Below are 115730 nucleotides of genomic sequence, written 5' to 3' on the forward strand. Positions count from 1 at the left end.
GGCTCAGCTCTCCCTGCCAGGAGAGGGCAAGAGGCCACCTCACCTGCCCAGGGGTTTGTGACGTCACTGCTGCTGGTGGGTCAGTGCCATGGTAAGGCTCAGAGGAAGGCAGGAAATGGCCATGGATGTTGTCCTGGGTGGGTGGATCTGCTGCTTGCTAGGGTGGCTGGCCCCCGCCTGGGCCCTAAGCAACCAGGACAACAGCCTCTCGGAGGACCAGGAGAACTACCAGGTGCACGGGCAGATTCTGCTGTGGCTCCTCAGCCTGGTGTGTTTCTACAGCCTGGTCTGGCTCCTGGGAGGTTTCTCCATGGAGCAGTGCCCAGTGGCTCAGCGGGGCACGGAGGTGAGTGCCTGGGGGCGGCAGAGAACTGGTGCCAAACCCAGCCTCTGGCATGTGGGGCAAAGGGCAGAAGCCTACATAGGGTGGCCAGACCTCCAGGGCTGACCTGAAGTCTCCAGGTTTGCCTGGCCCCACTAAGTAGTCTTCTTCTTCTTCTTCTTCTTCTTCTTCTTCTTCTTCTTCTTCTTCTTCTTCTTCTTCTTCTTCTTCTTCTTCTTCTTCCTCCTCCTCCTCCTCCTCCTCCTCCTCCTCCTCCTCCTCCTGTACATGCAGCTTGCAAGCTTCAGCTGGGAAGGAGCCGACTGCAAATTATTGCACAGGCATTTTGCCTTCTCCTCTCCCAATTAACCTCCATCTCCAGGGCTAGTGGTGGGGAACAGAAAGAAGAGGAAGAATCACCAGGGCTGAGGAGGGTCATTAGAGAAGGAGGCGGTGTTTCAGGTCTTTGGGGCCTGCGTTAGGGTTTTAAACACTACCGCGAGCACCTTGGGTTAAGCCTGGAAATGAACTGGCAGCTAATACCAGATGCAGGTGGGAGAAGGCAAGTGAGGAAAGGGCGGCCTACTTGGTTGTGGCTCCCCAGACTCATCCAAGGGAACGGGGCCTTCCCCAGACCCTGTCTCAACAACTGCTCACTGCTGCCTTTTTCTGCTCAGGTCATGGACTGCCGCATGCCCCCACCGCACACGCCTTGTCGGCCCCGGCGCGGCTGCTCTGTCCGGTCCGGCCTGAAGTCGCTGGGGGACATGGAGCAGGAGCTGGTGAGCTTGCTGTACAGGCTGCGCAAGCTCAAGATGGCCCTGGCCACAGGCTGGCTCACCGCGGACAGGCAGAGGAGCAACCAGCCCGACCTCCCCAACGACTTGGTGATCTACACAGTCCAGGACGAGACATAGGCAGTGCCCCAGATGAAGCAGAGGAACCTGGGAGGATGTGGCGGGTTGAGAAATAAACAGTGAATTCTGCATGAGGGTCTTGGCGCAGTGCCATTTACTTTAGCCAGCAAAACAAGTTCACCTTCTAGGTAGAAAAACTAGAGTCCTCCTTCTTGGCCATAACAGACTCCAGGCTTCTTTTCAGTGGAAGAAAAATCAAGCCTTTGCACTGCGATTAGGGTAGTGGTTCCCTCATCCACACTTCTGTTTGTCCTGTGCTTTTCTGCAGAAAACCTGATTGACATCTGCTACAATTCAGTGCTAAATAGCGGGTTTTTCTGGGAAAAGCAGCAGGGCAAATGAAAAACCTCTTGGACCCGTGCTTATAAAGCACAGGACATGGGTGAGCCCTAAGACAAGACAACTGTGTTGGAGAAAAAACCCCTCAGCTACACTCTCCTTGAGTTGATCAATAGGATGTTTCTGCTTTTATAGAGATGACAAAGCTATTGCAACCTGCATATCCTCCAACATTCTTGGGACCAAATTTGGGACGCTCCTTTTTTTGGTCCTGAGCAAAAGACGAGCGAGAGCAAAAGATGAGCTGCTTTTGGTCTGGTGCTCTGGCACGACCCAGCTGATTCGTGCCAGAGAGCCAGACTGAAAATGAAATGTCTTCTGGCCTGGCACTCTGGTGTGACCCAGCAGAGCATCTTTTGGTTTCGGGGCATTCCTGGATCCAATGCAAAAAAAAAAAAAAAGCATGTGAGCTGATCATCCTAAACATAAAACTTGGGAATGCAAAAGACTAGCCAAGCGAGCACCCTCCAGATGTTTTTTTAAAAATATATGATAATTTTTATTGATTTTAGACACTAATAACAAACAAACACATATATTTTTTTACCATTCATTACATTATCCTTTTCAATGTATAGGGACTTCCCTTATTCTCCCCCTCTGAGCTACATTGTCCATTTTTATTTACATTCAGCAGGTTCATCTTCTAGCACCCTCCAGATGTTTTGAACCATTTCTGTATGCCGCAGTGGCAACCTGCAGTGTCAGGTGAAATCCTTTATCTGATTGCTCTGCGAAAGCAAGATTATATACCTCCTCGTATCTTAAAATCTATCCCAAAACAGTGGGATATCCGTACTCTCATCCCTTCGTATTTTATTAGCAGAACTGGAAAGACTCCCAATTTATGCAGTGAAGCCGGTGCTTTTTTCAGGGGGTACTCAAGGGAATGCGTACCGGCACCTCTTTTTGTTGTTAAAAAGTGTGGCACTTAACTGTAACAGCCATGCTGAGTACAGGCACCTATTTTTCGGGGGGGGGGGAGCACTGAGTAAAGCTTTCATAGCTCATCACATTAAGAAAAGGTGATGGGACCGATCCAGATCATTATTGCCCCATTAGCCTTCTTGGAAGGCAGCTATTGGAAAACTTTATGCCAGCTTTTTAAAACATAAGCTTTAACTTTGTATGGAGGGGGATAATAGTATTATTTTGAAAGCAGAGATTAGATTTAAAGCCGGTCGCTCAACCATCGCTGTGTATTAGCTCACCTGGCAGAGAGATGTATACAGTACTTTGGTTCCTGGCACTAAGCCTTCAACGCCCTCCTGCCTTTATTGATCTTTAAGTCTGCTTTTGACTTGGTTTCAGGAGAACGGCTATGGTCTAAATCTGGGGCGGGGAACCAGCGGCCCTGCAAATGTTGCTGGACTCCGGGCTCCCAGCAGCAGCAGCCAGGATGGCCTGTGGTCAGGGATGTTGGGGTTTGTGGTCTGGCAATATCAGCGTTGCCACAGGTTCCACCATCCCTGGCTCGAATTGCAAAGAACCTTCCTGGGTCTCTCCAAGCTGGGCGTTAAAATGGCAAAAAAAAAAAAAGCATTCCAGTGTAATCCAGTGATGAACAGCGGGACAGAAACGTCCTAACTCCACACATAAACTCGTGGGGGTTGATCCGGAGGTGACTGGCCGGAAACAAGGCCTTAGGGCTGAAATGGACCGCTCTGCAAAGATGCTGTGTGAAAAGGTGAATTCACAGAACTGTAGAGTTGGAAGGGACACCAAGGGTCATCTAGTACAACCCCCTGCAAGGCAGGTGTTAGAGATTGCCAGAAAAGGGATTGAAAATAAAACTATTAAAATGGTATTATATAAATCCACAGCGCAACCAGTGGTGGGAGCACTTTTAAAGCATAGCAGATGCCCTTTGGGGATTTTCTGAGGATAGGGAAGCTCTCGATTTGCCAGGGACAATGTTCGAGACAGCTGCTGTTTCCAGTGCTGTATGGACGAGGGGAAATTAAAGAACACACAAGGGGTACATATTCCGCTTTATTCTGTGGTGTGGATGGGCCCTCACATGCATTTTCAAATTGGATGAGAGTTGGTTTGAGGGAAAACTCATCTAACGGCAGTATTTTGTCTATAAACTGCAGGATACCTATGGACTGTGGCTAACAGTGGGAGCACATCAGAGCCAGAGCATAAAGTCATGTGCACAAAGCTTGAGTCTCAGCCCCAAACATTGCAAGGGCCATGGGCTCCTCGGACCTGATGTATGTTGTGTGATGAGCCCCATTTGTCAGGCGAGAGCCCCAAAGAGGGTGCTGAGCTCATAACCTAGTCTGAAGCCTCCATTATTATGTTTCATTATTACTCAAGGCCTTACACAAATCAAAACCACACAGATAAAATACAAAAGAAAACCCTAAAAGCATATGAATGTTCATTGTTTAAAGGTAATTGCAATTAAAACAATGCAAAAAACAAATCTATTAAAATACAATTAAAAACAACAAAGGACTATTAAAAAGCCTTTCCTTTAAAAAACAACAACAGTCCTGAAAGGCCTGTCAAAATAAAAGAGTTTTCACCTGCCAGCTGAAGGACAACAACCTGTCTGACTTCTCCAGGGAGGGAGTTCCAGAGTCTGGGAGCAGCCACGGAGAAGGCCCTCTCCTGCATCTCCTCCAAGCGTACCTGTGGAGGTAGCAGGACTGAGAGATGGGCCTTTGCTGAAGATCTCAGAACCCAGGCAGGTTCATATGAGAGAATGCGATCCTTCAGATAGGCTGGTCCTAAGCCATCTAGGGCTTTATAGGTCATCCATGAAATTCACAGGGTAGCCCTGGAGAAAGTCTCTGCTTTCTCCATTGGGAATGTTTCCATCTCACCATCCTGGTGGTCTCTCTCTCTCTCTTCCCCCCCCTCAGTCTCTATGGCTACAGGCAGAAGAAAACACAGTGAAAGCCACCCCACCTCTGAACAAGCCCTCCTTTCTTCTCTCTCTTTTGAATCGCACCTAATCTTTGTTTCCAAGTTAGATCATTTCTCTGAAAAGCACACAGGCGCAAGCTATTAGCTGGGGCAAGATCAGGCAGGAAGATTCCGCTGTCAGCAGAGAGTGCCAGGGCACTTCAGACGTCATTCAAACTGTGTCATCCACAGGGGTCTGTCTAGACCCCCTATTCCCACCTCCCACCCCTCTGTGTGCTCTCTTGGCATTCACATCCCAATTTCCCTTCTGTTTTATTTGGCAGGCTGCAGAGGAATTCGTGGGGGGGATTCCCAAGCTGAGCACTGTGATGGGCAGCTGCTTTCTGCAGAGCATATCTCACAATCCCTAGGGACATTGGGGGCCCAAAACAACTTGGGACCACTTCACCTATGAGATCGCCTCACTCCCACTTGGCCACTTCAATTGGCAGAAATGGCCCTGTTACAAGTGCCACATGATGCCCATTCCACATTGGTAAGAACTCGCTATTTTTGCGTGTGGCAGGACCTACACTTTGGAACTCCCTGCCTATTGACATCAGGCAGGCGCCTTCGCTGTACTTATTTCTGTGCCTGCGAAAAAAATGTTTTTGTTTAGCCCAGCCGACCCAGAAGTTTAGAAAGTTGGTACGAGCCTTGATCTGCTTTTAGTCTCTTGTTATATCAACTCGTTAAAAACCGAAGCTACTGTTAATTTTTCTTATTGAGAATTGTATTGTTTCATCTTTTTTGTAATTAGCTCTGATGGGTTTTTTGACCACCAAGCGGTATACAGTGGTACCTCGGGTTAAGAACTTAATTCGTTCTGGAGGTCCATTCTTAACCTGAAACTGTTCTTAACCTGAGGTACCACTTTAGCTAATGGGGCCTCCCACTGCTGCCGCCGCTGTGCAATTTCTGTTCTCATCCTGAGGTAAAGTTCTTAACCCAAGGTACTATTTCTGGGTTAGCAGAGTCTGTAACCTGAAGCGTTTGTAACCTGAGGTTGTTGTTTAGTCGTTTAGTCGTGTCCGACTCTTCGTGACCCCATGGACCAGAGCACGCCAGGCACTCCTGTCTTCCACTGCCTCCCGCAGTTTGGTCAAACTCATGTTCGTAGCTTCGAGAACACTGTCCAACCATCTCGTCCTCTGTCGTCCCCTTCTCCTTGTGCCCTCAATCTTTCCCAACATCAGGGTCTTTTCCAGGGAGTCTTCTCTTCTCATGAGGTGGCCAAAGTATTGGAGCCTCAGCTTCAGGATCTGTCCTTCCAGTGAGCACTCAGGGCTGATTTCCTTCGGAATGGGTAGGTTTGATCTTCTTGCAGCCCATGGGACTCTCAAGAGTCTCCTCCAGCACCAGAATTCAAAAGCATCAATTCTTCAGCGATCAGCCTTCTTTATGGTCCAGCTCTCACTTCCATACATCACTACTGGGAACCACTGAGGTACCACTGTATAAATTTTATGAAACAAATAATAAACTCAGTGTATTATTGCAGCAAGTTGTGGGGTGAGGTGAGGGGTTTTTCCTATGTGAAACTACCCACCTCCGGGGTTACTCAATGGTTTGCAGTACTGGCACCTCTTCCTCAACGTGTTAAAAATGGTGACACTTACTGTAACAGCTTCATGGTGAATACTAGCACCTTTGCTAGTATAATACTAGCAGGTTTGCAGATGACACCAAATTGGGAGGGGTGGCTAATACCCCAGAGGACAGGATCACACTTCAAAATGACCTTAACAGATTTGACAACTGGGCCAAAGCAAACAAGATGAATTTTAACAAGGAGAAATGTAAAGTACTACACTTGGGCAAAAAAAATGAAAGGCACAAATACAGGATGGGAGACACCTGGCTTGAGAGCAGTACATGTGAAAAGGATCTAGGACCACAAACCTGACATGAGTCAACAGTGTGATGCAGCAGCTAAAAAAGCCAATTCAATTCTGGGCTGCATCAATAGGAGTATAGCGTCTAGATCAAGGGAAGTAATAGTACCACTGTATTCTGCTCTGGTCAGACCTCACCTGGAGTAATGTGTCCAGTTCTGGATACTGACAAGCTGGAACGTGTCCAGAAGAGGGCAACCAAAATGGTCAAAGGCCTGGAAATGATGCCTTATGAGGAATGGCTTAAGGCATAGCTGCCAAGTATCCCGTATCCACCGGGAAAACCCCTTTTTTCTTACCGTTTCCCGGCGGTCTCCCGTTTGGTGATAAATCCCGGCATTCTCCCTTAAATTCGCTTCTTCCCGGCGGCCATTTTTCTGGTGCCGCTTTGCCCTTCTATGGGCACCAGAAAATGGCGACGCCGGCGCCGGAAGTCGCTTTCGCGCATGACCGGAAGTTGCGTGACGCAACTTCCGGTGGCGCTTCGCCCTTCTCTGGGCATCAGAAAATGGCGGCGCCGGCGCCGGAAGTCGCTTCCGCGCATGACCGGAAACACGTAAAAGCGACTTCCGGCGCCGGTGCCGCCATTTTCTGATGCCCATAGAAGGGCGAAGCGCCACCGGCGCCGGAAGTCGCTTTTACGTGTTTCCGGTCATGCGCGGAAGCGACTTCCGGCGCCGGCGCCGCCATTTTCTGATGCCCAGAGAAGGGCGAAGCGCCACCGGAAGTTGCGTCACGCAACTTCCGGTCATGCGCGCGCTGCCGATCCCAGATCTTTACGACCCGGACTTGGCAGCTATGCTTAAGGAGCTGGGTATGTTTAGCCTGGAGAAGAGAAGGTTAAGGGGTGATATGATAGCCATGTTCAAATATATAAAAGGATGTCATATAGAGGAGGGAGAAAGGTTGTTTGCTGCTGCTCCAGAGAAGCAGACACGGAGCAATGGATTCAAGCTACAAGAAAGAAGATTCCACCTCAACATTAGGAAGAACTTCCTGACAGTAAGAGCTGTTCGGCAGTGGAATTTGCTGCCAAGGAGTGTGGTGGAGTCTCCTTCTTTGGAGGTCTTTAAGCAGAGGCTTGACAGCCATCTGTCAGGAATGCTTTGATGGTGTTTCCTGCTTGGCAGGGGGTTGCACTGGATGGCCCTTGTGGTCTCTTCCAACTCTATGATTCTATGATTCTCTTTTCTTTTCTTAAAAAGGGCACTGCAAACTACACATTATGTTAAGTGCATTTCCTTAAAAGTCTGCTCAGGATCACCCAGCTTTCTTTCTTATGAGGAAAAAGCAGCTGTGCTGGGCCTCCAATCCAGATCATTACCAGGGTGCGAGGAGGTGGTTTTTAAAACCTGTTCTTTCCCCACAAACACACACTGCATACCCTCCAACATTTCTCTGATGAAAATAGGGACGTCCCATTCCATAATGATAAGTTTATTATTTATAACCCACACATGTTTTTGGGTTTCCCCAGCCACTCTGGGCGGCTTCCAACATATATAAAAGCATAATAAAACATTAAACATTAAAAAAACACTTCCCATAATAATAATAATAATAATAATAATAATAATAATAATAATTTATTATTTGTACCCCGCCCATCTGGCTGAGTCTCCCCAGCCACTCTGGGTGGCTCCCAATTAAATATTAAAATGATACAGCATTAATAGTGCATTGCCTTCAGTTGGCTCGGGGGGTTGGATCACTCCATACCCTCCAACATTTCTCCAATGAAAATAGGGAAAAGCGGGAGATTCTGGGATCAAATCAGAAACTGGGACGTCTTCTCTAAATCAGGGACATCCCTGGAAAATACGGACACTTGGAGGGTCTGACACTGTCCTCCCTGCCCCTCCCCACAATATTTTAGTCCAAAACATCTGGTTGACCAAGGCTGAACTTGTGGGTGGGGGTTCCCTCTTTCGATGGGAACAGGATTTATTGCACCTCAGATTATATGCCAAGCCACCATCCTTTGCTGCTGCATTGGGAGCCCTGCCTGCCCATTCCCTGGACGTCTGCCCCAAGGACTGCATCCAACACACACACACACACAAACACACACACACACACACACACCCGCTTGCCATGAAATATTGATGGCAAGAGCTTTCTCCTTCATTATTGCTTCCAGTAACTTCTCCTGGCCCCTGCCCCTGGGCACAAGGCAGATGTACAGCCCAAAGGCTAATGGGCCATTTCCTATTTTAAGCTCTGCCAGGCACTTGGGGGGGGGGCAGGGGTGCACACAGCTGAGTGGGAGAGATGAGTCTGGGTGGGAATTAAGAGCACCGAGAAGCTCATTGGGGCTTCACTGGGCAGCATTTGTCCCTGGCGTGGCAGAATCAGAGAACTGGAGAGTTGGATGGGATCCCAAGGGTCATTTCGTTCAACCCACTACAATGCAGGAGTCGGCAGCTGGCGGTGGTCTGCTAAGCAGCTGGCATTCCCAGCCCAGAAACATCTGCTCAGGAAAGAGGGGTGGGTGAATTCAGCCATTTCAGTTTCTCTGCATTTCTCGTTTTTCAAAGCCTGAAGTTCAGCCCCACAAATTTCCACACCAGTGCATTATTATTATTATTATTATTATTATTATTATTATTACAATTACAGTATTATTATTATATTAAAATTTTCTGTTTTACAATTTAGAATACTCATTTAAGTATCCTTAAAATATCAATCCTTCTCTTTCCATGGTTCATTTTGCATATCATAAATCCTTGCATATTTTACAAAAACTAAGGCATTCAGTATTCCATTATTACCTCCATCAAAACTTATTTACCCTGTTGAATTTATCTTTATGCTGCCAACATTTTCAAGTGTACACAATTCCCGCCCCCATATATTAAATAAACATTTTTCAGTCTTCTCTAAATATATGCTCTTCTTGTTCTCTTATTCTATATGTTAAGTCTGCAAACTGCGCATATTCTGTCAGCTTAATTTGCCATTCTTCTTTAGTTGGGACCTTGCTCATTTTCTATGTTTGGGCTAACAAAACACGGGCCACTGTAGTGGCATATTTATTTATTTATTTATTATTATTTGTTGTTGTTGTTGTTGTTGTTGTTGTTGTTCTGCCGATGAAAATTCATTGGCATTTTTAGTCTCCATTTCTCATATTTCACATTTTGGGAATTTTACCACATATGCACATTTGGTGCAGAACTCTCCCCTCAATATACACCCCTAACATACATTTGTTGTTGGGTAGTCGTTTAGTCGTGTCCGACTCTTAGTGACCCCATGGACCAGAGCATGCCAGGCACTCCTGTCTTCCACTGCCTCCCACACTTTGGTCAAACTCATGTTTGTAGCTTCAAGAACACTGTCCAGCCATCTTGTCTTCTGTAGTCCCCTTCTCCTTGTGCCCTCAATCTTTCCCAACATCAGGGTATTTTCCAGGAAGTCTTCTCTTCTCATGAGGTGGCCAAAATATTGGAGCCTCAACTTCAGGATCTGTCCTTCCAGTGAGCACTCAGGGCTGATTTCCTTCAGAATGGATAGGTTTGATCTTCTTGCAGTCCATGGCACTCTCAAGAGTCTCCTCCAGCACCATAATTCAAAAGCATCAATTCTTCGGCGATCAGCCTTCTTTATGGTCCAGCTCTCACTTCCATACATCACTATTGGGAAAACCATAGCTTTAACTATAAGGACCTTTGTCGGCAAGGTGATGTCTCTGCTTTTTAAGATGCTGTCTAGGTTTGCCATTGCTTTTCTCCCAAGAAGCAGGCGTCTTTTAATTTCGTGACTGCTGTCACCATCTGCAGTGATCATGGAACCCAAGAAAGTAAAATCTCTCACTGCCTCCATTTCTTCCCCTTCTATTTGCCAGGAGGTGATGGGACCAGTAACCATGATCTTAGTTTTTTTTGATGTTGAGCTTCAGACCATATTTTGCGCTTTCCTCTTTCACCCTCATTAAAAGGTTCTTTAATTCCTCTTCACTTTCTGCCATCAAGTGAGGCATCATGGTTTTATTAACACATACACACATATATGCCACCTGAGCCTAGGATAGGGGGTGTTCACAGAATCAATATCTCAACAGATCTTGCATCCCCGCTAGGGTTCTAGGGGAGCCTCAAAGTCTAGCACAGAGCAGAGACACAACTTCCCGCATCAGCCCAACACACATGTACAACCCTTCCCTATACAGAACCACTTGGCCTATTGTTCCCCATCCTAGGAGGATGGTGGCTTCCAGCCAGATGTGGTGGGAAAAGGCCCACCCATTTGTCTCTATGGCAACAGAGCAACCTAATTAAGATGCTGTGTGAAGCACTTAACTGGCCAGCAGCTATGCCCATTATCTTACAAAAAAACATTTCTAATCCTCGCCTCTCCTACTGCAGACCCTCCAAGTGTCCCTATATTCCAGGGACAGTCCCGGATTTACAGAAGCCATCCCGGTTTCTTATTTGATCCTGGAACGTCCCGCATTTCCTTAGGGCGTCCCTGTTTTCATTGGAGAAACGTTGGAGGGTGTGGAGTTATGCGACCCCTGAGCCAAGCAGATAAGTAACTATGCAACCTTTAGAAGAAGTCTGAAGGCAACCCTGTACAGTGGTACCTCGGTTTAAGAACAGTCCGGTTTAAGAACGGTTTGGTTTACAAACTCCGCACAACCGGAAATAGTGTCTTGGTTTGAGAACTTTACCTCAGTCTAAGAACGGAATCTGAACGGTGGAAAGGCATCGGCGGCGGGAGGAGGCCTCATTAGGGAAAGCGTGCCTCGGTCTAAGAACAGTTTCAGTTTAAGAATGGACTTCTGGAACGGATTAAGTTCATAAACCGAGGTACCACTGTATAGTTCTTTTAATGTTTAGTGTGTGTGTGTGTGTGTGTGTGTGTGTGTGTGTTGAAAGCTGCAGGCAACCCAGTCAGATTGATAGGATAATACGGTAATAATAATAATAATAATAATAATAATAATAATAATAATAATAATAATACAGTCCTACCTCGGTTTAAGTACGCTTTGGTTTGAGTACTTTCAGTTTAAGTACTCTGCGGACTGTCTGAAACAGACTAATCCACTTTCCATTACTTTCAATGGGAAAGTTCGCTTCAGGTTAAGTACGCTTCAGGTTAAGTACAGACTTCCGGTACCAATTGTGTACTTAAACCGAGGTACCACTGTAATAATAATGAAATAGGACAAGGACATGCCCATTTTCATCCGAGAAATCTTGGAGGGTATGCTACTAGATCCAATGAAGCTGAATGCCGGAAGAATCAGGACAGCTTTTCAAAGCCTGATAGTCATTTATACTCCCAGACCCCTCCTGCCACCCCCTTGCCTCTTTGTGCCCCCAGTTAATTCCCTCCTGGGACAGTAGCACCCACTTTTAATGTGCCGTGGTTGAGCACCTGCCTGGCCCTCAGGGGGAGAGAGAGAGAGAGAGAGAGAGAGAGAGAGAGAGAGAGAGAGAGAGAGAGAGAGAGAGGGAGAGGGAGATGGATGCGCACATGCATCTGAGATGTTCTTGCTACTCTGCCCTTTCTTCCCTTCAGGCAGTTTTGGAACCAGCGGATTTGTGGATTTGACATCCTTCAGCTTTTCTGACTGAGCAATTCCATCAGAGGCACTCAAGGAACCAAACAATGGGTGGCTTATCTTTTTCTCTGTCTGTAGGCACTGTGGAAAAAGCGGGGCAAGCCTCTCTGGCACACAAAGGCCCTTCAGTCTCCTGTTCTTCAGCTGGATAGAGCGAGTCTTCACTCGCCCAGGGCAGGTGAGTGGAAACTCCCAAGAGGAGGAGGAGGAGTTGCCTTGTCTGGCAGAGGAGCACAGCCTCCACCAAGGCAGAAAAGGCAAGCCACTGGACCTAGATGGGTGGTGTGCTGCACTGATTTTCTGCCCCACCAAGGAAAGCCAGTTACTGGGCAAAGCAGAGTTGGACATGAAACCAGGATGCATGAATGTAATTCGCTGCTGCAGTGCTTGTTAGAGCATGTATACTTAGCAGTAAAGTCTCACTTAGTTGCATAGGGGGGGGGCACATGCCAATGGCAGAGCACACACTCTGCATACAGACCTTTTCCCTGCCCAGAGATTAGATAAATGTTGCCAGTCAGAGCAGGCAATACAGAGGTAGGGGGACCCACATGGTCCATGAAGGCAGTTTCTCTTGGCAGTTAAAGGATTCCAGTTTGATTCCAATTATGCTTGCGATATCCTTAACAAGTCCCTGAAATGCCCCAGCAAGATGCAAAGAGGATTGAATGGGCTACAAATTTCATTTATTTATTAAATTTATAAACGAACAAAGAGACAATGGCAGAAGAACCCAGGCTCTGCATGCACAAGGTCACTGCTTCAATTCCCAGTGTCTCCAGTTCGAAAGATCCGGTAGGAATTGATGGGAATGGCCTCCGCCTGAGCTGCTGCCGGTCAGAGCAGACAATATTGGGGTTGGCTAGACCAAGTGTCTGACCTGGTAGAAGGCGACTTCCTAGAGCAGTGGTTCCCAAACTTTTTCCAGCCGCTGCCCCTTCGGTTCCGTAGACTCATCCCCCTTACCCTTACCCTACCCTGTAAAAAGCATGATTTGGAAGTGTGTCTTGCATGAACCACCTAGGAAGACAATAACTCAATAACATTCAAATCAGGAACAATTAATTGCACATTTGTACAAAATCCAAGTAAATTCCACCAAATGGATTAACTTGATGCAATGATAATACCAGCTTTTCAAAGCCTTATAGTCATTCATGCTTCTACCCAGGGGTTGAATAGGCTGACCCCCCGCCCCCACAAGGGCGCAGGCTCGGAATGGACACACACACAAAATCATGCCTCTCCACTCTGGCTGGGAGTAGCTAGGAGCCCACCTGCTTTGCCATGTGCTCTTTCACTGCTCTGAATGACCAGCATCTCCTTGCCAAGGGTGCAAGGGAGCCTAGATATGTTCCTGCTTCTAGCACCCCTTGCTTCTTAGAGAACCCTCCCCTCCGGAATTCCACTGCCGCCCAGGGGGTGGTACCCTCACTTTCGGAACTATTCACTGTCTTAGGCACCATCTGTGTCATTTTTTCCAGCACCTGCTGAAGACCTTCCTCTCCCAACGAGCCTTTTACGTGTGGATCTCGACTCTCATCGGCATCTGTACTGGGATTGTTGTTGTTGTTATTTCATCACTTGTTGTTTGATGCCCTCTGCTCCTTTGGGGAGAAGGAGGGCATATAAATTCAATAAATACATGTAGCTGCAGACCTGGTAGTCACAATCCAGCGGCATCTCTGCAAAGGGTCCTCCTGTATGGAGCAAGAGCCTTGTGTCCTGGAATAACCTCAGCGCCAAACTGGATAATGCACTGCTTGAAAGGGCGATTGCATCTTTGCCGAAGCAACAGAATTACCCACTTAGTGCACATGAGAGCCAGAAGACTGCCAGCCCCCTTGGCAAGAAAACGGGCTGCCTTGGCGCCTGCCCGCTAGCTCAGATCTCAGAGCTTGGCCCAAAGGGGTTTCCCTTGCCTGGTCCCTTGAACACCTTCAGTCCAGGGTTTCTCCTTCCTGATTCCCAGCACGGGAACAGGAGGAAGCTGCCATGCCCTGTGCGCCATACCATTGGTCCATTTAGTTTTTTATTGCCTACTCTGACCGGCAGCAGCTCTTCTGGGTTTCAGAGAGAGCTCTCTCCCAGCCCTCCCTGGAGATGCCAGTGAAGATTGAACCTGGTGCCTTCAAAGCACTTCCACTGAGCTATGAGCCGTCGCCTACTGTCCCCAGAAGGAGGTGGGCTGGTTGGGCAACAGCCACTGATGCCCCTTGGTCCAATCTCAGCCAATCTATCCACCTCTCTCTCCTTACACTCACATATCCTAGAATCGTAGAGTTGGAAGGGAACCTGAGGATCATCTAGTCCAACCCCTTGCAATGCAGGAATATGTAGCTGTCCCATACAGGGATTCGAACTTGCAAGCTTGGCATTATCAGCACCATGCTCTAACCAAGTGAGCTATCCAGGTAGAGCAACAAAAACAGTTTCAAAAAGCCACAGCAGACAACAGATTTGTTTGGGGCAGCTTTCTTTATCAGGAGGACCAAAACTCAGCAGCTAAGTATTAAATTTGGGTGCAAAAGGTTCATTCCCCAATGGCATCTGCAGGCAGGGCTGGGAGTGACTCCCTGTCTGAAGCCCTGGAGAGTTGCTGCTGGTCAGAGCATGATGAACAAATATCCTGACCTGGTATAAGGGAAGATTTGCCTCTATCCAAGGCTGAGAGAATTCCAGCTTTCCAGCCCTGATCCCTTGCCTATACCTTCTTGGGTTCTGGGGGCACATCTAAAGAGTTGTGGTGGGCATGGCAAAATGCTTATTCTGCAGCAGAAAAAAAAACCTGGCTGTGCTCAGAACCTCTCTGCAAAACACCCAAATACACCCCAACATAAATGAAAGAAAGAAAGGAATAGGGAACACACTCCCCGGGACAGCCACCCCCATAAAAACTTGATTTAAATTTGAATGGACAGGGGGGGAGAACAGGGCCTTGACGAGCGCCAAGGGGGGGCTGTCAGAGAATGTCATGTTGCCAGGAGGAGATAATATTGGGGTTGGTGGACCTCCTCACCACATTGTTAAACTATGGAACTCACTGCCACAGGAGGCAGTGAATGGCCGCCAACGCCATGGTCGGAGGCAGGAAATGCTTCTGAATACCAGTTGCTGGAAACTGCAAGAGAGGAGAGGAGAGATGCACCCAGGCAGAAAATTATGAAAGAATGGAAATATGTACAAGATTTCTTGGAAAAAGAGAGTCTAGATAACAATTTAGTGATGTGCTTAGAATAAAAAATTACAAGAGGAGAGATTAGTAGTTTGAATTTAACAAGGACAAGATTTTTAAATAGACATAGTAGGAGTGACAGCAATGGAAAATGATTGTACATAGAAAAGCATGTCGTAAATAATAGGAAGTAAAGTTCTTTTTCTCTTTTTTTCCCTCCTCTTCTTTTTCCTTTTTTTTCTCCTTCATTGTTCTCTACTTTTTGAGTATATGTATTTTTGTAATTTTGTGTTTATGTATGACTGGGTTTTCTTTAGATATTTTATATGGTTTTTTCTCTTGTATTTTTTCTTGTATTTTTGATTTTGTATTTTTACTTTTGTATTTTTAACATTATCTGAATAAAGTCTTTTCAAATTTTAAAAGAGAGAGAGAGAGAGGAGAGGGCTCTTGTGCTCAAATCCTGCTGGTATGTTTCCCTTGTGGGCGGGCCACTGTGAGAATAGGATGCTGGACTAGATGGGCCCCAGGCCTGATCCAGCAGGCTCCTCTTGTGTTCTTAACACGCCTTAGCCAAGGCTCCCCCCACATTCTGTTCTTTTTTCTCGCGCAGATATTCTATGTTGGGGGGCGGATTGCAGGTGTTTGGGGAAGTCTAGCCAGCCAGCTGTGGGCTCGGTTACTACAAGGCAGCAGGACCCAGAACAGCAGAATCATTCCAGGAACTTTGAAGGGCAGACAAGTTGTGGCGCTTGGGTTTCAGTGGGGCTTCGGTTTTGGCAGATGGGCGGGCTGCTGCGTGAGTGGCAACGCTTTACTTCTCCCAGTCAAGATGAAGTGGGTGGGGAGACAAGGGAGGTGGGAGCTTAAAAAGGGAAGAGCCCAGGTGAAGAGGAGAGGCAGCCACCTGAGATACAGACACCTCTTGGGACTAGAGACAAGTCAAAGTCTGCTTTGTTAGCGGGCTGGAATAATTCCATCAAGCTTTGCAGGTAAGCATGAGCACATGGGGGCTGGTTCGGACTCAGAGCACAGTTTGCAAGGATAATCTGGGTGATGCAAACTGACCCGTAGGCAGAAGCTGGGATTTGGGGCAAGTCACAGTCAGCCTTGGAGTGATGCTGCAAGGGATAAAGGTTGCAAAACAAAGCTTAACTTTATCCACTACTTTTAATGTAGTTTATCTGTGGAACTCCCTGCCACAGGAGTCAGTGATGGCCACCAGCCTAGAGGGTTAGGCAGATTCATGGGGGTATCAATGGCTGCTAGCCACATTGGCTATGCTCTGCCTCCACAGTTGGAGCAAAAATGCTTCTGAATACCAGTTGAGAGTTGCTGGTTTCCCACAGGCTTCTGGTTGGCCACTGTAGGAACAGGATACTGGACTAGGTGGGCCACTGGCCTGATCCAGCAAACAAGTTCTTTAATTCAAAACCACTTTGCACACTCAACATTATGTGCAAAAAATGGCATGTCCAGATTGATTGGCATGCAAATAGACCTGGAGAGGGTGGGGTGGGGGACTTGCAGGCTGCGTTTGATGCTGCAAATACTGTAGGTTGCTGAGACATCACAAGCTGGTCATTGCCAACAGCTGTTGCCGTTTTTAAAAACTTTAGTCCAAAACATCTGGGAGAAATCTACAACTCTCATCAGCCTCGGCCAAGATGACTGGGACTTATAGTTCAAAATGGCCACGTTGGCCGTGGGTGATGGGAGTTTGCAGTCCAAAGCATTTAGAGGGCACTAGGTGGTTTCGATGCCACAACCAGAGAAGACAGAGGGGGGTAGGATATACATCTTCAAATATCTGAAGGGCTGTTCCATGGAGGATGGAGCAAGCTTGTTTTCTGCTGCTCCGGAGGGGAGGACCTGAACCAACGGATTCAAATGGCAAGGAAGGAAATTCCAACTAAGCATTAGGAAGAACCTTCCCACAGTAAGAGCTGTTTGACAGTGAAATGGGCTGCCTTGGAAGGTGGTGGACTCTCCCTCCTTGCAATTTAGATGGCCATCTTCCAGGGATTCTTTAGCTGTGATTTCTGCATTTCAGGGGGTTGGACTAGATGACTTTTGGGGGTTCCTTCTCAACCAACACTTCTCTGTGCGTTGTTTTGTCCTCTCTCTCTCTCTCTCTCTCTCTCTCTCTCTCTCTCTCTCTCTCTCTCTCACACACACACACACACACACACACACACACACACACACAGATATTGCCTTGTGTATTTTCCAATGCCGAGCCTCTCTCTTTCAGAGATCGCAGAGGCAATGCCAACTCTCCTCTCTGCCGCCTTCCTCTCGGTGCTGCTGGCCACAGGCTGCTGGACTTATGACGCCAACCCTGGAGTCGGTTGCCACCTCCATCGTGAGCTGCAGGGCTTGGGGGTTAGGGGAAAAAGCAGCCAGGACCTCAGCAGAGGACTGTCGGTCTCGGCAAAGAAGTGGTGGGGAGGGAAGGTGCCTGGGCCCTTGCTGAGACACCCAGCCTCATTTGCTATTCACACCTGTAGGGCCTGGCGTCCAGCGTTCCTAGGTGTCTTGCTCAATTCATTGCAAATCCTGCCTTGCAGGGGGGTTGGACTAGATGACCCTTGGGGGTCCCTCCCAACTCTACAATTCTGGGATTCTATAATAAAAGTTCAGCAAAGCTATGCAATTCCGTGGATCAATGCAGCAGCAATACTTATCCAAAGCCTTTCAGAAGCAGTGGGTTCAGTGCCATAAAGACCCACAAAACAGGAGACCTTCTAGGGCAGTGATGGGCAACCTTTTGAGCTTGGTGTGTCAAAATTCGCCAAAAAACCCGAGCATAACTTGGGTGGTGTGTCACTTCGAGGAAAAAAACCATAATTTCGCGATATTTATAGTTTAAATAACATAAAATGTATAATTGTAATATATAACTGTATTTAATAAACCAAAAACTAATTATTTAACCAAACCAAACCAAACCAAACCAAAAAACCCTTATTTATCACAGTGCCCAGTTGAGCTTTTTGGGGGAGCTGCTAACCAAAGTTTTAGAGGTTTATTGGGGGGTGCAAAAGTTGCTTTGTTTTGGGGGGGTGCCCCAAAGCTGCTGTGCTTTTTTGGGGGGGGGGAAGAGAACAGAAATAAATGGCGAATAATACCTTCACTGGAACTAACACGCAGCACCAACAGAGTCTGCCAAAGCGCCAAAAACCCCAGCACAAAAGGGGTTAAAAAACGAACGCTGTTGCACCCAATCATCGTCTGCCAAAGCACCAGAAAAAACAGCACAGAAAGGGTTAAAAACCAATCTCTGGCTACCGGCAACAACAACAACAAAGGATCCGGGTTTTAACAGCGGAGACAAGCTGTAGCGTGAGGAGGAGCGGGAGAACAAATGGGGGGGGCAACAACAGTGCAAATGGGCGGATGGGGCGTGTGCCAGCAGTGAAGGCTCTGCGTGTCACGACTCACGTCTGACACATGTGTCATAGGTTCGCCATCACTGTTCTAGGGATTTGAGCCCTTCTGGAGATGCCAGGATCTCAGCCTGGGAAGGCAGGAGACAACAAAACAAAACTGGAAACTCTTGCCTTTTATTTAATTGTCAATGTCAAAGCAGATTTTTTGGGTCATCCTGAATTATGACCAGTTATTTAGAATCTAGCCTTGGTGGATAGGTTCAAGATAAGATCCCCCCACCCCAAAAGAAAATAATAGAGAGCATATATTACGAATTTGAGCAATTTTGTTTTTGTTTTTTTAAAAAAATCTAAAAACAGGAATGTTATGACCATAGGCCAATAAAAGCCCCTTCCCCTCCTTCTTTTTAAAACAGGGGTTGGGAATACCCTTTGCATTGCGCCTAACTGGTGTGTGGGGCGGAGTGGGCGGTAGGGAGACTGGGGGCCAGAGGGGGCCACATCTAGCCCTGAACAAGATGGAGAACCCCAGCCCAGCAAAAGCATTCCTTCCTTTGGCATGTTTTTTAGGGTTGCCATGTGTCCTCTTTTCCCCCAGGACGTCCTCTTTTTCAGGGGTAAAATTTCCGTCCGGGTGGATTTCTTACATTTGCAAAAATGTCTCTGGCTATACTTTCTGGATGAGACATAGACATAACTGGTGGTTGAAGAGTTGCTTTCTTCTCTTCTCCTGCCCCCCCCCCAAGGCAATATATCACAGCTTCTATAGCCTACATATAGTAGGGGTATTTAAAATGAGTCGTCATAGCGTCCTCTTTTTTGCGTTTCAAAATATGGCAATTATATATAGACACATTTCTTCTGCTTATTATTAGCTATCTGGGGTGTCAAAACTAATTAAGTCGGCTAATGATTTGTGTTCTTTCGAGGAATAGGAGTCATAGGACTCAGTGGTTCTCAAAGTGGATGGCAAAGCCCCCTTGGGGGCGCTAAGAGGCAAGGGGGCAGCAGGGGGGGCGCTGGAGGTGTAAATGGCCCCCAAACTTTGAAAAGCAGGTATCAATGGATCACGTTCACCCATTTTGCTGAATTAATTAAACTAGTTTTAATTTGAGTTTTGAACAAAAGTGCAATTTATTATTACTGTGCTTAGTTTTTGTGTGCTGGTATCTTCCTCTGTAGGGTGTGCAAACTGGTCTTCTGAATGATGCTTTTTCTAGGGTGGAGTAGGGTGGGGGGCACTGGGGATGAGTTCAGGGAACTAAGGGGGTGGTGACCCTAAACGTTTGGGAGCCCCTAGTCAAAAAACAAAGTTCAGGAGCAGCCATGAACAAGATTCCCTTCCAAGCAGCACATAACCAGCTCGGAGACCAACAGCCTTGGCCCAGTGTCTGCTCTGGAAGTCACTGGTCAGCCTTTGCTGCCCGCCCACGACTGCCCTGCTCTTCCTCCTCCTCCTCCTCCTCTCCCAGCTTTCAGCGTGACCATCAAGAGTGACCCCCGAGGGAGCTGCCGCAGCAGGCAAACGGTCCAGGCCTGCGTGGGCTACTGCGAGTCCAGTGCCTTCCCCTCCAAGTACTCCGTCCTCCTGGCCAGCAACTTCAAGCACAACATCACGTCCGTCTCCCAGTGCTGCACCATCGGCAAGATGCAGAAGGTGAGTGAAACGGACACCCATCTAAGTAACCAGAACTTACATACACCCTGCAACCGGTTTGATGGTGGTTCCTTCATGCAAGCAGAGAGTTAAACTGCGGAACTCACTGTCACAGGATGCTTGCCAACCTGGATGGCTTTAGAAGAGGAATGGGCAAATCCATGGGGAATAAGGCTATTGGTGGCTTCTAGCTATGCTCTGGCTATTATTATTATTATTATTATTATTATTATTATTATTATTATTATTATTATTATTATTATTACCCCATTCTTCTGGCTGGGTTTCCCCAGTCACTCTGGGTGGCTCCCAACAGAATATTAAAAGCATGATAAAACATCAAACATTAAAAACTTCCCTGAACAGGGCTGCCTTAAGTCAGAGAGTTGTTTATTTCCCTGACATCTGACAGGAGGGTGTTTCACAGGGCAGGCGCCACTACCAAGAAGGCCCTCTGCCTGGTTCCCTGTAATCTTACTTCTCACAGTGAGGGAACCGCCAGAAGGCCCTCGGAGCTGGACCTCAGCCTCTGCCTCCACAGCATACCCTCCAATATCTATCTGATGAAATAATATTCGTTATTTATACTTTGCCCGTCTGACTGGGTTGCCCCAGCCACTCTGGGCAGCTTCCAACATATTAAAAAAACATAGTAAAACAATGAACATTTTTTTAAAAAAACTTCCCCATACAGGACTGCCTTCAGATGTCTTCTAAAGGCTGTAGTTACTTTTATCTCCTGGGTTCTGGGTTTACATAATTCCATACCCTCCAACATTTCTCTGCTGAAAACAGGAAAAGCAGGACATTCCGGGATACCTGGAGGGTCTGCTGGCACTGTTGGGGCAGCAATGCTTTTGAATACCAGTTGCTGGAAGCCACAGGAGGGGAGAGGGATCTTGTGCACGGGGGTCCTAATGACATCTGGTTGGCCACTGTGAAAACAGGATGCTGGACCAGGTGGAGCCCCTTTGGTTTGATCCAGCCGTCTCTTCTTGTGTTCCTATAACTGGCAACCTGGTGATGGAAAGGGTGGTGGTGGCGGCCCCAGCCCCTCCTGTTTGGTTGTTTCAGCCAGTGGAGTGCCGAGAGAATGATAGGCACCAAGTCAGACCCACTGGTACATTTAGTTCAGTGTTGTCTACACTGACTGGCAGCAGCTCTCTGGGATTTCAGGCAGGAATCTCTCCCAGTCCTCCCGGGAGATGCCAGCGGGGATTGAAACCGGGACCTCCTGCTTGCAAGGCAGATGCTCTGCCGCCGATTTATGGCGCTTTCCCTGTATACGAGAATCTAGAAAAAGGGGCAGGTTGCAGCTCACGAACCTCTGGGCTGAAGGTGAGCATAACATGGCAGAGGCTTGGTTAGAAAGGGGGCTGAAGTGGGCGGTCAGAGCAGGAAAAGCCAGGCTCCTAAAGCATGGTGCTGAAAATGCAATGGTCAGAGATTTGATCCCTGTTGTATGACAGCTACATAGTCCTGCAAAGCAGTCGGTTGGACTAGATCACTCTCAGGATCCCTTCCAAATACCATTCTAGGATTCTACAACCCTAGAACTGTAGAATTCGAAGGATACCTCCAAGTCCGACCCAGTGTAAGGCAGGAACCACAGCTAAATAATCCCCAACCGACGACCATCCAACCTCTGCTTAACCACCAGTGAAGGAGAGTTCACTACCTTCCAAAGTACAGCTCTTTCTGTCAGAAAGCTCTTCCTAATGCTTAGTTGGAATCTCCTTCCGTGTCATTTGAATCCATATGTTCAGGTCCTCCCCTCTGGAGCAGCAGAAAACAAGCTATCAGAGTTGATAGGAAAGCCATATTCAACTAACTAAAGCAGGGGTAGGCAACCTAAGGCCCGGGGGCCGGATGCGGCCAAATCGCCTTCTCAATCCGGCCCGTGGACAGTCTGGGAATCAGAGTGTTTTTACATAAGTAGAATGTGTTCTTTTATTTAAAATGCATCTCTGGGTTATTTGTGGAGCATAGGAATTCATTCACCCCCTCCCCCCAAAATATAGTCCAGCCCACCACATGGTCTGAGGGACAGTGGACCGGCCCACGGCTGAAGAAGGTTGCTGACCCCTGATCTAAAGGGCTGCCACATGGAAGACGTTCCACGTGACAGCGCTTTAGATCAGGCATCCCCAAACTTCGGCCCTCCAGATGTTTTGGACTACAATTCCCATCTTCCCCGACCACTGGTCCTGTTAGCTAGGGATCATGGGAGTTGTAGGCCAAAACATCTGGAGGGCCGCAGTTTGGGGGTGCCTGCTTTAGATAGTTGAATATGGCTTTCCTATCAGCTCTCTGTCTTCTCTTCTCCTGGCTAAACATACCATCTTCTACTATTTTCTTTCTCCTACAGATCAAGGTGCATCTGCGTTGTGGGACCACCCGGCCCGAGACCATAGAAGTCTTCACAGCAAAGACTTGCCAGTGTGATGTGTGCCGCCTCTCCAGATACTAGGGAGTCGGCGGTAGCCATGCCTGCTTGCAGCCTTTCTATGCTATCAATTGCCGGCTCTCTGTACCCTGGTCTCCCCCTTCCCCTCTCCCAACCAGAGTTTGCTTAATTCAAGGATGTAGCCCAGGGCCAGCTGCCTGCAGAGCCACACAGACACCTACCACATCACCCAAATATTGCCTCCTTACATACAGTACTTTGCAAACTAGCGAACTCAACTAGCCTGAAGGCTGCCGTGGTGGAGGAGGCCTGGGCCCCCCTTTTTTTCCCTTGATGGGGCTCTGCCCCACAAGTCGCAAACGCAAGCATGCAGAAGAAACCTTTTGTGGAAACAAGGAGGATATAAATGCAATGCAATAAAATAAATATAAAACCACAACCGCGATTCTCCCAGCTCTTTTCACCGTTCAGATCGCAGAGACCATCAGTGCCTCTTGCCCAGCCACGCTCCCCCCCCCCAAGCCACTGACATCAGACGTCAAAATCAGCCATGACATGGAAGCGTTCTCTTTATTGATTACAGACTTGTCCAGCAAAAGGAACACAGGGCAAGGGCGAAACTTTTTAATAAATAAGACCGACGACGCCCCTGCCCCCCTTCAACAAAATAGCTCTCTTCTGCAGCATCCTCCCCACCCCACCCGCCCCACCCCACCCCTGGGTGCCTCGGGGCCTCCCCCCCTGTGGAAACTACACAAGTGTGGCATCTAAATAGACTATAGAAGAGGAGGTGTCCCCAGATACTACAGTGCCCAACTGGCTTCAGTGTTCTGCTAAAAAATAAAACTGTAATACACTCAATGCCCCCCCTTCCCCAAAATAACCACCCAGTGACTATTCTTCTGGTTACAGATAATGTTTTGAGGTCATCATGCCAAGCAAAGAGGGGGGGTGGCAGTGGTGGTAGTGGGGAGCTTTTAAACCCCCTCCCCGCTCCCCACACACAGATACTAAACCCTTTGGTGGAGGGGGGAATGATATAGTCAGCAAACCAAGGCCTCCCCCCACCCCACCCCTTTATCGCCACCACAACCACAGCACCCTAGTATTTTGGACCTGGAACACCCCAGATGTTTCTCCCAGCTACCACCAGCCCCAGTCAGGGGTGGCGGAGTCCCACGACACCAAATGTTGTCATCCCCCCCCCTCCCCGCCGCAAGACCTGAGAGAGGAGGAGCAGATTGCAGCCACCGCCTCCCCCTCCTCCTGCAGAGAGGTGGTACATCCTTGCCTGCTTACCCTTCAAATGTCCTGACCCTCACCTCACCGCCCCCCCCAAAAAAACCTCAATTTCCCAGCAAGCATTTCCCCACCCACCCCTAACCAGCGGCATCCCTGCTTTCCACCTGTGCAACAACCAGCCCTTCTAAAGTGCAGGAGTTTGAACACTCTTCTCCCGTCAAAGCTCGCCCCCCTCCCTCCCCTCTAATTTGCGGCTCCAGTGGAAATAGGGAGCTGAACGGGGAATGTGTTAGAGCTACGCTCCATCTTGGGGGGGGGTTAGGGGGCTGTGAGAATCAAAGCAAAGTGCACCTGAGTCTCTCCCTCTTTCTCGTTCTCCCCGCGCACACACTCCAAGGATGCAAAAGTGTGAAAACTATAAAAAGCCCCAGAGGGGAGGAATCTCTTCCAGGGGGACACACAAGAACCTCCCCCATCGCACCGCCCCCCCCCAAATAAACTGCTGAAGGGGGAAAGCAACTGCCAGCCCCCCTCAGCCCTAAACCCAGAGGGAAGAACCCCAGTGCGCTCTCCCCACAGATACAGTGCGCTCTCCCCACAGATAGTCCTATGAGAGCATGCATAGGCCCCGATCTGCACACATACAACTCCCTCCTCACCCGTGCCATTCCTGCTTTTGTGGAAAGTCCTCTTCCACCTTTCCTCCCCCGAAATCCTGCTCCATTTCGGCTGAGCAAATTGGGGGGTGGGGCAGACAGAACAGGGGAAGGGGGGGGGAGAAATGCTGCGGCTCTTCCACTTGGGGAGGGGGGCAGCAGTTTAGGGCTTGAAACCACCAGACTAGGCCTTGGTGAACAAGGTCCTCGGAGATAGGGGGGCTTCCCTCCTTCACCCCTATGTTCCCCAATAGGGAGCCAGGGAGCCGCCTCCCCCAAAAATCAGGACGCCTCCCCCATTGTGTTGTGCTCCCCACTCTTCCCAAACAGAAAGCACCACCGCTAATGGGGAGGGCAGCTTTGGATCAAGAGGCCTATTGCTTAATCTTGCTTTGGGCACCACCCACCAGACCCCCCACCCCCCACCCCAAACTCTGGCCTCACAGATCTTAAGACTCCCCCCTCACCACCATTCTTCCCTCTCCCCAAAACAAGCCCAGCAGGGGAGCCCCTCCGATGCTTCCTTCTGCCCACACCCAGCAAACATAGCCATGCACTCAGACCATTTTGCTTCACAGCCACAGCAAACAGGGGCCTCCTCCGTGGTCACCCCCCTGGGTGGGTGGGTGAGGGCCAGGCCCACCCCCCCAGGAGGAGCGAAAGGCAGGAGCTCTGGTTTGGCACAGGCTGGTTGGGGGTGGGTAGGGAGCGTCCGGCTCTCTGGGATGGGCCCTGCACCCGGGTGTGGGCTGCTCCCACAAGCCACAGTGGGTGAGGAGGGCAGGGGGTGGGTGGGGGCTCCAGGGGAGGGAGGGGGGCTCCTAGCTGGCCCCTCCGCTCTGCACAGCCAGGGAGTGCTGCAGGTTTAGGCGGTTCATCTTGGCCTCTTCCAGTCCTTGCAGCTTCCGCAACTGCAGCTCGTCGAGCTGCCTCCAGAGCTCCTGCCGTTCCTTCGCCTTCTTCAGTTCCCTGGGAGTAGAGAAATTTAAAAGGAGAGGGGAGATGCAGCGAAGGATGAAAATAGTTGCAGTTCCAGCATCATGGGGGGGCTGGAGTAGATGACCCTTGGGGGACCCCCTTCCAACTCTAAAGTTCTATGATACGGCATGCCGTCTTCCAAGGGTCGGCGTTTGGTGCGAGCCAAGAGAGTTTTGTTATTTGGGGTCTGTCTTGGTATTTTCCATAACTGCAGCTTGTTGGGTTTTTGTTTTTGTTTTTTAAGGCAGAATGGTTCTTTTTGGCTTTGTATTCAGGACAGAAAAAAAAGAATGTGCTTCCTTCACAAAGTAAACTGTGGAACTCACTCCCACAGGAGGCAGTTGAGGGCCATCAACCTAGATGTCTTTAAAAAGAGGACAAATTTGTGAAGGAGAAGGCTACCAATGGCTAGCCACAACGGCTATGCTCTGCCTCCACGGTTTGAAAATGGAGAATCATAGAATTGTACAAATAATAAATATAATAATAATAATAATAATAATAATAATAATAATAAATAATTTATTATTTATACCCCGCCCATCTGGCTGGGTTTCCCCAGCCACTCTGGGTGGCTTCCAACAAAAGATTAAAAATACCAATAAAACATCAGACACAGTTGGAAGAGAACCCTATGGGTCATCTAGTCCAACCCCCTGCAATGCAAGCATCTCAGAATCCCTGACCAACGGCCATCCAACCTCTGTTGGAAACCCTCCAGTGAATGGGAGTCCACCACCTTCTGAGGGAGTACTTTCCATTGTCAAACAGCTCTTCCCCTCAGAAAGTCATCCTTAATGCTTAGTCAGAAATCTCCTCTCTTGTCATTCGTATCCATTGATTTGGGTCCACCCCTTTGGAGCAGCAGAGAACAAGTTTGCTCCATCTTCCCTGTGGCAACTCTTCAGCCAGCCTATCCCCTCTCAATCTCCTCTTCTTCAGGCTAAACATGCCCAGCTCCCTCAACTGTTCCTCATAAGGCCCTTGATCATCTTTGGTCACTCCATCACGGCCCGTACTCCAGCTTGTCAATATTCTTCTTAAACAGGGGTGCACAGAATGGGACACAGTATTCCAGCTGTGGTCTGACCAAGGTAGAACAGAGCAAGACTGTTACTTCCCTTGATCTGGACCAGGCACCCCCAAACTGCGGCCCTCCAGATGTTTTGGCCTACAACTCCCATGATCCCTAGCTAACAGGACCAGTGGTCGGGGAAGATGGGAATTGTAGTCCCAAAACATCTGGAGGGCTGAAGTTTGGGCATGCCTGATCTAGAAGCTATACTCCTATTGATGCAGCCCAGAATTGCCGAAGTTTGGGGATGCTGTGATCTGGACACTATACTTCTGTCGATGTAGCCTAGAATTGCATTCGCTGTTTTTGCTGCTGCATCACGCCGCTGACTCATGCTAAGCTTGCGGTCTGCGAAGACCCCTATACATACTATACTTTTCACATGCGCTGCTGAAAAAGATGTAAAGAAGATCGGGAAGCTGTGGGGGCCCTGCGGATAGTGCTAGACTCCCAAATCCCACCAGCCCAAGCCAGCAGGGTATAAATGCTCCCAATGAATATTCATAAATAAACAGGAGAAGCTGCCCAGACTTGCAATTCATCTCCCTCGTCCGCCACGTAGACACTTACTGCTGTTTTTCCACCTTGTAGGCAGCCGTAAGTTCGTCAAATAGTTTCCCGTTCATCTCCATAAAGGTCTTGAGGACATTGTAGACCAGAGAAACAATGGTCCTGGAGAAGAGGGTGGCAGTGCCGGGGGGGGGGGGGAGAGGAAATATGGATGTTACACCCCAAGACTGCTAAGCTACCTCCAGCCCCACCCCATCAGTCAACTGCTGGATAACATTCAACCTAAAAGTGGGTTCCCTTCTGCTTACTGAGGCCCTGGAAGGTGTAGCTAGCCCTACACTTAAAGAGAGACAGTGCGGTGGAGGGGTTAGAGCCTAGGGCCTGGGAGAGACCAGGGTTCAAATCCGCACTCAGTCCTGAAGCTCACTGGGTGACCTTGAGCTCAGTCAGTGCCTCTCAGGTAGCCTCACAGGGTTGTTGTAGGGGATTAAACAAGGTGGGAAGAGCCATGCCTTCCACTTTTAGCTCTTCAGAGAAAAAGAGAAGAGCAAAAAAATAAATAAAAGTGATACAGGGCAAGATATAAATCTGTGGCCTTTTCCCAAAGTTGGGCAATGGGAGCAATGAGGCTTTGCTGGCGACTGGGGGCAGGGGGACACTGTAGGACTGGCCCACCTCCACCCCAGGGGTCCGCAGGCATCCCAACCCAGGCGGCCACTTACGGGTTCCAGTGCTCCTTGGAGACGCGGTAGAGGGTGCCGAAAATGGTGGGCAGCACCGTGTGGCAGTTGTCCTCAACCAGGCTCAGGATGTACTCGTTGTTCCAGAAATACAGAGCCCGCTCTGCAACCTGGAGCGAGAGGAGGGCTCAGAGGGGAGGAAGGCTACTACTAGCCAAAACGGCTACTCTCTGCCTCCACGGTCAAAGGCAGCAGCAATGCTCCCAAATGCCACTTGCTGGAAACCGCAAGAGGGGAGAGTTCCAGCAGGCTCTCCTCAAATAAAGCGCCCCACTATGTACAAAAAATCAAAGTTTCTTCCAAGCTGTTTCATGCAGTAAACATGTTGCACCCAAGTATGCATGGCATGGAGAAAGTGAATGAAGAAACATTTCTATTCCTCACTCCTAACGCTAGAACTGGTGGACACCCAGTAATATTATAAGCTGCATGCCTTTGCTTCCCAATTTGATCCTTTTACATGGTTTTGTATGTATTGTGGTATCTTATGCACATTATTTTTATGGGTTATAGTATGGTTATTTTTCACTGTAATTGTTAAAGGGTGAATTTATGTTTAATTATTATTTGGCGGTATTTAATTCTATTGTGCGCTATTATATTCTAATGGATTGTTGAATGTTAGCTTTAAAATAAACAGCTTAAATAAAAACAAAGCACGTTTTTATTATGATTTTTGGTATTGGTATTGGGTCAGGTTGGTATAAGGTGTGAGGTCTCTGCTGTGTAGTTTGTTGTTTCTTTAGAAAGGAGGCAAACAAACTAGAAGTGGGAGGAAATGGAATGAAATGGAAGTTGGATGTCGGAAGACTAAGATAAAAGGAAGTCCTCTTTCATGCAGTACAAAGTTAACTATAGAACTCACTCCTGCAGGTGAAGGTAAAGGGACCCCTGCCCATTAGGTCCAGTCATGACCAACTCTGGGGTTGCGGCGCTCATCTCGCTATATTGGCTGAGGGAGCTGGCGTACAGCTTCTAGATCATGTGGCCAGCATGACAAAGCCGCTTCTGGCTAACCAGATCAGCAGTTTACCTTCCCTCCGGAGCGGTACCTATTTATCTACTTGCACTTTGGTGTGCTTTTGAACTGCTAGGTTGGCAGGAGCTGAGACCGAGCAACGGGAGCTCTCCCCGTCGCGGGGATTTGAACCGCCGACCTTCTGATCGGCAAGCCCTAGGCTCTGTGGTTTAGACCACAGCGCCACCCGCGTCCTGCAGGAGGAAGACCAAAGTTGGATAGCCTTAAAAAAGAAGATTGGACAATTTCATGGAAGAGAGGTATCAGTGTGCCCCCCCGCCGCTGTCTTCTCAAAAATAGCCAAACCCCCAAAGCTGAATGAGCTCTGGCCCCATCGCCCCTCCCTTCACCCCACCCCCCCTGCCGCTGCCCCAAGAGCACCTGGAAGTGGGGGCTGGCAATACACCGAGCCACTTGCTTGAAGAGGGGCTCCTGGATCTTCACAAACTGAGAGGGCTCAATGACATCCAGAATCTCCTCGATTTCTCCCAGGAACATCACCTGGGTGGACAGGAGGGCAGGGAAAGGTGAGCAGAATATGTTGGGATTAGGCTGGGATGCAGGCACTGGCGGTGCCACTGGGCCAAGATGGGGCAACAGCACCAAGGCTTCCCCCACCTGCCTCCACTTCTGATCCTTCCTCCACTCCCACCCTCCTCCCCACTTGACCCTCCTCTACCTCCTTCTGGGTGCAGGTCTTCGGCCAGTACTTCAGAAGGCCACGTATCACCTGGGAAGGTGGGGAGAGAGGTCAGAACACGGAAAAGTTAAGACACACATCCCGGCACTGGCCTAATAATAATAATAATAATAATAATAATAATAATATATTGCTCTATATGAGGCATCCCCCAAACTCGGCCCTCCAGATGTTTTGGGACTACAATTGCCATCATCCCTGACCACTGGTCAGATTAGCTAGGGATGATGGGAGTTGTAGTCCCAAAACATCTGGAGGGCCGAGTTTGGGCATGCCTGCTCTATACCCATAGATCTCAAGGAGGTTCACAATGTAAAATTGCAATATAAAAAAACACAAAACACAGATTAAAAATAAGAGCCAAGACAACCCAAAAAACACCACCACCACCCCGGTCTCACCAGGTCACCTTAACGTATGTTAATCCCCATTTCTGAAATAGGGAATGGGCCCTTCCTAGGAGAAGACTCACCTCCCCCTTTCCCCATCCAACCCTAGTTTTGTATCTCAGTGGTACAGTCCATAGGTCAAGGGTCGGACTTGTGTGCTGTATGCAGAAGGTCCAAGGGGTCCAATTCCCAAGGGCATCTCCATGTAACAGCTGAGGAAGAGCCTTCTCTGAAACCCCGGAGAGCTGCTGCCAGTTAGTGTAGGCAGTGTAGGCGAATCTATGGTCAGACTTGGGAAAGGGCAGTTTGCTGTTTGTAGCAACACTTGAGGACTAGCATCTGCTAGAGGACTGCCCCACCCCACCCCGAAAAGCGCAGTAACTAGGTTGGGTGGGGAAAGATCTAGTCTAAGGCAATTTCTTCTGCTCAGCCCTTTTCCCCCAAAGGGAAGAAGCCCCCCACCAACCTCCCAAACCCACTGGGCTTCATTGTGCCTTGCCCGCCCCTCAATCCAGAGCCTCCTCTTAGAATCACAGAATCTAGTCCAGGCATCCCCACACTTCGGCCCTCCAGATGTTTTGGACTACAATTCCCATCTTCCCCGAACACTGGTCCTGTTAGCTAGGGATCATGGGAGTTGTAGGCCAAAACATCTGGAAGGCCGCAGTTTGGAGATGCCTGATCGAGCCCAACCGCCTGCAATTCAGGGATCTCAACTAGATCATCCATGGCAGATGGCTGTCCAACCTCTGCTTAAAATCCTCCAAGGAAGGAGAGTCCACCATCCTTCTGAGGCAGTCCGTTCCACTGTTGAATGCCTCTTTCCCTCAGAAAGTTCTCCTTAGCGGCTAGTCAGGATCCCCTTCCTTGTCATTTGAAGGGACAACCCTTCAGATATTTGAAGGTGGCTGTCACAGCATCTCTCCTTTGTTTCCTGGCTAAATATTTGCAACTCCCTTAACCGTTCCCCATGGGACTTGGGTTTTCTTCCCCCCCCCCACACACACCTGTTGCTCCACTGCACCCCACAACCAGCACCCCACACGGCCAAATCATGACTCACATGCTCAGTCAGCGTTGCGTCTTTTTCCAGGAACTGGACCACACAGTAAGCCAGCTACAGGAGACAAAGCGGGATCAAAGGCTGGAGGTTAGAGTTTGGGGACACTCAGGGGCCTCCCCCCCCCCACCAGAGGTCCAGGCATCACTCCACTGCAGATCTTCCCCACCCTCCCACCCCACCTGACAGCAGAGGCCCCTTTGGCCGTCGTGGGTTCCCTGCAGAGTGAGGCTCACCTGGGCGTGGAAGATGGAGAGGGACTTCACCGAGTGCAGCGGGAGGAGGACCCGGACCAGGAACTGCTTGTGCTCCGTCTTCAGGGGCAAAGCAAACCCGTTGATTATACTGGGGGGGGGGGGAAACACAGTGGGAGGTGCATCAAAGCCGGTGCCGTGCGACACCCGTTCTGCAACTGCAAGAAATCGATCTCTTTAGTGTGGCGGCACCTACGACTTTGGAACTCCCTGTGTATGGATGGGGACACCAGGCACCTTCGTTGCACACTCTTTGGCGCCTGCCAAAAACATTTCTGGTTAGGCAAGCCTGCCCAGATTTGCAGAACGCTGATGTGCATTTTCAGTTTATTGCTGGAATGTCTTGATTTTTTTCGATAATCGTTTTTTCTTTTCCTTTTTGCAAACCGCTTTGAAGTTTTTGCAATAAAGCGGCATATACAGGTGAAACTCGGAAAATTAGAATATCGTCGAAAAGTGGATTTATTTCAGTAATGCAACTTATTATTTTTTATTTTTATTTTTATTTTTATAAATGCTTTCTTTTGGAAATTCCACAGTAATAAAACAAATAGTTACAATAATAAACAAAAATAAACATCGCTATTACATTTCATTAATTCCATTCCATTTATAATTGACCTGCCTAACGACAAATAATTACAATTACAACAAATAAAAGCTTGACATATCTTACTTCGCATGTCATGCATCTATCTCATATATTGGTTTCACCTTTTAAGTTGCGTTACTGAAACAAATGCACTTTTCGACGATATTCTAATTTTTCGAGTTTCACCTGTACATTTCTTGCAGCAAAATAAATAAATAGAAAGCTGGGGGACGGAGTGGTCGGGAAAGCTGTTGTCCCCCAAATGGAGGAAGGAGCTTTCTCCTGAGTAGTTCTGAGAAAGAGGAGCCCTCAATTCCCATCGTCAACACCTGATTGCTGGCAGGGAAGGTTGGAGAGAAAAGAAACCAGCACTACTGTTCCTATGCCTCTCCATCCATGCCCCCCAAATTCCCTGGACTTTACAGGAAATGAAATTAAAATTTGTTAAAATTCTGACATCTCACCCTTCCTTTTAATTTATTATATTTTTTTAAAAAAATTATAAGCGAAGGAAAAAAATATAGAGGGGGGAAGTAAGAAAGAGGCAGGAGAAGATGCCCCAAAAAAGCGCATTGTGCAGCATCCATAGAATACGAACACAGCATAAGCATTGTTGTCCTTTAACAAATACTTCGACATATTTGGCTAAGGAAATGCCACGCTAGTCACCAGTGCGATGAAGGCGAGGTGGATCAAACAAAAACGTTTAAATCTCAAAATGTGGCAAAATAAAGCAAAAATAAAAACAGTGTGAGCTTGTGGCATCTTGTGGATTGTATTGCCATGCATCCCAGACTCCTGAGTCGTGGGTGACGGAGCACATGGCTGGGCTTCCGATGACTCAGCGTCTTGCCCTTTTGCTCCGCCCACAGCAGCAGAAGCAGCAGCCAGGAAGGAGCCCAGCTGGTGCATCATGACGGAAGCCAAAGGGGAGAGGAGGGAAGGAAAGAGGCCCCTCAACATTCAACAGAGGCAGGAAGGTGCAGCTCCGGCTGACGCCCGTCCTCCATGTCCTAAGGTGCTTACCTTCCCAGGATTTCAAGCAGCTCCGCCACGCCGTTGAAATGCTCCGTCTCGTAGATAAACCTGGGAGTGTGGAGGGGGGGGGAGAGGTTGGGATCTCATCATCATCACAGCCACCAGCTTTCCACCTGCCTTGCCCCACCCCAACCCACCCCGCTTGGGACCATTGTAAAGCAAAGATGCCGCTGACGTATTTTTATTTATTGCGTTTACCGTATATCCCAGCTTTTTCTCCAGGGAGTTCAAGGAGGCTCACGTGGTTCCTCCTTCACTCTTCATTTAATCCCCACAACAGCCCTGCGAAGTAGGCTAGGGCTGAGAGTGAGCAACTGGCCCAAGGCCACCCAGTGAGCTTCGTGATGCCCGAGTGGGGATTCGAACCCAAATCTCTCCCAGAGTCCAGCACTCTAACCACTGCATCACCACGGGCTCTCTTCTCTTAACATTTTTTTTTTTTTTTTGCAGAGACTGTTCCTGGCCTTTCTGGCAGGAACAGACTCATGGTGGGTTTTTAATTTACAGGTGAAGCTCGGAAAATTAGAATATCGTCGAAAAGTGCATTTATTTCAGTAATGCAACTTGAAAGGTGAAACCAATATATGAGATAGATGCATGACATGCAAAGCAAGACATGTCAAGCCTTTATTTGTTGTAGTTATTTGTCGTTAGGTGGGTTAATTATGAATGGAATGTAATTAATGAAATGTAATAGCGATGTTTATTTTTGTTTATTATTGTAACTATTTGTTTTATTACTGTGGAATTTCCAAAAGAAAGCATTTGTAAAAATTAAAAAAGAAAAAGAAAAATAATAATAAGTTGCATTACTGAAATAAATGCACTTTTCGACGATATTCTAATTTTCCGAGTTTCACCTGTAGTTGAAATTCTTTGCATTTGTATCTTGCCTGTATACTGTTAATCAGTTAATTCTTGTGAGCTGCCTCAGAAGCCTTTTCGGCTGGAAGGCGGCATATAAACAAACAGAAGCATCACATCACATCGCAGGACCACAGCCGCCTTGGTGCTGATTGGGGAGAAGGCAGAACTGCCACCATGGGCTCCACTGCCACGTTCTGCCCGGATCCTCTTCTTTCCTAGCCCAGCTGGCATGGGTGCTGTGATGTCAAGTTGGCCCCCAGGAAGGGTATTCAGAGCACCAGGCCAGAGTGAGCCTCTGCTACCACAGAATCCTAGAATTGTAGAGTCATCTACAGGTGAAACTCGGAAAATTAGAATATCGTCGAAAAGCGCATTTATTTCAGTAATGCAACTTTTTATTTTTACAAATGCTTTCTTTTGGAAATTCCACAGTAATGAAACAAATAGTTACAATAATACAAAAATAAACAAATATAAACTTCGCTATTTGTTGTTGTTTAGTCGTTTAGCTGTGTTCGACTCTTCGTGATCCCATGGACCATAGCACGCCAGGCACCCCTGTCTTCCACTGCCTCCTGCAGTTTGGTCAAATTCATGTTCGTAGCTTCAAGAACACTGTCCAACCATCTCATCCACTGTAGTCCCCTTCTCCTTGTGCCCTCAATCTTTCCCAACATCAGGGTCTTTTCCAGGGACTCTTCTCATGAGGTAGCCAAAGTATTGGAGCCTCAGCTTCAGGATCTGTCCTTCCAGTGAGCACTCAGGGCTGATTTCCTTCAGAATGGATAGGTTTGATCTTCTTGCAGTCCATGGGACTCTCAAGAGTCTCCTCCAGCACCATAATTCAAAAGCATCAATTCTTCAGCGATCAGCCTTCTTTATGGTCCAGCTCTCACTTCCATACATCACTTCTGGGAAGACCATAGCTTGAACTATACGGACCTTTGTCGGCAAGGTGATGTCTCTGCTTTTTAAGATGCTGTCTAGGTTTGTCATTGCTTTTCTCCCAAGAAGCAGGCGTCTTTTAATTTTGTGACTGCTGTCACCATCTGCAGTGATCATGGAACCCAAGAAAGTAAAATCTCTCACTGCCTCCATTTCTTCCCCTTCTATTTGCCAGGAGGTGATGGGACCAGTAACCATGATCTTAGTTTTTTTGATGTTGAGCTTCAGACCATATTTTGCGCTTTCCTCTTTCACCCTCATTAAAAGGTTCTTTAATTCCTCCTCACTTTCTGCCATCAAGGTTGTGTCATCTGCATATCTGAGGTTGTTGATATTTCCCCCGGCAATCTAGTCCGGATTCATCTAGTCCAGCCTTTCGCATGATGAATTCTGCTATTACATTTCATTAATTACATTCCATTTATAATTGACCCGCCTAATGACAAATAATTACAATTACAACAAATAAAGGCTTGACATATCTTGCTTTGCATGTCATGCATCTATCTCATATATTGGTTTCACCTTTTAAGTTGCGTTACTGAAACAAATGCACTTTTCGACGATATTCTAATTCTCCGAGTTTCACCTGTAGTCCAACCCCCTGCAATGCAGGAAATCTTTTTGCCCAACGTGCGGCTCAAACCCACGACCCTGAGATTAAGAGTCTTGTGCTCTATCAACTGCGTGTTGCTAGACTGCAACTCCCACCCATTGGCCATGCTGGCTGCTGTGAGTTAGGTGTCCAACAACATCCGAAGGGCTATGGGTTCCCCATCCCTTGGGTCTGGCAGCTCCTGCACCACCCAGAATATGCTACCTATCTTTATCTGCCAGCGGGAAAAGTGAGGGAGCCCCCAGCTAGGGAATGAAGGGAGAACACAGGACAAGGTCATTCTGCCCTCTAGTGGACAGCAGGCTACATTATCCCCTGAATGGGCTCTCACCACACGGGGAAGAACTTAAGAGCCTGCTGAATCAAGCCAGTGGCCCATCTAGTCCTGCATCTTGTTCTCACAGTGGCCACCCAAGGGAATCCTGCAAGCTGGATCTGAGTACAGGAATACTCTTTCCTCCTGCAGTTTCCAGCAACTGGTATTGAGAAGCATTATTGCAGCATGGACATCACTAGGAGCCCTTGTTAGTTCAGTTGGTAGAGCATCAGACTCAATCTCAGGGTCGTGGGTTCAAGCCCCACACTGGGCAAAATATTCCTGCCTTGGAGGGAGTTGGGCTAGAGGACGCTTGAGGTTCCTTCCAACTCTATGATTCTACAAGAATCTGGCCAATCCCTTTTTAAAAGCTGTCTAGGGTACTGCCGGGACGCGGGTGGCGCTGTGGGTTAAACCACAGAGCCTAGGGCTTGCCGATCAGAAGGTCGGCGGTTTGAATCCCTGTGACGGGGTGAGCTCCCATTGCTCGGTCCCAGCTCCTGCCAACCTAGCAGTTCGAAAGCACGTCAAAGTGCAAGTAGATAAATAGGTACCGCTCCAGTAAACGGCGTTTCCGTGTGCTGCTCTGGTTCACCAGAAGCGGCTTTGTCATGCTGGCCACATGACCTGGAAGCTGTACACCGGCTCCCTCAGCCAATAACATGAGATGAGCGCCGCAACCCCAGAGTTGGTCATGACTGGACCTAATGGTCAGGGGCCCCTTTACCTAGGCTACTGCCTCCTGTGGGAAGGAGTTCCACAGTTTAACTTTGGGCTGTGTGGAGAAGATACTTTCTTTTATATGTTCCGAACCTTCCAACATTCGAATGCAGGCCACCTGTAAATTCCCTTCTTGGCCAGAAAAGAGGCTGGCAGCAACTGCTTCTGATCACACCAGGTGGGCAGAGTGGTGGGGAGAGAAGCCTGTGCTGCAGGAGGCCAGGATGTGGAGCAACCCTGGGGGTGAAGCAGAGAAAAGAGGACTCACCGCAAGAAAATGTTGTTGCACTGCTTTCGGATGTAGGCACGCAGGCCCAGGAACTTGCCATAGACGCGGTGGAGGATGGTCTTGAGGTATTCGCGCTCCCGAGGGTCCTCGCTGTCGAAAAGCTCCAGTAGCTGAAGGAAAGGGAGAGGGGAGGGGAGGAGTCAGAGCAAATGAGCCCGGAACGTCCCCAGTGAAACTCCTGGAGAGTTTCCTGGGCCTTCTACAGATCACCAGGCAGCGGCTCTCCAAGCTTGCAGCACGACTGGGAGATGCCAATGACTTAGCTTGCTGCCTTCTGCAAGCAAAGTCATGTGCACAGCCTAAGATTAGCCCAAAGGGGGTCCTGGCACAGCAGCGTGTTCTCACCGTGGCCAACCAGGTGCCCCAGAGGGAAGCCAAGCTTGTATTGTTATTTTACTAGTATATTCCGGCGTATAAGGCGACCGGGCGTATAAGACGGCCCCCAACTTTTCCAGTTAAAATATAGAGTGTGGGATATACTCGCCGTATTAATAAGACGACCCGGCGTATAAGGTGACCCCTGACTTTTGAGAAGATTTCCCTGGGTTAAAAAGTAGTCTTATACGCAGGAATATACAGTATTTTCTTGTTGGGAGCTGCCCAGAATGGCTGGGGCAAACCAGCCAGGTGGGTGGCAAATAAATAAATAAATAAATAAATAAATAACATTATTATTATTATTATTATTCAGGCCCCAGTTTCCAAGGAGGGCATCCAGTTCCTTCCTGGCCATGTCTTATTTATTTACGTCTAAAAAAATATTTGTGTGTTGCTGCCTGATTTAAAAAAGGTCAAAGAAGTTTGCGACAAGGATGTCGGTATATACTTAACGCGCGCACACACAAAAAAGCTTTAGATCAGAGACCATCAACCCTTATGAAAAGACCCATTCTCAATTGCCCACATAAGTTTGATGGAATAGAAAAGTTCTCCACAGGCGTTTTGGAAGTCAAAACAGCCTCATTTCTCTGCAGTACCCCAACAGAGTCACTGCAGAAGGAGCAAGGCTTGTGACCCACCTGCAAAGAGGGCCCACACTCGATGCACCAGGAACCTGGCTTTGCTGCCCCAGGCACACACAAACAACACACACACACACACACACACACACACACACACCCTTGCTCAGCCTTCTTGCTCCTTCTCACTCACCAGCAATACAAATTTCTGGTCTATGTAACGCTTGGCGACCGAAGGTTGGAAGTCTGGGCTCTCGAGAAACCGGAGGAAAAATTCATACACAAGCTGGGAAGAGGTAGAGAGGTGGAGCCATTAATCGCCACCACAAATTCTTCCAATTCCCCGCCCCCACCTGCCCCCCCACAAGGCACTTTTGTCCCCCCCCCCAAAAAAAATTTAGGCCACCTTCCCTGTTTCCATAAACTTATCCCTGGCGCTCCCTTACCCTATCAAACGCATTTTTTTTCCAGAATAGCAGTTTGCACAACCCGCGAAGAAAGATAACAGCACAATAAAATTAAAGGCAGCCACAATTAATTGCACATTTGTTCAAAACCCAATTAAAACTAGTTTAATTAATTCAACAAAAAAACTCAATCTGGTGATACCAGCTTTTCAGGTAGCCATTTACACTTCCAGCCCACGCCCCCCCCCGCTGCCCTCTTGATTCTTAGCGCCCCCCCCCCACTGCTCGCCACTGCAAGTAAACCCACCACCCACTATGGGAACCACTGGTTTAAGGCATCCACCAGCAAGCCAGGGGTGGAGGTGGCAAAATGACACATGCCCACACGAGGCAACCCCACAGAGGAGTCCTACCTGGAGATGTGGCCACGAGGGTTCTAGGTTGGGCTCATCCTCTTCAGGGTCAAACTCAGGGTTCTCACTGGGAGGAAGCGTCCGGAAAATGTTGACCGAGATCTGTAGGGAGGGGAGAGAAGAAATCAGCTAAGCTATACAGCAGGCATAGGCAGACTCAGCCCTCCAGATGTTTTGGGGCTACAACTCCCACCATCCCTAGCTAACAGGACCAGTGGTCAGGGATGATGGGAGTTGTAGTCCTGAAACATCTAGAGGGCCGAGTTTGCCTATGCCTGCTATACTGACTAGTTACCACTTCAAGCATGCTGCTCTAAACTCCTGCAAGGTACACCCCTGCTCCCAATAAAAATACACCCCTCGAGCTTCTGGCTTTGACAGGGACCAGCCAGGTGCCCAAAGAATCTCGGGGAAAGGGCAATGAGATCATTCACAGGGGTTGCCAACTTGGTGCCCATAGCTGCAATGGCACTGTTATGAGATCTTCCCTGGCACCCTACTATTAACTTCAGAGAGAAGGAAGAGGAGGGAGATCATAGCCTGTACTTGCTTTTATAACAGTCAGCACTTCTGTCCAGAAAGGCATTATTTTTAAAATATTACTTTTCACTCTGTGTGTGTTTTAACCCATACACATTAAATGCAGAAACGGAACAGGAAAGATTTGGAGAGTGCTCCATCCATCCCTAACTGGAGGTCATTTTGCCTCCCCTTGAGTCATAATCTGTGGCAGGGGTCTCTTGCTCAAGCTGGCAGAACGCATCCCTAGCCTTCAGCCTCCCTGGCTGTTGCCAGCAACCAATGCAGCCTCCCTGGCTGCTGCCAGTGACCAGCAACCAATTGAGCCGCCCTGCTTGTGCTTGTTTGTGTGGCAGGGGAGCCCATCCTCTTCCCTCCCTCCCCTCTCCCTGCTTACCATCTTGATGATCTCAGGGTAGAGCGGCTCAATGAGGATGCCACGGTTGGTGGCCACGCACTCCACCAGCTCGTTGAGGGCTGCCCGCTTGATCTCTTTCCCCTTCAGGTCAGCGACACAGTCAAGGAAGTCGAAGAGGACGGAGCACTGCTGCAGCTTCTTGCACAGGAGGTCGTGCAGCTCTGAGACAGGAGCATCTGCAAGGGAGGAGGAAGCGACCACACACACAGGGCTCAGCAGGTGCTTGCGCAAGAGGTGCTGGGGCTCAAACATGCTGGCCAGTCTCACCCTCCAAAACACCAAAGCCCCCTTCTGCGTAATCCATCGGGGCGGTCCGGTTGCAGCTATTTAGCGGCGGAGAAAAAGCAGGCTATGTGCATTTTTGCTCTGCTTTAATTATTTGTAAGGAAAAGGCCATTGGCCAGGGTGAGGAGACACTTGTTATGCACGCAGACGGTTCGATCCATGTCACCCCCAGGAAGGGCTGGGAAGAAGAGACTCATTTGAAACTCTGGAGATGCAAGTGGACAAATAACCTGAGCTGGCAAAAGGTGGTTCTGGGGGAAGAAAAGCACAGCTCCACAGACAGAACACCAGCGGGGTTGTCTGCTTTGCTGGAGCCCATGGAACATGCAACAGGCAGGACCAGGGGTTGGGCGTGCAGGGCAAACAAAGCTCCCCTTGCCAGCCCAACCCTTGCCACTGCCACCACCACCAAGCAGAGCACATTTGAGGGTTCACAGGGCCGAACCGCCTGCCCCCTGAGTAGGGAGGAGCCTGGCCGTCCTGCCGATGTGGCAGGTGCATCCCCTCCCCAACACTGGCCAGGCAGCCATTCAGCAAGTGAGGGCACAGTGGCAAGGCCAGACCAGAACCCAGAGACCCCCAGTGGCAACCTTGCAAGACCCCTAATTCCAGAAAGCAGTACATAGGAACCTGCATTCTTCTCCAAGGTGAGACTATGGGCCCGTATGGTTCGGGACACTAGCAGGCACTCCCCAGGGTTAAAAGCAGGGGGCATTCCCAGCCCCCCCGGAGACGCAGCTGGGAATTGAACCTGGGACATTCTCCATGCAAGGCAGATGATCTACCGCTGTGTTATGGCTCTTTCTGTTATTTTTCCTTTCGTTTTTTTCTCCAGTTATTTCCAAGCATTGCAATAAAAACAGTTTCCAAGTGCAGTTTCCACCACCATGTTTAAACCACACATTAGGTGGTGCTTTACTGAATTCTTTCCCTAGATTAAATATTTTGTTTCCATCACACCTGAAAAGGTTTTGTATTTATACAGCATAGAAAATGAACACTGCGTAATTAAAAAATATATATTCAGAATAAAAGGTAAAGGGACCCCTGACCATTAGGTCCAGTCGTGACCGACTCTGGGGTTGCGCGCTCATCTCGCATTATTGGCCGAGGGAGCCGGCGTATAGCTTCCAGGTCATGTGGCCAGCATGACAAAGCCGCTTCTGGCAAACCAAAGCAGCACATGGAAACGCCATTTACCTTCCCGCTGTAGCGGTTCCTATTTATCTACTTGCATTTTGACGTGCTTTTGAACTGCTAGGTTGGCAGGAGCTGGGACCAAGCAACGGGAGCTCACCCCGTCACAGGGATTCAAACTGCCGACCTTCTGATCAGCAAGCCCTAGGCTCTGTGGTTTAACCCACAGCACCACCTGGGTCCCAGATATTCAGAATAAAACATGTTAAATCATGTTAAACATGTTAAGATATTCAGAATAAAACATGTTAAATCAGATCTCCAGTGATTTAGTGCAGTGGGGAAAATTTCCTATCCAAAAATTTCCAGAAAACCCACATCATTCTCAAGGGATGACCACCTTGGCAAGTCGGAGCTGCCTGTCACTTGTGCCCATCAATGAGTTAAGAGTCAGCAATGCCTGCTCTCTAACTCCTTGGCTGTGGCACCAATAAGCCATTTCCTCAGTTGGAGGCAACAGTATACTCCGCAAGACACTAGCCCTGTGCGAGGTCACGGGTGGAGTGGCACACTCAAACACTTGGCCTTACAAAATTAACCAAGCCTCACCCAAGTGGCCCTAGCCATCCTGGAGAGCCCACCTCATCCTTTTCCTCGACAGGGAGCTGGGCCCACTCCAGAAGGTGCCAGGCTGGGTGCTTTTCCCATGATGATATTTAAAAACGACAGGAGCCAAGAGCAGCCATTCCCAAACAGGGAAATGAGGCATTGGTGAAATGATGAGCACTTGGAAAGCACCAAGAGCGCCCCAGGAGAGCAGGAAGTCAAGGATGAAATGCAGCAGTTACTTAACAAAAATAATAATCAGGATCTTAGAGGTGGAGGGTTGGGAAGGCTGAAGTCAGTTTTAAGCAGGATGCTGCTATTATACAGGTATTTGACGTGAATTGTTTTTGATCGGCTGGGTTCTATTTCGGTCAACTTTATTTTGCTGTAAACTGCCCTGTAACAGGGGTGTGTCTGTGTGTGTGTGTCTGAAGGGTGATATAAAAGCACCCTAATACATAAGACTCAGGCACACAAACCATACTGCTGCTGCTGCTGCCATCTCTCCTTACCCCTTGGGGCAAGAAGCAGCCCTGGGAATCCCCCTGGGAATGGTAACCATGGCAGCCATAAGGCTGATCAGCCACATCCGGAGACAGAGATGATGAGCAGCTCTGAGCTCTGGGATCAGTAGGGATGCAGGAATATTTGGAGGGGGGATTGCCTAGATGAATGCAATGGGCATCTCCCAAGACTTGAGAACCTATTCTGGTTTTGTCTCCAAAGTCAAAAAAAATTTACCCCTGCGGAGGAAGAGGGAGTCTAAAATGTATTTTGAAACTGAGCAGCATTCAAGGCCATGAAACTGAGAGCAGCCGAAGAGAGCCATTTCTGCCCCCGGCCCAGCATGCGGCCAGACACTCCCATTTCCCACTCATCTTTTTATTACGATTACTATTATTTATTATTCACCCTGCCCAGGGTGCCTAACAATAATTAAAACAACATTTAAGGACAGTTTAAAGCAATACGGAATCACAGAAGGTGGTTCCTAAAAATGAACATGTATAAATAAATATGCATCTCGAATGTCAAAAGTCAGGGCAAAAGAGCGTCTGCAGCAGAGTGGTTTTAAATTTTGTATAAATCTGATGCTGTACAGCTAACGTGGGCTCCTTCTGGAGGAAGGTTAGGGCGAAAAGCCAATAAATTAACCAAATCGAAGGAAACCAAACCCTGGGCATTTAAACAGCTTCTATTGCAGTCAGTTACGGGATGGGGTGGGGCTGGCTGCTCTGCCTCCCACTTTTGGAAGCAATATATGAATTTTTGGTTGTCTCTCCTGTAAATGGTGCTATTAGTTGAATATGTTTTGTGCTTCTGTTGTCTTATGGTTTGTTGGTGATTCATTATTCTGTGACTGCATTTTAGCTCATGCAAGCCACCCTGGGACCTTAAGAGCAGTCAAGAAATACCATTAATAAATAAAGATGGCATTTCCTCATTCCAAGATGCCTCTAATAGAAAAGCCAGCAGGACACTCCAGTCTGGCATAGAGGAAACCTTTCTTGATGTTGCAACTCCACCTTAATAAGTCAACAGTAAGGCCTGGCCCAGTGTTTGAGGGGAAGGGGGGGATAATGAAACCCTGTCCAATTTTACTATGCTTCCCCACTGAGTTAATGCATCGTCTGATTTCATCGTTGCTGATTTTAGCTAATTGCCTATTTGCAATGCATTTTGAGGCTGCTTTTATCCAGGCTGAAGGCCACTCGATGAGCTCACGAGCAGAAATTAATCTATTATTTGCATTATTATGTGTTTATTTGCAACACACAAACCCCACCCACCAACTCCCTCCCGTTTTTTTTAGTCAAATCATGGCACCCTTCTGTGAGGACAGCGGCTTACAGGGCATGGTGGAGGCTGCCCCAAAAGGTATGGGGACCAGGGTCCCCTCTGACACACACCTGCAATTTCAGCACTTCCTGGAACTCTGCCCCCCTCCCCATTATCGGGCCGCTGCAGACCCCCAAAGGCAGGCCCCCTAAGTGGGCAATTCTCTGCATGGACACAGAAGCAATCCTCAGGGTGGGAACACAGCAAGTTGCTTTAATACCGGGTCAGACACCTGTCCGTATCTGACAGACAGCAACTCTTCAGGGGTCTTAGGCAGAGATGGGCATTTCCCATCACTTGCGGACTCTTTTCTTTTAGCTGAAAGAGCCACAACATTCTGCCTGTATAGGCACGTCTGAGCTGTGGTCCTTTCCCGTGGGAGCTTACTTAGTGGCACAAGGACTCCAATGTGAGCTTCTGATGGAGCATGGCTACAGAAGAAGGCAGGATGCTTGGGGTTGCCTCCCCAGTTGAGGAGGAGGATGCAGAAGGGGTGGAAGATGCTGGCCTGGCCTGGCCTTCTGGCTGCATCCAACAATACCAAGAGTGGCAACGGCACGAGAGAGGACAACTCCCGGCGGCTGCTCTCAGTTGCAAAGTGGTACCCCAAGGAGGACTGAGGAGCATCAGAACAGCCTGCCAAATCAGTGCAACGGCCCACCAGGTCTGGCATCCTGCTCTTACAGTGGCTCCTGTGGGAAAACCCGCAAGTAGGATCCAAGTGCAAGAGCACTCTCTCCTGTGGCTTCCAGCAACTGGTTTTCAGAAGCATTGCTGCCTCCAGTTGTGGAGGCAGAGCATAGCTATCATGGCCAGCAGTCACTGACAGTCTGATCTTTCATGGATTTCTCCAGCCATCTAGGTTGGTGGGCGTCATTGCCTCCTGTGGGAGTGAGTTCCAGAGTTTGACTATGGGCTGCGTGAAGAAGGGCTTTCACCACCAAGAAGCAGCCGCAAGCAGCCAGAGGTGAGGTCCAAAGGAAGCTGCTCTAGACAGAGTCAAACTATGGGTCCATCTGGATTATCCATGCCGACCGGCAGCAGCTGCCCAGGGTTACAAGCAGGGGACCGTCCCTACTTGTGAGATGCAGCTGGGGACTGGACCTGGGACCTTCTGTAGGTGCTTTGCTTTCTTACTCTGCTGGAAAGACACATTTGCCTGAATGTGCAAACTTCACCTGTGTGGGCACACAAGACATGCCCCCAACACCACCCCACACACTCAGCCCCCAATGACCCCCATGCAAATGAAAATACCTTTAGCTCAGTTGGTGAAGCATGAGAATATTAATCCCAGGGTTGTGGGTTCGAGCCACACATTGGGCAAAAAAATTCCTGCATTGCAGTAGGTTGGGCTAGATGACCCTTGTGGTCCCTTCCAACACTACAGTTCTATGGTTTAATGGTAAGCGGGGGATGATAATAATAATAATAATAATAATAATAATAATAATAATAATAATAATAATTTATTATTTATACCCCGCCCATCTGGCTGGGTTTCCCCAGCCACTCTGGGAGGCTTCCAACAGAAATATTAGAAATACACTAATTTCTTAAAGATTAAAAACTTCCCTAAACAGGGCTGCCTTCAGATGTCCTCTACCGTGTTTCCCCTTTTTTAAGACACCGTCTTATAACTTTTTTCCCTCAAAAAAACACACAGTGGCTTATTTTCAGGGGGTGTCTTTTTTTTTTTAAAAAAGTGCTGGTACAACTGGGACCCACTGGCTCAGGATGCTCGGTGCTCTCTTCTGCACATTGCTGGGCGCGTTGTTGGCGCTGCCAGTTCCGAGCGCCTGCAGGGTGGGGTGGGGGTGGCAGTGCTTTAAACCCCCAACCCTGTAGAAAGCAATGGAAGTTATGGACCGTAACAATCCTTAAGAGGCGCAGGTCTTAAAAAACCCCTGGTATCACCCTTGAAGCACAGCCTTCCAAAGTCAGGGGGGAAGAGGTCTGTTTAGACAAAGGAAAGGATCGGGGTGATTCTGTGCCCTGGGACCCACAGAACTACTTTAAAAATCCCAACCTGGGGTGGGGGGTCAAATAGTGAAGCCCCATAGCCCTGTAGCAACAGAAGGCACATTCTGAAGCACCCGAGCTGTTCGGTTCCATAAAAAATCCAGGAATTGTAAAATTAACAACAATAATGGGGGGGGGCACTCTATCCAAAGAGTTAAGAAGGAATGGGAAAGTGTTGAGTTATATATGGAAAAATATGGAAAGGAAAGTTAGTTAAAGATAAAAAATAAATAATTATCGCAAGGGGAAAAATAACATCATAAAGGGTAATAATATTAAATATAAAATAGACAACACAACAGAAAAAGCAAGTATATGACTAAATGAGATCGCACAGGAGTGAGGGAAGTGGGGAGAGAGGGAGGGGGGTAAGGAATGGAAGGAGACAATGGTTGGAGGAGGGTATAGGGGGATGAATTAAAGGAAAATTAAGACTGAGAAGCGCATGGTTTTTGTTTTTTAAAGATGCAAAGGCTTGCAATCAGCCAAAGTATAGAGCCCAACTTCCAAGAGACTGCGATCTACTTGCGGATTTATAAACTGGAGGTGATCTACCCCCGTTTTATTGGTGTTCAGGTCAGAGTTGTTTTTAGAGAGAGGAAATATCCCATTTTTGAGGTTAAAGTAAAAGTTCCTGACCTTTTTTTTATAATGAGGAAATGCTGCTAAAACTCTGTTCTTCATTCCACGAAGGGGAGAGGGGGCGGGGCCGGGTGCTCAAAGACAAAAGAAATGGAAAAGGAGATAGCGATCAACTCCAGCCTCGCATTCATGCAGCCGTCGGGAGAGGCAGGGGCTGCAGCCGAGTGCTGCTTCACAAACAAACGGGGGAAAGTGCTTAGAACCCAGAGAATCCAGCTGAAAAACACGAAGCAGCAACAGCAATTGCACACACACCATCCCAAGCCAGCACAGTAACCAAGTCCCAAAAGCAAGAAAGGACTCAGCAAACACTGCTGCGGCCGGCGTTGCTGCTGCTGACTCGGGGAGCTCAGTGATCTCTTCCGCACAGCGCCTATCACTATGGCTTATTTTCGGGGTACGGTTTATATTTCTCAAATGCTTAGAAATGCTGCTATGGCTTATTTTATGACTACGCCTTAAAAAGGGGGAAACACGGTAAAAGTCTGGTAGTTGTTTTTCTCTTTGACATCTGATGGGAGGGCGTACTACAGGGCGGGTGCCACTACCGAGAAGGCCCTCTGTCTGGTTCCCTGTAACTTGGCTTCTCGCAGCAAGGGAACCGCCAGAAGGCCCTCGGAGCTGGACCTCAGTGTCCGGGCAGAATTATGGGGGTGGAGACGCTCCTTGTGGGGTGGCCCACAAGGCTTTCCAGTTGCATTTGCCTGATCACAAGTGGAAACTCCTTGCACGCCTTCCCCATGCAACTCAGAGAAGGTCGGGGACCAAGGGGTGGTGGTGAGCATGATGCACATGAGGACATTGAGCATGTGGGCACCACTCTCTGCCCCCCAAACACACCTGCAGTTTATGACTGCTCCAAGTATGATGAATATTGTTCCCCAAATTGCATTTTACTTTGCTTGCCTCTTGCTCAAAGCTGTGATTCCAAAGCAAGCAGAGAGACCACAGGAGAGCTTCGCCACAAAGCTCCGAGCCTGCGTTTGGCCAGGGCCAAGCCCAATGCTCTCGTTGAGGTGAGGATGCCCTTCCCTGCAATAGGAAACCAGGGCTACCCTCCTGGAGCTCAATATAAGAGGCTGTGTGGTGTAGTGGTTAAAGCGTTGGACCAGGACCTGGGGCAGACCAGAATTCACACCCCTCTCCGTCATGAAGCTCACGGGGTGAGCTTGGGCGGGTCGTGGTATCTCAAGCCTAACAACAGGGTTGTTGTAAGGATAGAACAAGACAGCGGATAACTGAGCACGGCACCTTGAGCTCCTCGCAAGGAAAGTGCGATTGAAATGTACTGAATCTATAAAAATGAACAGGTGGCCAAAATGAAGATCCAGATGTAATGGCACCTCTCGAAAGCTCAGCAATGAGGCGGTTTCCCCAAACCAAAGATTGAGGGAGTCTCAACACAGGCCTTTCTTCGTCTAGGGTGTGTCCCCCAACTAACACCCCCTGCGCTTATGGCAGGCCTCTGCTGACAGTAAGAGCTATTGGACCTTGGAAGATGGCAAACTCTCCTTCACTGGAGGTTTTTAAACAGAAGTTGGATGGCCATCTGTCAGGGATTCTTTGGCTGCAGCTCCCGCATTGCAGGGGGTTGGACTAGATGAACCTTGGGTGTCTCTTCCCACCCAATGATTCTGTGGCAGGTCTCCCTGCTAGAAGGACCCAGATGTGGAGGCAGGCCCAGGCCTCTGGGGACTTACCTTTGAGCAGAGGGAGAGGTGTGAGCTCCTGCTGGTTGCTCTGGTACCGGAACTGAGAGGAGCTGTGGGAGCGCCTCTGGCGCGAACGGCGGAGTGACCGGCGGGAGAAGCCATCCACTTTGTCCGGGGGCGGCACAGGGGACAGCCCCGGGGAGGAGGGGCTGGTGGGGGTCACAGCGGGTGGGATCTTGGTCTCCATGTTGGCAGGCAGGTGGAGCCCCCACTGCTGTGAGTCTATGCCAGGAGGGCCCTTAGTACCCGGCAACGGCGTCTGGCGTCTCCTTAGGCCTCAGGAGCAGCCGCCCCATGACACAGGCCGGGGCCTCCTTCTGCGGTCCGAGTCCTTGGCTCAGGGTCTCGGCGGTGCGTCCAAGCCCAAGGGGGCTCACCTCCAGCGTGACTCCTGGCCTACTTGGCTGCCATGGCTGGACGACTCAGGGCCAAGAGGAGCTGAATGCCAGCGAGGAGCATGGAGGGCGACTCCCCCCCCCCCAAGTTGTGGTGCAAGGAGGCTTCTGGGGCTGCAGAGGTGGCTTTTCCCAGCTGTTGCAAAGGCCAACCTCCCCCAAAAAACCTGGTGCCTCGCTGAGGTGAAAGTGGGGCACCCCCCCCCCTCCACAGCAACCTGCTTTAACAGCTCCAGGCACAATCCGGGCACAAGAGCCTGAGCCCAGGGGGCACCCCTCAAGATCTACCACGGGGTCCAAGGGATTGGAGGGGCAGTGCCCAGGCCAAGCGGCTCCTCTTCTTCCCCACGTCCAGGGGATCAGCCTGTGGGGCTGGAGAAGATGCAGAGGCCGCCGTCTGTTTCCTAGTTCAGGCCGAAGGCGGCGGCGGTAACGGCGCAGGAGGCATCCTGGGCGCAAGGAAGCAGGCGGGGCCGGCCTCCAGCCAGAGCCCCTTGTCGTCGTCGCCGTCGTCCTCCTCCCTCTCCCATGGGGCACCCGGCAGCAGCTGGCTCGCAGGAGGAGGAGGAGGAGACGCCGCCGGGAGGGCGCCCGGCACGGCCTGGCTGTTTTCTCTAGCCGGCGGCAGGTGCGGGCAGGTGCATTGCGCGGCGCCGGCGCACCGTCACCAGAAGCAGCAGCGGCAGCCAAGCAAGGCAGGCCCCTGCCGCTTTCCTCTGCCCTCCTCCGCCTTTGGCTCCTCTGATGCTGCTAATGCAGCAGCAACGGCGGCAGCTCCTGGTGCTGATTTCCCCCGCGCAATGCAAGGAAAAGGAAGCGCGCGCGCGAGAGAGAGACGGAGACCTAATCCCGGTGCAGCAGCAACAGCAGGCTAATACAGTTCGTGTGCGCGCACGCGCGTGCCCCCTCCTCCTTCTCCTCGCGTCGGACCCAGCCCCAAAGCCTGCCTCCGCCTCTATTGCGCACGCGCTCTGCCTTTTCCTTTGATGCGCTCCTCCTCGCTTAAGCTGTAACACTAAGTAACCTTCCCGGCCCACGTGACCCCGCCGGAGCGCTCCCATTGGCCCCTTAAAAATAGAACCTGCGTCATCTGCTTAAGGAATGATGTCATCTCCACTGGCCATCCGAGGAGGAGGAGGAAAAGTGAGGAAGGAAAGCGCTGCGGTGGCTGGAGAGAGAGGCCTGCCTTGCCCTATGAGGGCAGAAGCCCAGGCGCGCTCCAGACACGGCTGAGCTGCCTCCGCGCTCCCTGCAAGGAGTGGGGTGTTGCAAAAGCCCTGGGAGGCCACCTGCGCTGTCCCCTTGGCATTGCACCACGGGGGAGGGGGCACTGGCTGAGTGGCAGAGCCCCTGCTTTGCCCGCTGGCGTCTCCAGGCAGGGCTGGGAGATTGCCCCCTGCCAGTCAGTGCAGGCGGCACTGAGCTAGACAAATTAACGGTCTGACTCGGTATAAGGCAACTGCCTACACCCACAATGCAAGGTTGACTGGGCCTCTTCACCCAAAGCCTACACTGCTCTTCTTTTCTTTTCCTTTGCGCGATGGAGTTGGTCCTTAATTGTACCCGCCCGACACCCCGCTCAATGTTTTTTTCCTTCGAGATCTCTCCGCTGCTTCCTGTTACTTGGAAGAGGAGAATAATAACCTCCACCACCCCCCTCCGATGTACCACTCTTAATCGCATCGATGCTACACATTTTATTAAGGCCAGCCGTTTAATTGACATTGACGCTGACCTTTGCAGGGGAACAGGGAAGAAACAGGTAGATTGACACTCGCGCCGCTCTTTTTGCGGGCAGGTGATTGCTGTTAAGCGCGCGCGCACCCATCTCATCTGCAAATATATATATACCGTATATATCTGTTGAGCGCAAGGATTAATGCAAGGGAGCACTTGCTTGCCTGTGCATTTAAGCTGTTGCAGCCTCCCCTCCTCGTGGCGGCTGCGGCTGTCCGAGCCGCTCTCCGGGGGGGAGAGTTGAGTTGCGAGATGAGCGATAATGGGCCCATTAATCCATTTAGGCGCTGGCGATTAGCGCTGTCTCATAACAGGCCTGGGAAGGGAGGGAGGCCAGAGGGGAAGTACAAGAGAGTGCTGGTTGGCATCACCCTTGTAAATTTTCTCCCCACGGTGATTCCCATCTTGCAGGTGGAGGAGGTTAGGCAGGCAGCCAGATCCTGTGCATCAGTACTTTTGCCCAAGGAAGCCTGGCTTTGCCTAACACCACCTAGTGGCAAAGGCAGCCTTTATTTATATACTGTAGCTATCATTCATTTGGATCAGCAGTTCCCAAACTTTTGAGGGCCACTACGCCTTTGGTTCCATAAACTCATCCCCAATGCTTCCTCCCCTATAAAAAGCATTGTTCAAAATAGCTGTTTGCACAACTCGCTAAGGAAGATTATAACACAGTAAAATTCAAAGCAGTAACAATAATAAAACTATTTGCTTTAACGAATTCAACAAAATTTATGAACTTGATCCAGTGAGACCCGCTTTTCAAAGTCTGACAGTCTCTTACACCTCCAACCCCCACCCCACCCCCTTGCCTCTTCATGCCCACCTAAGTGACCCCATGGACCATAGCACGCCAGGCACTCCTGTCTTCCACTGCCTCCCGCAGTTTGGTCAGACTCATGTTCGTAGCTTCGAGAACACTGTCCAACCATCTCGTCCTCTGTCGTCCCCTTCTCCTTGTGCCCTCCATCTTTCCCAACATCAGGGCCTTGTCGTGGCAATGGGGCTTGAATAACTTAGAGAAACTATGAGCTATGCCATGCAGGGCCTCTCAAGACAGACAGGTCATAGTAGAGAGTTTTGACTAAATGTGATCCACCTGGAGCAGGAACTGGCAACCCACTCCAGTATCTCTGGCAAGAAAACTCCATGGACAAAGACAACAGACATATAAAAGTTATGACGCTGGAAGATGAGCCCCTCAGGTCGGAAGGTGTCCAACATGCTACTGAGGAAGAGCGGAGGACAACTACAAGTACCGTAGATTCAGAGCTGATGAAGCGGCTGGGCCAAAGCCGAAAGGTCGCTCAGTTACGGATATGCCTGGAAGCGAAAGGAAAGTCCAATGCTGTAAAGAAAACAAATGTATAGACCACAGCAATTAGCCATCAAAGCGGTGGGCAGGGTAGAAACAGAATGAAATGCAGGAATACAGGCTCTAAGAAGAATCAAATCAATTGAGCAAACTCTAGAACAGTGGTAGGCAACCTAAGGCCTGGGGGCTGGATGCTGCCCAATGGCCTTCTCAATCGGGCCTGCAGACGGTCCAGGAATCAGCGAGTTTTTACATGAGTAGAATGTGTCTTTTTATTTAAAACACATCTCTGGGTTAAATGTGGGGCATAGGTATTCGTTCATACAGTTTTGTTTTGTTTTTCAAAATATAGGCCAGCCCACCACATGGTCCGAGGGATGGTGTGGACTAGCCCACGGCTGAAAAAGGTCGCTGACCCCTGCTCTAGAACACTAAAACCACCCATACAAACTCTAAAAGCAGAAGCATTTGATCAGCAGTTCCCACTCAGCCTCTTCAGCTTGCAGAACTGGCACTGTTACAGGTGCTACATAATACTCATTCCACATTTGTAAGAAATTGATCTTTTAGTGCGGCAGCACCTACACTTTGGAACTCCCTGCCAATTGACATCAGGAACGCTCCTTTGCCACACTCTTTTTGGCACCTGCTAAGCTTGCCCAGACACGGTAGAATGTTGAAGTGTGTTTTAATCTTTTAGTTCCTCACTGATTTCAATTGTTTTTTAAAATGTTTTAAACAGCTGTTTTTTACTGTTCTTACTGGTAATGTTATTGTTTTGTTCTTTTTTTGTAAACTGCTCTGAAGGGGTCTTTTATTTATTTTTTAACAATGAAGCAGTATATGAATTTTATGACTAGGTTCCAAAACAAAAAAAAATGCCTTTGAACAAGGCCCAAGTACAGGGCATCTCCTAGAGGGCTGCAGTGGCCCTTTTTCCTTCAAGAGATGGAAAATAAATGTTGTTATACCAATTTGTGGGGCAACCACAGTTGGGAAGTTGGAGGGGAGTTGTCCAAAACTCTCCTGGCGACCAGGGCTGCTGGCTGCCAAAACAGGTAGGTCAGTGTGGAGATAGCTGGGCCTCCAGATAATAATAATAATAATAATAATAATAATAATAATAATAATAATAATTTATTTATACCCAGCCCTCCCAAGTCAAAACCCGGCTCAGGGCGGCTCACACCAATAAAATTACAATAAAACATAAAAAGCAATTGATTAAAATACAGATTAAAATACAATATTAAAATTTAAAATGCAGCCTCATTTTAAGTAGTCCATAAATCCAAACCATGAGGGAGGAAAACACAGGGGTCAGACTAAGTCCAACCCAAAGGCCAAGCAGAACAGCTCTGTCTTGCAGGCCCTGCGGAAAGATGACAAATCCCGCAGGGCCCTGGTCTCCTGTGAAAGAGCATTCCACCAAGTTGGGGCCAATACTGAAAAGGCCCTGGCCTTAGTAGAGGCCAATCTAGCCACCTTATGGCTCGGGATCTCCAAAATATTGTTGTTTGTGGACCTTAAGGTCCTCCGCGGGGCATACCAGGAGAGGTGGTCCCGTAGGTACAAGGGTCCCAAGCCGCATAGGGCTTTAAAGGTCAAAACCAGCACCTTAAACCTGATCCTGTAGTCCACCGGGAGCCAGTGCAGCTGGTAAAGCACTGGATGAATGTGATCCCACGGCTGGGACCCCGTAAGGAGCCTCGCCGCGACATTCTGCACCCGCTGGAGTTTCTGGGTCAGCTTCAAGGGCAGCCCCACATAGAGCGAGTTACAATAATCAAGCCTGGAGGTGACCGTCGCATGGATCACTGTGGCCAGATCAGGGCAAGAGAGGTAAGGGACCAACTGCTTGATACGGCGGAGATGGAAAAATGCCACCTTTGCTGTGGCTGCAACCTGCGCCTCCATGGAAAGGGAGGCATCGAAGGTTACACCCAAACTCTTGACAGAAGGCGCTGACACTAATTGAGCCCCTGCAAGAGATGGGAGTTGACCCCCACCCCATGTCGTCCCGACCCAGCCAGAGGACCTCTGTCTTCGAAGGATTTAGCTTTAGTCAGCTCCCACATAGCCATCCAGCCACAGCTTCCAAGCACCTGGTCAGTGTGTCCGGGGCCGAGGCAGGGCGGCCGTCCATCAACAGATAGATCTGGGTGTCATCAGCATATTGATGACAACCCAGCCCAAAACTCTGGACAATCTGGGCAAGGGGGAGCATAAAGATATTAAAAAGCATCGGGGAAAGGATTGCGCCTTGCGGGACTCCACACACCGAGGAGTGCTGCAGCGACAACTCCCTCCCTAGCGCCACCCTCTGTCCCCGACCTGAGATAAAGGAACACAGCCATTGTTGGACTGTGCCCTGAATCCCCTCGTCGGCAAGGCGGTGGTCTAAAGTTCGTGATCGACCATATCGAAGGCTGCTGACAAATTTAAAAGAATCAGCAGTCCCGACCCACCTCGATCCAGCTGTCTACGGAGATCATCTGTTAAGGCGACCAGAGCTGTCTCGGTCCCATGACCAGGGCGAAAGCCGGACTGAAATACCCTGGTCATAAGACCATAAGAAGAGCCTGCTGGATCAGGCCAATGGCCCATCTAGTCCAGCATCCTGTTCACAGAGTGGCCAGCCAGATGCTCTTAATGGGAAGCCTACAAGCAGGCTTTGAGCACGAGAGTCCTCTCCCCTGAACGTGCAAACTTCACCTGTGTGGGCACACAAGACATGCATTGCTACCTCCAACCATAGAGGCAGAGCACAGCCATCATGGTTAGTTCGCCCTCTCCTCCATGAATACATCCAGTCGCTTTCAAGCCTCACACACTCCCACCTTAATTTCAAAGGACAGGTGGGCACAGAGATCAAAGGGACAGGGACAGTTTAGGAATCTGGAGGCCGCCTCCTCTATCTGCCTTAAAGCGACGCAAGCCTCTCTATAACAACCTGAGTTGCACCTCGTCTTCCAACCCCTTGGCAACCCATCTTCTCCTTGCTGCTGATGTCTGCCCCCCCCCTTCCAAGTGTGCTCCCTTTGCAATCTCCTTCTGAGCAGCTGTGTGGATTGGGCAGGCGAGTGGGCATCTTGCCCGAAGGCGCTTGAGAACCTGGAGCCAGCTGACTGCTAGCATTTCTTGTCTGCCTCCCGCTGCACCCGCTCACACCCTCTGCATCGGTGGCTTTGTCCTTCCTCCTTAACTGAACTCATTAGGCATCTCACAGGAAGAAGAGTTGCCCTATGGAGCAACTCCAGGGATGAATCTGGCAGAACTTGCAGGCTCTGTGGGCACTGACCCTTGGGCAGAGATTACGAAACTTTGAGGTTGGAACGTGCAAGAGAAAAGGCCCTGGCTCACCCCAGAGTCTACTCTGGATTACTAGAAGCCGTCTGCAGATTCGTAGTATGATAGATACATAGAATCATGGGATTGTAGAGTTGGAAAGGAACCTGGTACCAACTCCAGGAATATGCAGCTGACCCATACGGGGATCGAACTTGCAACCTTGGTGTTATCAGCACCGTGCTCTAACCAACCGAGCTATTCAGGCACATCCAGAATAACTTAAGAAGAGCCTGCTGGGTCAGGCCTAGTGGCCACCTAGTCCAACATCCCGTTCTCACCCGGGTCTCCCAGGTCCAGCATTCTAACCACTATACCACACCGGCTTTCAAAATGTGCTATTTTAACATCCCGTGACTTACAACTGGAAGCGGCATTGTGATCCTGTTTTTTGCAAATGTTTCTTTGCTGAACGGCAGTATATAAATCTTTTAAAATGAAACGGTGCTCTTTGCACGCACTCAGAGGCAATCTTTATTCATGTCCAGCTCCAGCGCTGGCACTAAACTCGAGTCCAGGTAATCCTGACTCAAACCAAGTGTTTGTGTATGTGGAGTGTCTAGCTATTTGTCACTGCACTCCTCAAATTGTGCAACAGAAACAAGCTCTGCATCATCACATGCCAGGAGGAGAGACCTGAAGGAAATCACGCCCATTGGAGAAGCAGGACTGGGTGTGTGCCAGTGTTTGTTTGTGAGAGAGGGACAGAAGCAGTTTCTTGGAATTTGCAGCCCAATGGCCATGATTCAGGGCACAGGGGAAGCGGGGCAATGGCCTGTGCCTGGCAGGAAATAAGATGGTTAAATCATGAATCATTAACTATTTGGGTATTGCTCTTTCTTCCTCAGACGTAAGTAGGTCAATCTTTTTTTGGGGGGGGCAGGACCAAATAAGGCACCGTTAGTTTATTGTGTCTTTATACTGATTAAATGGGGGAACCCTTGCAAAATGTGCCTGTGTTTGTGGGGTGGTGGTGGAGGGGAGAATCCCTCTAAGTTGCCTCTCCAGTCAGAAAGAAAACAGGGAGTTGGGGGGGGGGGGCTTTAACAGGGGTGGAACAAGGAATCTCTTCTTTAGCTCCAATATCTATAGAAAAAGGGAATGTAATGAGACCCACACACTGCCAAATGCATTTGAATCAGAGCCAACCCTATCATTAGGTAAGGTATGAGGTATCCACCCTTGGGCAACTGATTCTGAGAATCCTGGAAGGGCAGCAAGTTCATTTTACTTCAGTAATATAGTATTATGCTTGTGGGATTTTCTGCATCATGTGGTAAAACAGCTTGGCTGCTGGTCCTGGACATGATGCCTTGACTTGGGGAGGGAAATTTATTGCCGTCTTCATATGATACATTTAAAGTGCTAGGATACCCAATTTAAACTGCCATGGCTTCTTCCCCCCAAGAATCCCGGGAGCTGTAGTATGTTAAAGGTGCTGAAATTTGTTAGGAAGCCACCATTCTACAATTCCCATAATGCCCTGTGTAGAGAAACAACAACAACAACAACAACAACAACAACTTATTATTTATACCCCGCCCATCTGGCTGGGCTTCCCCAGCTTCCAACAAAATATTAAAATACAGTAATCCATCAAACATTAAAAGCTTCCCTAAACAGGGCTGCCTTCAGATGTATTCTAAAAGTCTGGTAGTTGTTGTTCTCTTTGACATCTGGTGAGAGGGCGTTCCACAGGGCAGGTGCCACTACTGAGAAGGCCCTCTGCCTGGTTCCCTGTAACGTGGCTTCTCACAGCGAGGGAACTGTCAGAAGGCCCTCGGCGCTGGACCTCAGTGTCCAGGTAGAACGATGGGGGTGGAGACGCTCCTTCAGATTGCTAACCACTCTGGGAATTAGATTTATAGAATCATAGAATTGTAGAGTTGGAAGGGACCCTTCGGATTCTAGTCCAACCCCCTGCAATGCAGGAATATTATTTACCTATCCAACTACCAGTACAGCATCTATCCAATTATTTACCTATCCAACCAACTGAGCTATCCTACCCTGAACATGTAGTTCCGGGAGTGGGATAGGGGGTCTCCTAAGAAATCTCAGCACACCCTTAACAAACAACAGCCCCCAGAATACTTTGGGGGAAGCCATGGCTGTTTAAAGTGGCATCATGGTGCTTTAAATGTTTGATGTGAATGTGGCCATTGGGCTGGGCTAGACAACCCTTTGGGGTCCCTTCCAATTCTACAATTCTACTCAAAGATGCAACTGGGCAATGCATGCTGCTACAGACCAGGAAGAGAGCAGGTATCTGTTCACACATACTGTGAACATGCGCACAGTCCTAGCCACAGCCACCCCAATGGTCTGGTGGTGACTGATTAACCCACCTCCCCAACCTCCCTCCACATCCTTCCCCCTGGCATAAAAGGGCACCCTGCGCTTGGGACAAAGGTAACGCCAAGAGGAAGGATGTCTCCTGCCAAAGGCCTGCGTCGCCTCTCCCTCTGCCCCAAGGGCCCCGTAGCTGCTATCCCCTTTGGGGACCTGCTGGAGAAAGTGGGCAGCATGGGCCCCTTCCAGATCTTTTCTGTCCTGCTGCTCACCTTGCCGGTCCTGCTCCTCGCCAGTCACAACCTGGTGCAGAACTTCAGCGCCGCCTCCCCGGAGCACCGATGTCGCCTGCCGTCGCCGGCCAACACCTCCCATCACGGCCACCCTCTCCATCTGGACCAGAGCATTTGGCCGGACAGGTGCCACCGCTTTGCTGTCAGGCTGGCCCTTGATGCCAATGGCTCCCTGAGCCAGGATAAGGACCCTGAGCTGGAGCCATGCCAGGACGGCTGGCAGTATGACCGCAGCACCTTCACCTCCACCATCGTCACCGAGGTATGAATAACATTAACACCCTTCCTCCGAAGAGGCTAGGTAACACACACCTGGCTTCTCCCCACTTTTCATGCTCACAACAGAACTGTGAGGTAGGTTAAGTGGAGAGAGAGGTTGGCTCAAGTGAGCGTCATGGTTCCATGGGGATTTGAAACCAACGTGAGAGCTAGTGGTGGTGTGGTGGTTAGAGTGCCAGGCTAGGACCTGGGAAAGACAAGGGTTCAAATCCCCACTTGACCGTGAAGCTCACTGGGTGACTTCGGGCCAGTCCCTACCCCTCAGCCTAACCTACCTCAGAGGGATGTTGTTGTAAGGATTAAATGAGGACAAAATGGGGAGGAGAAGTATGTGGGCCGCTTTGAGCTCCTTAAACAATATGGGATAGGATCAGTTGGTACCCTGAGGGTCATCTAGTCCAACCCCCTGCAATGCAGGAATCTTGACACGCAGCCTCCCATCCAATTTGAAACAATACCCTGCTTAGCTTTGTGAATAGGATAGCAGTTTTATTGCTGCACCACTATATAAATAAATAGCCCCAGGCCTCCCTGTCTCTATCCCAACACTCGCTTTGGAACCCCAGGCAAGACCCAGTTCCAAATGACAAATATGGGTGGTCTCAAAACATTATGTCACAGGGAGACTGCAGGGAGGGTGACAACAGACAAGGAGGGAAGGCATTGCCCTATCAGATGCTAAGGCAGCCTGGCAGCCCATCTTGGAGGCAGCTTTGAAATGACCCAGGAGACGATGCACCTGTTTACCCTGGCCTTTGATACCAGTGTTTTGTTTATTTGTTTTATTGCATTTCTATCCCACAATTTTTCTCCAAGGAGCTGAAATTGGCAATCAGGGTTCTCCTCCCCTCATTTAATCCCCCCCAAAACAGCAACCCTGCGAGGTAGGTTCGGCTGAGAGAAGCAGTGACTGCCTTCCATCAGGGTCACACACCCAGTAAACTTCACGGCCCAAGAGGGGATTTGAACCCTGGTCTCTTCCAGGTCCTAGTCCGGGCATCCCCAAACTTTGGCCCTCTAGATGTTTTGGACTACAATTCCCATCTTCCCTGACCACTGGTCCTGTTAGCTAGGGATCATGGGAGTTGTAGGCCAAAACATCTGGAGGGCCGCAGTTTGGGGGTGCCTGTCCTAGTCCAACACTCTAACTACTACACCACCCTGCCTTCGGGACCCACCCTGTTACAGTATTGTGAATGCAATGTGTTTTAACTGTTTTCCATTCTGAGTTTTGAACTGTTGCAACCCTCTCTCTGCGACCTGGTGAAGGAAGGGCAGGTGGTAAAATAATAATAATAATAATAATAATAATAATAATAATAATAATAATAATAATAGGAATAATAGGAACTTGAGTGGGGTCCGTCCCCCCCAGTCTCCACCCACCCCCCTCCATTGCATGCTGCCCACAAGGACCAGTTTGACAGTTCATGTTTCGCTGACCTGCCTCACCAAATCTGCCTCCCTCTCTCTTCCCTGCAGTGGGATCTGGTCTGTCACCTACAACCCCTCAAGAGCCTGGCTCAGTCCCTCTTCATGGGAGGGGTCCTGGTGGGAGCTTTCATCTTTGGAGACCTGTCTGACAGGTAAGAAAGCCAGCCTGCTTGCCTCACCTTGTTCTTCAACTGGGTGGTCCCACCTCCCTCAAAAACCCCAACCTCTCCTTCTGGAGCTGTCAGCTTGAATAATTGTAACACACACACACACACACACACACACACACATCCTTACTCTCCCGGACTCAAAGAGACAATTCAGCTGGTGGTCAACAGCTCCTAGCCACAATAGCTGTGCTCTGCCTCCACCATGGAAGTAGCACTGCTTCTGAATCCCAGTTGCTGGAAACTGCAGGAGGGGAGAGTTGTTCCTGTGTTCGAATCCTGCTTGAGGTTTTCCCACTGTTAGGCCACTGGCCAGATTCATCAGGTTCTTCCTGTGTTCTTCCAAGTGTCTCTCTCCCAGACATTGGGACCTGCTCCCCATAACACCCCAAATCACAATCTGTGTCAGAGGTGGGGAACTGGTGTGTTTCTGGACTGCAGGTCCCATTGTTGTTCTCCGTGGGCCTGGGGCTGGTGGGAGTTGGGGTGCAGGCACACCCAGAGGGCCGCAGGCTCCCTAGTGGCATCAATAACCCAGCAATGGGAATCCTGCAGCATCGCTCGATGGGCCTGTCATTGATTCACAAGCCTCACTTAATCATTATTAGGTTGACAGGAAGAGCAGGACAATGCGAGGCCTGCAAGCAACTGGGTCATTTAAGGCCAAAGGCCTATCTAGTCCCACATGCTGGTCCCACGAGGGCCAGTCAGGTGCCTGAGGGAACGTAATCCACAGGGCCGGCCCAAGAAATGCGGCTGCTTGAGACCAGGGACAAGATGGCTCCTCCTCTTCTTCCAGGAACGAAAGCTAAGCAGGCTGCCAGTTATCGTCAACTTCCTCCAGTATACCAGAGGGCCGGGGACAACGACCATGTTCACACACCATGCCTATAAAGAGCTATCCTGCCACTCTGAACAGTTATGGCTTCCCCCAGAGAATTATGGGAGCTGTGGTTGGCAAAGGGTGCTGAGCGTTGCTAGGAAACCCCTACTCCCATCCCAGAACTACAATTCCCAGAGTTCCCAGTGCAGAGGGATTGGGTGATAAAACCACTCTGGGAACTGTAGTGCTGTGAGAGGAACGGTGGTGGGGTTTCTTCCTGTCAGCAGCAACCTGTCGGCACCCTTTGCAAACTACAGCTCCCAGGATTCTTTGGGGGTAGTAGCCCTGACTGCTTAAAAGTACCAATTCCACAACCTATGCCAGAGGAGGAGAGGGGAGGCTCGAGCACACAAGGCTTGTCGCAACCCATCCCTCGTAGTCATACAAACCCTCCTAATATTATTTATTTCGAGCATTTGTACCCCACTGTTCAGCCAAAAAGGCTCCCAGAGTGGCTGACATGCTACTGGTTAAATGCAATCAGTTGCTGCACCTGCAGCAGGCTTACAATAATACGGTAATTTAAAAAAGACACGGCACGCAAGGGAAGGAGGAAAGGGAGGGAAGAGGAAGAAATCAAGCTCAGGCACCATTGTTCTTTTAATGACCGGCTAGAACAGTTCAGCAACTTCCCACATGCCGCCTACAAGGCATATCCCAGAGCTGACCATTGACATCTTGGCTGTACAGGTTTGGGCGCCGTCTGATCCTCATCTGGTCGCTGCTGCTGGTCGCTGTCACGGGGACGGGGGCTGCCTTCTCTGCCACCTTTGCCACCTACTGCATCTTCCGCTTCCTAAGCGGTGTGGGCATCTCTGGGTTCCTGCTGAACTACGTCTGCCTCAGTGAGTGCCACCGGTTGTGCCCTGGAGACAACCTGGGATGGGGGTGGAGGGGATGGAGGAGAAGATCACCCTCCCTGCTCTGAGGAAAAGGCCTTTGCTGAAGCTGCTCTTTGCTTTTTTTGGGGGGGGGATCTCCCATGGGTGCCCCCGGCCTTTTCCCATTGCTCTCTCTGCAGCTGCTCAGCTCTCTGGGGTCAAGGGCAGAGGAGGGTCTTCTCCTCCATCAATTTTGTCACCTGATACTTTTATTAAATGTCAGGGATTGAAACATCTGTGCAAAGCAGGTGTTCTGCTGCGGACCAATGGCCCCTTCCCGTAATGTTTGTCCATCTTGAGAGATAACCAGTGTGGTATAGTGGTTAGAGTGTCGGACTGGAACCTGGGAGACCTGGGTTCAAATCCCCACTCGGCCATGAAACTCACTGGGTGTGACTTTGGGGGCCAGGCAATGCTTCTCTCAACCTAACCTACCTCACAGGGTTATTGTGGGGGATTAAATGAGGATGAGGACCTGGGAAACCTGGGTTCAAACCCCCACTCAGCCATGAAGCTCACTGGGTGTGACTTTGGGGGCCAGTCACTGATTCTCTCATCCCAACCTACCTTGCACGGCTGTTGTGGGGATTAAATGAGGAGGGGGATAACAGTGTGTACCACTTTGAGATTTATTATTATTATTATTATTATTATTATTATTATTATTATTTTATTACTGTAATTTGTAGACACCCCTATACCTTCAGGTCTCAGAGCAGCTCACAAAATAAAATCACAATATAAAAACACAAAATACATAATCATAATCAAAATGAAAATGAAAACCCAATAACCCCCCAACACATGTTTAAAAAGTCATTGGATATGTGATATGAATGCAATAAAAGTAAAGTAAAGTGACCCCTGACCATTAGGTCCAGTCGTGACCGACTCTGGGGTTGCACGCTCATCTCGCATTATTGGCCGAGGGAGCCGGCGTATAGCTTCCAGGTCATGTGGCCAGCATGGCAAAGCCGCTTCTGGCAAACCAGAGCAGCACATGGAAACGCCGTTTACCTTCCCGCTGTAGCGGTTCCTATTTATCTACTTGCATTTTGACGTGCTTTCGAACTGCTAGGTTGGCAGGAGCTGGGACCGAGCAACGGGAGCTCACCCCGTCACAGGGATTCGAACCGCCGACCTTCTGATCAGCAAGCCCTAGGCTCAGTGGTTTAACCCACAGCGCCACCTGGGTCCCAATAATGCGATAAATAATGCAATAATAATAATAAAATAATAAAATAATAATAATAATAATGCAATAAGTAATAATAAACCTGTTATTTTTTTAAAAAATCCACCAACCAATATTCTCCACCTATAAGCACACAGCTAGACGTGATTGAACCGCCTTGGTTCCTCCAGGTCCAGCTCCATATTCAGACTTTGGGATTTCCTGTTCTCCCTTCCCCAGGCCTGGAGTGGGTGCCCACCAAGCATCGTGCCACAGTGGTGGCCACACAGAGTTACAGCAGCACAGCTGGGCAGGTGCTCCTGGCCGGCCTGGCCTATGGCCTCCGCGACTGGCGCTGGCTGCAGCTGGCCATCTCCGCCCCGTTTTTTGTCTTCTTCGCCTACTCTTGGTGAGTTGTGGGGTCCCAGCCCCTTTGGCTGAAATGGGGAAGGGGAATGAAGAGCGAAAGAGCATAGGAGCTAGGCTGCATCAACAGAAGTGGAATGTCCAGATCAAGGGAAGTCATATTACCGCTCTATTCTGCCTTGGTCAGACCCCACCTGGAGTCCTGTGTCCCAGTTCTGGGCACCACAATTTAAGAAGGATGTTGACAAGATGGAAGGTGTGCAGAGGAGGGCAACCAAGGTAATAAATGGAGCCTTAATGGAGGAGAACGGTTAAGTGAGTTGGGGGTGTTTAGCCTGGAGGAAAGGAGATGGAGAGGTGATGGGATAGCCATCTTCAAATACGGAAAGTGGGGAAAGCCAGTTTCAAGCAAGTCCTTGGATTCCTCCTCAGGTGGCTACCAGAATCAGCCCGGTGGCTCCTTATGAACAATAAGCGAGAGGCCGCCCTCCGCAACCTGAAGCATGTGGCCAAGATCAATGGGAAGGCAGCTGCAGGGGAGGCCGTGGTCCTGGAGGTGAGTGAAGATCCTCAGTCATCTTTGGCAAGTGTCAGTCTGGCAGCTGAGCGTTCGCGGGTCCTGGTGGAAATACGTTTTGGGCACACATCCTACTGTGTCAGTGGCACACAACGTTCGTGTGTGGTTTTGGCAGCTACTGGGCACCACACTCAGAAATGCAGTGGACCCTCCTTCCCAGAACAGCCTTGGGTCCCAGGCCATTGTCTAAGCGCTCGCTGGGGATGAAGGGTTTTGTAGTCCAACCACATCTGGGGACCCAAGGCTGAAGATGAACACTGGCCTAGGAGATGGGAAAGGAGGGGGAGGGAGATAAAAGATCACCCCACAGATCTTTAGTTGCTGACGGTCCTGAATAGTGGGGCAGGGTCACTGAGAGTGGGTTTGGGCCCTAGTGAATGTTTTCCAAGTTCCGCCAGCAAGTTTGGACCAACTAAGAATCTTGACAGGCGGTAGAAAATAAAATGTGCGTTCACAGTTTTTATGATAACAATACTTATTGTTACATACCTCCTCAATCCCTCCGCAGTGTGAGATTACAGGGGTCTTGGCTGTTAATCCAGGGCTCATTTTTTCTCTTGGAAATGAGGCACAGCAGAGACTGTGTTGTCTCAGCCATCGCATCCTCTTCCCCCTACCCGGTGCGCTGAGATTTCTTGCCTTCCGTTCCTCCTCAGATGTTGGAGACCGAAGTGGCAAACAGCACTTCAAAGAGGGGCACCCACTCCTGCTTGGACCTCTTCCGCACTCCGACCCTGAGACGCATCTCTTGCTGCCTCATGTTGATAAGGTACCCCAAGAGGCTCCCAGAATGGGCTGGGGCAAAAGAAATCAACAGGTGGGGTAGGGGGCAGAAGAAGCAGATACAGAAGAGGGGTGGGCAGTCTCAGGCCATGCGTAGGCATCAGGGCTCCCCCCCTCTCCAGCTTGAATATGTCCCTGATCTGTGATGATGCCTTTTACATCCAAGGATGGAGAAATAATGGGAGGAACCTCTGGTCCTTGCATGGCTGGAATGCAGCCCCCTATAGAAAAAAATAATAGCCACACCCAATTGGCCTGCCCACTTTTACCTCTAGCCCTGCCTACAAACAAACAGTATGTGGACCCCAAGGGGTGCCTGCAGGGCGATGCAGACCTTGGGAGGTCCCCCCACCACTGATGTAGAATGAGAGGACTAAGACCTCCCAAAGGTCCGCTGCATCTCCCAGCGACTCTTCCAGAATGCTGTCCATCTCAATGCAAGGGGTGAGCCTCCCTAGTCTGACCCCCTCCCTCCTTCTCCCCAACCAGCTTCTCCATCAACCTGGCCTACTTTGGACTCTCCATGGACCTCTCTGACTTTGGCCTGGACGTCTTCGTGGTCCAGCTCTTCTTCGGGACCATCGACCTGCTGGCCAAGATGGGCTGCGCCCTTTTGCTGGCATTCTTCGGCCGACGGACCATCCAGAGCCTCTCCCTCATCCTGGCTGGAGTTTTCCTCTTGCTCACCCTCGCGGTACCCGCTGGTAAGGAGCAACCTCTGGGTGAAGGGGCTGGGTGTGAGCGCCCCCCCCAAATAACCCGTGGGGTTCTTCTGGAGCAGTCAATTCACAGCTGAGATGTTCCAGGGCAGGATGCTGCAACAAGAGCCTCTGAAAAACCATGGGGTTGGCTTTCCCACCCTGTGCAAGCTGGGGGACAGAGATTTGGCTACCGGAGGGTGGGGTTAGGGGTCTCAAGGGATGTGTCTTCCTGTGGGGATGGAGCAAGAATTCTGGCTCGCTTGATTCGGATTCCTGTATTGCCAGGGGCTGGACTAGACAACCCATGGAGGTCCCTTCCAACTCTAGAATCATGATTGGAACCTATTTTTCCTCTTCTCCCCCCCTATTTGTTTCTAGAAATGTTGACAGGCCGCCTGGCCCTTGTGGTGCTGGGGAAAGGCTGCCTGGCGGCCTCCTCCATGTGCCTGTATCTCTATGGCGGGGAGCTTTTCCCAACTGTCGTGAGGTGAGCTCAGCACTGGGGAAGGATGAAAAAAGTGTGTGCATGTGTGAGCTGGATCTTGACCCTGGGAAATAGTGGCTGCCCCTTAGAATCAGCTCCTGCTCCCTGTTTTATTAGAGTATCAGCCTTGGACCGGGGAGGCCCCTCCTCATACCCCCCCCCCACAGACTTCCTGGGTGACCTTGGGTGAATCGCCACATCTCAGCCTAATGCACCTCACAGGGATATTGTGAGGACAAAAAAACAGGTGGAAGAGAACCATGTGTGCTACCTTTAGATCCTTGGAAGAAAGGACGGTTATAAGTACTCAGTATTTTTTTGAGTAAAAAACGACGACAACGGGGTACCGGTACTCAGATAATGATAAAAACCAAGGGTGCCACCAAAAAAATGGCTGCCACGAGCAGCAAAAAAAGAGACACAGGGATGCAAAGTGGTGTTGTCCAAACCCCTGAAATTGGTTAGGTTTGTATGAATGCTGGTATTCTGTACAGTTGTGAATACTGTCAGAAAAAAGGCCTTTGATGTATTCAAAAACAATCCTATATAATAATGTCCAAGATGTCCCTGCGTCCAAGCTGTCCCGTGTGTCCCTGGGGTACTGCGCATGTGCCCCAGGGATACAGGGATTGGACAGCAGAGACTGCACGCGCGCACTCTCCCCCCCCCTCTGCCTCCTCCAACCGCCGCTCCCGCCGGACACTGCCTCACTGCAGGGCACGTCAGGGAAGCGAGGGTGGAGGCCGGCGAAGGCCTCCTCACAACCCTCCCTGGCCCGTGAGAGGAGCGGCGGTTGGAGGTGGGGGGGGGGGGAGAGAGTGCACGCGTCCTTCCTGTCGGCGGCTGGGGGAGAGGAAGGAAGGAGGAGAAAGCGCTCCTCCGTTCCTGTCCCCCTGCCGCCGACAGCAAGGACAGGTCCCAGGGTTCGGAGAAGCGCTGCGCAAGCGCTTCTCCGAACCCTGGGAGGTCTCCTTGCTGTCGGCGGCTGCGGGAGAGGAACGGAGGAGGAGAAAGCAGCGCTTTCTCCTCCTCCGTTCCTGTCCCCCTGCCGCCGACAGCAATGACAGGTCCCAGGGTTCGGAGAAGCGCTGCGCAAGCGCTTCTCCGAACCCTGGGAGGTCTCCTTGCTGTCGGCGGCTGCGGGAGAGGAACGGAGGAGGAGAAAGCAGCGCTTTCTCCTCCTCCGTTCCTGTCCCCCTGCCGCCGACAGCAATGACAGGTCCCAGGGTTCGGAGAAGCGCTGCGCAAGCGCTTCTCCGAACCCTGGGAGGTCTCCTTGCTGTCGGCGGCTGCGGGAGAGGAACGGAGGAGGAGAAAGCAGCGCTTTCTCCTCCTCCGTTCCTGTCCCCCTGCCGCCAACAGCAATGACAGGTCCCAGGGTTCGGAGAAGCGCTGCGCAAGCGCTTCTCCGAACCCCAGAATTTTCTAGAGCCCGTTATTGAACGGGCTGAAATACACTAGTTTTAATCATAATTTTGTTATTTGTACCCCGCTCATCTGGCTGGGTTGCCCCAGCCACTCTGGGCAGCTTCCGACACGTAGAAAAACATCAAACATTAAAAACTTCCCTATACTGTACAGGGATGCCTTCAGATGTCTTCTAAAAGTTGTATAGAATAATAATAAAAAAAAAACAAAAAAACCCAAAGGATCATAAAAAGGGGTGTTACTCAACCCTATCCTTGAGAAAGCGTTTATTTTTATTATGTATCTTGTGGTTTCATATCTTGATTTTGTTCTTTGAACCGCCTGAGACCCCATCATCATCATCATCGAATTCTGATAAGTGCATGTCAAAGTGTTGCAGGCAGAGAGCCTCAAGTCCCAGGAGAGGCGGGTGCTCTGTCAATATCTTACCCCTGCTCTTTTCCTTGGCAGGCAAACAGGCACCAGCTTCACCATGGTGATGGCCCGTCTGGGTGGCATCGTGGCCCCAGGGGTGCTGACGGCCGGTGACTTCCAGCCCTTCTTGCCCCTGGTGATATTTGGCGTCACTCCCATAGTCTCTGGCCTTGCCGCTGGTTTCCTTCCCGAAATACACAACCTCCCCCTGCTGGATACGGTAGAAGAAGTGGAAGAAAGGTGGGTCTTTTTCTCTCTCCTGTAGGTGTGTGTGGGGGGGGTGTCTAGTGCCACCACCCGCTCTGTCCCATAAACCAGTGCCCCTCTACCCTACCCTAGGCAGAAAGCATTATTCAGAATAGCCTATCCCCTAGCAGAAGATAGCAATGCAATAAAATTCAAAGTTGTAGCAATTGCACCAAATAAAATTATTTGGTTTAATTAATTCAACAAAATGGATGGACTTGATCCAGTGATGCTAACTTTTCGAAGTCTGATATTTACCTCCTGCGCCTTACCCCCCCCACTGCCCTCTTAGTGCCTCCCTAGGTAATTCCACTACCCCCCCCCCCAGCAGTTTCATGGAGGACAGACCTGTCAATGGCTGCAAGCCATGATGTCTCAGCTCTGTCTGCACAATCAAGAGGCGGCAATGCTTCTGAGATTGCCGGAACCACAGGAGGGGGCAAGGCTCTTGTGCTCGGATCCTGCTTGCTGGTTTCCCACAGGCATCTGGTGGGCTGCTGTGAGAACAGGATGCTGGACTAGATGGGCCCCCTTTGGCCAGATTCAGCAGGCTCTTATGAGAAGAAAAAAAAAAACCAAGGCCATTGAGATACAGTACAACACAATATCCTTATTTAGCATGACTAAACAACAACAACAACAACAGCCGGACAAAATGTTTCTCTGTGTATACTGTTAAACACTAATCAATTTCTACGCACACAGCTGTTCTCACAATCTTTCCCTTTCACCAACCATCACACCTTTAATAGGACATTCTTCTTTCTTTATTACACATCCTTACGCACAACAGCCAGTATTAGCCAAACACACCAAGTAACAATCATAATAGCAGCCGACAACAAATAATAATAATAATAATAATAATAATAATAATAATAATCAAAGCCCCTCTCCTTTCTTCCTATGATGGGCGAAAGCTTGTTGTTTTATCAACCTTGAACATCCAATCTGGAGGAAGAGTCCTATGTGACACAAAAGCTGGTGCTCTGCACTTCAATGAGTAGTTAATGGGAATAAAATGTGCTACCTCGCCTCCCTCCCGTCCCCCGCAGCTGCTTCTGTGGGGCCAAATGCAGCTGCTTTGGTCTCTTCCGATTTTCCGATCACATGCTCTTTCCTGTCTCATTTCAAAATGATTCTCTCTCCCCCTCCCCGCGCCTCACTTTAACGTCCTTCCTTCATGCGCAGCGAGCTCAGCTCTGTTCATATTCTATTCCCTTCCCAAAAGGCTGCATTTCCCCACCTCATCTTCATCTCTTCCTCTCTAACCAATAGGAGTATCTGCTTTTAATACTGGTTTTTTTTGGGGGGGGGGGAATTTGCATTTTTGTTGCTGTATTACTCGGTGATTATAAATGCTGAGACGAATTGAATGTCATGTTCTTAGAGCCCGACGGAAACCCAAAACAGTTCTCAAGGAGATGCAGGAGAAGAGCAGCGCTCAAGTCGTCTGGTCGACTCGCTTCTGAGCTTCAGATGTACGAGAAACAGGATCATTCTCTGGTAGCCAGCCTGGGCAGGTAGAGCAACATTCCTTACTGGAGCTCAGCCTCTTTCGAGGGACTCTGTAATGCATGGGACAACTAGGCTGCGGACATCCATATCCCAGAGAGAAAAGGGAACCTTGAGGAACACCTTCCTGCCTCCTTGCCCACCTGTGCAAGTGAGCTCCCCTCCTCTGAGTGCTTCCTCCATCTGAACTGAGGTGGGAGGTGACTGGAGGAAGGACCTTCTCAGTGGTGGCCACTCTTTGACGGAATCCTCTCCCCAGGGAGGCCTGCCAAGCTCCTGCTTTGTAACCTTTGTGGTGCCAAGCAAATACCCCCCCACTCCAGCTTTTAAAAACTTTCAACGGTGATGCGATTTGCTGCCAGTTTTATGGTTTGTATTTAAAAATAATGATTCAGCAAGCATAAAAGCGGGCACTCTGCCTTTCTCTCTCACACATACACTCCCCTTGTCATAACCAGCCCTGCCCGACTATTTCTCCATCTTGGTTGCCATGCCACCTTTTTGTTGTTGGTTGGACGGAACGTCGGATGTGGAAATTGCAGAGAGACTGGGATGGATTTTCTCACTGTGGGATTCGAGAGACTGGTGGGATGGGAGGTGTGACATCCCCAAAACTGACAGATGGAAAGGCCGTTGGAACAACCCCAAGACTCTACACATACCTGCCTGGGGGGAGACAAATCTCAGAGGAATACAAGAAGGGAGGCCTCCCCCCTGGGTTGACAGATTAGCCAGCCTTTCTTGACTTGCTTGCACGACTACCCTGCACAGGGGCTTTGCTTCCAGAACTAGTTCTGAGTACTATTTATTTTGTGTCTATGCTAGTTGATTGTTAATAAATAAACAGTTGCATTTGTTACCTGGTGGAGAGATGCCGAGTTCTTGGGAAAGCATAACATTGGGGAACTACAGCGCATTAGAGCGGAGTAACATTAAACACTGGTGCTCTTTCCACAATGGGCATTTGCAGTGGAATAGTCACACTTTCTGTACTCCCTTTTTACAGGGCATCCGCATGACGTCATGGATAAAGCATACCCCTCTCACGTTTTCAGCGCTCCCTCCTCACTGAGCTCAGAAAATCTGACTAGTTATGGTCCACATGGATTGCTCTAGCCATTTCTCTCTCTGTGGTCTGTTTCTTCTCTCTAGGAATCAGCTCTGTCACTTAACCCCTTCACTTTCCAAACAGCAATGCGTTTATAATATTCTCTCCTCCTTTCCTCCGCCCAATTTCAGGGGTCAGGCATTCATGATTTGGAAGTACTTAACACCATGGTCACCCAATGAAAACCAGGGCTCTCTCCCCCCCCCCCAAAAAAATTGGGGGCTTGGGAAATATTGGCTAGAAAATGTTATTTGGGTTCCAGAAGTCTGGAAGCAGAGCTGCTATTCCATTTATAGTTTAAAGCAGATTAGCAAGGATTAGGCGCTGCTAAATTGCCAGTGTGTGAAAGGATCCTTTGTAAGTTCCACCTGCTGAGCGTTATGAGTCCCTTATCTCAGGTGTCCTCGGTAAGACAGCCCTGGAAGGCAGTAGCCAAAGGTAGCAATGCAGAACCCTAAACAAGAGTATAGCAGCAGGTGCAGAACTGAAGGGAAAACACCACAGGTCCTCTGCCACTGGTCAGCGGCACAAAGCCCACTCAGAAGGCTTCTCCGTGCAATCCCTGCCACAAAGAACACTTCAAAATGACCTTGACAGATTAGACAACTGGGCCAAAGCAAACAAGATGAATTTTATTTTTATTTTTAAATATATTTTTATTAATTTTTCCAATTAAAACCAATTATATCACATTCATTATTTCAAATTATACACATATATATCAATCAAACCGAATGTTATGCCAAATCATCTAAAAATTTTTTTTTGGGTTCCCATGCTTCAAGAAATTGGGGATTCCTCGCAACCGTCCACTGCCGTCTTTTTTCTAAAGTTCAAATTGTCTCTCCGAGTTCATAATAATCCAGATCTTTCCCTTACAGTCACATAGATGTTTTCCTCTTTCAACCGATTATTTCCCAGCTGCTGAGATAAATGTCAAACAAAGTTTCACAAATGTTCTTTCTCCTGTGTGAGTTAATCAGTCCAGCCTCCCCATAAATCTTCTTGGTCTGGAGCGTCCCTATTGCGTCGACTCTCAAGACGAAGCAGCACCATCTTAAAAAAACTCAAATCACTTTCGTTTTCTCTCATAGATTAACGATCTTTATAAAATTTACAGCTTTTCCAGGCAGAAGAACCAAACCTCACACCATGCATAGACTCTTGGTAAATTAATGGATCTCCTTGCCCTATAGCTGAACTTAGCTTCAGGTCGCTGCTCCAATTCAAAGTGCGTCACAACTCATAAATCCTCCGAACGCGTCCAGGCACTCCTCCCATCCAACTAGAGGGGGGCTTTTCTCGTCAGCAACTCCTCATCTTCAAAAAATATGCTCAATAACAACAGTTTATAAAGTTCAACTCACAGTCTTTTGCTTCTCTTTCACTCCAAACAAGCCAGGACATCACGTCTGGGAAGGTACGAAGTAACTCATATGAAAAAAAAATAAAAAAGACTCGCTTCCCTTATCGCTCCGTCCCCATCAATTCTTCTTCCAGATGAAATACAGCCTTTAACTCCTCACCCTCAGCAGCATAGATTTCTCGGCAGTAAACAGCGCTTCTGCCCCTCCTTCTGAAGTATGCCCATAGATTTAAGCCTAATTATCTTCTTTAATCATGGAAATCCCCGCCATGCAGATTAGCGTCCGGGAGTCCTGGCCCTCGTAAGTGCTTCAGCCCAAGCTCCCCCCACTCCATAAACAGTCGGAGTGGGTCTGGGGGCATCGCGGGCCAGCGGCCCCTCTCCGTAACCCCCGGAGAGGGTAGGGGGTTGCCATTTACTCCCCTAGCAACCGCCAAATTCCTTACGAAGGTCAGAGGGATGGAAAACAGGTCCGCCATTCCTGTAGGCGGAAACCGGAACCCTCAGCAAACAAGATGAATTTTAACAGGGAGAAATGGAAAGTACTACACTTGGGCAAAAAATAATAATGAAAGGCACAATACAGGATGGGAGACACCTGGCTTGAGAGCAGTACATGTGAAAAGGATCTAGGAGTCTTGGTAGACCACAAACTTGACATGAGTCAACAGTGTGATGCAGCAGCTAAAAAAGCCAATGCAATTCTGGGATGCATCAATAGGAGTATAGCATCTAGATCAAGGGAAGTAATAGTACCACTGTATTCTGCTCTGGTCAGACCTCACCTGGAGTACTGTGTCCAGATCTGGGCACCACAGTTCAAGAAGGATACTGAGAAGCTGGAACGTGTCCAGAAGAGGGCAACCAAAATGGTCAAAGGCCTGGAAACGATGCCTTATGAGGAACGGCTTAGGGAGCTGGGTATGTTTAGCCTGGAGAAGAGAAGGTTAAGGGGTGATATGATAGCTATGTTCAAATATATAAAAGGATGTCATACAGAGGAGGGAGAAAGGTTGTTTTCTGCTGCTCCAGAGAAGCGGACACGGAACTATGGATTCAAACTACAAGAAAGAATATTCTACCTAAACATTAGGAAGAACTTCCTGACAGTAAGAGCTGTCAGTAAGAGTGGAATTTGCTCCCAAGGAGTGTGGTGGAGTCTCCTTCTTTGGAGGTCTTTAAGCAGAGGCTTGACAGCCATCTGTCAGGAATGCTTTGATGGTGTTTCCTCCTTGGCAGGGGGTTGGACTGGATGGCCCTTGTGGTCTCTTCCAGTTCTATGATTCTATGATTCTAACACTCATTTTCCTCTACCTACCTTGTTCCTTGTATGTTGCTTCTATTAGACTGGGAGTCAGTAGCCGAGTCCTGTCTTGGCTTTTAATATCTGTAGAGAGCTTCAAAAAATTTAGGTACTTTATAAACATTAAATACTGCTATCATGGGGTGGGGAGGGGGACTAGCTTGAAAGCTAAATGGTGTCCTAATTCTGTGTCTCTGATTGCCCTGGGACAAAATCTAAGCAGAGTGGATCCCATTGGCATCTAAACAAGAAGTTTTATACAGTCTCATCAGGGTGATATCAGGGTGACGATCCAAGGAATATGGGGACCAAAAAGCAAATGTGCAAGGTCAGATCTTCAGGAAGACATAGACAGAGCTCTGTTTGAGGCTTTATTTATTTTTCATTTATTTTTATGTGAATTTCAAGAACCATTAATCCTTCTGAGAAATCCACTGAACCATGCCTCTTATCCTTTCCAGGCCTGGTCTCAGCCCTCCCTGCTTGATGCTGGTGTTATAAGAATTTTAAGGTCTTAGATATATAAAAATGTTCATAAATGTACAAGGCAAACATGTACATAAATATATAAACCACGTCTGAAACAGTACAGGAAGACAGTCCCAGGAAGAAACCTTCCCATTTTCTCAGGAATTAAGTATTTACCATCTCAAAGGAAATTACCATCTCAAAGGAAAGGCAATCATGTTGAAATAATAATTGTTCATAAACATGTACAAGAATGTACAGGTACAAGAATGTACAGGAAGATAACCTAGCAGATAACCTAGCAGACAGGAAAAAAACAACAACATTCAAATTTCTGTTGTAGACGGCCTTTTCTGTGATGTAGGTACAGTGGAACCTCAGTTTATGAACACCTCGGTTTACGAATTTTCGGTTTACGAACGCCGCAGACCCATCTGGAATGGATTAATTCACTTTCCATTACTTTCAATGGGAAAGTTCGCTTTCAGTTTATGAATGCTTCAATTTATGAACAGACTTCCGGAACCAATTACACCCATGCTTCGGGTTAAGTACGCTCCAGGTTGAGTACTCCGCGGACCCGTCTGGAACGGATTGATCCACTTTCCATTACTTTCAATGGGATAGTTCGCTTCAGTTTATGAACACTTCAGTTTAAGTACTCCGCGGACCGTCTGGAACAGATTAATCCACTTTCCATTACTTTCAATGGGAAAGTTCGCTTCAGTTTATGAACGCTTCAGTTTATGAACAAACTTCCGGAACCAATTGTGTTCATAAATCGAGATACCACTGTATGATGTATGGAGGGGTAATATTGAGCTCCAGGGCAAGGAATTTCAAAATGTCTATATAAGGACAGGCACACATTTGCTCTGGCTCCTCCTCCTTTCTCCTACCTGTGAAGGGAGCACCCTGTTGCAACAGTTCAATAAAGATCAGGCTTACTAGCTGCTTTGCTTCTCAGTATTCTCTGGTTGGCCTGTGTTATTTTTTTCTCCTACCGATGGAGAACATACAAAGGACTCTATAAGGGCTCTTGTGTACCCCATAAGGGATTAAAAGAAGCCTGCTTCTTGGGAGAAAAGCAATGACAAATCTAGACAGCATCTTAAAAACCAGAGACACCACCTTGCCGACAAAGGTCCGTACTGTAGTTAAAGCTATGGTTTTCCCCAGAAGTGATGTATGGAAGTGAGAGCTGGACCATAAAGAAGGCTGATCGCTGAAGAATTGATGCTTTTGAATTCTGGTGCTGGAGGAGACTCTTGAGAGTCCCATGGACTGCAAGAAGATCAGACCTATCCATTCTGAAGGAAATCAGCCCTGAGTGCTCACTGGAAGGACAGATCGTGAAGCTGAGGCTCCTATAGTTTTGCCACCTCATGAGAAGAGAAGACTCCCTGGAAAAGACCCTGATGTTGGGAAAGATTGAGGGCACAAGGATAAGGGGACAACAGAGGACGAGATGGTTGGACAGTGTTCTCGAAGCTACCAACATGAGTCTGACTAAACTGCGGGAGGCAGTGGAAGACAGGAGTGCCTGGTGTGCTCTGGCCCATGGGGTCACAAAGAGTCGGACACGACTAAACGGCTAAACAACAACAAATGGCGCTGAATGTTGGAAGGTTCAGGGCAGAGGAAAGAAAGGCCTTATCCACGCAGCATATAGTTAAACTATGTTGTACCTCTGCTTTGAGCGAGGAGCACACCAATATAAAGAAAAACCCTACATCCCTCACTTCTTAAATCCTTTATGTTAATACTGTACAGTATAGTGTGGGAAGTGTTCCCGGAAGTTGCCTATCCACAAAGCAGCGCGGGTTACTCTGTCAGCTTTTCTTGTATAGAGATACAGGGGACTTATTTCGCGCTCGCACATCTCCACAACGGGAACTTATATCACGCCCCGCGGGGGGTTGTGTGTTTTCCTTTCTTCCCCCTTCCGCGTCTTATCCCCGCCCCGAGCGCGACGTCATCCACCCCCGCTACTGCTCGGCGAGCCAATGAGACGAGCGCAGGAGGGCGGCGGGGCCAATGAGCGCGCCGGGCCGCCAGCGGGGCCGGGCCTAGGGGGCCAAAGAAGCCGGGCGCGGAGCCGGGGCGTCAAGTGATCGTGGCGGCCGGGCGAGAGGCCGCCGGGGCCGGCCATGTCGCGGTGGTTCTTCCCGTGGTCGAGCTCGATCAAGAAGCGCGCCTGCCGGTACCTGCTGCAGCACTACCTGGGACACTTCCTGGAGGAGCGGCTCGGGCTGGAGCAGCTCAGCCTCGACCTCTACGCTGGCGCTGGGAAGCTCAGCCGCATCCACCTCGACGTCTGGGTGAGGCTCACGAAGCCCCAGGGAGGGTGCCCCGTCCGCCTCTGCCTCGAGATCGGCCTTCTTGGGCCTCCCCATCCCCGGGAGTGGGAGGAAGGGCAGGCCAGGAGGGGACCCCAGGCAGGCAGGCAGTCCCACCGGTAAAGCACTCCACCCCCTCACTCTTTGCAGGTGGCTGTGGCTGAGCGGAGGGGCTGCCTCTTGCTCTCCATTCGCAGCCGTCCCGCTTGACACGGCCTACCTGGCTGTCCTTCCTCGGTCAAGCGTCCTCCTGTTATGAGTTATAAATATCTGCCCCATAATACGTCGTGCCAGCTGGTCTTCCCAAGGAGAATAAGGTGGCATCGCTGTGGCACTTCCTCCTCCCCGCAGCAAAACTCAGGTGGGGTGGCTGGCCCAGGAGTTCACATGTCTCTCCAGCCTCCCATGTTATCCTCACAACAGCCCTGTAAGGCAGGTTAGGTGGAAGGTGTGTGCGTTGGAGTAAGGCCACCTAGTGAGCTTTGTCCCTGATTTGGGATTTGAACCTGGGTCTTCCCAGTCCTAGCTAGACATTAAACATTACATTTTTAATGCTGTCACCTGCCCTGGGACCTTAGGGTGAAGGGCAGGTAATTAATAAGAATACAACACCACCACACTGGCTTTTGGTAGAACACACAGAGTCTCTTCTGCAGTGGGCTTCAGGAAGCACCCCGCTTGAAAGTGTGGGCTTTCCCTCCAGAGTTGTTTGTTGCTCTAGCTGGGGTAGGTGTGGGGTGAGTCTCTCTACTCCCCATTGTGGAATGATGTTGGGAGCCAGCAGGATTTTCTCTTTGTTTTACTTGGGCCTAGTTTTGTTTTGCTTTGTTGGTGAAAAACAATATTTTCTATTGAGCCTTAGTATAGTATGACAAGCTTCATATTTTTCAGTTCCTTGGGTCTAGAATTCTGTGCAAAATGGAAATTGTTATTAGTATTAATAATGCATTTGGTATGCCAAAAGCTTCTGTCATAATACAGTTGATTAGAGTTAGACTATTACGGTAAGTTGCCACCAGCCATTGTTGCTGTTGTGGAGAGAGGGAGGGAAACACTTCCTCTTAGAAGCACATGAGTTCTCAGTAAGTAGATCAACAACCAGTTTGAGCATTTCAACATGTAACCATTGTCTTGACAATGCCAGATTATCCTCTGAGCAGGAAGAGGGACAGCCTGCCTTACTGCATGAGGATGAGGATGATGATTATTACTATTACATAAGACAGTTAAAAACAGCAAATACATTTAAAGCTAGACTAAAAGTTTAACAAAGTGGTAATTACCCATTTATCCAGCTGGGAATGCTTGCTTGTTGAATGAAAATGTCTTCAACTCTTTCCAGAAATTGCAGATATAGTGGGTGCCTGTTGTATTTGGATGGGAATGGGGTATGTGGCTTGGGCAGTGGGGCATCTCTGGGCCCTCCCAGTGGCCTTGGACTCCTGACTCCCATTGCCAAAGCCAATGTGCAGGAATGATGCTGCAATCCAGACACATCTGGAAAGCCACATGCCGTGTCTCCTGTTCGGAGGTGCCGTGCTGGGGAGAGCAAAGGCAAGCTGATGTCTTTTGCTGAGTGATGCTGCTCTCTGCACCCAGTTACAGGTAGGTAGCCGTGTTGGTCTGGATCGAAGTAAAATAAAAAAATTCCTTCAGTAGCACCTTAAAGACCAACTAAGTTTTTATTTTGGTATGAGCTTTCGTGTGCATGCACACTTCTTCAGATACAGTGAAATGGAAGTTTCCAGGCACTTATGTAGAGAAGGGGTGGGGAGGGGTGGGGATGGGGAGGGGGGATCACTCAGAAGGGTGGTGGAAATGGGTGATTGACTGACTGATAGCTGTTGATGACCGCAAACGACTGCAAATGGTTTTGCATGAAAAAGCAAGGGTTGAGATGGCTGAAGATCGCTTATCATGTATAATGAGATAAGAACCCGATATCTCTGTTCAAACCAGGTCCCTCCATGGTTTTGAGCTTGGTGATAAGTTGCAATTCAGCAACTTCTCTTTCCAGTCTATTTCTGAAATTCTTTTGTAGTAAGACAGCTACTTTGAGATCTTGTATAGAATGTCCTGGGAGATTGAAGTGTTCTCCTACTGGTTTTTCTGTCTTCTGGTTCCTGATGTCAGATTTATGTCCATTTATCCTTTGGCGTAGGGTTTGGCCTGTTTGTCCAATATAGAGAGCTGAAGGGCACTGTTGGCATTTGATGGCATACACAATGTTAGAGGATGAGCAATTAAATAGTCCTGAGATGGTATGTTGGATGTTGTTGGGGCCAGTAATGGTGTTGTCTGGGTGTATGTGGCAGCAAAGTTGGCATCTGGGTTTATTGCAGGCTCTGGTACCAGCGTCCATGTTAAGTCTGGTGGTTGTATTATTGTGGGTGAGGAGTTGTTTAAGATTGGGTGGCTGTCTGTAGGCAATGAAAGGTCTTCCTCCCAGAGCTTGAGAAAGGGAGCGGTCATTGTCCAGGAGAGGCTGTAGATCTCTGATGATGCGTTGTACTGTTTTAGCTTGGGAGCTGTATGTGATGACTAGTGGTGTTCTGTTATTTTCTTTTTTGGGTCTGTCTTGCAGCAGGTTCTCTCTAGGTATCTGTCTGGCTCTGTTGATCTGTTGTTTAACTTCATCAGGTGGATATTTTAGTTCTAAAAAGGTTTGCTGTAGATCTCTTAGGTGAGATTCTCTGTCTGCACCCAGTATCAGAGCTGGCCTTGCCCCACCTCCCTTGCAGTGGGACACTCTCCTGGAGGAATGTGCTCTGGGTTTCCTCTACAGCAGGGATCCCCAAACTTCGGCCCTCCAGATGTTTTGGACTACAATTCCCATCATCCCTGACTACTGGTCCTGTTAGCTAGGGATCATGGGAGTTGTAGGCCAAAACATCTGGAGGGCCGCAGTTTGGGGATGCCTGCTCTACAGGTTGTTATTGGGCTGAGCTTTTTCCAGGCTGAGCTTTTTCCAGGCGTTTCCTGCTGGTGGCTGAGCACACCCAGCCTTGCCCTGCTTAGTGGCAGTGGGGCAACCTTCTAGCCTCTTTTCCAGGCATCCCCAAACTGCGGCCCTCCAGATGTTTTGGCCTACAACTCCCATGATCCCTAGCTAACAGGATCAGTGGTCGGGGAAGATGGGAATTGTAGTCCAAAACATCTGGAGGGCCGAAGTTTGGGGATGCCTGCTCTTTTCAGTGATGTCTGCCGTTTGACCCTTTGATAACTGGGGATGGGGCTTAGGCAGATTGACGGCAGCTTGGTGGCCAGGCTCCTACCTTACCATGCCGAATCTCCCAGGTTCAATCCCTGGCATTTCCAGGTAGCGCCAGAAAAGACTCTTGTCCGATAGCCACTGCTTGTCCAGGTTGACAATGCTGTACTGGGCTTGGTGGACCAACACTCAGGTTTGGCATGCGGCAGCACCCTAGTTGCCCCTCCCCACCTCCACTTTATCTTGCCTTGTTGTAACCAGGTGTCTTGGCCTGTAATGCAGCCCGCTTTGCTCCAGCCTTTGAAGAGGCATTTGGGGCTGGGGGCTGTGATGGAGGGCTTGGGATGAACAGTGGGTGCGTGAGTGCAGATGATCCAGCTTCTCAAGTGGTAAACGGGGGGGAAAGCTTGCACTACAATAGGAAGCCCAGGTAAGGTGGCCATTAAAGGCAGGAATCCTAGAATGGTGACGTTGGAAGGGACCCCGAGGGTCATGTAGGTTGGCTTTTGACCAGCCTTCAGCCATTGCTTGCTCCCATCGCAGGCAAATGGGCATCTTGTTGGAAGCACATGGTAAGAACCGTCTCATTCTTTTTCGAATAAAAGGGGAAATGTAAACAAGGAAGTTAGTATCTGAAGAAGGTATCTGAAGAAGTGTGCATGCACACGAAAGCTCATACCAAAATAAAAACTTAGTTGGTCTTTAAGGTGCTACTGAAGGAATTTTTTTATTTTACTTCGACCCAGACCAACACGGCTACCTACCTGTAACAAGGAAGTTAGTGTTTGGGATCACTCTCCTTGAGACCCCATCCGGCCATAGTTGCAGTCCTGGTGGCAAATCAGTGGGTTTCCCCACCCCACATCACCAAATGGGGAGGATGGTTGTTACTCCAGAACAACTAAGCCTCTGAAGTAGGCGGCTGTGGCTTGTTGTCGGCCTGTCTTGTGATGGAGTGGGGAGGTGGTGGTGTTCCCCAGGCTGTTGGTGCTGTGATCCACTATCCTGCTCTGGAGAAAGGCCAGCTGGCTATAATTATCCTCGCAAGTCACTGCCTCCTGCTCCCCTGCTGTCCTTTCAAACTTCACCCCCAGTTTCTCCCCACACCTCCTCCTCCCTGTACTTAGCAAGAAGTCACAAGATTGTGCTGAAGGGAGCTTGCCTGCCTCTTTTAGCCCAAGCAGAATTTGGGTGGCTTGGGGAGGCCTAGGTCCTTTGGGGCCCTATTCCCACTTGCTTCACAGCCCTCCCTGCCCCATCTTCCTGCTAGGGTGTAATCTAGAATGAAGCCCCCTCCGCTTCTGCTTCAGTACAGGACACAGGGTTAGGGTGATGTGGATACTCCCTGCTGGGGCAGTTTCCTCTGGCTCAGTGTCAATTCTGCAGCCCTCAAATTCCTCTTCTTGTTTATATCCTGCCCTTCCTCCCAAAGCAACCCAGGGTTGATAGGGGAGTGCCCCAAAGGTGTGTGATAGAGAGATCAGGGGGGTTCTTGCCCGGTGGAGCTCAGCAGCTTCCTGGAGCAGCAAGACAGGATGGGAGGTATCACGTAGCCTGAGGAATTCTGGCTTGTTTGTCTCCTGGACTCACATGCTTCCTCACCACGCCACTGCTCTTGCCTCACTGGCATGGCTGATGGTAGACTCACAGCTGCAGAAGTCTCAGCCCGTTTTCTCTCAAGGAAAGCCTGCTTGGGGGTGGGGGTGGGAATTATCCAGGGCAGGAGAATAAGAACATAGGAACATGGGAAGAGAGCCTTCCTTCCTGCTGGGTCAGGCATTTGTTCTCACAGCAGCCACACAGATTTTTCTGCAAAGCTTGCAAAGCTGGGTGCAACAGCAACACTCTTTGCTCACGTGTGACTTTCATTCAGAGATAGACTGCCTCTGACATTGGAGGCAGAGTGTTGGCCATCACGCCTGGTAGCCGCAGATAGCCTTCTTGTCCTCCATGAATTTGTCAGATCCTGTTTTAAAGCAATTCAGGTTGGTGGCCTCACTGCCTGCTGTGGGAGGGAGCTCCATAGCTTAACTGTGCTCTGTGTGAAGGACTTTCTTTTTTATCTGTCCTGAATCTCAGGGACATTCAGCGTCACTGGATGTCCCTGAGTTCTGCTGCTATGGTGAGAAAAGGAGGGGGAAAGTCTCTATCCGCTTTCTTCACCCTGCACTTAATCTTATGCACCTCTATCATGTCCTCCTCGCTTACTTTCATTTTTTTCTACACTGGAAAGCCCAACTTTTGCAACATTTTCCTCCCAGGGGAGGTTGCTCCATCCCCATCAACTTCTCTTAACCTTTTCCAGCTCTACAATATCTTTGTTTTTTTAGGTGATGCAATCTGAACTGTGCACAATATTCTTAAGTGTGGTGGCAAAATATTCTGCCCTGCCCCTGTATGTTTGGGACAGCCTCCCACACCACCTGTGTGATCGAATCTCTCTTCAGAACCAAGCTTTTCCATGAACCCTTTTCTACAGCCCTTATGCTCTCTATGCTCTGCAGCGACTGAAATAACCACACATCCATCCTGATTATTATTATTGTTAATTACTGGGTCTTTACCCTCAGGTCCCAGGTCAAGTTACACCATTAAAACACAGTATTAAAAACCATTTAAAACAACATACAATTGGTGAAACAAGGTGGGTCCTAAAAAGATATATACCTCAGGTGTCAAAGGTAAGGGCAAAGAGGTGCATATTGGAAGGTGCCAGACACACCTATATGGGGAGGGAGTTCCACAGCCCACACCTGCCTACCTCCTCTTCCCTCTCCTTCAGCTGTCAGGTCTCCCTTGTGTCAGATTTTAGATTGTAAGGTCCTTGGGGCAGGGACTCTGCAAAGCAGCAGGCAAAGTGATAGCACTATATCAGGGCTGGGGAACCAACCTCAGGCCACCCCTCCTCTCTGAGGCCATACCCCTCACTGGGCCTGCTTCACCCAATCTTGAGAATTCTTGCCTGACTGAGATGAACCCTAATCATGTCTCATGCTTGTCTGGATGGAGAACGGTATGCAAGTAGGTATAGAACAGGCATCTTCCCTGACCACTGGTCCTTTTAGCTAGGGATCATGGGAGTTGTAGGCCAAAACATCTGGAGGGCCGAAGTTTGGGGATGCCTGGTATAGAGCGTAGCCTGTGTCCCAGAGGTGGAATTTACATTTGTTGCTCCACCCACTTTTGCCTCTGGCCCCTCCTGCCACTGGCATGCGGCCCTTGGAGGGTCGCCTGGAATGAAGTGTGGCTCTCAGGCTGGAAGAGGATTCCCCAGCCCTTAGCTATGGAATCAGTTACCTTTCTGGTGCTGTGTGGGTACATACATCTATGGGACCTCACTTGCACCCCCCTGCTGCATAACCACATTCCTTTCTCTCCCCCCCCCCCCGCACCCCACTCAATACTTATGGGTTGTATCCCTGGAACTGTATCCATGGGAAGCTGGTTGGTGTTTGACAGGGCCAGTGCTTGCTCCCTCAACCCAGCCCTGTCTCTCTCTCTCTGCTGCAGTCCGTCAACGAGTTCCTGGAGTCCGTCGGAGCCCCCTTGGAGATTGTTGACGGCTTCATCGACAGCATTGCCGTCACCATCCCCTGGTCCGCCTTAGTCACAGAGAACTGCACCGTGGAAGTGAGCGGCCTGCAGATCACGTGCCGGCCGAAGTATCGTACTGGTGAGAACTGGAGGAGAGGGAGGGAGGGGACAGTACTGATCTGGAAGCTGGGAGTGAGCAAGTGGGCAGCCTCCTGCCTGCCTCACCTGGTGGCTCTCTCTTCTCCCTCTGCCCTCCCGCAGCTGCCCCTGGCTCCGAGTCACAAAGCTGGGCATCATGCATGACCACCAGCATGCAGCTGGCACAGGAGTGCCTGAAAGAGCAGGCCGAGGAGCCCTCGGACACCCCCCAGCCCCTAGAGGGGCTCGAGATGTTTGCCCAAACCATTGAAACTGGTGAGTCCTTGGGCAGGGGGAAACGGGTGGCTGTTCTGCCGGAAGAGCTTTTGGTGGTTTAGCAGCTCCTAGTGGGATTATTCCCACGCCCCACAGCCTGCTCCTGAAGGGGTGCAGGCAGGAATGAGGGCGGGGAGGTCCCGCCCTTTGTCCTTCCCTGCCTGCCAGGCTCCTGATCCCCTGTTCTCCTTTGCTGTCTGCCAGTTCTGCGAAGGATTGAAGTCACCTTCTTGGACACCGTGATACGTGTGGAGCATGTGCCCAGTGGCTCACAGGGCAGCGTGGCCCTTGAGATGCACATCAAAAGGTAATTGGCTTTAAGCTGATCTGGTGCTTTTTATTGGTAGGAAGGGGAGGGAGGGGGAGGAGCTCCTGCTGCTCAGGATTCCAACACCTCCATTCTGTCCCCCTCCCCACCTGGGTTTCCATTCCCGCCTCTCTCTTCTGTCCCCGCCCATTCTCAATCCTTATTGGGTTGTCCCAGGTTTCCTCCACCCTGCAAAGCCCTGCTGAAGCTTCTCTCTTGAACAGGCACCCCCAAACTGCGGCCCTCCAGATGTTTTGGCCTACAACTCCCATGATCCCTAGCTATCAGGACCAGTGGTCGGGGAAGATGGGAATTGTAGTCCAAAACATCTGGAGGGCCGAAGTTTGGAGATGCCTGCTCTTGAACATAAACCCTGTGCTGTTTTGCCTGTGGAAGAGGCTGTCCCTCTCAGCCTGAATAGCAGGAATTGATGTGTGTACATGATTTTAACGTGGCTGAACAGCACATTTGTAGCAGAGGGGGAACAGAGGGTGACATCTCAAGACTAAGCAGACATTCAGAAAAGTCGCGGTTTGAAATACAGCCCTTTTGGGGTAGCGAGGGGAGAGAAGGCGAGGACAGAATAGCTGAAGGGATTTCCTTAGGTAGGTAGAGCTTGGTCAACCATCACCAAAGAAGGGTCGCTTGAGGGCTGCTTGTTCCCTCTCCCCCCCCCCCAAGCTGAGCTCTTGATGCTTTTGCTGTCTGCTGTCTTCCTTCCTCCCCCCCTCTCCTCGCCCCCCACCAGATTGGACTACTGTGATGAAGCTGTGAAGGAACCTGGGCAGGCAATCACCGTAGACATCCACCAGCCTCCACCGTTTGTGCACAAGATCCTGCAGCTGAGTGGGGTCCTGCTTTACTATGAGGAGTTTGCGGGTGGCACGGGTGGCCACATGCCACCACCCCCAGTTCCAAAGGTACAGCCCCCCCGGGGGGGCTTCCTTGGTAGTGGGGGGACTTGACTTTCATGGATGTCAAAGCACTCTGTCCGCCTTGGGCTTCCCATCCACCGAGGGGCGAGGAAAGTGCGTGCTGCGGGCTTCCCTGTGTTCAGAACTGCCTCGTCTCTCCTCTCCACCCTAGGGGGCTGCTGATTCTTCAGAGTCCCAGGCGGAGGAGGCAGAGGAGGAAGAGGCTTCCCCCAGCTCTCTGCTTCAGATTGGCAGCTGCTCTGGATACACGGAGATGAGGATCAAGTTGAAGCAGAACGAGGCCTTTCCTGGGCCCAAGGTGAGTTAAAACGGTGCCTGAGGTTCTCCAGCCTTCCAGCGAACAGCTGATGCATGGGAAAAGCCATGCCTTGTGTGAGCCGGGGGGGGGGGCTTCATTGGACTGATCTGCTGAGGCATAGGCAGTGGAGCAGTTTAAAGAAGGTGCAAACCCCCCCCCCCAGTATCTTGGCTGCCTTTGCACAGGCAGGCGATTGAGCTGCCTCTTCTTCTGCGAGGAAGAGGGGGCCTGCCCCCTGTGTGAAGGTGTTTGAGGCAGTCCCGTCAACAGAGGCTGCCTCTGGCTCGTGAGGAGGTGTGTTTTGAACTTTCTCCCCCCCCCCTCTCTGTGCAGCTGGAACTGGATGGGAAGATGGGGTCGCTGCACCTCCTGCTTGCCCCCCAACAGATCTTATACCTGCTAGATCTTCTGTCTTCCCTGAACTTCTCTGGTGAGCTCTGTGCGACGTGGGTGGGAGGAGAGATGGAGAAAGAGCACCGTGCAAACCCACAAGAGGTTTGACCTCCTGGCCTGGAGAGATGGGGTTGTTGTGGCTCCTCTGGTCCAGCCCCGCAAGGCCTTTTGGGGTAGCACATTTGAACCCGCACATGCGGTGCCAACTTTTGCACTGGGACAGGTGAGCCTTCTGCAGCCCTGCAGGTCTTCCCTAATCCCCTTCTCTCTCCTCCCCGCCCCCAAAGAATCCAGCCTCTTGCAGGAGCAGCTGAGCAAGAGTCGCCCCCTTGACTCAGAGGACCTGAAGCTGATTGAGCAGGACCTCAGCCAACAGCTGCACTCAGGGCTGGGGGCTGGCCCCACCCGCCTGGAGGGGATGGAGACCTGCGTCGGGCTGGAGAACGGAGGTGACCGCTGCGAGGGGGGGGAGCAGCTTTGCATGCAGGAGGATCCCAGGTGTCAAATCTCTAATAGCAGCAGCTCCAGGCAGAGAGGATGAAGAGCTGCTGCCAGTCAGTGCAGGCAGTACTGAGTGAGATAGACAAAGTCAGAACAGGGACCTAAGGCAGCTTCCTATGTTTCCACCTCTTCTCCTCTTTCATCCTGGGTACATCTGCCAGGGCCAGGTTCAATCCCTTGCATTACCCCTCTTAAAAGGATTCAGGTAGCAGAAGGCTATTTGTTTGAGTGACCTTGAAATGAAGCCCCACTTGAGCCCTGTTTGGTTTCCGAACAAGGTCTTGGCACATAAACTGGCCCCCTTGACGGACGGGACTGAGCTGGTGTCTGCTTTAGCCCCCCCACCCTTCTTGCCCCTCCTTGGCCAACCAGCGTGGTGTAGTGGTTAAGAGCTGTAGACTCGTAATCTGGTGAACCGGGTTCGCTTCCCCGCTCCTTCACGTGCAGCTGCTGGGTGACCTTGGGCTAGTTACACTTCTCTGAAGTCTCTCAGCCCCACTCACCTCACACAGTGTTTGTTGTGGGGGAGGAAGGGAAAGGAGAATGTTAGCCGCTTTGAGACTACTTCGGGAAGTGATAAAGTGGGATATCAAATCCAAACTCTTCTCCTTCTCCTTGTCAGAGATGTTCTTCTCCATGGCTCCCATGACCAGCAGTGTGACCTCTGTGCGCTCAGCTAGCGAGCTCTCTGACATCGACCTGGACTCCTCTGTGCACAGCGACGCTGGCAGCAGCCGCCTACAGGCTCTGCCCTTCGTGCCAGGGGTAAGAGCCCCAGCAGGCTATGGGGAAGGTAGAGGGAGGGATGACCGTGGGCAAGTTTCCAGTGGGCTTGGACAGGTCATGCCTGAGGCCCGGGTGCTTGAGTTTGGGCAGGAGGACCCTGGGGAAGGCCACCTAGTGTGTGTGTGTGGGGGGGGGGAGGTTTCCTTTGCTCCTTGTCCTGTCTCATCACCAGCTGCCCAGGCACACAGCTTCAACGCTGCCCCCCAAGTTGCCAGGAGGCAACTTGACACAGCTGGCCCAAGACAAAGGACAGACTGGCACACACACCCCCTCTCCATGTTCAGAAGCTGGCCAGACTGAGAGCTGATTCAGACTTCAGTGCTGGCAACAGGATAGCACCCCCCTATCCCAGCAAGCTGTGTACTAGTTTAGGGGGTGCAGGGCCCTCCCGCTTCTGCACGCCCCAGAGGGGAACTTCCAGGGAGGTCGTGCTGCTGCCATCCCTCAGCAACTGCCGCCCGAGGCTTTTGCCTTCGTCTGCCCAATGGCCTTGCCGGCCTTGTAGGTAGGCCTGCTCTGCTTCCAGAGCTGCTTGCCCAGTTTTCAACTCTCCACCTTTCTCTCATCTCCGCCTCGCCCCGCCCCCCCCCACAGCTGATGTTGAGCAGTCCCAGGCGTTATGGACGGTCACCCTTTGCTGCCACCCTGCCTTGCCTCAACAAGATACCAAGTAAGATGGTTTAAATTGCAAATTGGTGGGAGGGAGAGGGTGGGATTGTGCAGGACTTCTTGATAAGCCCAAGTAGTGCCAGGGAGGAGGCGGGCGCGAGAGACCTGTGGGGTGTTTCCCCCCCCCCCTGGCGTTGAAGGGAGGACTGGTTGGTTGTTTGGTTAGAGCATTTGTACCCTGCTCTTCAGCCAAAAAGGCTCCCAGAGTAGGGTAAAATTGCTTTAACTAACATACAGTCGAAATAAGGCAGTCCCTACCTACAGGCTTACAATCTGAAGGAACATGGCACACAAGGGGAAAAGAACAGGGAAGGGAGAGGAAAGGGAGAAGAGAGATGCGCTTGTAGGTAGGAAGCCATCACTCCTTATGACACTATAGAGGTGTAGCTTGTCCTGGTTTTCAGTCAAATGAAGGCTGCCAGAGTAGCTTACAGATAACAGTAGTGAGACAGTCCTGTTCTCAGCAATACAATCTAGCAGATGTGGCACTAAAGGAAAATGGGTTGGAGGGTAGGAGGAAAAAAGTAAACTCGAGTGTTACAAAAGAAGAGACCTACTGCTTGGTATGCAGAAGTTCTGGTATGTTCAGCACCTCCTTTTTAAAAAAAATATTTTTAATTGAGATCCTATAGAGCTGCTGCCAGCCAGAGCACACAGTGCTGGACTTGGTGGACCAGCAGTCTGACAGCTTCTTAAGAGTTTCTCCCAGCAATCTCTGGGGCAGCTGCGTCCAAGTTCAGGTCTTTCTGCTCCAAGACTCACTCACTCACTCTCTCTTCCTTGCATAGGTAAGACCAGCCACCCGCAACCCCCCTCTCTGGAGAACCAGCGGCCTGAGGTGTTGCTGCGGCTGACGATTGGAGGGCTCACTCTCACCCTGCTGCACCAGACCCCAGAGGCCCCGCACCTCCAGCTAGCTCAGCGCTTCTTCTCCCAGCTTGGGGGCCTGAAGGACTCTGCCTTTGGGGGCCGGGATTTCCAGCCCCTGCGCCAGTGCTTTGAGGGGGCCTGTCCACGCAGCAACGTCAGGTGTGTATTGGGAACCGAAGGCCTGAGCACAGCAAAAAAAAAGCCAACCCTCCCAGGTGCTCTGCCAGGCCCTGTGGTGTGTGTTTGTGTTATAACATTTTTTTAAAATCTGTGGTTCCCAAAGTGGGCAGTAGCAATGGGATTACCTGGGGGGGGGGTGCTGCTGTAAGAGGCAAGGGGACAGAAGGGGGTTCCTGGAGGTGTAAAAGACTATCAGGCTTTGAAAAGCTGGCATCACTGGATCAAGTTAATCTATACTGTTGAATTAATTAAACTAAATAGTTTTCATTGGATTTTGAATAAATGTCCAATTAATTGTTACAGTTTTGAATTTCACTGTGATATTATTTTCCTCACTGGGTCATGCAAAGAATGCATTTGACAAGGTAGGGTGGGAGGTCCAGGGGGTGAGTTTAGGGAACCAAGGGGGCATTGGCCTGGACAATTTTGGGAACCACTGAATTGCCGTTCCACTTGGCTTGCAAAAATGTATCATAGAACCAGAAGGGTCCCTGAGGATCATCTAGTCCAGACATCCCCAAACTTCGGCCCTCCAGATGTTTTGGACTACAATTCCCATCATCCCTGACCACTGGTCCTCTTAGCTAGGCATCATGGGAGTTATAGGCCAAAACATCTGGAGGGCCACAGTTTGGGGATGCCTGATCTAGTCCAACCCTCCGCTATGCAGGAATAAGCAGCTGTCCCTTACAAGGATTGAACTTGCAACCTTGGCGTTATTAGCACCATCTTCTAACTGACTGAGCTATCCAGAGATAGTAGACATCCTATAGTGGATGTGACTTAATGTGAGCAGAGCCTGCTGGATCAGGGATGATGGGAGTTGTAGTCCAACCGCACCCGGAGACTCCCCGGGTCCCCACCCCTGCTCTGTGCTTCGCTGCCAGCAGGCAAGGGACATTCCCTGCACCTTGCGCTTGCCACCTTTGCGATCTGGGTGTCTGTTTGCCTCTTCCAGGCTGACTGGGGCCGCTGTACAGATCAGCTGCGAGCACAAGGCCTCTGGGCAGCTGCACATGTTCAGCTGGGATGCATCCTTTGGGCTCCTGGAGATCTTGGAGTGCTTGTGGACGGACGGCAGGACGCAAGCCAAGCCAGAATACACCGAGGTGAGGGCTGAGCCCCATCAAGGGGAGTGCAAGAGCAGGGGGCGCCTGGCTGCTGCTTCCCCCCCCCCATGCCCACTTGCACTTCCTGCCCCAGACAAACTGGAGGCTCCTCGGAGCCCTGGCTGCATTGATGTCGCCTAGAAACCTATCAGTGGAGCAGCCGCCTGCTAGGTGAAGAGCATGGGGTGCTTTTGTCGGAGGGCGTCCTTGGTAAACCGGTTTCGCTTTCTTCTCAGCTGCTGGTCTTCGCCACCCCTAGTGCCTTTCCCTACAGCCAGTCGCCTCGCCCCTGTGCCCGTCTCCAAAGCAAGCATTCGGAGAAGCGGCCTTCCTCCTCCAAGGTGAGTTCCCGGCAGGCAGCCAGGGGGCTTTTTGCGCAGATCCAGCAGCAAATTCCTTTCCCCTTCGCAGTTGCTGGAGAAATTCTGGGCAGCAGTGACATAAGTGTTTTGCCAGGGACCGGGGTGCCTCAGTGGGCTAGGTTTGCCCCGCAAGCCACAAGTTAGCCACCCAACTCAAAAAGCAGCAATGCTGGCACCCGGAGAGCCAGCCTCAGAACGAAATACAGTGGTACCTCTACTTACAAATAGCTCTACTTACGAATTTTTCTACTTACGAACGGAGCTCCGTCCGCCATCTTGGATGCGGTTTAGATAGGATTTTTTCTACTTACAAATTTTTAGATAGGGTTGCTTCGACTTACGAATTTTTTCTCCCAATGCATTCCTATGGGATTCGACTTACAATTTTTTTCGACTTACAAATGTGTGTTCGGAACGCATTAAATTCGTAAGTAGAGGTACCACTGTAAACGAAGGAATAGGAAGAGAAGGGATATTTAATAGAGACATCAATACGGCTTGGAAGAAGACAATAGGCCCAAGAAAAACTGGGTTAGGAATTTGGAAAAAAATGGAACATGAAATGGATGCCATTATATTCAAGGTGGATGCCGTTAAAATATATGCAGAAGGGCCAAAGGGAACCCGGATGGTGGAAGAAATTAGAAGACCAGGGATTTTACAAATTGAAAGATTATTATTATTATTATTATTATTATTATATATTTGACGAACAAGGGAATTAATTACAAAAAAGCCCTTTTAGAAAAAATAGGAAAACAATTCTGGCTGAAAGTGGAAGGACTTTATGATTCAATAAAAGCAGGAAGAGCAGAGGAGACAATGAGGACAGGAATGAAAATAGAAAAGGTGTTAAACAAAAGACAAATAACAGAGAAAGGGATAGCAGGGCTGATATATAAACTGATGACAGGAGACAAAGACAGAATGACAAGGATAATCCAGCTCAAATGGGAGCAGGAAGGTACGATCCATTTTAAACACGGTACAAGAAATGATGAAGAATATAAACCATATTAAAATAGAAAAGTATAAGGAATTAAGTAGAAATTTTTTACTAAAATGGTATAGAACACCGGCACAAATGGCGTATATAGTGAAAGGGTTTAGCCCCAAATGCTGGCATTGCGGTCGTGAAAAAGGACTATACTCACACGTGGTGGGAATGCAATTTGGTTAAGGAATATTGGCAAAAGATCACAAAGGTAATTTCTGGATTATTCCAAATAAGCATAGAAATTAACAGGGACTTGCTATTTTCGGGAATACTGGGAAATAATACAGTAAAAAGTAATAACCAAGAGTTGTATACGATCATGATTCTAGCTGGAATGGCAGTTATTGCTCTAGGATGGAAAGAAAAAACTAAATGGAATATGGAAAAATGGAACGACTATGTTTTTGAATATGTACAATCAGAAATATTTGCACAGATAATGGTAGAGGATAGCTGGGAAAACAAATGCCAAAAAATAACAAATAAGTGGACATTTTACAGGAACTGGATAGAAAGGGGGGAAGCCAACCCGAATATACAAGCACGAATGAACAGACTGTGTACATGGCTAAAGATTTGAAGAAGGAAGGCCCGACTAGGGAAGAGGGTGGGAAGGGAGGGGGAAGGATTAGGGGGGGAAATGGACTTTGTTATGGAAGCTTCTGTTATGTAAACCTTTACAAGAACTATATGCAAAAATGTTATATTGTTATGCATTGTAGTTTGAAAATTAAATAAAATTCCAAAAGGAAAAGAAAAAAAAGAGCCATCCTCTCTGGGAAGGTCATTCCATAACTTGGGAGTCGTGGCAGAAAAAGGCATCTCCCTGGTTGGGAACTGCAGAAATCCTCTGCGTTTCATTTTGTTTCTGAAAAATACTTCCAGGAACGAGTTAACCTGGAGAAAATTAAAATGAAAGCTGGACAGAGCCAGGTCCCAAATCTAAACCAGCCTGTGGCTTTCCAGGTGTTTCTGAACTCCTGGCTTCCATTAGCCCCAGGCTGCAAAGACAATGAGGTGTTGTAGTCCGATGGGACCTAGAGAGCCTCAATGCAACCCTAAGACTTGGGCCAAACCTGGGTTAGCAGAGTTCTTGTTTTTGCCGGGGAGACACATGCAGCTTGCCAACTCTTGCCGCTGTGCTTCCAGAGCCGCCTTGCCAAGGTCCCTGCCAAGCAAACGGTGGAGCTGGTGGCTGAGCTGGATGACTTCTGCTCAGACGTGGACCTGGCGACGCTCGACCGCCTTTGCTCGCTGCTGTGCCGTGCCACGATGCCCTGCGCGCCAGCCTGGCCTTCTCCTGAGGCACACTTGGTAAGTAGGGGGGCGGAGCAGACTGAAAGACCACGACGCCCCCACCAGGAAGAGCCTCCTCTAATGGTTTTCTCTCCCCCCTCTTCCCCACCCCCCTCCTGGCTGGGCGCCAGGTAGATTCTCCCCCTGCTGCCAAGTGGCAGGCAAGTGTGCGACTGGCAGCGCCCAAGGCCACCCTGAGGCTGCAGTTCCCGATCCCAGACCTCCGCCCGTGGCCCGAGAGGCGGCCGTGGGCCCAGAAGGCTGTGCGGCCGGAGAGCCTGCGCCTGGACCTGGCCGGCGTGGAGCTGCGGGTGGAGCTCGGGCTGGCAGGCGTCACCCAGCTGGAAGTTGCCTTCAGTGACCTGCATGGTAAGGAGGCTGCTGCAGGGCCCCCGCTCCCTCCCTCCCTCCAAAAAGATCCCCATCAGATTTCTCCCCACAGCCGCCAAGTGGGCAAGGGCAGACATTGCCGGCATCTAAACATTGCCTGTATCTGGGCAAGTCAGAGGTGGGCACGCCCCCTGGTACAAGGTAGCATTTGTGTATGCAAGATTTCGCCTCCTAGGAATGCCCCTGTTGTGACGAAGGGGGGGGGCAACGCCCAAGTGCCTCTCCCACCCACTTCTTTGTCCAGCTGCAACACAACAACCCTGCCAGTGCTGCCAGCGGTGGGTCTTACTTGCCAGTAGTTGTTGCCGCCCCTCCCCCCACACTTACTGCTGCAGCTCAGACAGGAGGGGACCTGGGACGTGCCAAAGCAGTTAACGTTTCCTTGGTGGAAAGGTGGGATTTAAATTCAGTAAATAAATTCCAAGATCCATGCCCCAACAAGTCGTGAATGCAAGGAGTGGTGGTGGTTTGATGTGGTTTGGCTGCCAGCTTTGCCGTGGGTCTGAACTTTTCAGTGGGGATCTGAACGCTGATGCTGTTTGGGTGATTTGCAGGCACGTACGAAGGCGCCGAGAAGCTGACCGTGCCGTGCTTGCGGGTCGGCAAAGCCCCCGACCTGTCCGCCAAAGGGACGGGGAAGAAGTACTTCCTCCCCAAGTAAGTCTGGTTTCCGCGTGCAACCTCCCTTCGCTACAACAGCCACTGCAGCAGTCAGGGGTGGGCTTGGGTGCTGCCTTGGCGAGGGCATCCTGCTCTCTGTCCAGACGTCTTGGGTCTTTTTTGGGGGGGGAAGCACCCACAAAGGTCCTGGCCCCTCTCCCCAGCACTGTCCTCTCCCCCTGGCAGAATCGCGCTGACCCTCCGCCCTCGGGCCAGCGACACTCCCTGGGACTTGGCCCTGGCGAAGCCCGGAGAGATGGAGCTGTCGACGGCTGAGAGCCCCTGCGAGCTGAAGCAGCCAGAGCCTTCGCCCTTCTCCTCCAAGCGGACTATGTATGAGACGGAGGAGGTGAGAGGGTGAAGCAACCCACGAGCTGCTAATAACCTAAGGGAGGTCTGCTGGACCAGGCCAATGGCCCACCTAGTCTAGCACCCGCTTCTCACAGCCGCTAACCAGATGCCCCCAGGAGAAGCCCACAAGCAGGACCCAAGCGTAACTCTCCCTTCTTGTGGCTTCCAGCAACTGGGATCCGGAACCATTGCAGGTTTTGGCTGTGGAGGCAAAGCCCAGCCATCCTGGCTAGCAGCCATTGATTGCCTTCCTCTCCTCCATGTGGGTGGGAGTTTTGCAGCTCCGCTGTGTGACGTTGGCACCCAGCTTCCTGCCAGCTTTGAATCCAGCCTGCCCCTCCACCTTTCCCCTCTAGATGGTGATCCCTGGAGATCCCGAGGAGATGGCGGAATTCCAGAGCCAGACGCTGGAGGCCTCCCAGTATGCCCTGGAGGTGACCTTCCCCACCATGCACATCTTCCTCCCCAGTAAGGACTTCTACGAGAGCATCTACAACAGGTCAGAGTCCCATGCGCCTGGGTGTTCAGGGGTTGGGGTTGGGGGGGCAGCAGGAGCCCCTGAGCAAATTGGGCATGTCCTCCTCGAATCTCTTCTGCATAAGGGGAAAGGACAGAGTCCCAGTACTCAGAAAGCCGAATTTGTCCTTTCCATCGGGGGAATGGGAGGAATCCGCCTTAGACCAGGTCAGGACATTCGTCCATCTAGACCAGTATTGTCTGCTCTGACTGGCAGCATCTCTCCAGGGTCTTTCATATTTCATGACTGCTACCTGCTCACTGTTGTTGGGGATGCTGCCAGGGACTTAGCCCGCTTGCAAGACATCTGCTCTGCCATTGAGCTTGTGGCTCTTCCCTTGGTTCGAAACAATACCTCCCGGGCATCTCTCTCTCTACCCTGCATGACCATGATTGACACCATTCTCTAACCTTCTGAACTAGCTGGTGGGTTCTGCAGTCCCTGATATTAGATGCATCCTGCAGGGGTAGGGAGCCTGTGGTCATGACAACAGAAATGTAGCTCTTGATATCTTAGTCTTCCATGAACGTACAAACCTCTTTTAAAGCCATCCGAGTTGGTGGTCTTCACTGCCTCATGTGGGAGGGAGTTCCACAGTTTAACTCAACTTATTCACATAGTGTGGAGTTTCTTCTTTATTATGACTATATTTATTAAATTTGTATACAGCCCTTCACCAAAAGATCTCGGGGCTACCCTGCTGAGTTGATTGGCATCCAAGGCCATCCAGTGAGCTTCTTGGCCAAGAGGGGATTGAGCCCTGACCTCACCCAGGTCTTTGTCCAGCACTCTAACCACTACACCACACTGTCATGGGACAGGCTGTTCATGCTGAACCTTCTTTTCCTCTTCTAGGATCAATAATGATCTCCTGATGTTCGAGTCCTGCAGCCCACCCCCCACCCCCTCTGAGCTTCTGGGGGGTGCTGGGTCCACAACAAGCCCCTTTGTTGGAGAAGCACCCGCAGACACCCGCTGGCAGGAGAACTTCAAGATGTGCAAGTCGGCCTTTAAGCTGGGTGAGGGAGGGCACCCCCATGTCGGAGGGTGGGGGGTGGGAGGGAAGGGAGGAGGGTCTTAGTACACACCAGTTCCTTCGAGAGGCAAGACTGGGTCTCGGCCATCACCATCTTGCAACTTGGCCAAGCATGCTTTATGGGTCTGCCTGGACTTGGCGGAGGGGTGGGCAGCAGGAAGCAGGCTTTATTCTGGGCAGTGCAGAGGTTTTTTGGGTCTGTAAGAAAAATGCCTTCCCCGCCTTCCTCTTCTTGCTTTCCAGATTCAGACTCCGAAGAGGAGGATTCTCACTTCTACTCCGTGGATGAGGCAGCACAGCGGAAGAAGGGGGAGCAGAGGAGCCCCTTTCCCCAGAGTTGTGTCTCTGTTGTGCTCTCTGTGGGGAAGGGGCGGGTCACAGCTCTGTGCGATGCCAAGGTAAAGGGGGGGGGGTGGGAAGGGAAGAGAGGGAAGGTTACAGGCTGACCCTGTACATGTGACCCTGAGATGGGGGAGATGGGAGATGGGGGATATTTAATTTATCTGATGCTAGTTTAATTATAAAGCATTCATAAACCATTCAGCGTTTTAATAATCCCTAAGCAGTATGGGAAGCTTTCAACCTTGTACTGTGGCTAAATTTATAATACTGTAATAATAATAATAATAATAATAATAATAATAATAATAATAATAATAAATTTATTATTTATAGCCCGCCCATCTGTCTGGGCTTCCCTAGCCCCTCTGAGCGGCTTCCAACAGAAAAATAAAATAAAATAAAATAATTGATTAAACATTAAAAGCCTCCCTAAACAGGGCTGCCTTCAGATGTCTTCTTGCCAACCAGATTCCTGTAGGAAACGCTCGGGAAGGATTTGAGCACAAGAGCCCTCTCCCCTTCTGTGGCTTCCAGCAAGTGGAGTTGAGAAGCATTCCTGCCTCCAACCGCAGAGGCAGGGCATAGCCATCGTGGCTCCATGAATTCGTCTGTTCCTCTAAAGTCACCCAAGGGACTGTCACTCCCATCTCTCTCTCTCTCTGGCTGTGCAGGGCGAGGGGGGCAAGAAGCTGGAGGGATCTCACGGCGAGCTGGTCCTGGACGTGGAAAGTGGCAGTCTCTTCAGCGTCTCGCGGTACAAGGGTCGCAAGGACCTCGGCTACTTCTGCATTGAGGCAGAGAAAGTTGCACTTTATCACAAGGGTAGGGCTGTGGCCCCTGGGCTGCGGAGGGGGAATAGGGATGTGCCAGGGTCGGTGGGTACTTGTGGCTGGCTGTGCCCTGGCTGGGAGGGGTGGCGGCCACGTCAAATGGAGGTTAACCCCCTGTGATCCATCCCCGATAAGGCATAATTTCTCCTTGCCAAATAAGGAAGGAGTCAGGACTCTGCAGGGGGAGCTGCTCTTTGGAGGAGAAGGTTATAAACCTCTAGGAAATGTTAACCCAGGATGTCCTCTCTTGTCCTTGCAGCTGTGGTGGAGGACTACCTCATGGCGGAGCATCTGGAAATCTCCAACTTTTTGCCTCCGGAGGGGCTCCACCCCACCATCTATGCCTCCCAGGAGGGCCCCATCACCTGGCCCTTGGGGAGCAAGAAGGACGGGCCCCTGAAGATGCTCTCCCTGGCTATCCAGATCAACCTGGATTTGGAGAAGAACATCAAGGTACCATTGGATCCATCTTCCCCGCAGATCTGAAGGAGGGAAGGGGGAGCCCTTTGAGCTGTTGGTGGGACAATCTTTGGAACTTCCTCTTCCAAACCTAACCGGGGGGGGGGGGGGAGATGTGTTTTCTTTTATTGCTGCCCCATCCTTCAGGGCCAGCAGCTTGCAAGGTGATAGGTAGGACCACGCTGAGCCAATAAAGGCGGTCGAATCAGAGGAAATGGCTCTGCCTGGTGCCATTTATTTGTTAAATTGATAGGCCACGTCGTAGCATAAAGCCACCAAAGTGGTGTACGCAGCAAAAAACACAAGCTCCAAGAATCGATTCATTGAACTCTGAAACGCATGACCTCAAGCCACACAAGAGCCGTATTTTCATGAGCTGTTCTTTCACAGCTTGCGTAACTTTCAGATAGCACAGAGGCTGAGCCCATGGGTCCCAATTCTTAAACCCTACCCCACCACTGCCTAATATGGGTCTTCTCAGTGGGGGGGGGGCTCCCCCATTCATGGAATGCTGTCCCCAGGGAGGCATGCCTGGCACCGTCACTATGTTTTTAGGGCTAAAACATTCTCCTTCCAGGCTTTTGGATCTGCATTTTTGTGGGGTGGAGTCATATTATTTATTAAAATATTTATATGCAACCATATCTCTCATATATATGTGGTTTTGAAACAATAAAACCATAAAACCATGGGAAAGTAAAAAAAAAAAACTTTTGAGTTGGATCCGCTAATATTTATTTGTATTACTGGTGTATTTTAGGTAGTTTTATTCTATTTCTGTTTTTTGCCCTTGGCCTTTTGGTTTTGGTTTTTTTTAAAAAAAGTTGCTTTGAGTTCTCTCTTCTGAAAAACAACATCTAATAAATATTAATAATAATTTAAACTGGGGGGGGGAGGGGTAGTGAGGTCGGGACATCCCAGATGAGCTGCTTCAGTAATTCCAACGTTGCCCAGGTTGCTCTCTCATCCTCCTCCCGTACCTGGTAAGGGTGTTGTGCAATGGGCTCCTCCCACTGAGAAAAAATTGGAGGCAAAGTGTGCCTTTTAAGGTGGTGCGGCTGCATGTCTGAACGTGGCCTGAGACCCCCCCCCCTTTCTTCCTCGTCCGTTTCAGGAGTTCCTGGTGACGCTGCGCCTCGAAGGGGCAACCATGCGGCATCACATGGCCCTGACCCACCAGAGCTGGTACACGCAGGTGAGGTCTGCCCCCCTGCCCCCCCCCAAGGGCTGTCTACTCCAGGCATCCCCAAACTGTGGCCCTCCAGATGTTTTGGCCTACAACTCCCATGATCCCTAGCTAACAGGACCAGTGGTCAGGGATGATGGGATATGTAGTCCAAAACATCTGGAGGGCCGAAGTTTGGGGGTGCCTGGTCTAGTCTACGTAGAGAGCCGGGTCGTGCAGCGCGAGGGGTTCAGCACGATTCTTGGCCCAAAGCAGTTCCATACTTCGCGTGATGGGGAAGGGGGTGTCCTCTGGGTCTCTGCTGCCATAGCGGGCTGTCAGTGTCGACCGGTCTCATGCCAAGGGTGCGTGTCCCCGAAATCTGACTGTGCTCATCTGTCCCCTCAGTTGATTGACTTCCTGGATGTTCTGGATGACCCCATCCTGGGCTTTGCGCCCCCGACGGTCATCACAGTGCTGCACACCCACCTGTTCAGCTGTGCTGTGGATTACAGGTATTTATTGGGACACCGGAGGCTGCCTTCTCTGCCAGCTCAGACCATCGGTCCATTGAGCTCATTATGGCCAACACGGTGCCCCGGAAACCTTCCCTCGGTGCCCATGAAGCCTCAGAGCCCCCTACCCTGTCACTGCCTCCTTGGTCACGAGGGAGTAAGGATGACGAAGGTCTTCCCACCCCCACCCCCCCTTGAACAAGTACAGTGGTGCCTCGCTAGACGAACTTAATTCGTTCCACGGGTCTTTTCTTATAACGAAAAATTCATCTAGCGAATCCCGTAGGAATCCCGTAGGAATGCAATTAATGCCCATAGGAACGCATTAATTGAATTCCAATGCATTCCTATGGGAAGACGCGATTCGCTAGACGAATTTTTCGTAAAACGAATTCGTCTAGCGAGGCAACCTCCGCTCGAAAAATCCTTTCGTTAAGCGGAAATTTCGTTAAACAGGGCATTCGTTAAGCGAGGCACCACTGTACATAGAGCTGAAGGAGGAAGTGGGGAAGAGTGGCACTCTTTCCCACTTCCTCTTTCAGCTCTACGTGGGTTCTTCAAGGCTCAGATTAATTCTACTGGGTCCAAGTTTGTCCCAGATCCCTTGCAGAAGTATGTGCAGCATCTTTCTGTGACCAGAGGAGGCAGCCTCTTCCTGCTACCCACAGAGGTTCAGGTGACTTGGGGTGGGAGGACGGCAGTCGCTGTCCAACACCCCCGGTACACCCCTGAGTCCTGTCTTCTCCCCTGCAGGCCTCTCTACTTGCCAATCCGGGTCCTCATCACAGCCGAGACCTTCACCCTCTCCAGCAACATCATTGTGGACACGTCCGTCTTCCTCCTCCGGTGGGTCTCAACCTTCTACCCTGCTCCTTCCTTGAGTCCTTTCGCTTGCACAGAGTGGAGACCTTGAGGCCAGCTGGTTGCAGCCTATGTGACGCACTGGAGGGGGGGAGGTCTAGGGCCAAGACAGCTGCTATGATTGCCAATACTTGGAACTTAATTACTTGCTCCTCACCCCCAAGAGCACAAGGTAGTTTGTCTGCTTCTCTCCACCCCCCCTCTTGACCTATTTTATGAGGTCAGTTGGGGCAACAGACGGTGAGTGGCTTAAAGCCACACAGTCCCTTCTGCGGCTGCCTAGCAGTTTTTGAGCTGTTTAATTAAGACGCAGGTGGCATTGTGGGTTAAACCACAGAGCCTAGGGCTTGTCGATCAGAAGGTCGGCGGTTCGAATCCCTGTGACGGGGTGAGCTCCCGTTGCTCAGTCCCAGCTCCTGCCAACCTAGCAGTTCGAAAGCACGTCAAAGTGCAAGTAGATAAATAGGGACCGCTACAGCGGGAAGGTAAACGGCGTTTCCGTGTGCTGCTCTGGTTCGCCAGAAGCAGCTTTGTCATGCTGGCCACATGACCTGGAAGCTGTACGCCGGCTCCCTCGGCCAATAATGCGAGATGAGCGCGCAACCCCAGAGTCAGTCACGACTGGACCTAATGGTCAGGGGTCCCTTTACCTTTACCTAATACACAACAACCCTGTGAGGTAGGATATATCCCACCCCTGTTCCAAGGGTTTCTCCTTCTATTGTGTCCTCCTAACGTATCTGCGAGGGAGGTGAGGCTGGGAGACTGGCCCAAAGCCACCCAGTAAGTCGGGGATTTCACCCCTGGGTCCCCCCAGCCTTCAGCAGCATTTCTCACCACTGGGGATGATGAGAGTTAGTTATAGCCCCCACAACAGCATCTAGAGGGCCTTACCACCACCCCTGAGCGCTCAGAGATAGCTGTGGGCAAAGCCTCTTCCTTGGTTGGCGCAACTCGCTGGCAAAGTGGGAGTGGGCGCTGCAGATCAGGTGCCTTCCGCCTTTGGAACACCCCCCGTTTCTGCAGGCACAGCGTAAGCAGCTCTTGGCTCCTCTTGACCTGTTCCCCCCCCCCCCAGGATGCTGCTAACCAGCTGCCCTGTTCTCCCCACAGGTTCATTTTGGACGACTCGGCCCTTTACCTCTCAAACAAATGCGACACAGAGATGGGCGACCTGAGGAGAGGTAACGTTGCCAGGCTTTGGCTCTCACCTACATAAGAACATGAAGGAGGGGAGCCTGCTGGATCAGGCCCAGGGCCATCTAGTTCAGCATCCTCACCTTTACCTGGAGAGGTGCCAGTGGTCAAATCTGGGACCTTCTGCAGGCAGAGCAGCTTCTCTGACGCTGGAAAGTAATGTTCCTCTCTCTATCTCCCGGTCTCAGATTATGTTTGCGTTGTGGATGTGGACCTTCTGGAGCTGGTGATCACCACGTTCAAGGGAGCCACGACAGGGAAGCTGGTGAGTTCCAAGAGGCCTTTATGGGGGACGCGAGGAGCCACCTTCCAAGGAGGGTTTGCGTCTCTAAAGTTGCTTGCTTTCTGTGGAACTCCCTTCCGTGGGGAGCAGAAGTCCTGACTCATCAGGGCTGGGAAAGGGGCTGATGGGAACAACGTCTTCCATCTCCTTTTGAGACGTGGGCAAAAATAACCTAAGACGAGCTTCCTGGATCAGGCCTCTTGTCATAGACTCATAGAGTTGGAAGGGACCCCCAAAGGTCATCCAGTCCAACCCCCTGCAATGCAGGGATCTTAGCTAAAGCATCCCTGACGGTTGGCCACCCAACCTCTGCTTAAAAAATTTGCAAGGAAGGAGAGTCCACCGCCTCCCCAGGGAGTCCGTTCCACTGTGGAACAGCTCTGACTGTCAGAAAGTTCTTCCAGATGTTTAGTCGGAAATCTCCTTCCTTGTAACTTGAAGCCCCTTGTTCGAGTTCTACCCTCCAGAGCATTGTTCTCTCAGTGGCTGCCCATATGCTTGTGGGAAAGCAAGCACAAGGATCCGAGCAGAAGCACCCTCTCCTCTCCTGTGGTATTATTCAGAAGCATTCCTGCCTCTAACCATGGAGCAAAACCACCCTGGCTAGTTGCCATCAGTGGCCTCGTCTTCCTTAACAATAGCTTCCTCCTCCATGAACATTTAATACACGTACCACATTTTATCATATTAGATGGCCAGGCAGAGCACAGCTGCTGTGGCCAGCAGCCATCGATAGCCCATGAATTTCTCCAATCCTCGTTTTAAACATGCAGACTGGTGGCCAGCAGGAAGACATCTGTCTGGGGTGATTTCTTTTCTTTCTTTTTTTAACACACACACACACTCTCTCTCTCCTGCTTTGGTGCAGACTCGCCCTCTGTTTGAGCTCCGCTGCTCCAACAATGTGGTCCATGTGCACACCTGCGCAGATTCCTGTGCGGCCCTCGCCAACCTCATCCAGTACGTGGTGAACAATGGGGACTTGCACCCCCCGCCCCACCACGACAGCCCCACAGAAATCGCCGGCCAGAAGGTGCAGGTGAGTGCCAAGTGGGCGTGGGGGTGTGTGGGGGGCAGTTGAAATGGGGCCTGGGGTTGCTGCCACCTCCAACCGTAAGCTTATGTTTTTAGTTTTTATTTGGACCATTTATATACCGCTCGTAGTTAAACGAAAGCCTTTAAAGCAGTTTAGAAGATAGGTTAAAACATCTTAAATAAACAGCAAATGACAAAACGAAAAGGAGAGTATTTCTACGTTCCATAAAACTTAACTGTAAGGGTGACTCCCTACAGGGAGCCAGCCCCCACCATCCTGACGTCCACCTCGCCAAGCACAGGGAGCAGCAGTGGGTCTGAAGCAGCCAGGGGGGAGGGGGGAGACTCGGAGGGAGAGAGAAACCAGCGTGCGGAACAATGGGAAAGCTCGGGGCGGAGAGATGCGGGCAAGGGCTCAGGGATGCTGGAGAGCCTGCCACTACCCTGACAGGGAGGAGACAGAGGGCATTGCTCCTTCCGGCACAAGAGTTAAGTAGAGCACCGCGACGCAGGTCAAGGGGGAGGCGTTTTGGGGTGCCCCGACTACTTTGCTAGCGTAAGAACAGACGTACGCCATTGCCGGATTCTGATTCGGAATGAGAGGTCATGTTTTATAAGCTATCTCTGCGCTGTAAATACCTTGCACAATAAAAGTCTATAAAGACAAACTGGACTCAAGCGGAGTTACTCTAGAGTAGCCACGACGACCCTCTGACATTAACTAAATAGAGTATCCTCGTCAGTATCAGAAAAAAACATTGCCACATAAAAATCAGCTGCGAAAAAATGGACTAAATCCAAGCATCCCCTAAAAGTTCAGGAAGCAAAATAATTAAAAACGGAAATGAGCTAAAAAGTATAAATTTCACTTTTTAAAAAACCAACAAAACACCTGATTCACAATGAAGCAAAAGAAAATCAACTCATTCTTCCCCACCACCATACATCAACCAATCATCCCATTAAATGAATCAATCTAATAAAATGCCTAGCTCCCTATTCAGTAATTTGCACAACTTACAGCTAAAAATGCAGATGAAGCGGCTAGTGAGACTTGAAAGCAACCCCCCCCTCAGTTTTTCAGAGTGATATTGGTACCCTTATTTTGACTCTGGCATATATTATAGAGTTAATTAAAAGCGCGAGCAGGATTTTGTTTTGAAACAGGCGGCCGCGGATGATAAAGGATTAAAGATTAATGATAAAATGTTACGTCGCGCAGCAGGAAAGGGAGGGAACGGAAGAAGGGTGGGAAGTCGACTTTGTATAAAATTGGAGGTCCACTGGAATTCAATTTGTTTAAAAGTTTTGAAACTTAATGCAAATTCATTGGTGAGCAGCCCCCCCTCAGATGGGCGCCCTGCTCTCGCCCTTGCTGCTTCCAGGGCGCTCACGCCCTCTTCTGTGCCCTGCTAGTTGTCTGAGAGCCCGGCGTCGCTGCCGTCGTGCCCGCCTGCTGAGACTGCAGCAATCAACCAGCAAGACCTCACAGACGCCCTCATTGACACGGAGCGCAGCCTCCAGGAACTGGCCGGAGAGATGGGTAAGGAGGAGCAAACAGGAGGGGGGAGGGTGCAGAAGGGGACGCTTGGATTTCCCTGGATGCTGCTGGGTAGCGATTCTTCACCAAGCATTGAGGCAAGATATGGCAGGGTGATGATCAGCTGGGACCAGGGGTGTGGAGCAACAGCTCTCTCCATCTTCCTAGCAAGCAAGCAGCAGGAGCAGCGTCACAGTTCCAGCCAGGCAAAAGCAGGCGAGGGGTTGGGTGGTGCAAGGTAGACAAGGGCCAAGTAGAGAGGCCAGGAGGCAGGGGGTTGGACTAGATGACCCTCAGGACCCTTCCAATGATTCTTCCTGTGATTCTATGATTCTGCCTTCAGGCCTGAGGTTCCCAGTCTGGTAGTAACAATTATTATCAGCAAATGAGCCTTTTTGAGGGTTTTTTTAAAAAATGAATTTTATTAGCAGTTGGAGAAGGATTTCTCCAACTGACAATGATTATCATCAAATATCTTTTTTTTATCAAAATGAAAACATTGATCTATATAAAAAGACAAGGAAAGAAGAAAAAAAGAGAATGAGAGAGAGAGAGTAGGAATAAAGTGGGAAAGGGAAGAAAAAACAGGAAATAATGAAAGAAAGAAAAAAGGAAAAAATAGTTGAGAAAATAAAGAACTTCCGGTTCTTCATCTGTCAGCTATGTATAAACTCATCCACTCTAATATAACCCCTGACAAAACCATCCACTCTAACATGCGACAAGTTTTCTTGTCTTGTGTCCTGAGAGAATGCTTCCCCTTGATCCCACCTCTAGCTGCGCCTTTTGCATCCTTCCTGCTGGTCCTCCCTGGCAGCGGAGGGTGGCTCAGAGCTGAATGGGACTTGCCCCGCTTAATATAACCTTTCCCCCTTTCCCAGGTGACTCCGGGCTCAGGCGGCAGCCGTCCCCGGTTTCTGTCTACCTGTTCCCTGGGGAGAACGGAGCCATGGGCAAGGCAGGAAAGACCCCGGCCCCACCACCTGCCCCCGTCGGGGAGGGGCTGGACTTCAGCCCTTCGGAGGACAGCGAGGGCGAGAGCGAAGCCACAGACGACTTCTGCATCCTGGATGCCCCAGGCACCGGAATCCCGGTAAGGACCGGCCCTTCTGCAAGCCTCAGGCCATCCGCTGTCTCTGGAGCCAAGTCTTTATTTCTGTGGATTTGGCAAAGCAAGGGCCCTTGCCGAACCACCTCTCTGAAGGCAGCGATAGCTTCCAGCTTGGATGGCTTTTAAGAGGCGCTATTGATGGCTTATTTTAAGAGGCGCTATCCGGGGCTGGATGCTCCTAAATACCAGTTTCTGGGAACTATGTGCTCTGATCCTGCCTCTATGTGCTCTGATCCTGCCTCCTCCTCTCTCCGCAGCCCCGAGACGGGGAGCCGGTGGTGACGAAGCTCTTGGAAGGCCCCGTTCGCATCCAGGAGGGGCACTTTTCCCGCCCCCTGGGGAGCACAGACCTCCTGAAGGCCCCCTCGCGCTTCCCGGTCCCCGAGAGCCGGGTGATGATGCGGGAGATCTCGGTGGTCTGGCATCTCTATGGCGGGAGGGACTTTGGGCTGGGGCGCTCTGCCTCGGGCCACGCCCACTCACCCAGGTGAGCCGCTCGCCCTCAGCTGCCTACCTGTTGCTCTGCCACCTGTTTTTTTAAAAAATTAATCCCCCCCGAAGGTCCTCCTGGTTCGCAAGGAGACCATCCTTAAAGCTTGAAGAGGATGTCCTGTTCGGGCTCCAGGGTAGGTCTTCTTGTGAGCCAGAGGGGCTTTGTGGAAGTCTCCTTGCCTAACAGCCGACATGCGGGGAAGTGCAGCAGCCGTCACTCCCTCCCTGCATGTCAGCGGTGCAAGGCCCGCTGCCCTTCTGGCTTGCGAGGAGACCCTCCCTAGAGCCCAAAGAGGACATCCTCTTTGGACTTTGGGGAGGGGTCTCCTTGCAAGACACTAGGACTCTCCAGGGTCTTCCCAATACACACAATTTCAGTTACACGCACAGAGGCCCCCTGTATAAATGGGGAGTTGCCTGTGCCAGTTTCTGGAAACCAGTTCTCAGTTCAGTTTTATTACAGCAAAAGCCAGCAATACAAAGTACCAAAATTTCAAACAAAAAATCAGCAATAACATCACCAGAAGCAGAACAGTTACACTAAAGGAATTTGCAATGTATTATTCAATAGAAGAGATTTACGTTTCTTAATAGCTAAAGTGCAGAATTTGGCCACATCATATGATACTAGACTTGAGGAATCTTCCAGAAGGAATTTTTGTAAGATTTCGGAGGAGAATTCCAAATAAGGGTATAATTGTAAGGGTATAAATTTTGATAAAAGGGGTAAAATAAGTCGAGCTCGTTCTTCACTATATAATTCACAAAATAAAAGGATGTGAGTGACAGATTCTACCTTATGAATTGGTACCCACATTAATTTGCCGTACAGCACAGCTGAGGGCATTGCCTCAAAACGGGCTCTAGAAAAGGCCCATTGATAGGCTTTGTTAGTGATGTTAGATAAGTAAGGGGCAGCTGCAAAATTAGGCCACGATTTTAGACATCTGCAATTCTGTTTCTGGAAACCAAAAGGAGGGAGAGTTTTCTTGTGCTTGCCGGTTTCCCGTTGATGCATCTAGTTGGCCATTTATGAGAACAGGATTCTGGACTGGGCCATTTGCCATCCGCCCAGCAGGCTTTTCTAGTCTGTTCTTATGGCTGGCGGGGCGGAGGAGCAAGTCTCATCCGTTGACTTTAACAAGCTCTCGCTCCCCATCTCCTTCTCCAGGACGAAGCCGTCTCTTTCCAGTGCCCGCTCGTCCCCGTCCCGATCCTCTGTCACCAACCGGCCCCAGAACACCTGGCGGGCTCAGGGGGGCACCAGCCGCATCCATGACCTGTTGATGGAGATCCAGCTGACAAAGGTGAGAGCTGGTGGCTCAGGATGGGGGCCTTACTCGCTGCTCAAGGGGCTCCTTCGCGTTTTAAATGGGTTCACCAGGCACCTTCATTATATATATATATTTAGGTGAAAGCGTTCCTCTTCAACCAGGCCTTTGGCTGATTAGACAGTCTTTTAAATGTGCCTGTAGGAAGGGGTGGGTTATTGTTCTGCTGTTTCGTTTTAATTACTTGCATGTTTCTTCTCCTGTATTTTATTCCGTGAACCACCCTGAGGTTTTAGGATGAAAATAAAATAAAATAAAAATTTCTCCAGAAAGGCCCTTGTGAGAACGGCTGTCCTTACAAGGCAGGGAATCGCTCTGTTGGTTGGTGGGTGGGATGCAAGAGATCTGAAAGGAAAGAGGTTTGGAAACACCGGGGCATCGGTGGGGGGGGGAGTGCTGGGCTAGGACTACAATATGTACCAAAAAACCCCACTTGGTGACCCTGGGTCATTCTTAGTCTCTTGGCCTGGCCTACCTCTTAGGGTTGTTTGTGAGAAGAAAAGTGGGGGGGGGCAGCATACACCACCCTGAGCTTCCTTTGAGGACAGGTGAATGAATCAAAACAGTGGGGGAAAGGAAAAGCCTCCCCTGGAAGGGTGCACACAAACAGGCAGAAGCTGGAAATTATCCGGAATAAGAAAATGAAACTAACATGCAAGTTGGAGAGGAGAACAAACGATTTAAAATTATTGCAACCTCACTTGTCGTTCCTTGATATAATTTTGTTTTATCTGTAACCAGGTGTTGGTAAAGGGGAATAGCTGAGGGATGAGGAATTTGCTTTTTTTTAAAAAAAAAAAGATGTCAATTACGGATAAATCTGTAAAATAAACAGCATGTAAAAGTGGATTCCAAAAAATTGGAATAAACCTGAGAGAGGGGGAAGCCGGTATTAATTTTAATTTGGTTTCAATGTGTTACAAATTTGAAAATGAATAAAAATTAATTGGCAAACAACAACAACAACAACAACAACAACAACAACAACAACAACAACAGTGTGTGTGTGGGGGAAGTGGGACAAAATGGTGACCTCACCTGCCCTCACCTCTCCCCTCCTCTCCAGGTGAGTTTCCAGCATGAAACTTACCCCAGCAGCAGCAGCGGCACATCTGAGAAACCCTCCGTGGAGTTGGAAGAGCAGCCCGTGGCCAGACAGGTCTTCATTGTCCAGGAGCTGGAGATCCGAGACCGCCTGGCCTCCTCTCAGATCAACAAGTTCCTCTACCTGTACAGCAGCGAGTGCATGCCACGCCGAGCCCACTCCAACATGGTACGGGGGGCAGCAGCAGCAGGAGGAGCTGAGAGCAGGTGGGGGGTTGTGGGTTGCGTTGCTGGTGAGCACCAAGGAGCAGACCTCTCCCCTGGCTCTTGGCTGTCTCCGTCTCTCCTTGGACTGGAAAAGTCTAGAAGATGATCCCCTTTCCTGTACGCTTATTTTTTTTGGGGGGGGGGGCCTTCAGTACTAGATTACTGCAGTGCGCTTGATGTGGGGACATCCCTTGCTCTCGATCCGGAAGCTGAAGTCAGTGCAGAATGCTGCAGCGCGGTTGCTGACAGGAATGAGGCCTTCTCAGCATATATATCACCCCTGGGCGGAGTGATCTTCCATTTGCCAGTTTGCTGCTGGACCCGGGTTCAAGGTGTTGCTATTAATATAGATAGAAAGCCCTTAACAACTTGGGACTATTTTGCTTGCAAGATGGGCTTAATGCCCTTTCGACCGCTTCGAGCTGCAGAACTAGCATTGCTTCAGGTGCCACATAATACCCCTTCTGCATTTGTAAGAAATTGATCTTTCGGTGTGGTACTTTGGAACTCCCTGCCTGTTGTTGTCATCAGGCAGGCACCTTCACAGTACTCCCGCTAAAGACATTTTGGATTAGACAACTCTGTCCGGATACGTAGAATGTTGACGTGTGCCTTAACCTGATTTTAGTTTATTTTTGATCCCTCTCCGAATGTTTTAATTATCTGTTTATCAGCAATTTCATTGTTCTTTTTGTAAACAGCTTTGAGGGTGTGTGTGTCCCCCCCCCCCTTACAACAACCAGCGGTATATAAATGTTGCAGAATAAATAAACCCGCCTGGATCTTGGAGGCCTGATGAGACTCTGGTAGTTCAGCCTGGCCTGGAGTCTGAGAGTGAAACAGTCTTGTGGGTAGGGGGATTTGGTGCTGCTGAAGCTCAGCCTCTGGAAAGCTCCACCGTCTTCTGTCACTGGAGGCCATCGCAAGACTGACCCCCCCCTCTTTCTTCACAGCTCACCATCAAAGCCCTGCATGTCTGCCCTGAGTCTGGTCTGGGGGGTCCTGAGTGCTGTCTTCGTGTCTCCTTGATGCCACTCAGGCTCAACATTGACCAGGTGAGGAGGGTGGGGTTGGGGTTAGGTGCTCTGTAGGGGACGGTGGGGGGGGCGCTTTGTTTGGGAGCACCCCTGCGCTCGGAGCTCCCTGCCCTCCCACAAGAGAAGGATATGCATAGCCAAAACGGCTGCCTGTGGCTGTGGCTCGGATGCCTGGCTTGGTCCTAGCATCATAGAATTTGTAGAGTTGGAAAGGGATCGTCTAGTCGAGCCGCTTGCAATGCAGGAATCTTTTGCCCAATGTGGGGCCCGAACCCACAGCCCCGAGATTAAAGGTCTCATGCTCCACCAACTGAGCTGTTTTGTTTTTTAAAACATGAATTTAGTAAGTTTTCAAACACAGCAGCATGCAAACAGTAAAGAAATAAGAAACTGTGACTGTGTGGAGCACATTATTGCAGTAGAATAAAACGAACAGATGCTTCAGGACAGACGTTGTAATAAAATAGATTCTGCAAAGGGACCTTTTCGAAGCATCACATATCGATACGGCAGAGGCATGCATTGTTGGGGGGCCTAATAAAGTGTATAAACTGAAACCGTACAACATCAAAATGGTTTTGTTCTGTAACCCCCCTCAAATCCCTCTGGTGATGGGTAAAATGCTCAGACAAGGCCATGCACCACACCTCTAAAAGCACCCATCCCTAGAGGTGTCCAATGTCTGGTGACTTTGAGCGTAGTGGTTTCCTTTCGGGATGGGAGGGGTGGACCTGGCAAGACCAAGCAAGGTGGATTCCTCCTCTTCTCCCTCCCAGTTTGCCCAAACTGGAGATGTCTGCGCTGGAGCTTCCGAGGGTGATAATAGTAACTGCTAGATTTATTGTATGCCTGCTATGAAAATAGAAGTAGCACAGGATGGAAATACACAGGGATCAAAACAAATTTGGATTGCTGGTTCTAAATGTGTTTTGATGCATTTTAATTATTGTTAGTTTCTATTCCTTTGCATTTTTTATTATTATTCCCAAATGTTGTAAGCCACCTTGAATCCCAGGTTGAGAGAAAGGCGGGATAGAAATACTAAATTATAATCAATCAATATACTTTATTCGACCGATAGTCAGAAACAAAAAAACATTTCTCAATACAAAGATAAACATACAAAACTGAAGGCATCAGAGGGGTACATAAAAATATAAAAATATAAAACTGAAGGCATCAGAGGGATACATAAATGGGGTATGACCACGCTACTAAACCTCCTACAGATAACCCACATCAAGACATTCGATTATACGTTTCCGACACTTGAGCGCCAGGAAGAGGAATTTAGCCACTGAGAAGGTTATTTTCCCAGTGGGCTTGTTTAGCAAATATGCTGCCTGCCGTTCTCTTGGTCGGGAACTAAACTGAGATAAATACGGGTCTATAAGATATTGCCTTAAATCATTATAAAAGGGACAACTCAGTAGAATGTGTTCTGTGGATTCTACCTCACCCAAGGCACAATGGCACATTCTCTGACCGTATGGGACTCCTCCAAATCTTCCCCTCAAAACCGCCGAATCAAGGACATTCAGTCTAGCCGCAGTAATTAGTCTGCGGTATTCCACGTAGTGGATATCCGCCAGGTAACGGGCTGGTGCAGACCGATACACCTGCTCCCCTAAAAACATCCCAGATTTCACGCGGGCTATGTCCTCCTGTCTGGCGATATCCCCCAATCTGTGAGGGCGATCTGGCTGCGACATCTGTCACCCCATTGATCGCCAGGGTTGATACTAAATAATAATAATTATTATTGGTTCCTGCTTTCTCCTTGCTTTTGCTCCAGGATGCCTTGTTCTTCCTCAAGGACTTCTTCACCAGTGTGGCTGCCAGCATTAACCCCGTCGTGCCCTGCGAGGCTGGCTCGGAAGGTGAGTGTCTGGCTTCCCAGGAGGATCTTCCTTTCCCTAGAGGAGGAGGAAGGCTTCCCCAGTTCTGCACCACCCTCCTCACCATGGCTGCTTGTTGGCCATGCTTGTTGGGGGCTGATGGGGGTTGTAGTTCAACAACATCTAGAGCAGGCATAGGCAACCTTGGCTCTCCCATGATCCCTGACCACTGGCCTTGTTAGCTAGGGATCATGGGAGTTGTAGTTCCAAAACATCTGGAGAGCCAAGGTTGCCTATGCCTGATCTAGAGTGTCACAGGGATGGCAGAGGCTGCCTAGAGGAACCCCCAGAGGTGCCCCTCTTCTCTCTCTCTCTCTCTCTCTCTCTCTCTCTCTCTCTCTCTCTCTCATATTGCCCAATGCTGCTCTTCCACACCATAGGTCGCACAGAGTCCTTGGGGAAAGAGCCTGAGGGAGCGGAGGGGGAGATGACAGCCTCAATGGAGACCACGGCCAGCGAAAACAGCTCCTTGTCCAACGCCTCCTCTTCCTCCTCCGACCAGCCCATTTACTTCCGGTACAAGCGCTTGACGTGGGGAGCCTGAAAGGATGGGGCGTGTGGATGTTGGGGGCAGCAGGGGCAACCTGCAGAGTTTTAGTGGGGAATTCTATCAATTGCTATATTTGCATCCTACTTTTCCTCCAAGGAGCTCAAGGCAGCATTTATGGCTCCCCTGCTCCACATTTTCTTTCTGCCCCACAACAGCCCTGTGAGGTAGGTTAGGCTGAGAGGCAGTGACCCGTCTCAAGGCTCATGTGATCCCTGTGGGGATTTGAATCCTGGTCTCCCAGGTTGTGATCTGACACTGACCACTACGCCACACTTCCCCTGCAGAATTTATAATGCGTATGAGAAATGGGAGCTGCAAGAGTCATCGCCCAGCTTGTTGTAGGAGGGTGTGTGTTCTGTAGAAGGGAGGAGGAGGATGCTAGCCATCCCAGCTATGCCTGCCTCCACAGCTGGAGACAAACAAATGCTTCTAAATAACATTGATTAGAAACCACAGGAGGGCAGAGGTCTTGCTTGAAGATTTCCCAGAGGCATCTGGCTGGCTCCGGTGAGAAAGGGATGATGGACTAGATGGGCTGTTGGCCTGATCCAGCAGGGTGGACTTAGGTGCTTATGGAACCTCCAGGCCCAGGGGCAGTCTATCTAGCTTTCTAGGTTCTTAGATGTACACGGCCATTGTGAGAACAGGACGCTGGAGTAGATGGGCCACTGGAGTGGTAGCCGGCACTGCTGCCAGCATTTCCCCACCACAAGGGAAAAAGCATCTCCCCTTCTCCTTGGCTTCTCCCTCTTCAGAGAGTTCCGGTTCACGTCCGAAGTGCCCATCTGGCTGGACTACCAGGGAAAGCATGTGACCGTGGACCAAGTGGTGAGTAGCAGAGTCCGCAGGAGCCCCCCTCCCTCCCCAGGCCTGGGGAACTTTCTTGTCTGCTATGAGTGACCCCTTTGCAGAGCTGCTGCTCAGTCTCTCTCCACCTTCCAGACATTCATTCCAGCTGGTGTTGCTTTTGCGACAGGACAGCTCAAGGGGGCTGCGTTTTAGGGTCTTGGCATAGGGTCCCCACCAGGCTGCCTCTTTCTTCCCTCTAAAGCCTGGCCCTTGTGCCCAGGAATGGATGGGGGTGGGGAGAGAGATCAATCCAGGCTTTCCCAAACTCGGGTCTCCAGCTGTTTTTGGACTACAACTCCATCCTTAGCTAGTCAGGGATGATGGGAATTGTAGTCCAAAACATCTGGAGACCCAAAGGCCGAGGGTGGGGAAGGGGAGTGCCTGTCCGGAGGAGGCAGCGGGGTCGCTGAGTCAGTGTCCACCCTTCTTAGGAAGAACTTTCTGGTGGTTAAGAGTTCTTTGATAGTGGAGAGGACTCCCTTGGGAGGAGGTGGACTCTCCTTCCCCTGAGGCTTTCAATTCCTGCACTGCAGAGGGTTGGCCTAGATGACCTGCAGGGTCCCTTCCCACTCTACAAAAATTCTCTCCATTCCTCCTTAGGGCACCTTTGCCGGCATCCTCATCGGCCTGGCGCAGCTCAACTGCTCTGAGCTCAAGCTCAAGAGGCTCTGCTGTCGACATGGGTAAGGAGCCACCTTTGGCCTTTTTACGTTGGCTGGGTGGGGTGTGTCAGTGGAGAGGAGGGCAAGGAGGGGCTCTAAACCCCCCAGCATCTTGGTGGTGCGTAGTAAGAAGCCAGTATCTGAATGGAGGCAGCCCCATTTATCCATTGCCAAGATGGGCTGAAAAGCCGCAGGTGCTTCCACATCCCGCTGCCTGAGACACATCTGCCGGCAGCCCCTCCCCACGGCTTCACTGGCCTGGGGGGCCGGATCTGGTGGGCCTTGCCCTTTTGGGCCCCCCTGACCTCCTGCTTCTCCGCCTCCTCAGGCTACTGGGCGTGGAGAAGGTGGTGAGCTACGCCCTGACCGAGTGGCTGACGGACATCCGCAAGAACCAGCTGCCGGGCATCCTGGGAGGCGTGGGGCCTATGCACTCCGTGGTGCAGCTCTGTAAGTCCGGCGGGAGGAGGAGATTGCCCAGGGATGTGTCGGGGGTTGGAAGGCTTCCTGCCTACCTACATATACAAACAGGAGGGTAGTTATGAGGAGGACTAGATGGAGCCTCCAGGCCCAGGCACAGTCTACCTCTGAACACCCAACTGCTGGGGAGAGCGAGCTGTTGCCTTGCCATCCCTGCATGTGGGTTTCCCATTGGGGAGGAGTGTGCACCCAGTTGGCCATGGTGGAAAGCAGCATGCTGGACCAGGTAAGTCCCCCTTTGGCCTGATCCAGCAGCACAGTTAATAGTAGTAGTAGTAGTAGTAATAATAATAATAATAATTCAATTTATCAAAAGATCTCAGGGAGATGTTCAACTTTAGAAACACATTACAAAACATCAATGGAAAAACATAGCAAAAAGCATACAGACAGAGACAGCCTAATAATAATAATAATAATAACAGTCCTCTCTCTCCACACTTTTACAGGCCATAGATTATTGAATAGCCATAGACCTGGGTAAAGAGGAATGGTTTTGCCTGACATGCAACAGTGCTTCCCTTGCATTTGCCCTCTCCTCTCTCTCTCTCTTTCTCTCCCAGTCCACGGCCTCCGTGACCTCTTCTGGCTGCCCATCGAGCAGTACCGCAAGGACGGGCGGATCATCCGGGGCCTGCAGCGTGGGGCAGCCTCCTTTGGCACTTCAACCGCGTCCGCAGCCCTCGAGCTCAGCAACCGCCTGGTGCAGGCCATCCAGGTTTGGGCTGTGTGGTCTGAGACGGGCAAGGGTGGTCTGCAAGGGGTGGCAGCTGCCCTTGATCTTCTCCGGCCCTTAGCGATGAGGAGGGTATCGTAGGACTGTAGAGTTGGGAGGGTTTCCCAAGGGGCCATCTAGTCCAACCCCTTAAACCACAGCTCCATTTCACTGTCAAACAGCTCTTGCCTTCAGAAAGTTCCTCCGAAAGTTTAGTCGGAATCTCCTTCCTTGCCGTTAGAAGCTGTTCGCTCGGTTCCTGCTCTCCAAAGCAGCAGAGAGCAAGCCTGCTTCATCTCCCATGCGACAGCCCTTCAGCTGTTTGAAGGCATTGTGGAGGGAGGGCTAGTCCCCGCAAGGGCAACGGGGGTTTCTCAGAACCGCCTCTCCTTCCTGGTTTGCCATCCCTTCTCTCCCCCTTGCAGGCCACAGCGGAGACCGTCTACGACATCCTGTCCCCTACCGCCCCCCCAATGACCCGCACCCTCCTGGACAAGAAGCACACACGCAAGCTGAGGCGCGGCCAGCAACCTGCCGACCTGCGTGAAGGCGTGGCCAAGGCCTATGACACTGTGCGAGAGGTAAGGCCTAGAGCCATCCAGGTTGGGGGCCATCCCTGCCTCCTGTGGGAGTGAGTTTCATAGGTTAACTCTGCGCTGTGTGAAGAAGCGCTTCCTTTTATCTGCCCTGAATCTTCCAAAATCCAGGGCTGGGCTGGCTCCCTTGAGCTGCTTTTGGGTTAGTTTCCTTGGGGCCTTTTCCCTTTCTGCACATGATGGGGTCCTTCTGGGCAAGCAAGTGCTCCCTCTGGTTTTCCAGCAGCCCCATTTTGGCTCCATCGCTTTCGGCACTCACTGTCTGAGTTCGCTATTAGCAGAATATCATTACTATTTGTTTACGCCACCCCCTATATATATATATATATATATATATATATATATATATATATATATATATGTGTGTGTGTGTGTGTGTGTGTGTGTGTGTACAACAGAAGCTTACATAAAATTCAACTAGGAAAACATGTTGCCTTGTAAATTAATGATCTTTATATATTTGAAAAGGAATGATACTTCCAGCCAGGGTTTCCCCAACTTGGGTATCCAACAGTTTTTGGACTACAACTCCCATCATCCATAGCTAGCAGGCCAAGTGGGTCAGGGATGATGGGAACTGTAGTCCAATAACAGCCGGAGACCCAAGTTGGAGAAACCCTGATTACAGCCCTCTGGCAGACCCTGATGCATGCTCTCTCTCCCCATCCTTCTCTCCTCCTCCTCTACACCAGTGTGGTGTGGTGGTTAAAAGCGGTAGACTCATAATCTGGTGAACGGGGTTCGCTTCCCCGCTCCTCCACATGCAGCTGCTGGGTGACCTTGGGCTAGTCACACTTCTCTGAAGTCTCTCAGCCCCACTCACCTCACAGAGTGTTTGTTGTGGGGGAGGAAGGGAAAGGAGATCGTTAGCCGCTTTGAGACTCCTTCGGGTAGTGATAAAGCAGGATATCAAATCCAAACTACTCCTCCTCTTCTTCTTCTTCCTCCAGGGTGTCATCGACACAGCCCAGGCCATCTGCGACGTGGCAACCCGTGGCCACGAACAGAAAGGAATCACTGGGGCGGTGGGAGGCGTCCTGCGGCAGATCCCTCCCACTGTGGTCAAGCCCCTCATCGTGGCTTCGGAAGCCACCTCCAACCTCCTGGGCGGTATGCGCAACCAGATCAAGCCCGACGCCCGGAAGGAGGAGTCCCTGAAGTGGCGCTCAGAAGAGGCTCAGGACTGACCGGGCGCCGCCACTGCTGCCTTCCATTGACCCGGGCTCAAAAGCGGGGCTGTTCCTCTTTATCTACCCCGTTGAGGACATTGGCAGGGCCACAGAAAGGACGCAGCCTCCCGCTTTGCCAGCCTTGCCACCCGCAGAAGGACCACGTGGTGGGGAAGAGCTTCTGCTTGGCGGGATTGGCGCGCTCTCCAGCAGCACGCCTGGCATCACAAGGGTGGTGCCACCTCCTCTTGCCTCGCCCTTGTTTTTGTACTTGTCAGGAGTATAGCTTCTGCCATCCATTTGGTGCATGAGCTGCAGGCTGCAACTTGTCTCTCTTTCTCGGTCTCTCTCTGTCTCCCTCTCTCTCTGGGGTTATTGGGAGAGAAGGAAGGTTGGCTGAACATTAAAGGACGTGACTTGTTTTCAGCTCCTGCTTCTGTAGACATTGGGTAAGGGGGTGAAGTGTCCTTTTCTTGGCCCTGCTTTCCCCTGTCAGAAAGTGTTTTGATGTGCTGTACTGATCAGGGGCGCGACTCCTTTCAGATACAGAAGCAGCAAGAGACGCAGGCACCCATGTTTTTTTGGGGGGGGCTGGTGTGTGTGTGTGTGGGGAGAACAACGCTGGCTGCCACAACCACACAATTCAGTTTCATTCTGACCAGCAGCGAAGCAAAAAGTTCTGCACAAGCTTTTTGGGCACCCCAGAACGTCTTTCCTTCAGCCTGGATGTTGCAAAAGCCAGAGATACTTCCACAATAAAGGAGGACTGGAGGGCTGAGCCCAGATTGCGTGCTGTGCTGGGGTGGGGGCAGGGGTGTCACAATAGGGGAGCGGGAGGGGGGCGCCCCGGGCTCCACTCTGTGGGGGGGCAGCACGGCGCTCCCTCGCTACTGTGGCAGCGGCGTGACCGCCATTGCGGAGGCCCCGATGTTTCTGGCCTTGCCCCTCGCTTCTTCCTGGTGAGGCAGAGGCAAGGGGCGGGTCAGAGAGCCGCTGACGCCCCGCCTCCACCTGAGTAGGAAGAAGACAAAGTGCGTGGCAAGCCGATCCTTGTCTTCTTCCTACTCAGGCGGAGGGGCGTCAGCGGAGACGCCCCTCGCCGCTCTGCCTGAGTAGGAAGAAGCACACGTCACGCTACGAAGCGGGTTCCCGGCGGCGGTGCTCCAGTGCCCTCAGGCAATTGGCGGCTTGCCTTGTTTCTCCAGAACACCGCCCCCCGGCAACCCGCTCCATAGCACGATGTGTGCATCGTGCGTCAGACGTGCAACGCATGCGCACAACAGACGCCCCGTCCCCCGGCGGGGTGCCTTCTGGTTTGACGCACCGGGCAGCCGCTGGGTGGGAGAGTGTGCATGTTGCGGGAAGTGTGGGTGGCAAGGAAGGAGCAGGCAGGGATTGGCTGCCATTCCTGCATTGCAGGGGGTTGGACTCTTATGACCTTTGAGGTTCCTTCGAACTCTAAAATTCTATGATTGCCCTAGAAGGGCTTGCTTTGCGGGGGGCGAGCACCACGTTTTCTGCGGGAGCTCTTACCAGCACTAGTCAGCAATGCTCCTAGCAGCCAGCAGGGGGCAGGATTGTGCTACTCTGGAGAAACAAGGCGAGCCGCCAACTGCCTGAGGTCAAGTTTC

The 115730-nt window shown here is 50.2% G+C and overlaps 4 protein-coding genes and 1 long non-coding RNA gene across 6 annotated transcripts; 3 read left to right on the plus strand and 2 right to left on the minus strand.

The window, feature by feature from the left end:
* Positions 1-17371: 17371 nt before the first annotated feature.
* GPHA2 (glycoprotein hormone subunit alpha 2) lies at positions 17372-22772 on the plus strand. Its single transcript, XM_088660008.1, has 3 exons — positions 17372-17504; positions 20004-20188; positions 22557-22772. The coding sequence occupies exons 1-3, from the start codon at positions 17372-17374 to the stop codon at positions 22656-22658; spliced, it is 420 nt and encodes a 139-aa protein (XP_088516134.1). The 3' UTR covers positions 22659-22772.
* A 2390-nt stretch (positions 22773-25162) lies between these two features.
* Positions 25163-48965, minus strand: PPP2R5B (protein phosphatase 2 regulatory subunit B'beta). The gene is made up of 13 exons (XM_035098503.3): positions 47548-48965; positions 39296-39492; positions 38380-38481; positions 37753-37845; positions 36580-36710; positions 32836-32895; positions 31200-31308; positions 30967-31020; positions 29494-29544; positions 29196-29315; positions 27779-27906; positions 27117-27218; positions 25163-25462 (listed from the first exon to the last, which is right to left on the minus strand). The coding sequence occupies exons 1-13, from the start codon at positions 47744-47746 to the stop codon at positions 25315-25317; spliced, it is 1494 nt and encodes a 497-aa protein (XP_034954394.1). The 5' UTR covers positions 47747-48965; the 3' UTR covers positions 25163-25314.
* A 6052-nt stretch (positions 48966-55017) lies between these two features.
* On the plus strand, positions 55018-69130 carry LOC118075738 (solute carrier family 22 member 6-A-like). Of its 2 annotated transcripts, XM_088660009.1 has the most exons (11): positions 55018-55204; positions 56943-57201; positions 58701-58804; positions 60393-60547; positions 61998-62166; positions 62556-62679; positions 63357-63469; positions 63973-64187; positions 64563-64671; positions 66547-66750; positions 68147-69130. In XM_088660009.1, the coding sequence occupies exons 1-11, from the start codon at positions 55125-55127 to the stop codon at positions 68226-68228; spliced, it is 1614 nt and encodes a 537-aa protein (XP_088516135.1). In that variant the 5' UTR covers positions 55018-55124; the 3' UTR covers positions 68229-69130. The 2 variants fall into 2 exon arrangements, with proteins under 2 accessions (XP_088516135.1, XP_034953827.1); XM_035097936.3 differs by lacking the exon at positions 55018-55204 and having other exon boundaries at positions 56438-57201.
* LOC132591356 (uncharacterized) lies at positions 66346-75291 on the minus strand. Its single transcript, XR_009556926.2, has 3 exons — positions 75076-75291; positions 67105-67309; positions 66346-66721 (listed from the first exon to the last, which is right to left on the minus strand). It is a non-coding gene; the product is annotated as an uncharacterized LOC132591356 (long non-coding RNA).
* ATG2A (autophagy related 2A) lies at positions 74522-114525 on the plus strand. Its single transcript, XM_060269734.2, has 42 exons — positions 74522-74837; positions 81577-81739; positions 81862-82014; positions 82219-82321; positions 83070-83241; positions 83408-83554; positions 83888-83984; positions 84235-84396; positions 85071-85213; positions 85829-85904; positions 86692-86932; positions 87912-88062; positions 88299-88403; positions 90571-90735; positions 90849-91086; positions 91662-91764; positions 91954-92116; positions 92475-92617; positions 93491-93654; positions 93915-94069; positions 94685-94835; positions 95103-95296; positions 96417-96497; positions 96876-96982; positions 97736-97828; positions 98957-99027; positions 99229-99305; positions 100192-100362; positions 101775-101901; positions 102780-102991; positions 103267-103496; positions 104673-104808; positions 105899-106105; positions 107097-107198; positions 108976-109060; positions 109459-109594; positions 110384-110456; positions 111078-111160; positions 111468-111589; positions 112183-112337; positions 112760-112915; positions 113881-114525. The coding sequence occupies exons 1-42, from the start codon at positions 74667-74669 to the stop codon at positions 114115-114117; spliced, it is 6021 nt and encodes a 2006-aa protein (XP_060125717.2). The 5' UTR covers positions 74522-74666; the 3' UTR covers positions 114118-114525.
* The last annotated feature ends 1205 nt before the right edge of the window (positions 114526-115730 follow it).

The sequence above is a fragment of the Zootoca vivipara genome, chromosome 16 (assembly GCF_965207765.1).
Source record: "Zootoca vivipara chromosome 16, rZooViv2.hap1.1, whole genome shotgun sequence".
NCBI lineage: Eukaryota > Metazoa > Chordata > Lepidosauria > Squamata > Lacertidae > Zootoca > Zootoca vivipara.

Excerpts from the sequence above, each read along its gene's own strand:
- GPHA2 (XM_088660008.1), top strand. The coding sequence starts at position 17,372 with ATGCCGAGCCTCTCTCTTTCAGAGATCGCAGAGGCAATGCCAACTCTC. Across the intron at positions 17,505-20,003 it reads AGTCGGTTGCCACCTCCATC|CTTTCAGCGTGACCATCAAG; the intron begins GTGAGCTGCAGG and ends CTCCTCTCCCAG. Across the intron at positions 20,189-22,556 it reads CCATCGGCAAGATGCAGAAG|ATCAAGGTGCATCTGCGTTG; the intron begins GTGAGTGAAACG and ends TTTCTCCTACAG.
- PPP2R5B (XM_035098503.3), bottom strand. The coding sequence starts at position 47,746 with ATGGAGACCAAGATCCCACCCGCTGTGACCCCCACCAGCCCCTCCTCC. Across the intron at positions 36,711-37,752 it reads ACCAGAAATTTGTATTGCTG|CTACTGGAGCTTTTCGACAG; the intron begins GTGAGTGAGAAG and ends CCTTTCCTTCAG. Across the intron at positions 29,316-29,493 it reads AGACCTGCACCCAGAAGGAG|GTGATGTTCCTGGGAGAAAT; the intron begins GTAGAGGAGGGT and ends CTGTCCACCCAG.
- LOC118075738 (XM_035097936.3), top strand. The coding sequence starts at position 56,785 with ATGTCTCCTGCCAAAGGCCTGCGTCGCCTCTCCCTCTGCCCCAAGGGC. Across the intron at positions 63,470-63,972 it reads TGCTGCCTCATGTTGATAAG|CTTCTCCATCAACCTGGCCT; the intron begins GTACCCCAAGAG and ends CTCCCCAACCAG. Across the intron at positions 64,672-66,546 it reads CTTTTCCCAACTGTCGTGAG|GCAAACAGGCACCAGCTTCA; the intron begins GTGAGCTCAGCA and ends TTTCCTTGGCAG.
- ATG2A (XM_060269734.2), top strand. The coding sequence starts at position 74,667 with ATGTCGCGGTGGTTCTTCCCGTGGTCGAGCTCGATCAAGAAGCGCGCC. Across the intron at positions 111,161-111,467 it reads AGGCTCTGCTGTCGACATGG|GCTACTGGGCGTGGAGAAGG; the intron begins GTAAGGAGCCAC and ends CCGCCTCCTCAG. Across the intron at positions 112,916-113,880 it reads CCTATGACACTGTGCGAGAG|GGTGTCATCGACACAGCCCA; the intron begins GTAAGGCCTAGA and ends TTCTTCCTCCAG.